Source organism: Lycium barbarum, chromosome 4 (assembly GCF_019175385.1).
Source record: "Lycium barbarum isolate Lr01 chromosome 4, ASM1917538v2, whole genome shotgun sequence".
NCBI lineage: Eukaryota > Viridiplantae > Streptophyta > Magnoliopsida > Solanales > Solanaceae > Lycium > Lycium barbarum.
In genome coordinates, this window is record NC_083340.1 from 143,073,560 (window position 1) to 143,217,738 (window position 144,179).

Sequence of the window (144,179 nt, forward strand, 5' to 3'; positions counted from 1 at the left end):
TGTTATGGTATATTGATTATGTTAGAGACTTTGCAGACAGAGTCACGTATATAGTATGTCATTCTTGTAAGTGGCTATTTAAGCCGATGTATCATTATGCATTATGTTACAAATTTCATTGATAGTCTCACCTTATAATAATTGTTCCTTCAAGGTGAGACAAAGCGACGATGATTATTCCACAATATAATCGGAGGTTACCGACCTTACGTCACTCCGATGTACTTATAGCTTTTACTTGGCTCTCATGCATGCTTTATATATATGTATGTATTTTCTCACACCGCGCCGCGTTATAGTCGGCCGGGCATGGCACGTAGATATGCACACCACTGCAGTGGGCATGTTATGATATTGCCCCGGACGCGGGAGGCCTGGACGCAGGCTAATGATGATAACACCGAGCCTTGATGGCCGGGCATAATATTATATATAACACTGTGCCTTAATGGTCGGGCATGTTACTATATATATATATATATATATATGTATAAAAATGTTTTTTTTAAAAGGCTAAGCATGCATGACATCCGCCCTACGAGGCATTCAGATGTACAAGTTATCTCTCTTATTCTTTGTTACTTTTCATATCTATGTTATGTTGTTATTCATGCCTTACATACTCGGTACATTATTCGTACTGACGCCCCTTCTTGTAGGCGCTGCGTTTCATGCCACGCAGGTGTATACAGATGAGTAGAGGATATTGCTAGAAAATGTTCCAGCGGGATTGGCGAGCTCCATTTCTTTTCGGAGTGTTGCCGAGTCAGAGTATGTGTGTTATGGTATATTAATTTATGTTAGAGACTTTGCAGACAGAGTCATGTATACAGTATGCCAGTCTTGTAAGCGGCTATTTAAGCCGATGTATCATTATGCATTACTTTACAGATTCATATGATTACAAATTTTATTTGATTCGAGAAAGATGAAAAGAATGTTTTCGAAAAGCTCCCATTGTGCATTTCATTTCATGACTTAAAAGTCCTATGAGATTTATAAGTATAACGAGAAGCAGCGGGTTCGCTCGACTCTAAGTAAGGGTCGGGGGCCCATCATGCCCTACCAGGATTGGGGTGTGACACTAAACCTTTTCCTTTTCCGGTGAACTGTGATTTTTGTCCAGTTCGTCAGTAATTCCAACACCCCCCCCCCCCTCAAATTGGAGGGGGCAGATCGAACCCCCAATTTGCCTAAAAGAAAACGATGAGAGGTACCATGAAGGGGTTTCGTAAAGAGATCTACAACTTGAGACGAAGAAGGAAGAAAGGAGAGAGAAATTAACCCAGCAAGGTATTGTTGACGGACGAAGTGACAATCCAAGTCAACGTGCTTCGTCAGTTCATGAAAGACCGGGTTTTTAGCGATATATATCGTTGCTTGGCTGTCTGAATGAAGAGAAATAGGGAGATCCAGTGAAAGAGTCAGGTCGGAAAGAAGTCGGACAAGCCAAGTGAGCTCGGAAACAACCCGACGCATCGATCTGTACTCAGCTTCAGCGGAGGACAACGAGAGGGAAGGTTGTTTTTTCAATTTCCAAGAAATGGGGCTACCACCAAGGCTAATGTAAAATCCGCTCACAGATCTGCGAGAATCCGGGCAAGTGACCCAATCAGAGTCGCAAAAAGCCAACAATGTAAACGAAGGAGAAGAATTAAGGAAAAGACCCAAACCAGGGTCAAGGAGCAGATAACGAAGAACATGATATGCAGCATTTAAATGGTTTTGATAGGGAGATTGCATATACTAGCTTAAGTGTTGTACAGAGAAGGCGATATCGGGTTTGGTATGGGTCAAGAAGTTGAGTTGACCAATCAAACCTCGATATGGAGTCGGATCTGGGAGTGGAGAACCCATGTCAAGATGTAATTTTTGAGTTGGGTCTAAAGGCGATGTAGCAGGCTTCAGGGTAAGGCAGTCATACTCAGAAAGGAGTTCAAGAACAAATTTTCGTTGATTAAGGATCAATCCTTGAGGTTCACGAATAACCTCAATCCCTAAGAAATAATATAAGTTCCCCAAATCCTTGATTTTGAATTCGGAGTCTAAAAACAATTTCAAAGTTTTTAATTCTTCTGGGTTGTTGCCAGTGAGCAAAATGTCGTCGACATAGACGGCTAAAATTGAAACAGATGAACCATGAACTTTGTAAAAAAAGGGAATAATCGTTTAAGGAATGTGTAAAACCTTTAAAACTCAAAGCAGTTGTTAGTCTTGAATACCATTGGCGCGAAGCTTGTTTTAACCCATAAAGTGATTTCTTTAATCGACAAACTTGGGTAGGATCAACAACTTTTAACCTAGCTGGAAACTTCATGTAGACTTCCTCGTCTAACTCACCATGTAGAAACGCGTTATTAACATCAAGCTGATAGAGACCCCAATTTTTCTTAACTGCAATGGCCAAGACACACCTTATAGTAGTAATCTTGACGACAAGACTAAAAGTCTCTGTAAAACCAACTCCTGCTTGTTGTATATCACCTCGCACAACCAATCGTGCCTTAAGCCTCTCAACAGTACCATCTGATTTTAGTTTAACATTATAAACCCACTTGGAGGGAAGAGCTCGCTTTCCCGGAGGCAAAGTGACTACTTCCCATGTGTCATTTGAGATCAAAGCTTCCAATTCTTTTGTCATGGCATCCTGCCAACCTGGGTAAAGAATAGCTTGGGAAAAAGTTAAGGCTTCTTTGATTTGTGATAAACTGTTGATGTATTGTTGGTTAGCATTAGAAAGTGCAGAAAATGCAAAATGAGGAGAGGAGATAGATGAAGAGAAACAGACCTCAGAAACATTAGAGAAATGAACACTATTACATATATAATCTTCTAAGTAAGCAGGGGTTTGCACTGATCTAGCAGATCGTCTTAGTATAACAGGATTAGGGACTAGAGAGATTGGAGCAATAGAAGACTCATTAGGTGAAGAAGAGGGTGGTGTACTCTGGGAATGGGAAGTGGAATTAGGTGTAAGAGGTGAGGAATGAGTAGGTAGATCAGTGGTAGGTGACAAAGGGGAAGCAGGTTGTGCATTAGCTGTAGGAGTAGTAACAGTAGGGGTTAAAAGCTCAGGAATAGAGGGCAAGGAAGATGGAAGATTAGATTGTGTGGGTTCATCAAAAGGAAACATAGGAAATTTTGACTGGGCAGTAGCATAAGGATAAATATCTTTATAAAAAATGACATTTCTAAAAACCAAATATTTTTGTGATTCTAGACTCAATAATTTGTACCCTTTTTTTTCAAAAGGATAACCAAGGAAAATGCAAGGTTCTTCTCTTGGTGCTAATTTGGATCTGCCATGTGAATGTGTAGAGGCAAAAGCAAGACAACCAAAACTTCTTAGATGAGAATAACTAGGAGGATGCCCAAATAATTTTTCATAGGGTGTTAAGAAAGAAAACAGTCTTGTGGGGCATTTGTTAATAATATAGGTAGCAGTCATAATAGCATCTCCCCAAAATTTATGTGGCAGTTGGGATTGAAAAAGCAAGGCCCTACAGATTTCTAAGAGGTGCTTATGTTTCCTTTCAACCACACCATTTTGTTGTGGTGTGGCCACACAAGAGGTTTGATGAACAATGCCTTGAGATACTAGGAAATTAGCATGTTCAGAACTTGATCCCAATTCCCATGCATTGTCGGACCTAATAACTTTAACTTTCCTCTGAAATTGTCTTTCTATCATGATCAAAAAGGATTTGAGGATAGGGAAAGCATTGCTTTTAGTAGTTAACAAAAATGTCCGGGTTCCTCTACTAAAATCATCAACTATGGTTAAGAAATATCTATATCCATCATAAGTGGGTGTTTGGTAAGGCCCCCAAGTGTCAATATGTATCAAATCAAAAATACTTTTAGAGGAAATTTGGCTATTTGTAAAAGGCAGCTTATGTTGTCTTGCTAGTGGACAAATAGTACAAGGAATAGGAAATTTAGAACAAACATTATCTGAAATTTCATTAATATTTTGAATATTTGAAAGGGGCATATGACCCAACCTTACATGCCACAACTTGTTTTTAGTAACAGAAAAAGAACTGGAAGATAAATTGGATACAATATCCTTCTGGGAATTGAAGACTGCCTTAGAAACTAAACTAGGAACTCTAGAGCTGGAATCTATAGAAGAAAAAACCACTGGAATCCTATGCTTGAAGATGTAAAGACCATTCTGACTTTCACCAAGGAGCATTGGGCTCTTCATTGAAGGGCCCTGCATAAAACAATGAGAAGAGGTGAAAAATACTATGTTAGAAAGATGTCTGCACAACTTGCGAACAGACAGAAGATTAAAATGAAAACAGGGGACATAAAGAACATTGTGAATGATAAGATTTGAGAAATGTTTGACTGAGCCTATATGAGAAACATTAACTTTCTGAGAATTAGGTAAACTAACAGAGATGATTTTAGGTAAAGGTCTAAAATTAAAGAAGGAAGACTTGTTGTAATTCATGTGTTCAGTTGCACCTGAATCAATGATCTAGGTAGTCTTAGAATAATTTCTAGAATCCGCTTGTAAGTTTAAAGAAAAGGGGCTAGGACAAAGGGTTATACCAGCACAATTCACAGATGCCATACCATCAGAAACAGTGCTTTGATCTCCATTTTTCACATGTTGAAGCAATTGCATTACTTGTGCCAACTGCTCAGGAGAAAGAAGTTTCCCTTGTTCTCATGTTCCTGCATTAGACATGAACACTTCCCCAGTATTCTTATTAGAAGACACTGCATTACCCTGAACTGAGTTCTGAAAATTTCTCTGCTTAGTAAATTTGAAATTAGGTGGAAACTCATGAAGTTTGTAGCATTTCTCAATGGAGTGACCTGGTTTCTTGCAGTACTTACAAATGCTACCAGATTTCTTGTTGTCATAATATCCTTTTTGTGATCTGAAATCAGTAGCAAAGGGTTTTTGTGGGAAATTTCCCTGGTTTGCAGCAACAAAAGAAGATGACTCACCTAGGTATTTTGGTGTGTTGTGAACTTCTCTTTGTTTTCTTCTTGGACTAACAGTGCATATGCATTAGAAATAGTGGGTAAAGGTGAAATCATAAGAATGTTACCCCTAGCACCACAGTATGAATCATTGAGTCCCATTAAAAATTTGACAAGCCTTTCATCTTGCTTAGATTTAATGTTTTTCTCCTTTGCTTTGCAGGAACAAATGCAAGAGCAAGGAATAAACGAATCCAAAGTATCTAATTCATCCCAGAGTCGTTTAATCTTAGTAAAATAAGTGGCTATATCAGTTGGACCTTGAACAAGGTCGCTTAGTTCTTTCTGGAGCTGATACAATCTAGCTCCTGAGCTTTGGCCAAACCTGGCTTCTAACTCCTCCCAGATATCCTTAGCATTAGCATAATAGAGAACACTTTCAGAGATGTCTCTATATAGGGAGTTTAGTATCCACGAAATTACCATATTATTGGCTCTACCCCAAGCATTACACAGATCTGTTCCTATTTCTGGTTCTGGTGTTGAACCATCTATGAAACCAGCTTTATTTTTAGCAGTTAAAGCTATCCACATAGCTCTTTTCCAACCCCCAAAACTTTTTCCATCAAAAACTGTGTTAACAAGCAGTGCTCCAGGTGAATCTGATGATGAAATGAAGCAAGGGTGAGAGGTATTGAAGACCTCTTTAGAGCCAGAATCCGCAGCTGAAAGGGGAACTTGAGTCCCAGTAGCTGTTTCAACATTGTCTCCCATTGCAACAGAGAATTGAAGTTAGAACAAGGAAAGAAGGATGATGAAAAGAAAGATGAGCTGAGATTAAATCTCAATGCTCTTATACCATGTAAAACTATAAAAATGTAAAAGACAAATGATGGAAATTTTCCTTCTGTTGTATATCTTCTGTACAGTGCACGTTATATAACAATACATGGAATGAGAATAGCAAAACAAACTGTACAGGTGTCCTATTCTAATTTGTCACTTCCTAACAAACTAATTATTACATATCAGATTTTATACAAAAAGAAAAACTAATATGAAAATGTGGAAAGTGCTTGGAAGGTTCTTGAATGTGTAGCCACGTGTCCAAAATTATTTTGAATCAGCTGAACTCTTTCCCATGTGAACACAGCTGCACTTCTCTCTTTCATACTTCCACATTTTCACACACACCTTCGGATATCTTGTATATTCACCGGAAACATCAATATATCATCTAAACCTTTTCCTTTTCCGGTGAACTGTGATTTCTGTCCAGTTCATCGGTAATTCCAACACAAACGAATGAAAAGATGTAGTAAATGTTATCATGCATGAAGGGTATATTCAACCTCTTTAAGTTGAATCCTCGATAATTCATGCGCAAAAAATGTCGACCTCTTTGAATGCTTTGTCGTCAAAGGACATTCCGGCATCGTAACGTGGTTGTCAACAAGCAACATATTTACTTCACGGAATACATCGAAAGCTCCTTAAATTATACTCCCTTCGTCCATTTTTACTTGTCAATGTTTGATTTGGCACACTCTCTTAAGGAGCAATAAATGCAATGATAATTTTACTATATCACCCTTAATTATTATAAATCATCTAAATAGTTGAAATCAAAATCAAACATACTTTATAAGTTGTGCAGCCACTAACAATTCGTCGAAGTTTCCAATCCAATAATTAATAATAAGGATAAAATATGTATGAAATGGTAAATTACCTCTTAGTTTTCAAGCCGGACAAGTAAAACTTGACATCTATTTTTAGTATGACTGACAACCAAAAATGGACAGAGGAAGTATTTGTCAGTAAATTTTATTTAGATATTGGAAATTTACTTAGATATTGGAACTACTGCTTATTCTGATTGATAATCGGAACACTTGATAAGGTGCCCCCTATTAGATACTTTTGGCTCAAATTTTGGAGAAGGTGTTGCGCATGTTTTCAAGCGTCATTACGTAGATAAGTTAACCAAATATGTCACATCCTTTAATTATTCGCATTAGCCTCAATAAGCCGTAAAACTTTAGGACTATTCTAATTGAAGGCTGATGTATTCTAATTAAAGGAGGTAACATATTGATGTGCCTAACTTATATACATAATGATCGCTTGAGATACGCAAAAGCTTTTTCAAAATTTGAGCAAAAAGTATCTTATGCGACTTTAGCATGTGTTCAGATGCTCAACTTAATTAAGTGCACCGTAGTTCAAGTGTCTAACTAATTTACTAGCAAATTTAAGGAGTTATCAATGAATTCCGTCTATTTTGTTCTTCAAGTATAACCCTGTTTATGTGACATGCCAACTAAGCATCCACGTAGATTAAAAAAAAGAAAAAAAATCCATGTGCCATGCACACGTCTGCAGGGGCTAAATTTTGTTTTGGCTCGTTCAGTTTACCTCCAAAAAGGTAGAAAGAGATAGAAATTAAGAACCCGTTTGGATTGGCTTATAAGTTGCTTTCAGTTTTTTTGAGTGTTTGGCTGGCCAGCTTAAAGTCATTTTGTGCTTAAAATAAGCCCAAAAAAATAATTGGGCCCGTTTGGCTTAGCTTATCTAAAGCAGCTTATAAGTCAATAAATTGGGCTACCCCTACTTATTTTTTATTTTTTTTGGCTTATAAGCTGGTTTTTTTTTAAGCCCATCCAAACAGGCTCTAAATATATAGAGATTCTAATTCCACCAGGATAGAGAATATGTAACCTTTTAACACTCATCACATACAAATACAACGACATGTAAAGTGAACTATAGATGTGGCAGCCGCAAAATACATTCAAGCTTATGGCTGTGCACGTTCTTCGGCTAACATTACACACTTCCTAACGTGCCTATCTACGTTCAAACGAGTTGTGAAAGTATTGGCTTTGGCTCTTACCTTTATATAAGCATATGGTTTGCTCACCTATTCAAACCGCAAACACCATTAATCCTCACATCTTATCAAAGAGGTACAATTAATTACATCCAATATCTCATATTCAAATATTTCTTGAAGAAATAGAATGTCTAGCATTTTCAAGATTATTGGGTTCCAGAAGAGAAAGTCATGTTCAGATGGGGATGATGATGGCGATTATGACTATGCTCCTGCAGCATGGCTAGAGGGAGATGGTCATGATGATGGAGATTATGACTATGCTCCTGCAGCATCCTTGGAAGGAGATGACGATGATCGAGACTATGATTATGCTCCTGCTGCGTGAACGAACTCATTGGAGGTTCTTAGTCGTGGCAGATTTAGAGGAGATGCAATGTGTTTGGTTGATCTCACTGCGTCTAATTCATACATGAGGAAGAGGTACGACCTTTGGTTTTAATTAATCCTAGATTTTTTTATAAGTAGGAATATATAGCCATATAGGTCTACCGTCTATGTATTAATTAATCCTTGATTTTTAATAAGTAGGAATGTAGGTCTCTAGCTTATTAGATGTTCTTTTTCTTAAATAATTGTATTTGGATTATAACTAATTATGCAGAGCAGTAACATGGATAGTACTCAAACCTAGTCTCGCGTGATGATGTTATTGTATTCATATTCTATAATTGGTCGCATGATCATTAACTCATTATTATAATCAGCAAAGTATAAGTAGCTTTGCCTTCCATACGCATCGCTCTACTAGTCTATTATTGTTAATTTTCAAGGCCTTTTTTTTATGTACACAAGTGAATTGTTATTAAAAAAGAAAGTGGATTCTTGAAGGTATTTTAATCAAAGTCATATAAAACCAGCAATAAGAAGTACAATGCTTTCAAATTAATACAGTCCTTTTGGTTGGGAAACAACTTATCCTGGGATAACTAATCCCAGGATAAGTTATCCCGAGATTAGTTATTCCACCCTCAAAGTGGGATAAAATAAGGCTACAATTCCGGGATAACTAATCCCGGGATTAGTTATTCCGGATTTTTATTCCAACCAAACATGGATAAGGAGGCACTAAAATTTTATCCCGAGACTATTTATGCTTATCCTTCGCACCAAACAACCCCTGAATAACCAATTAGTCTATAATAGTCAAGAATAGATGATTTGTCTGAAAAATTTAGTACTCCTATCATTTGACAGTCAGATTTGTCTTTACATCTATTGATTATAGGCCTGAAAAGTAATTGTCTGACCCAAGTTCTCAATAAAATATATACGGCCAGATTTATTTTTTAAAAGAAAAAATTGTGTAGATAATGAGGCACAATTAACTACTGAACTGTGATGGTAAAATTTCTTTATGAATAGAGACCCCATTATAATTATAAAAATACTGTAAGCTAAGTGCATTCTTCCGCGTGGATATGTGGTCAAAGGGTTGTGACGTACGACCCATATCTTCTGTTGAGAGACCGTGATAATCAATAGCTGCTCTCAGGCTTAACAGTCGATTGCTATAATTGTTGAATCATGTAGTTGAAAGGCATGTTTGATTCACCAATATTCATTTTATGAGCTTTAATCTATCATATTCAACATGTTAAACGCAAAAAGAATCCAGATAAATAAACAAGAAAATATATATGTAGGATTCAATATATTGATGGACATATTATAGAGCTTGTTCAAAAGTCATATATCTGCATAATGTTAGCACTTATATGAAGTGACACTAACGAAACAATGTAATATACGAAGCTCTTGCTATGAGTGGATTCAAGGAAGGGTTCAATCATATTTAATCTAATTAATGAATGCAATCTTACTTTGTATTTCTACAGAGAACTGTTTAAACTCTGATCTCATAGTCATACAACAGGCAACTTCTGCAACTTGTGTCATCTAATAGCTAGATTATTTAAGTGCAAATCCCAATTCCCAAGGCCAAGTTGAGCTTTCCCGTGACTGCAAATTACTAGAATTCTGATTTTTGCTCATGAAATGAATTTAATGTCTATCTCCGGCTCTTTCATTGTCTTTGTGTCTTGTGATATTACGAAGGATCTACCTTATATTCTAACAGTACCTTCTCTTAGAGGAATCCACACATTTAATTATATTGCACGGTTTTCCCTTCAAATGGGTTGGTCTTTAATTTTTGACCTTCAAATGGGCTGGCCTTTTATTTTTGCCTGTCAAAATCAAACTTATGCCTATAGAGGCATAAATTCTTTAAAAGCGCTAGGCAAAAGTAGGCATAACTTGTGCGATATTATAATGCGAAAATATGAATTTATGCCTTGTGATTTTTGTTTTATTTTACATTGAGGGCCAAAAATTAAAGACTAGCACAAAATAGGAACCAAAGAGCACATGACCCGAATCCATATGATTAGTATGTGATTGAGCTTGCACAAATTGGCGATGTAGCCCGTGGTAAATATATAGTAAAATTTTCACAAACAGCTACCTTTTAGCTCCTTCTAACAATCTATAACTACATGTTTTACATTTACAATTCGTAGCTGGAGGACCTATATTTAGCTAGTAGACGCGTCGACTTAAATATAGAATAAATATAGCGAAAATACATACGCTGAGAAAACTGAAAGTGCTATATTTATGGAAACAAAATCTATTCCAATTTAAATTAAAATCAGTTTTTAATATTCCCTGATTCACGCAAATATCCTCCCATTCCATATCTGATCTCATATCTCATTCAAACAACTAACAAATTAAAAAAAAAAATCAAAAAGTACATTCATATTTTTAACCAAAAAAAAAAAAGGTTCAAAAACTAGTTCATCAAAAAACTTTGAAAAATAACAATATCAAACCAGTGAACAGAGCTCGTTTTAAACGACGAATATATATTTGAATTCATCTGTTCAAACATCGAATTCAAGTTGAGTTCATAATAGAGGTAACAACGTTTTCACTGCAACTTTTTTATTTTTTTTATTTTTCTGAAATTTTGAAAAATATAGTCAAAATATATGAAAAATATATCTGAAATATAGTCAACAGAAATCAGAACAAGTAATATTGAACATAATAATCAAAATACAATTAAAATATAGTCATAATTGAGGTAACAACGTCTTCACTGCAGCTTTTTTATTTTTTTTTATTTCTGAAATTTTTCTAAATATAGTCAAAATATATGAAAAATCTATCTGAAATATAGTCAACAGAAACCAGAATAAGTAATATTGAACATAATAATCAAAATATAATTAAAATATAGCCAAAATATATATGAAAAACAACTATTAAAATATCAATCCAAAACATTAGGAATTGAAAATTCGGGACGTAACGAAAAAAATGAAAATATAGGTTAAATACACGGTGAAACGTAAAAATCAGTATAAAATCTTACCTTTTTTGGAAATTAGATTTGAATTATGAGTGAAATTAATGAGTAGTTAATTAGAGATAAACAAGAAAGTTGAACTATTGTAAAACTGATTTGAAATTGGAGGAAATTAAGGGATATTGGGCATAATGGCATGTATTTAGGGCGATAGGAGAGAGCGATTTTTTTTTTTTTTTTGCTTAAATTTAGGGGTGTGGGAAGTTATCAGATGAGTGGTAAAAAAGTGATAGCTATAGGAAGTAAACATGTTATATTTTAGCTACTAAATATAATTATTGTAAAGTTTAGTTATGTTCCATAAATAGGTAATAATGTAAGCTATGCCAAGTAAATTTTACAAATATGTAAGGTTCCAATATATAATGGGCAATTTGCAGGATTGTCCTTCGCTGGGGGTGGTCTTTAATTTTTAGCCTCTAAAATGGTGGTTTTTAACTTTTGCCCTTCAGGTAGAATTTCAGCGAAGGCAGAATTTCCCCCATGCAAATTCTACCTTAAGACAGAATTCTGCCCATGCAAATTCTGCCTTAAGGCCCAAATTTTGCCTTTGCATGGCCAGATTTGTAATAGGCAGAATTCTGCCGTGCGAAATTCTACCTTGCGATTTTTTTTTTTTTAACTAAGCTGAGGTTCGAACCCACAACCTCGGGATATTAAGCGAACGGAAAAAATTAACGACCACCAATTTGAAGGCCAAAAATTAAAGACCACCCCAAATGAAGGACAATCCGTGCAAAAACAAAGATATATGATCAGTGCATTCCTAAATTATTAGCAGTCCTAATGAATTCCAGGAAGCCCAAAGATGGCACTGTAATTAATGGGACTAAGAAGGCCCAAGTTTGGAAGGAGTAAAATTTAGAATTATCTCTAACACATACATTTTTTTTAACGGACAACTACGTATATATAAATCTTAAGGAGAAATATTTACGAAACGTGACGATATTTTTATATTTACAAAACATAACATTACAAACCCTAAACATGCTTTTTAATATATATATATATATATTGTAAATTATTTTTTATTTTAAAGAATATATATATTTAAAAAAAAAAATTAATTTTTTTTTATTTTTTATTTTTTAAATTTTTTTTTCGCTCGAAAATTTATGTATGAAATGTGTATAGCTCGCTCAAGGCCTAAAACATTCGCTCAAAATTTAGTGTATGAAAACAGTATGAAAAATGTATGAAATGTGTATATCTCATTCTCGCTCAAAATTGTGTGCATGAAAATAGTATGAGATTTGTATTTAGCTCATATTTTCGTGTATAAAGTTCATGTTAGATTTCTGTAAAATTAATACAACTACAACAACATTGTATACAACTTTGATACAACATTCAAGACTAAAAATAATCGCTCAAATTTTTGTGTATGAAATGTGTATATCTTGCTCAAAGCTTAAAAAGTTCGCTTAAATTTTATGTATGAAGAACGTATGAAATGTATATCTCGATCAAGGCTTAAACATTACGCTCAAAATTTTATGTATGAGAATGGTATGAAATGTGTATATCTCGTTCAAGACTTAGAATTTCATTCACATTTTTCGTATATAAAGTTCATATTAGGTTTCTGGAAAGTTAATACAACTACAACAACATTGTAACAACTTTCATACAATATTCGAGGCTTAAAGTTTTCGCTCATAATTTTGTGTATGAAAATTATATTAAAAATTTCGTTACACATTTCATACAGCTTTCATACTGTTATATCCCGTATTTTGTACATTCGGATATTTCAAGATAATCGCGATAAGTTAAGGGCAAGGCTATTTTTCGGTTTTGCCTTAATGCACAAGTTGCTTATAAATATTATTGGTATGGAATATTAAGGACAAAGTGGAATTAGGAATTTATTTGTTCATGAACCACAAAAAGCCATAAGTGGTCGTGTGGCATGTGTGGGTCCCACCCATGGCTTGGCCAATTAACTCAAGCCATGAGTGGGGGCATGTGTCCACCTTGTATTAGTAGGAGCTATATATATATATAGATGGAGAATTGATAAGCAAGACATATTCATCTTCTTTCAAACTCAAGAAACTTGGAGAAACTTGGAGAAGTATTCGGCCATGGCTAGCCGAATTTGATGCCCTTGGAGTTGATAAAAAAAAAAATCTTCTAGTATTCCAACCAATTGGAAGGCCCTTATTAACGTGGAGTAGTTGTTGGAGCAAGCAAAACATTTATTGTGCTATTTATAACCCTAGCCAAGTTGAGAACTTTAGTGAAAAAGGTAAGGTTTAATCTCCTTTTCTATGTGTTAGGGATGATTTGTGAGTGTTGTAGTATGTAGAAATGGATGAAATTCATGAAACATGTGTGTGTGGGTTATGGCCGTATAGGGGCTGCTTTGGTAGGATGTGATGAATTAATTTTATCTAATATTTTTGGTTGTTGTTGTTGTGGATTCCATGATGAAAATGAAGGTTTGATGGCTTAAAATGAAGTTGTAATCGTTGTGGGTTGTTGTAGAAGTTAATGTGACGTTAGCATGGTTTCTTATATTTGCATGAATGATGTTGTTAACGTGTGGTTGTTGGTATAATTCATGAACTTGGAAGCGAGGAATGTGTTGTTGTTGTTCTTATTGAGTTGAAAGACTGTGAGATGGGTTGTTGTGGTTAATTGGAATATAAATGGAATGTCATCGTATTATGTAGAAAAGAGTTACCAACGTTAAAATGCGTTTTGAATTAATTGTTGATGTGGAAAATATGATTGTTGGTATTGTTGTTGATGATTTGGCCGAGTGGAATTCTCGGGGTTTGTTGAATTTATAGGGGAAATGCTGCCCGAATTTCTATAGGTGAAGTGCTAGCTTAGAATCGGATTCCTAAATACCTATAGCTAATGTTTGCTATCTTCTGACGTTGTTGTAGATCTTGGGAAAGCCGAGACGTAAGTTCGGATTAGCTTAGGAAGCGGACAAGGTATGTAAGGCTTACCCTTTCTTTCTTTTGGCATGTCCTAGAGGTAAGTAAGATACGACACGTACCTTGGGGTAACTCTATTCTTTAGTTCCGAGCTTGTTTACGATTCTTATTCACTTCTTGACACTAGCATACTTAGTATAGTCGAGCCTATTGTATGATTGAATAGCGAGCAAAGCATAAAGAGTCCCTATTCCTAAAAGGGTTCTATAAGGATTGATATCCCTAACTTTCATAGACGGTCTCGGATTGCTTTGGTACGTTCGTAGAGGTTTCTGTAATGAATAACGTCCATAACTTTCTTATGCTAACTCAGATTGACTCGAAACGTGTCTATGATCCTTCAAGTGTCGATTAGTGTACTTATCTGCTGAGTCCAAAAAAAAAATTGATTTATATGCATATGGTTTCTCACTACTCTGCTCGTGCATGCTGTCATTACTTCCTTCACTGAGTCCCAGGCCAGGACACGTTCTCGTGCGTAATTCCACTGCATTGTTCACCGAGTCCCTCACTAGAGGGCCGGGACACGTTATATGTATATGTACATGATGATATGATGATACGGGGATGGCGGCCAGGACGGCATATGATGACTTTATTCACCGAGTCCCTCACTAGAGGGCCGGGACACGTTATATATATATGATATATGATGTTGATATGCATGACTTTCATTTCATAAGGCAAGTGTATTGATGTTTTTAACAGTCATACTTGTTTCTGGTAAATCTCCATTTTAGTTATGATCCTCTTTACTGTATTTCATGTCCTACATGCTCAGTACATATTCCGTACTGACCCCCTTTTCTTCGGGGGATGCGTTTCATGCCCGCAGGTACAGACGCTCATTATGGTGACCCGCCAGCCTAGGATATCCATTCTGCTACTTTAGAGTGCTCCCTTGTTCCGGAGCCTATACTTTTGGTACAGATCCTTCTGTTGTATATATATATGTCTACCTAGGGGTACGGCGGGGCCCTGTCCCGTCATATGACAATGTTGTTACTCTTAGAGGCCTGTAGACATGTATGTGGGTCATGAATGGTTGTTGTCCGGTTGTGTCAGCATGATTTACGTTTTGGCATTTCTCTACATTACGACAGCCTGACCGGCTTGTATATGACATTATACGCAACAGTTTCAAACAACGTTTTGTCTTGTATTTATAAAAGCCCTTAATATGCTAAACGCAAGTATGATAAGTGTCCATCTCGGGCACTAGTCACGCCCTACGGGGTTGGGTCGTGACAGTACAGGTTGAACGATAGATAGTATGATAAGGGGTGCTCGGTAGCCAATACTGGGTACCTGTCATGGCCCTCTAGTTGGGTCGTGACACATACACAAAAATTTGAGGTAATTTTTTAAAACTTTGAGCAAAAACAAAACAAAAATTATTATTTTTTAAAAAATATATATATATAAAAAATTAAAAAAACTAAATATATATTTTTAATATATATATATATATATTGGAAAAAAAATAAAAATATATGAAAATCCATCATGTTTCGTAATATATCATTATATTTTGTAAATAAGGAAAATTATCTATATATTTTGTAATAAAGAGTCTTAAGTAAATACCCTATGTAATTTTCCCTTTTTTGATCCCATTAATATTAACTTATTCTGTTTTGACATCCCGTCCCCCACTTCCAGCACGGAGTTTGAACTAGACATTTGAACTCGGTCAAAACTACTACTCTGTTGTATTTTAAGTCATAATCCTGAGTGTAACCAAGTGCGGGCCTTTTTTTTTTTTTTGGGCAAGTTACATATTTGGTCGGTCGGCACAAAATAATTATATTACTGAGCCAAACATACAAAAAAATTATACACTATTATATATCATAAATTTATATTTTATGTATATTACATATTGATATATAAAATAAATATACATTTGTTGACTATTATTATGGTGGGCGGCTACTTATGTCTATTTCTTTTTGGAATTTTTACTCATTGTAGCTTCTTTTAAGACCTAATTATTAATATTAACTACCCTTTTATATAATTATATTTAGTAGCTAATTAACTTTTCTAAATTACAAATGGTAGCTATATCAAAAAATACATACGCAAACACGTATATCTTTCTTTTTTCCCAATCACTACCCATTTCAGATTTTTCATTTCTCAAAACCCTAAAAAATCTCTCTCCCCTTCTCTCAACCACAACAACCATGGCCGCACCGCCCCCCTCTCTCTTCTCCCTCTCCTTCTATGCTCACCCCTCTCTCTCTCCGCCGCCCCTCTCTCTCTTCTCCGCCTCCCTCTTTCTCTCTTTTTTCATTCTATTCGGTGAGGCAATAGTGCAGATATGGCCGTGTGCATTGTTGGTGGCGGCGGTGATGGATTGATTTTGAGATGGCAGCGGAGAAGATGACGTAGATGTGGAGAGATTAGGGTTTTGTTGGTGATAGAAAGATTAGGGTTTTTTGGTGGTGGTGGTGTCTCAGATTTGGGTTTTTTGTGGGGGTGGTGTCTTAGATTAGGATTTTGGTGGTGTTGGAGAGATTAAGGTTTTTTGGTGGTGGTAGTGTCTCAGATCTGGCCATGTGTATTTGTTAAAAGTCAAATACAAATACATTAAAAAATCTACGTCTCACAAATACACTGTTTTTGAATGTATTTGTCTTTGTATTTTTTGAGTGCATTTTTTAGCGTATTTTGTTAATAGCCAAACACATTTTGAATGTATTTGTCATGTATTTGAATTTTTTGATCTTGTATCTGAATGTATATGTTGAAATCCATTCAAATACACGAAAATTTGAATATATTTGGCTTCATAGTAGTTGGAATGTACACAATGTATTTGAAATACATCAAAAAAAGCCACTGAAATACATCAAAAAAAAAATTAAAAAAAAATAGAAAATCAATAAAATACATTAAAAAAAATCACTGAAATACATAAAAAAAAATCACTAAAATACATCAAAAAAAATAATATTAATATCTAATTTAATAGCTCCATCGTTAAAGGCTAAAATCAAGGATCAGTTTTTTTTTTTTTACTTTGTTCTCATGTATTTGTTGGCAACAAATACACGCGAAAACATACACTATTTTGGCAAAATGTAGCTATAAATGGTAATATTTAAAATGATAGTTACAAATGGTAGAAAGCTACAATAAGGTAGTCATTTGAGTGAGTTTGCCCTTCTTTTTTCTTTTAGTTTTTAACTTCATTGGACCATTGGATTCAGAGAGATTGAGGATTCCGTTTGCTTTAAGCCCACAATTCTTTGGAGTGGACTAAGAAGTAGAATTGGGCTGTACTGAGAATGTCTTCCATGTATATTTAGTCCAAAACAAATGATGAAGGTCAAACAAAATACTAGACCCAGATCCACTATGAATAGTTTCTTGACCCAGGTCCAGCTTCTTAGCAAAGCCCAATACCAAAGGACTAGCATGTTTATCCCAAATGAGAACCAAAGGCCCTGGTCTTTAATTTTTGTCCCTCAAATTGTTGGTCTGTAATTTTTGTCCTTCGCCTAAAAACCGATGACTTCTGGGTTCGAACCCCCGCTTAGTCAAAAATTATAAAAAAAAATCGCAAGGCTGAGTTTTGGATAAGGTAGATTTTGAACCTTATAAGGAAGAGTTTGTGTAAAAGTCTGCCTTAAGGCAGAAGTTTTGTCTTAAGGCAAACCTCTATCTTAAGGCCTAACTTTTGCTCGAATATGCTTAATTTTAGACAAAAGTTAGGCCTTAATTAAGGCTTAACTTTTGCCCGAATAGGCATAATTTTGCTACAAACCTCTGCCTTGTGATTTTTTTCTGTGCCGGAGTTCGAACCCAGAACCTCGGGGTATTAGGCGAAGGACAAAAATTAAAAACCAACAATTTGAGGGCCAAAAGTTAAAGACCAGTGCCTTTGAAGGGCAACCGTGCAAATGACCCAATGAGAACATTCCTTTTGTATCGAGCATTGCTAAGAAAGAGCCTTATTTGTATGATAGAATTAAAGAATTTAACTTATATACATTGTTAGTAAAAACTAATTTTTACGTTTAGTGTATTTTAAAACCTGTCTTATTTTTCAAGTTATTTTCTTTTTTCCCCGATAGATACATGTAGTTATTGATAGAGCATTTGTATTTTAAGTAGTTGAACACAAGTTGTTTCCTGAAGCTACTAGATCGAAGGCCACGTCTGCATGAACATCACGCATCGCATAAAAAAGACTCTATAGAAAACTACTGATTCTTGTCTTTTTGGTTGACACTAGACACGACAACTAATGTTTAACATATATTTGTAGAACTCATAAAAGAGAGGATAGCAGTAGATGGTCTATTTGAGTAAAAATTATATATAGTTATGATAAGTTAATCTTCTACAATAGATACAAACGATCCGTATATTTAACAGTATTTGTAATGGAAGCATAGTTAATTCATATGTAACATATATTTCATTTTGTATATTTTAATAAAATTTTATTTTGTAAATTTACTTTTAATTGGCCAATTGATTTCCAATCTTCAGCAATACTCAAGTATATCTTTTGCTAAGAGGCCGACCAAAGTAATTCTTATTCCATTCTCCATTTTCTCATGCTTTGGATGCTTATATGCTCTTTCATGTTACTCATCAAGTCAAAGCCCAAATAGAATTTTGAATTAATTCCATAAGACTAGTATAGCATTATACGTATATCTTGGGGAGGGACCCAAAAATTGGCAAAATCAACACAAGATTAGGGTCGTCTCCTTCATTCTATATTGATTTCGACAGGAAGCTGACTTATGGGGAAGACCTTATAAACATATACACAGAGCTTACGGCTCAACTAGCCCCAACATTTAGGGGCGTGGCTAGGTACCGGTAAGGAGGCTTAATAAAATTGGCGAGAAAATTATACTGTGCAAATAAGACAGAGCTAGTTTTTTTGATGCTATATGAATTGTTAAATCTCCTAGAGGATATTAAATATTAGTGTAGTGTTAAAGACGGTTAAAAAATTGTGTGGTAAATCACAGGTTCTTACAATAGCCATCAATGATTGACGTATAAAAAGAAATTTATTAATTTCAGAAAAGAAAAAAAAAATGAAGAATCAAGTTATCCAAAATGGATTTTATGGGATTTAATAGAATAATCAGTTTATTCATCATTTGAATACTTTGCCAGTTAAAAGATTCTTAAAGAAGGCCTTACAACCCGTAAATGTACATTTCATTCGCTTTCCGCAAAGCCTAAAAAGAGAATAATATTTCATTATAATGCAAAATGTAGAGTTAAATACCAAACCTTTCCCTTTCTATTTTTTTCACCCTAGGCTTTGGATAGGGTAGAATAATAGAATTTTGAATTATTAGTAACAAATATTCAATTGATTTGGGTAATATAGTTGGATATATATTGGATAAGAAAGAATAGGGATATCAAAACGGTCCAAATGTGTTCATGTATTGTTCGAAATTGCTTTTCCATTAAGAGAGCTCCGACATAAAATGGATGGGACTCCATGTATCCAAATTCTTCAAGCAGAAACTCCAAATTTATTACTCAATTTCTGATTATAGTTTAAAATTTCTCTCCTATTAGAGCTGTGTTGGGGATCAAGGGCAAAAACGAAACTTTTTCCTAACCCCCGGGGTAAGATTAGACCAAAAATTTAAATAAGGCCAAATTTGCTCAATTTTGAGTAATATATGGGAAATTTAGCCTTTTTCCTTTATTATACTTTATATACATAAACAAGTGCATTTTAAGTTGCTATGCTTTTCAAGAACACGATTATGTTTCCATCATATAGGAGTCATTTGTTTATTTTGATTGGTACTTAAGTTTTCCTTGCCATGATATTCCCATGCCTAATGGTTAGGAAGATTAATTATACAGTTAGTATCTTGCTAAATTAGTATTTTTGATTTCTTAAGGAATATCCATTAATTGTTTTATGTAGGAGACACAAAATTAAAGTATCTAATTAAATACGTAAATTGAAAATACACGAATCTCTCCCACCAAAGTAAACTTTTATCCTTCAAAAGTACTTTAGCATCATACCACTAATCCACACTCAAACTACTGAAGTTCTTTTATTCCATATGATAATATGTGTGAGCTCAAATTTCATCTTAATTTAAAACATTAAAATTTTCGATGGAAATTTTTTGGGAATATTGGAAGCTTTTCCGGTGGAAATTTTTCCAGAGATATTCCATATTTCTGACGGACTTCCCTCGAAAATTTTCATTCGAATTATTTGCGTGTTTTTAGCGTAGGATCTTTCTTTTGACATGATCTTATGTAATACAAAAGGAAGTTTAATTAGAAAATGAATTTAAGTGATATACCGATAGCATGGTATTTATTACACTGATAATGAATCTAACCTGAAAAACAAGTTAGTAATTATTTTTACCAAATTTTCTACCAATTATGTTTATTTAGAAATTTACCGAGCCCACCTCAAAAGTAATTGGTTATATAAATATTTTTTATATTAACAGTGTGTAACTCTGACAAAAAATATAGCAGTAAATTTTAGAATGGTGAGTATATAAAACCTTTTATAAGTTAGGTAGACGTATTTAATTCTTTACGTGCCAGAAATCATAACATGCATGTCATATATATATGAGCATTATGCATGCAAGAAAAGAAAAAAAGCATAGCAAAAGCTGGCAGAAGGGAATATTTTGGAACAATTGGAAGGATTTTGGTTCAAAAGGTTTGCTTTAATTTTCTCTAATATAAATAATAAAATTAATACGTGCTGGCTTTTAGAAAAAGATATTCCATTAGAGATTACACCATAGCCTTCCTTTAATTTGGCACTTTAAGGCCAGTCTTTACCTCAATTTTGCACCAATGAAACACACATACGCTGATCTTTTTAATATTTAAATTGTCACTATGTGTTAATCCTTTCAAGTGAAAAGCACTTAGCTTGTTTTAACTTGAACATGCTTTATCTTGTAAGTGTCTGACTTTAGAAAAATAAAAGTATATTGAACTATCGGCTTTTTTGCAGAATATTTCTTTCGTTGGTATACATCGTTTTAAAAAAAGAAAAAAACACATTTTCTTGTTTTTCTTTAACTTAAACTTTTTGACGATAAAAAGTTCAATAAAAACGAACTTGTTTCTTGACACTAGTTAAGTAGAAAATCACTATTGATGATATTAGATAAACCAAAGTTAAATGACTTTTTATTATAAAAAGGAGTTACAGCCGGGAGTTTACCCTTTCCATTTTCTTTTTTATATTTATTTTTAATTAATTATAAATTAAATATATTTAATCAAATATTACGAGCATTAAAATTAGAAATCTTAGATATCTTGAGGACCAAAAGCGCAAATTTTCCATCAAAATATTGCATGAGATATACACAACATACACAGAGCGGCTTCCATTTTTGACAATAATAGTAGTATATATTAAAATAACCTTATGGTGGGGTTTTCCAATTTATAATGGGGGTAAGGATAGAACATTCTATAAATTGGACTTCCAGACAAAAGGGATATTCAGATTTCAGAAGGACCATGGATAGATATATATATTTGGGGAATATCACCTAAACCTGTCACTGGGAGAATCTCATGCATGGGACAGCTAAAGTAACACATTTTTTTATTTTAAAATAAAAATAAATATATATATATATATATATATATATACTAATAGGGTAAACAAATTTTACAACCATAGACTTTAGCTGTTTATAACATGTTACTTTTTTATTTTCTAGATTATCATCTAAAGTTTGCTACAAAGATTTATCTATATATTATTACAGATGAGTTTGGATTTAAAGTTTATGAATTATAAATTTGTCATTGAACTATAACTCGCTTAGCTACTAAATCTAAAATAGCTAGCAATATCTCTATTTATAATAGTACGAAACATATTTTAACTCAAATCAGGAATATCTATTTCTATATGAATTTGACTATAAATTAGACATGAATTAAATAAAATTGCAAATACCAATCCTAATCAATTTAGATTTTTACAACTTTGAATTATTTTTTCCAACATTCTCCGGTAATTCAAAGTTGTACATCCACTTTTTGATGCACCTGTCACTATATTCTAATTTGTTGGAAAACTTTTTTTCAACCTTCAATTATTGTACACATTTGATGAATTTCCTAATACAAATATAGAATCAAAGTAAAAATTACTGAATCGATCAAATATTATAAATGAATTTAATCTGATGGTATAAATAATTTATATACTGACAGTACAGAGACACATAATAAACTTTTTTTTTTTTGTTTTACAAATTAAAGAGCTGATTAGAAAAGGAAAGGAGAATAGGAGGAAAGAATCTACAAAAAAAAGTTATGTTTTGGAGAATTGAGATGAGTCTTGTACCTGAAGACTGATCATAGAAAGCAACAAATTAAAGCAATTCATCATTCACCCAATACATTTCAAAACACCTCTTTTTCTTTCTTTCTTTTGGCAAAGACCAAAAGCTAGGGAATTAGATGCAGTCTCTCTCTTTCTCTCGTTCACTTTCACTTTGTGTAATATTCCTCTTGTGAAAAGGGCTATGTTGTTACTGTTACTATATGAGTGGAATTTTATATTGAATTTAACTTTTTTTTTTTTTTAAGGACTACCTTCTGGATTGAGTTTTTCTTTTCCCAGACGGTGTTTAATATTTGCATTGGAGCTCGACTATATCCGAATTCACGCAGCATAGGGCTCATTATGGGTAAGCGCTTCCTATCAAGAATTTTTTCATACTCAAAGCTCGAACCACAAACCTCTAGTTAAGGAAGGAGCAATCTCATCCACTACACCACATCCGTTGGTGTTACCTTAATTTTGCATTGAGTTAATTGAGGGTTTCAGTATTCCATTGATATTTAACTTCTTCATTTTTTTTTTCATATTGGAAAGGCCTATGTACCTGAAGTTTGTCGTATTCAGTTTTCTAGGGCGTGAATTCGAATTATTCGTGCTAGTGAATTTCGGACACTGGATATTTGAAGCGAAAAAACATTTGTAATTACTAATCTCGCTTTTTATGTACTGGTGTAATCAGTGAGCTACTAATTTATAATAGCTATCGTAATATATAAAGTTGTACCAACTATGTTACCGGCGAGTTTAATTGTGGTTAATCAGGACATGCCATACCATTAAAGGATGTGGTTGATGAATAGAATTCCTACATTTTTAATCAGAGGTCTCATGTGGAACCTCTTAAAAAAAACTCCAAATAGGGACCGCTTCTCGTTAAATGAGTTATATGCAACACGAATTTGAATTAATTAAAAAAATGAGTTTTTTTAAATACCACGGTTAAAAAATAATAATTAGGACATGCCATAGGGTTACCAAATTGAAATATTACAGACCAGGTAAGTGATAGAAACCTCATTAACATTCCAAAAATTTGTACAAAATATGGAGAAAAAAAAAAAGAATGGGAAACTAATATTTATACATTGATAATCTACCCTAGTTTTGGTGCTTACATTGTAAAGTTCAATCAATAATTTAGATTCATAAGTCCATAATAATTTGCTCTTTTCATTCCATGCATAGTTTCAAAAAGATCACATGAAAATTCTGGTTCCACAAAGTGCAACTACTATTCATGAAATGAGATAACCTCTTCTCAAGATATAAATGAATTAGGAGGTCTAAGAAATTGCTATGTGTTCAAAAAGAATTACTATGCAGAACCACACAATCCATTTTCTTGTCTTTTCTGGATGCCCATAATATATTAACAAATAGCTAGAAACCGTATGAAAATAGAGGATTAATTTTACTTAGGGTGATAGGAAGGGCATAGTAATCAATAAAATATTTCAGAGAGCTAAAAATAAGCATAAGACAACAACCTTTTGAACTACTGCTGAATTCATTGGTAGACAAAAGATAACCTAGAAGGAGTTTTGATTTCAGTTATCTTCTTCTTCATCTTCTTCGTTACAAGGTAGAAAAACTTGACTTTACATTGAGGACAGTTTGAACTTCAACCCTTTGGTGAAGTTAGGTTCTGTCAATGCCTAATTTCAAATCATGTCTAGACACTAAAAAATGAATAATTTGCGGAGGTTGAAAGTGTAACTCGCGGAGATTAAAAACTTCACTATTTGCTGTCAGTAAATAGTAGAGGTTTTTAACCTCCGCAAATGGCATTTTCAACCTCCGCTAGTTACCCGTTATTTTGTAGAAAGATTTGAAATGCATTCAAAATTCATTTCAACTTCAGACATGAGTCAGGTCTGAAGCTACAAATTTCAGACCCGCAATTCAACTTTGAACCCTCGTGTTTGAAGTTAATTTTGAGGCGATTAAACTTTAATTTAAAAAATTGTAACTTTCTACTCCTATTTAAAGAGGCACAAAAAATGACTATTTGTGCACTTACCCCAAAATAAACTTTGAAAATAGAATAAGAGCCATTCTTTCACAAACTTTACTATGCTATGATGATTTGAGAAAATTGTGCAAAAAGTTTGGTCAAGATCCAATCTTTCTCAATATCACGAGTTTAAGAAATTCCAAGAAATTTAATTAGAAAACAATATAGAGAATCTAGCTACCTTCCTATCCACTTCATTAAAGTTATTTTGCAGAAGAAGATTCCCAATCCCTTAAGCTCCTTTAATATACTTTTGCTGAGACATAATTTATTCCTTTTAAGATCCCTCTCTCTTACTTAGCTTTCCTTAATTTAGAGTCGTAGAATTGGAATTCCAGATATTCTTTCCTTTGAAGCAAATATTATATTCTTTCAAATGAATGAATTTGAATGTCTCTCCCAATTGATTGAATAGATTAGATATTCTCCTCTCTCACACACATTATGCACTCAATTCTAGAAAACAATTATGCAACTTTTGAAGCAAAAAAGAAAGTTGATTTGGTGGATTGATATACTAAGCACCACCTTGAATGTGTCCTCTTTTCTCTCCCATACTTGCTATAAAATGCTTTTTTTAGGAAAAAAAAAAAGGAGGGGGGGGGGGGGGATAATAGCGTTTTGGTCTTGAATTATTTATAAAATCTTTGATCCTTGTGATATTTGACTAAGCATATTTAACCTTCATTTAACATTTATAGAGGAAATACATATGTAAATTAAACTATTACTCTCAAATATGGAGTAATAATACAACGTACAAACTAAATATAAAACATGAATAATTATATTGTGTAATGGTTAATAGTTTGTTAATTTGTAAGATTCATAAGAAGACATATCAAATGTGCATATTTCATATTGATAAAGGTTAAATATGTGTAGTCAGATATTATAATGACCACATAAGAATTTATCGATATTTAAGGGATTAAAAGCGCAATTTTTGGAACAAAAAAAAAAACGTAATGGGTGTATATGCTCTTGAAAAGAAAAACTTTACAGTTAATTAAATCAACCATAGAATTGGAATCAAATTTCACACTAATTTAAAGAATTGGTGCGTTCGAGTACTTTTTTAAAAAGGACACGTCCAAGTACTACAATCAATACGCCACTAAACTAATTTAATTACTAGTTGAATTTTTCTGTCTTGAAAACGTTATTTTCAGTGGCATACTGTCTGTAAGATACCCATTTAGCCAAAAGGTGAATTATAATTAGAATCTTGAATAACACAACTTACTAGATGAATCTTTTGTAGCATATTATTAGTTAAAGATATGAAAAAATGTAGGTTAAAGATTAAAAGAAGCTAAAAGGAAAAGGTAACCCCATGAGAAGGAGAAGAGAATCATCTTTTATTTGAGTGATTAGAATTCATAAAAAAGACTGTCCTAAAGTCCCAAAGGTTCCAAATTCAGACTCTTTTCTTTTCTCTAACCACATGACCCTAAATTGATTCCTTCTTCCCTATCTCAACCATTTAAACTTATATAATCATTAACATAGATAACTTTTACATTATCAGTAAGTTAAGTGCTTTATTTTTCAGGAAACTAATTTCATGAGTAGTTACAGCATTTTATCCATCAGTAATGGATCGGTACTAAGTGATTAATCATGCTCAAACTTGAGCCGATCGCTCATTAATTAGAGATGATTTATTGATCATCAAATTGACAAATGAAATGAAAAATGCGTCCGTATAATTGATTAAGACCTCGCTAATGACAACGCTCCTTTACCATATAGAGTTCGAAATCCAAGGACAAGCGTGGAGTGAAATGTATATTTTTTGTTTTAGTTGACCTAAGTCACACCCGTACTACTAGGGTGGGCTCAACTTTCGAACTGTGTGACTATCTTTTGCCTTATACAGCTCGGGTAGAAGATCGAGGAAAGTTTAGAAGAGACGGGAAAACCTAGCAACTGTTGGTCGCGCAGGCATAAGCTTGCTTCTTCACAAACCTACCTCTCCAAAAACAGACCGACCATGTAGTGTTAGCGCTTCGCGTTCTTTCTGTTCCATCCTATAGTTATTCTTTAAGTGACATGATAGTGTAAAAGTTGTTTTCCAATGTTGATTTGTATATTGATGTATCTATACCATATAGGTTTAGGTTCTATAGACTGACGATGTAAATCTTATAAGATAATTATAAATAAATCTCTTGATAAGCGTTAATTAGTAACCTGGTAATAATAACAATTAACCTGATATCTCTCGTTAAATTTTGCTCATAGTGAAAAAAAATTCTCATCAATGTATATAACTTAAATTCATGAGTTTAAGTTCTATGTGCATTGACAGTGTTACAAATACTTACACAATCATTGTCAATCCTTTCATGGACCTGCTAACGCGGGTTGTTTGTGCACCAGACTACCCATTTTTCATGTAAGATAATTATAGGTAAAATTCTATGATAATCATTACTCCTAGTAACATGATAAAAACAATAATTGAATTGTTATAACATGTTAAAATACATCGACAATATAAAAATTTATTCACTATCCATATATATAACTTAAATCCTAACCATATATACCTCAGGTCCTCACGACAGCCTACCTCTTTCGCACTTTCATGACTACCAACAAACGGCATTTTGCCTTTACTCTTTGCAAGAAGTTACTATCCTTCTTTTCTTTATTTATTTTCTTTATCCTGCCCTTACTTTTACTTTTTACCTTTTGTTTTTTCCCTCTCTCCAGAATCTTACTTTATTTATTCTCCCTCGAACTCAACCCTCTAAAAAGACAGCCATCCTCTTCACAATATTTGAATCCTCCTTGTGTTCATAAACAAACAACTCTTCCCTTTTCCTCTCTATCCCACCACTTGTGTTTCACACCAAACAACTCTTCTTCTTTTTTTCTCATCTTCCTATTTGAGCATAAAAATCTATTTGTAGGCAATACATAGAGCCGAATAGGCACTTTACTTGCACCGAATTTTAAAGCCAACCCTGAATTCCCGTTTTTTCGAGATAAAAATTGGTATCATGAATATGTCAACTTCAGAACTAAGCCTTGAATGCAAACCCCATCAAAGTTACTCTATGCTTCTAAAATCATTTGGGGAGAAAATTGATCAAACACAAAATCTTGAAGAATTCTTAGCTCGTCTTGAAGAAGAAAGAGTCAAAATTGATGCATTCAAGCGTGAACTTCCCCTTTGCATGCAACTCTTAACCAATGGTAATTAATCTCTTCATTATTTTTAGTAACCATCTTCATGCAAAAATTATCAAAGTGGTTAAGTGGATATTCATAGTCATGTTCTCATAGATTTACAAGGTTTTTTCTATAAGATGTATAACAGTAGACAATTTAGAATCACATAAGGTAAATGTATATATAAGTGGATATTCATAGTGATGTTCAATTCCTTTTGAGTATATGTGCTAACTAGCTTTAGTCTTCTTTTGTCCTCTTATTAGCTTATTATAAGATTGAAATGACTTTCTTTGTGCACAACTTTATGTGTGAGATATATCAAATCAAGAATAGGACTCAAAAATTACGTAGTGGGTCAATTCTTGATGATATCATTTAGCTGTACAAATATTAAGTTGTAGGTGCGACAACAATGGTGTCAAAAATTGCACAATACTATACAAATAAATCTTTACGATATATAAGCATGCATCAAGTGGTAATTAATCTAATAAAAACGGTACATGACATGCTATTATAGTTTTTTCTCATTATATATAATTCCACAACTTTTATAGGTTAAACTACACGTATTTGTGTAAAAATTCTTAATCAGTGTATATAGCTTAGATCTTTCATTTAATAGCACAATAGGGAAGAAATTACATGTGCTAGCTTAAACCTTTATTGTGTAACTTTTATTCTCATTTCTTGTTGCAAGTTTTATATTAGTTCGTCTTCTTTCATTTTTGGGAATTAACAGCTATGGAAGCTTCAAGGCATCAACTCCAATCCCATAGGGCAAATAATGAGTCACACAGACCAGTTCTTGAAGAATTCATTCCACTTAAGAATATTAATTCAAGTGGTGAATTAGGAGCAGAAAAATTAGTAGAAAATAACACAGTTGCTGTTGATAATAAGGCAAATTGGATGACTTCTGCACAATTATGGAGTCCAGCAAGTGATCAAGAAACAAAGCAAGTACAAATATCCACTAGTTTAACATCTTTTAACAAAGAAAATGATAATATGGGCTTTTCTGTTGGTCCAAAGTTAGCCTTGGACAACAATTCTTCATGTCCAAGCCCAACACTAGCACTTGCTTCATCTAACAAACAGAATAATGAGATGTTAGTGGAGGATCATAGCAAGAATTTGGAAGCAATGAATATTAATAATGGAAGTTGTATGAATATTCAGCAAGATTCTCAAAGCATTATCAACGGAGGTGGAAACAACAGTACAAGTACAAGTACTCAACAACCACATAGAAAGGCAAGAAGATGTTGGTCCCCTGATTTGCATAGGCGTTTTGTTAATGCTCTTCAAATGCTAGGTGGCTCTCAAGGTAAAATATTTGTCCAAACCATTCTCCTTTTTTTTTTTTTTTTTTTTTTAGTTATATATATTGACAAAGGGAAGCCTTGAAGCAACGGTATGGTTGATTCGTGCCCCTGGAATCAACTACTTGTGCTTGTGTCAAGATAGGTTGCGACCCTTTGGGGTGCGGCCTTTTCCTAGAGCATGCGTGAACGCGGGTGTTTCATGCACCGAACTGCCCTTCTTAGGTTTTATGCACGGATAGTATAAAAGATGTTTAAATTATTAGCTTATTTTAACTTGTTAAAGTCTATTCTTTCATGTACTATTTATTCTAGATTTCCAAAATCAAAGCTTATTAGTACTATATATAGTTATATTATGGTATACGTTGTAAATGACCTAATTATACATAAAAAAAACAATTACACAATCAATTTATAGTAAACACAAGCTCTTTCTTTTTTGGCAAAACTATATATTTAACTTATTATAGTTTATTCTTACAAGTACTCTTTATTCTAGGTTTCCAAGGATACATAGAAAATATAGGAACTAGTAAGATATCGGTCTATGAAACTTTTAAACTATTTGTTGATAGTCAAAAAGAATTATCATGTCATCATTTGGCTGTCTCCTTTTCTTACTTTGCAAGCAAGCAAGCTAATCTTTTCATATGTAATGATTTCAGTGGCCACACCAAAACAAATCAGAGAGTTGATGAAGGTTGATGGATTGACCAATGATGAAGTTAAAAGCCATTTGCAGGTATACATGCTAACCAATTGTAACCTCACCCATCAACCCCCCCCCCCCCCCCCCCCCAAAACCCAAATCTTGCAAAAAAAAAAAAAAAAAAACTACTCATGCAAAAAAGTTGCAGGCGACGCATTGCAACGCTGGTAATTGCGCATATTACATAATGAACATTGAAAATATTGCATCACACTTTTTTTGTTTTATTTTATATGGAGTAATATTTTATTTTTAAATTGTTTAAAAATTTTATTTTACATTTAAAAAATAAGTCTAGATTCTTACTTTTATTATTTTGCGACATGCTTTCATAGTCATAAAAATATCAAGACATGTTTAAGCTAATTTATTTGATTTGATTATACAGAAATATAGACTTCACACCCGAAGACCAAGTCCAAGCCCACAAGCAACAACAGCACCACCCCACTTGGTGGTTTTAGGTGGCATATGGGTCCCACCAGAGTACGCGGCCGCAGCCGCACACGGTGGTGCACCACCTGCAGCCACCTTTTATGGTCCACATTCAACTAGCCATGCACCATCACCACACTATATTGCGGCCCCACAAGCCGTGACACCAGAGTTCTACAGTACACCACAACCATTACAATCGCTCCACCACCTCCAGCATCACCAACAATTGTACCATCACGGCAGCCACATGTACAAGCCACCCTCAAAATCACATTCTCATGGCTCGCCCGAATCTGACGCTCGAGGAACCGGTCATAACGGTGACCGATCATCGGAGAGTATCGTAGATGGAAAGTCAGAGAGTTGTAGTAGTGAAAATGGTGGAGAGAGAAAGGTTGTGGTACAAAAATTTTAGAAAGTTTATGCGATTTTACTTAGTTTAGCGCTAATTTATTAAGATTAACTTAGTTAAATAATTAGAAGGTTCTTGTTGTTGAAGGGATAAAAAAAATTGCTTCCTTTTTTATAGTACGACTCAAAGGAAGGGTAAAAAGGAAATAATGAAAAAAGGTAGTGTTTGTTTTGTTTGAGATTCCATATTTTCATTGTATGCTTCGATACCCTCATTGGATAAAGTTTGAAAAAATCAGATTTATTTGGTTTTCTTAGCGTTTTGTGGGTCTTTTTCTCAATTTTGTCCTTTTGCTCAGTTGAGAAATTGACCTGACCTTTGTACTCTATTTTGTAATAAAAGCATAGATACTTCTATCAGTGTCACACACATTGATAGCTTCACTCGTTTTTATTTTATGTGACGATGATATCTAATTAAATTCGAAGTTTAAGATAATATTTTGACTTTTAAAATATACTAGTAATGATTGGAAAAAATAAAATTAGTTGTTGAAAGCAAAGCAAATATAACATCAACATTTATATTTGGAATAGTTTTACAGGTTTTAATTATTGAATGTTATGTAAAAATAAAGTAAATGATGAGACATGTTCGAAACAACCCAAAATAAAATTAAAAAAGAGTAATCATATGATTTGAAAAAACATGAAAAGGAGTGGAGTGCCAAAGTTGCCCTATCCAACAAGAAATTATATATGCCCAAAACAGAAAGAAAGAAAAAAACATTCCCTTTATTACTTCTAAAACTAATTATTTAGTGCAAGCGAACGATAGGTCTTACCAACTCTATTATATCAATTGTGTTTAAGCTTGGTCATTTTGTTATTAACTAAAGATTGATTATATGAGCACTTTTTAAAAAATTATGTCCTTTTCTTTCCAGACTTGATCTAAACGTATGTATTTTTTATTTTATTTTTGTGATTGAAACCTTAGCTCATTAACCCTATGTACGTAGAATGTGATGAGGCTCCATGTACCCCTAATTAGTCTTGGTAATTTATATGTTATACTTGATAAAAATTAACCCACTTAATAATTTGGTAATTTATATGTAAACCTTACCTCATTTAATTGGTTTATAAATATCATATATAGACACAGTGCTAATTTGATTTTTCAAAGAAAAATTGACTCATAGACACCCATAATTACAACTGCAGAAAGCTCTTGAATGGTAATTGTTGCTTATTGTTTCATGCAGTTGTTTTCATCTTAATAGCTGCAAGAACTTTCTGATATATACCATTTATTGTTGATGTACCAAAATGAAGCCTAAATCAACTCATTCATTTCATTGCAAAACGATATGAACTTACTAGTTACTACACAACTTCACCAAGAAGTGAAGAATAAAAGGGTGGAATTACTCCACTCTTAATAAAAGAGGTGGAATCAAGAGATAAACTTCTTAGTGCATGGGATCTTACACAACGCAGATTGAGATTAGGCAAATTGGTGAGTTTCAAATGATTAATAGCTAGTTTGGCTAAATTTCTAAAAGGTCAAAAGTGCTTATTTTATTTTAAACAATAAAAGTGTTTGGACAAGTTTTTGGTGAAGAAATAAGTATTTTGAGTAATAACATAAATTATTTGTCTGATTTTAAGTAGAAGCTAGAAAAAAAAATAGATTTTCCCAAAAATAGGATTTTTAATTTTCTTGCGACAAGATCACATGTATAAAGTTCATATTTACTAAATAAAATTAGTAGTAACTTTCCTTTTCGTAATTTTGCAAGTGATAACACTATTTGACTTATTATTATTATTATTATTATTATTATTATTATTATTATTATTATTATTTTTGGGTCAATCTCTCCCATCTCCCTCATCGAGAGTGGCATTATTTTATTACTATTTAATAGTAAATACAGATCAGAGGAGTCATATAATCTCTCTGCACCTACTAAGAATGGAACAAGCTCCATTCTATAAGTCAAGTAGGATTTCAAATAAGCTCTCAAAAATATCTAGCACTAAGAGGTTTACAGAACCTCTTCTGTACAATATGTAGACCCATTAAGGGACATCAAAATTATAGATCCTATACAAGCTTTTATCTAACCAAAAGGAGCTTTTATGAGACTTCCTTTTGAATGAAGGGTACCGATTTCTATCCATGTATAGTTCTCCTCTAGCCTCCCTAGGCATATTCTGAGACTCAGAAAAGAATGTAGCTTCACAGCATTCAAGACCATGGTTTGCTAAAATATCTGCCACTTTGTTGCCCTCTCTGTAACAATGAGTGATAGACCAATTCTCCATATGTGAAAGAAACCATTGTATGTCTTTAATAATGTCCCAAGTGTTCCAAGGAGGGTCACTGATCTTGGAGATCCAGTCAGTAAGTAGTTTAGAATCACACTCAATTTCCAGTTTTTTAATACCAGCCACATTACACCATTGAATTCCAGATTTGAGGGCCATAGCTTCAGCTTTATTGTTGGTCATGTTGCCGAAAGGAATAGCATAAGCCTTCACTAGATGCCCGCTATCATTTCTGATAATACCACCTCCTGCACTAGGCCCTGGATTACCTTTGCGGCACCTATCGGAATTGAGTTTCATAAATCCAGTTTGAGGAAATTTCCATTTAACAGCCACAGAAGTAATGTGATCTCTAGCCATTTCCATAATCTTTTGAAAAGTATTCCAATTTAAAATAGGGGGAATCTTTGGGAGTTGTTTGTGAGAGATAATGATAAGTTGATCACAAATTTGGGGAATAATTCTATGAGACTGCATACTTATATTGTCGTACCTGCTCTTGCACCTAGCCTTCCAAATAATAATACCAGGGAGGATTTGTAGAGCTATCCTCTGGACATCATTTATTCCTTTGGTCATCCACCATGAAATGATAAGTTGCCTCAGACAGTGATGATGTTGTATGATCCCAAAAGCTTCGTTGAAAATTTTCCACACCCTCTGGCTAACCATACTGTCAAGAAACAAATGTTCCTCATCTTCTTGGTGAGGAACAATGCAACAAGAGCATTTAGAGGGTAGGTGAATACCAAATTTTCCCATATTTTGATCAACAGCTACTCTATGTTTCAAAAGCCTCCAGAGAAAGAAAGAGATTTTGAAGGGATTTTTCTTATGCCAAACCAATTTGTAGACTAAAGTAGAACTGCGATGCTCCCTTATACAATTCCAGGCAGATTTGCAAGTGAATTTCCCATCCGTGTTAGCAAACCAGATTGGTTGATCTTGCAGATGAGGAGATTCTATTGTAATTCCATGAATATGGGAAACAATATCCTTAGGAAGTACCTGATTAAGCTTAACTGTATCCCATACACCATTGATGATATAATCAGACACCTGCCCCCTGACAGAAGTAGAGGCATTTCCATATTGTGCTAATCTTTCTTTACCCGTCCAATAGTCCCACCAGAAGCTTACATTTCCTTCATTAATTTTCCACATAATCAAGTTATCAATTTTATCTCTACTCTTCATAAGTCTCCTCCAAAAATGTGACTGAGTGTAGCTCCACTTTCTAGCTACTGGATGGATTCTGCTGGCATATTTAGCATTCAGGAAATCAGCCCACAGACTCTTCTTAGTTTTGTACTGCCACCACAACTTGGCTCCTAAGCTGTCTGAAATGTCTTGAATGGATCTAATGCCAATTCCTCCTTCCTCAGTAGGATGACATAATTTATCCCATGCTACCCAGTGATACTTGTTTTTCCCTTCTTGACTACCCCAAAGGAAATTTGCAAAAAATATTCCATCGGTTTGATAATGGTCTTGGGAGGATGGCAGATAGATAGCAGGTATATAGGCATAGCAGCAAGAACATGCTTGGTCAAAGTCACCTTCCCCCCTGTGGATAACTTGTTGCAGTGCCAAGCTCCAACTCTTTTGACAATTTTTGTGGCATTCTGAGTGAAATGTTGTATCTTCCTTCTTCCTTGATAAAGAGGGCATCCCAAATAATTAATTGGAAATTCCTTCTTTAGTACCTGTATATATTGAGACACAATATTACTCCTCTTCACAGATATGTTAGAATCCATAAGAAAACAACTTTTTTCTTTGTTTATAAGTTGTCCTGAATTCTTTTCATAATTCTTCAGAGATTCCATAACAAGTTTCAGAGTATCTGATTTTTCTGCACAAAAAATTATAAGATCATCAGCATATGACAAATGATTAATCCTAGGGCCATTAGACTTCATGCTGAATCCAATGAATCTAGGCTTTTCAAATAAACCATTTTAACATGCTAGAAATAGCTTCAGATGCAATTATAAAAGAGAAGGGAAATGGGATCTCCCTGCTTGACACCTCTCTGTGACTTAAAGAAGCCATGCCTTTTACCATTAATCATCACAGAGTACCACATATTGGTCAACAAGATCCATATTATATGAATCCAAGTCTCTGTAAATCCCATTTTCCTCATAACATCACAGATAAATTTCCAAGAAATCTTGTCATAAGCCTTGTTCATGTCAATTTTGAAAACAACATTACCTCCTTTATTATTATTCTTAATGTCATGAATAAGTTCTTGAGCCAATAAAACATTTTCACCAATAGCCCTTCCTTTTACAAAACCACTTTGATTTTGGGAAATAAGATTTGGAATGATTTTTGAAAGTCTATAATTCATGACTTTAGACACAATTTTCTGAGTAACATTACTCAGACTAATTGGTAAATTCAAAGAATTCTTGAGGAAAATCAACTTTAGGAACAAGAACAAGAAGAGTATTTGTAAAATATTTTGGCATTTGTTTTCCATTGAAAACAACAATCACCATATTAAGAATATCTCCACCAACAATCTCCCAACTTTTTTGAAAAATAGACTGCTAAAACCATCTGGGCCAGGAGGTCTATTGGGGTTAATATCAAAAGCAGCCTCTCTGACCTCATTAAGAGTAGGAATGGTCATCAACATCTCATTATCCTCTTGACAAACAGAGGTGGGTAGAGGATCCAGGATGGTTCTATCAATATTAAAGTTTCCTTGAGCAAACAGGTTCTGGTAAAATTCAACTGCTGACCCAATATCTTTCTCACCTTGGATCCACACTCCTTCCTTCTGAATTCTATTAATGTGAAGCATGCTTCTTCTACCCTTTACCACTGAATGGAAAAATTTAGTGTTCTCATCACCTTCCAATTGCCACTTGATATTAGCTTTCTGCCTCCAATAAGAATCTACCTGTTTGTGGTGAATGATGAATTCTGCTTTAGCCTTGTATAGTTTCATTCTGTCCTCCTGCTTTAAAGAAATCATATATTGCTCCTCATACTATGCTACCAGATCTCCAAGTTGTTTCTCTTTCTCAAAAATATTACTAATTTTGCTTCTAGACCAATCACTAAGAGCCTTGCTAGTATTTTTCATCTTCTGGTGAATGGTCCAAAAGATATTTCCAGTGGTATGAGAGATCCAGTTCCTTTTAACTACTTCCAAGAAGTCATCTTGATCAACCCAAAAGTTCAGAAACTTGAAGTACTTTATATAATTCAAATAAGACCTACTAAACCAAATAAAATGTCCAGGCCATATTTAAAGGAAAATTTAGATACTAGAAGGTGAAACACCACGGGAGGGTCAAAAATCACGTGTCTACAGTATCCAATTCTAGAGGGACTCCAGCATCAGCAACCATTTGCTTTATATAAAACCAGTTATGCATATGGAAAGGCAAACCTGGAAGTAAGGCCCTAACCAACCGGAACTATTGACACATCTTCCTCAGGCTTGAAATCGGGTGTCCACCTCTGTAGCCACATTTGAAGCCCTTCAATTTCAATCATTCTTTTGTAGAGAAATACAATATAATCTTCATCATTCGTAAAGTTTAGAAATACATTAAAATTGTCATATACACCTATCCTCACGGTTCCTTTGAGAGAGAATTTTTCTGAAAATCTAGATCTTAGGATGTCGATTTGAGGTCTGCTTTTCAGAAATCGGCCCACGATAGTTCGTCTACATTGAGAAGCCATAACACCATAATAATCTCTAGATTTAAAGATGACTGCATGCATTCCGTTGTGGGTTGTCGTCCTAGCTTTGACATGTTAGGGTTCTTGGCGACCCAGAGTCACAGAGGAACCTGGAGATTCACTCAAAGTCGTGGCATAGGAGGGTTTGTTCACCTCAGTTCCTTTCCCATGGAAGGGCGATGGAGAAATCAGATCGTTGAAAGGTAACGTCAATATTGTACGGAGAGAGAATCAGACCGTTAAGTTCTTTGCTAGCTATGCTAATGAGATGGCAATTTCCTTGCTTACTATTTGACTTATTGGCTAAACACAAGTAATTATTGGCAAGTGAAAACACTATTTGACAATATTGTAGCATTTCTGAAATGATGCTACTCTCTCAAAACATGTTTTTCAAAACACACTTTTGATAATAAATATTTCTCAAAATAAACTGATTTCGAGATGAAACCTGCTATAAATAAATAAAACGAAAAGATTGTCTTTACATTCAAAATCAAATACAAATTTTATTTCAGTAAGACCAATATTGAATTCGGTGATTTTGAGGATTCATTTTTTAATAAATATTTCTCAAAATAAACTGATTTCGAGATGAAACCTGCTATAAATAAATAAAACGAAAAGATTGTCTTTACATTCAAAATCAAATACAAATTTTATTTCAGTAAGACCAATATTGAATTCGGTGATTTTGAGGATTCATTTTTCTGTGCGGAATGCCCTTCAAAGGTACTGGTTTTAAATTTTTGGCCCTCAAATTGGTGGTCTTTCGCTAAAAACTCCTTGGTTTCTGGTTTGAAACCCCCGCTTCGTCAAAATTTTTTTAAAAAAAAATCGCAAGATAGAGTTTAAATATTCAAAGCAGAGTTTTGCTCAAACTCTGCCTGATCAGGTAGAGTTTTGCTGCCTTCAGGCAGAGTTTGATTAGGCAAAGTTTGACTGCAAACTCTACCTGATTAGGCTAAGGTAGAGTTTTGCCAGAGATTTGCCTTATACCTGAAGGCAAAACTCTAGGTAGAGGTTTGTATTAAGGCGAATTTTATTTTATTTTTTATTCAATTAAAATTTTGTAAAACTCTGCCTTAAGGCTTAACTTTTGCTCGAATAGGCTTGATTTTGCTACGAAACTCTGCCTTGCGTTTTTTTTTTTTATTATTGAGCCAGGGTTTGAACCCAGGACCTCGGAGTATTAGGCGATGAAAAAAAATTAAAGACCACTAATTTGAGGGCCAAAATTTCAAGACCGGTGCCTTTGAAGGAAATCGTGCAAATGACCCTTGATGATTCAGTATGCATAAGCCCACAATTCTTTGGATTGGGATAATGCTAAAATTGGGCTGAATAAACCAAATGGTAAGGCCCAACTTGTGAACCAAAATACAGGATCCAGATCCACTATGAAGAGTTCTCTTTTCCTGCAGGGATGATTTTTGACGGGCAATGCGCACGAATGTTCTGTTTTGGGGTGGTCTTTAATTTTTGTCCCTCAAATTGTTGGTCTTTAATTTTTTTCCTTTTGCACTTTAAGTATTAAAAGTGGTCGAAAATATTCCTTACACTAAAAAACAAAAAAAAAGAAATTCAGATCTATGACTTAATTTCGCAAGGGATTCATGGCAACTATGCCTATTCGGGCAAAGTTAAATAGAAACTATGCAAGACAAGGCATAGTTTCTGTGTAACTTTGCCCGAATAGACATAGTTTATATAAACTTTACAGGATAACTTAATTGCTACAAAACTATGCTGGACAAGGCATAGTTTCTATGAAACCTTGCCTCTCAAATTTTTTCATTTTTTATTTTTTACTCTGCTGGGGATCGAACCCAGAAACTCTGGTTTTGTAGACCAGCTAATAAGGGTACTTTGGCCAACAAATTTTAATTAAATGAGAAATAGGTAAAAAAATTAAAGACATTTGAGTGACAAAAATTAAAGACAAGCAATCCGCGCAAAAAATTGATTTTTGAGAAATATCCACTTTAGGACTGTTAATTGAAATATAACCAGTGTTTTAAAAATGACCGTAATTTACTCCCTCAATCCCAATTTATATGGCACCTATCGAATTTCGAGAGTCCAACAAGTTGCTTTGCCGCAATTTTTCATGTCTTTTAAGTATTTTGAATTGTTAATTATTGTAAATTATAGTACGTCTTACGTAATTCTCAAATATGACTCTCGAAATCCGAACTGTGCCACATAAATTGGGATAGAGGGAATAATAAAGGTACACACACCTGCTTCTTCTTTTTTCGCCAAACTGCCTCCACTCAAAAGCGGAGCCAAAATTTTGAGTTTATCGATTTTGAATTCTAAAAATTACAATTTACCCCATTTTGAATAAATTATTTATACATATTAAATGAATTTGTTAATATCAATTCATTAGTTTTACCAATATTAATGAATTCTGCCGAAACCGTAGCTTTTTCTTTAGCTCCACCCCTTCCTCCAAAACCTTGTTAGCTCTACAACCTCAAAGCCATTCAAGGAGAAGCCAAACTCACTGTAACTATCTGCATGAGACCTATATTGAACGGTACAAAAAATTAATCTTAAATATTTACGAGAAGTATATTTTTGTATAAATCATCATGAAGCAAAGTGCCGCCAATTGCCCTGAAGTTTTTCCTTGTAAGAACTGAACTTCAGGATATTGTACTCAAATTTATTTGCACAAATTGACTCTTTTGTAGGATAAATTTATGTCGTTCGGATTCGGGTGCGGGTATCGAATACGGGTACGGATGTAGAGATCGAATTCTTCATGATCTAAATTTTAAGATTCGTGAGTACGAATCCAGATCCAGATAATTCAAAATTCTAAAAATAGAGTAACTTAACCTAAATTATCATATATTATGTGGAAAACTTGAGGAGAAAATATTGATCGAGAGGAGAATCTCAGAAAGAAATAAAAGGAAAATGATTAACATATAAATTTCTATATACTACAAGTTATTTCATTGTCTTCAATCTCATCATAGCTTTTGTTTTGATTACATAAATCATTGAAACTATCCGAAATTTCTCTTTCATTTTGGGCAAAATACCCAAAATTGGTTGACCAAATCAGGTACGGATCCCACACCCGCACCCTTATCGTGTCGACACGGGTGCGGCACAAAAAGTGAAGAGTCCGAACAACATAAGCATAAATGCATTGGTGCTAATTTCTCCAAAACCGTGAAACACCACACATAATGCAAAAATCAGCTTTAAAACGCTCAAGGAAAAGTTCCTCGCGTCGTTCAAACTCTAAAAGAAATTGTTTTTGTTAGTTCAAATTCCTGAATAGAAAAAAAACATTTTATTTGAACTATGTCAGTTCAAAAAATGGGAAAATGAGAAAGCGGGTAGCTGCTCTTTTTTAAGTTGTAACTATTATTTATATATTTCGCAAAGCTTGTTATATTGAATTGGCCCTAAAGATGGCTACCTAGTATAATTTTTTTTTCTTTTCAATAAGGGCTTTTTGCCACACTATTTTGATCACAATGGCCTAAATGGGGTGAATTCATATGACTATTTAGGTCAATTTAATAACTTATGCTTACTTAATGTCATTTCTATCTTTTCTTCTCAAAGTTTATCTTAATTTAAAATTGTACAATAGAGGTTATGGTGGTTTTTACATAAGTGTGGCCAAATTTGGGTCAAATTGGTGTGACAATTTACCAACTCTCTTTTTTTGGGTGGGGGAGGGGGTGTTGGTTGTTGTGGTGGGTGGGTGGGCGGGGGGGGGGGGGGGGGGGTTAAGGTAGCATAATATTAGATAACTACTAAGAATAATCATAATATATTGTACTCTCTCCGTTCATTTTTACTTGTCCATTATATTAAAAATAAATTTTCACTTTTACTTGTTCACTTTAGCATATCAAGGAAGGACAAACTTTTTTTCTTGTTTTACCCTTAATATTAATTACTCATTTTCAAATTATTTCCCAAGTCCAATGAGACTATACACCAATTAATATAGTAAAATATATATTTCATATATTAAATATTAAGGGGCATGTAAAGTCAAAAGTGGACAAGTAAAAGTGAACAGAGATAGTACTACTCCTAATTAAGAGCAAAAGTATTCCCGAAATATTACATGTATTTACTTTAAGGTTTTCTTCTTTAGGTTAAGTTAACCGATCTATAAAACTTATTAACTCAAGATTAATTCCATCTCGCGTCAAGTAAACTTATACTAAGATGGATAATGTATTTCTTACCAAAAGATTCTCCATTTTTTAAAATTAAAACCCAATATTTTTATTCAGAATGAAAGGATTATCCATTCAAGATACTTCAAGGTTCAAATGAATATCTATGAGATCTAACTCATTCATTGAACGGGAAAAAAGAGGAAACCAATCCTTTTTCATCATGGAAATTGTCCTTATCAGTTACTACTATGATTAAGAACTAATGTGAAAAGGGTAATATTACATACGTTAAGGGTTTTTTTTTTGGGAAAAGTTATTCGATACCAGAAATTTGTTGACTCAGCTACAGTGGTGGATCCAGAATTTTCACACAAGGGGGGTTCGAAAAAAAACAAAAGCTAAACATAAAAAATAATGTTGTTTCTGGAAATCAAACTTTGGACGCTGGAGTAAATTTTGAACACTTTGAACCACTTGAGCTAACTTTTTACATTTATTTAGGTTATTCAATATGTACCTAAATATAAAAAATCTACCCCCATATATACAGTGTAATTCCGTCCTTGCTCGGCCAGTTCAAATTCACGTTAAGCAGGTCGACCAAGAAGGATAAAATGATTCAAGAAATTCTCTATTCATAAAACTCAAATTAAACTCGATACTTTTAGTCAAGGATAACGGGATTCATTGCAGTACATCTGTTTATTTCGTACTTTAAGGTTCAAAATAATACATTAGTGATTATACATGAGATCCAACTCATTGAACATGCAAAAAAGAAAAGTACTATCATTTTTCATCATGGAAACTGTCCTTTCACTACCAATTACTACTATGATTAAGAACTAATGTCAAAAGGGTAATGATTACTAGTATATCAACATTCAAATTCTCATGATATATTCCTCAAGGAGAGGCAAAAGGAATGTCAAGATTATACAAGATTGTTTGATTAGACTCAAAGTCATAAAATGCATTGCCTTTATATATGTGCATGCTTTGCACTTTGCAGTTGCAATGAGTAGCCCTTTTTTTGCCTATGCCAAATTGTGACAAAACTTTCAAGTAATGCTCTTATAAAGGCTGTATATATGTGCACATCTTACACCTTCAATTTCTTTCCAGTAAGTAGGTGGTGGGATCAATTCCAGCAAACCATTTTTGTCTCCTTTCAGGAAAAAAAAAAAAAAAACTAAAAAATAGAAGCGGCAGAATTTAATAAATTTTTTAGAATTAAATTGGATGCATTTTTAATGCAGGTAGAATACCTAATTACCCTTGTGAATTTAGCATCGGTTATCCGGTGCACACGTAAACTATTAGTTAACTCTAATTACATTCCTGAACTTGGTTATTCATACCCTTTATCCTTGGACAATTGTAACCATATGATTTCTTTTGTCCGCCTAGCATTGTTTTTAAAATTAAATAAAAAATTTCGTTTTTAATTGACTAATTTTTAGACCATCTTTTTCAGCCTGATTTTGTTAAAAATTTGGTTGAAGCTTCGTCATTTAGGATAATTTTTTTATCTGATTAAAAATAATGAAATTTCGGCAAATGTTTTTTATAGATTTGGTCTTAAAAGATAAACATACACAGTAAAAATAAATATTTTAGTAAATTTTAATAAAAATATATTTATGCGCCCACAAAAATATTGAGTTCGAATAAACCTTTCTAAGAGCTCCACTTTCCACTTCTCAAGGCGAGGGGGTAAATTATAATCCCTCTGTTTTAATTTATGTGAATCTATTTCCTTTTTAGTTTGTGTCAAAATGAATGACCTCTTTCCTAATTTGGAAATAAATTCACTTTATGAATGATTTACAGTCACACAAATATTCAAGACTTATTTTGAACCACAAGTTTCAAAAGTTTTCCCTCTTTCTTAAATGTTGTGCCCAGTCAAATGAATTCACATAAATTGAAATGGAGCGAATATATGATTTTAACTTTCAATAGATTTTGCTATCATTGAGGAGTTGAAAGTTTTATCCTCCACGTCTTTTGAAACCATTATAAAAAGGGAAAGAACAAAGATATGCATCTTTTAAGGTAATCAATGGTCGATTGCAACAGCTTGTTGGTGTAAGTCTGTCATCCCATGCGGTTGGAAAAAATGCGTGCCACCAGCATTTGTTTTCATTTTTTTCTTTTCTTCCCCTTGTTTTCCCTAAATATCATTATAAGAGAATAGGAGTTAGTTGCGGAATTGATTATGAGCCCGTTTGGATGGGCTTATAGCTTAAAGCTGTTTGCAGCTTATAAGCTGAAAAAAATAAGTTGGGGTAATCCAACTTATTTTTTTTGGCTTATAAGCTGCTTTAGATAAACTAAGTTAAATTGGTCTAATTATTTTTTTGAGCTTATTTTAAGCATAAAATGACTTTAAGCTGGCCAGCCAAACACTCAAAAAAGCTGAAAACAGCTTATAAGCCAACTTATAAGCCAATCCAAACGGGCTCTATTACTCTAGCACTAAATAGCTCATCCCCAATAGAAGTTTTTAATTATATGTCGTCGTCAAGTTCTACTCCCTCCGTCTCACTTTAAAGTGTTGTACTTTCTTTTTTGGTAAGTCTCAAAAAGTGTGTCTCTTTCTATATCTAGTAAAAAATTTCAATTTCAACATTCTACATGGCAAGTTTAAGACCAGAAAATTTAAAGAACTACACACTTCTTTAATTTAACTTAAGATCACAGAATTTAGAAGTTTCCCTTTGTTTGTTATGTCTGTTTCATACGTGGAGAATAGTTTAGAGGACATCCTATTTCAACTTCTTTTTATGTTTTTATTGAGCCGAGAGTCTCTCGGAAACAGCCGTCCTACCTTGGTAGGAGTAAGGTCTGCGTACACTCTACCCTCCCCAGACCCCACGTTGTGGGATTTCACTGGGTTGTTGTTGTTGACATCCTATTTCAACTGGGTTTAGGGTATTTCGCAGCTTATATGTACATGACTTTTCACATAATTTTGTATTCTGAAAATACATCTTCCACTGACATAATGAGAGTTGGTGACGACCGTGGTTTTCTTCCTATGAAGGTTTCCACATTAAAATTACGTGTTCTTCTCTTTTCGTTATCATTGCTTAATTCTTGTTGTCTCATAATAAAACTAAGATACTTAAATTCAGATGTAGGGAATAATAGGATTAGCGACAAATTATTGTTGTCCAACACAAAAAGTGCATGTCACTAATATATGTTTTCTGTGTTTCCTGTTGAGATCGAAATAATTGGGCGCCATGCGGAAGCTAATAATTGCAAATCTTGAATACGATAAATCGACAACAAAGAAAAACATACTAAAAGATGCATAATATTCTAATATGGTTGGATCAATTGATCCACATATGTAAAACTAATAAGAAAGCATGAAAACTATTAACAAAAAAATCTCCCCTAAACAAAATTGATAGTTATGCTGTAACTTATTTTGATAGTTATGCTGTAACTTATTTTGTTTTGATGATTTGACAAAAAAGTATAAAGAACCAGATGCACTAACAAGGAAGCTGAGGGAATACTGAAAGAATCAGATGCACTAACAAGGAAGCTAAAAGGATATTGTTGCTTAGTTATTTCAAACTCCGGGAGAGAATCAAGTGAGAGACCAGGTAAGGGATCAGGTCCTTGTTCGTACGAAGGTCAACATTACAACTGTAAAGTTTCTGACACACACACTGATACAGCAGAGCAATAGTGGAGTTATTGTGTCCTGATGCGTCTTGTCACTCTCATCTTAACTCTCCTCTTATATAAGCAACATACTCCAAGGAGAAGACCATTCTTACACAATCCGAAAATTGCTCCATACAGAGTGCAAGTCTACACCTTTCAAGGTGCTCCTCAAGAACAGAGCCTCAGCAACCCAAAGGACTAGGTCCAGAACTAAACATGTTTTAGGTCCTTAGGTTGTTGAGTCTTTGTTCTTTTGTGCTTAAACTGTAAACCTACTCTTCCATAAAAAGAAGTTGTTTGTAGGTGTTCTAAAATTCTCAAGGTTGCTTCCATAAGCTCTTGACTGATACACTAGGCTAGAATTAGCTTAGTTGTATTAGTGTATGGCTAGAGTTAGTCACTGTGGTGAATTCTCAAAGGGTGCCTTTGAGTGGTACACTAGGCTGGAGTGAGTCTAGGTGTATTAGTGTGCTTGGCTAGGGGTAGTCAAGTGTGAGGGTTGCATAAGCATTATTATAAGGGTGAGGGGTTATGGGAGTTAACTTCTAGCTTGCAATAGAGTTGTAACCTGATTTGCTTGGTTAGTGGAGTTGAAAGCCTACTGGGGTAGGTCGTGGTTTTTAATCCCTTGAGCAAGGAGTTTTCCACGTAAAAATCTTGTGTTGATTCTTGTACTGCACTGCATAAGGGAACTAGTACACAATCAGGTCCCTCATATACTATTTGGTGGACGCATAGCCTGCATAAAAAACTCTCTAAACGACTACATTGTGAATGCTACTGTGTTATATAAGAGGTATTCTTCAATTTATAGGTCCAAAACCTTTTCCTTCAAGAAAGAGATTACCCAAATATGAAATATTAAAATTTTCCTTTTGGAAAAAGTAAAACCAATTATGATAAACTGTTTGTCCTTCCTTCAAGAAAAGGTAAAATCCAAACATGATAAGAAAATCAGGGCAAAATCGTAACATTTCCCCCTTATGACTACTAAATAAAATGACAGAAGATAGACGATCAAAGGTTATGATGAGGTGATAAGTGTGCCTTCATATTCGATTTCTGGATTTGAACTTTGAGAATAAAGTCGTTTTTGATAGAAAAGATTTTTTCCTCCAATGTGAGACTCTCAAAAATGCAAATTTATCCGATCTTAAAGTAGATTCCGACCGGCGGATGAGAAATAAAAAAAAAAGGATTAATTAGTAAGAACGAAGATTCTCTTAGTGGCGAGTGCATACTCCTTTCATGAGTTTATCGACGCTCATAAAATTTTGAATATTAAATAATTTAATCGACGTGTCTTTTTGTTCTTTTGTAAATTCGCAACCGTAATTAGATAAGTTCATTTTCATAAATGGTTTAATATGTTCTTTCTACCATGCATTAAGATATTAGTTCAAGGAAATAAATTGAGAAAACAAAACCATACATCTTTTTCCTTGGTGTAGCACATTGGATTTTATGCAATAACATCTAGTCAGAGGCGGAGCCAGGATTCGAAGCTTGTGGGTTCGGGGTTCTAATTCTTTAAAGTTGTTGGGTTCTTAATTAATAATTTGTACATATTTGACAAAAATTTTAATACAAATATATGGTTCGGACAAAAGCTACTGGGTTCGGCCGAACCCCCACCCGAAGGGCTGGCTCCGCCCCTGCATCTAGTAGGCACCATCAATGGTGTAGTGGATAGGGTTACTCCTCCTTCAACCCGAGGTCTCGAGTTGGAGTCATGGGTATGTTTTTTTTTTTTTTTTAGTAAGGACGCTTTTTCCAAATAGGCCTTATACGGCACGAACCTAAATTTAGTCGAGCTTCAATATGGATATCAAATACCGAATAAGAAACTCAAAAAAGAAAACATCTAATAGGCAATAGCTACTATACTAAGATGGCACTGTCAGTGGATGTGAATAGTTGTGGAGGGCACAGAGTCCCTTGGACCTTCGTGTGGTGTAGTTTCATTTTCTCCTTCGCTTTCCTACATTTTAGTGGAAGTCTGTGTGAATGTTTAGCCATGACCCATGTCAAGTTACGAATCCTAAGAATTTCTATCGTGATGCCCATGAATTTCATACGACCAAGTACCAACTAATATTGATTGAGTTTACTTTTTAGGTACTGATAGGTGAAAAAGTATTTATATAATTAAATCACTTATTAGGTAATTATAGGTAAACTTTTAACATAAACATTTATAAGTAACATGCAAAAAATTATTACTAACCAATAATCACAGATTAAACCCGACTAATAGAATAAAAATCATTATACTGTCAGTATATATAAATTAAATTCATGCTTATTAAATTAATTTCTTGCAATGATTACTTTTAAATTGCCTTCACGGTGGACAAGATGAGATAAATGAGAGGTTGAGATGGTTCAGGCAAGACGAGATGAGTCGATGCTCCAGTGAGGAGGTGGGAAAGATTGGAGATTGTGGATTTAAGGAGACGGAGAGGTAGGCCAAAGAAGTATTGAAAAAAGGTGATTAGACGGGACAAGTCATATCTTCTGAGATTCTGGATTTAAAGAGACGGAGAGGTAGGCCAAAGAAGTATTGGGAAGAGGTGATTAGACGGGACAAGTCATATCTTCTTTCTTACAGAGGACATGGCCTTAGATAGGAGGACATGGAGGCCGCAGACTAGAGTAGAAAGTTAGTAGATAGTTGAACATTGTCTCACTTTCTTGCGTGATAAGCTTGGTGGTAGTTTGGAGCACCATACATGTTAATTTCTCCTTACATACTAGTCGTATTGGAATTATTCTCGTAGTTTCTTGTCCTTCAATTTCTATTGCTACATGTTGTTTCTTGTGCTTCGGTTAACACACTATTTTGTTGTTTCCGATGTTCCTTTTTTTATTTTCTTGAATTGTATGTAATTAATGCTTTCCCTATTATTTGTCATGTCTTCTTCACTTCTATATTTTCTTTTTCAAACTACTTTGATATGCTTTACTTGAACCGATGGTTTCTATCGGAAACAACTTCTCTACCTCCATGAGGTAGGAGTAAGGTCTGCGCACATTTACCCTCTCAAATTCTCACCTGTAAAATTATACTCGGTATGTTGTTTTTGCAATTACTTTCTAAATAATCCACTTTTATAAAAATATTTTTTAGACTGCACATTGGTACAATGAATTTACAGTTTCACCGCCAAGAATTATGGTGGGATGATTGATGAATATGATCATCCACCCTTAATTAGAGGTCAAGGGATCGAACCTTGAAAATTGAACAAATATTGGTATGAACGCTTTGGGTCCAAGACTTTTGTAACCCAATTTTTTTTTTTTTGAACCAAAATAACCCATTAAAAAAAAAAGAACCAAAATAGGCTTTACGTACAGAATCTGTGTGTAAAAGGACCAAAGTGTAGTTTTACACTTAGGTCCTTTTACGCAAAGATTCTGTGCGTAAAAGCTCTTAAATATACGGCCTCCTTCTTCCCCACCACTGGTCCCCCACGAACAAAAGGAAAAAAAATCAGCCATTAAAGGTGCATTTCCGAGGTCCCACGCGATCAAAAACATTGTTTTCTTGTTGATTTCCAATCCAAAAGTCACTATTGTTGGTATATTGAAGGCAAGGAACAAGTTTCTTCGCAATAAAGCGGCGTATAATTCAATTTAAAAACTCAAAATTTGTCACACCCCACCCTAGGTAAGGCGTGATTGGCACCCGGCACCTTGCGGAAACCGAGCGAACCATCTTACAACTTATATCATCTACGTCTCGAATGGAAACAATAAGATCAAGAGGATAAATATGAATATAATATATGCATAAGTATATGTACAATAAACCCATGATGTCAACATTAGTACTGTCACGCTATGACTAAGCTGTACACAGTAGCTGTCTGCAGTAGCTGTCGGCAAAGCCTCTATGAACATGGCTGAGGTATACAAGCCGGGACAGGGCCCTCGACGTACCCTTAACACAATTCATATATATATATATATGCATAGACTCAGACTCGGCAATGCTCTAGGAAGAAGTGGAGCCACCACTCAAGACCAGTACCTAAAGGCAGCCTACGATGGAAGATCCTCATCTCGTCTATTTGCACCTGCGGGCATGAACGCAGCGTCCATAAGAAGGGACATTAGTACGAGCACTGTACTGAGTATGTAAGGCATGAATAGTAGTATGATATCAGAATGAAGATGACATAAGATAAAGTAAGTAATTATACCTCGTACTCTTCTTAAGATCTCTATCATGTAAACTACTCGTCTACAGGAAAAACATTTCATACACATCCATATACAACATACATACATATGCATTCACATACACTTGCTATACATACATATGTTACATCCATACCCGGCCCTGTCGGGACTCGGTGTTATCCGTACCCGGCCTTTTCGGGACTCGGTGTTATACCCAACTGATTAGTGGGAGTACAATGCATACATACATACATATACATAAAATACATAAATGAAATCAACATCATCATTAGCCTTATCATTATCACTATATCATTCCTTAGAAGATCAACCATCTTAAGGTGAAGTCGACGATGTCATGGGAGTCTCGAGAATCATGAATTTAGGCAGCACTGAAAATAGAATCATTATCTTCGCTATATCTCACCTCGAAGGAACGAGTAACATGATGTGAGACCATCAACAATAAGTAAGATCAAGGGATTCATGGAATGACTCAATAATCTCATAATGCTCTCAAATTATAGCTTCGGAGTTGCTAGAAGAGAATCATCATCACCGTCACAATCATCATAGAACATATTTCATTTAACATTATAAGAAGATTTAAGAGTCATGAACTTCTAGCTTTTGAAAACAAGGAGGTTATGAAAACATTTATGAAATCATAACATAGGAATCATGCCTTTGAAAGAAAGGGACGAGCCTTAACATACCTTTTTGGTCGCCTTAACTTTAACTACTCAACGCTTGTCTTAGTCCTTCAAATGAATCTGCCGAAATTTCGGTAGCATCTCCCCTGTTTATATGCCTAGCCCAAAATCTCAATTCAGCAACCACCAACAACAACAACAATACCAACATCAACAACAATATTATCAATAACAAAATATTCCATAAACATCCCACACGATGTTTTATCCAATTTCTCGACCCATAAATTCCTTATGCGCTCATTTAGTAACTTTTCCTCCGTAGATAAGCTTAAATCAATACTAATAAGGAAAGATTCATACCTTTCACATGCTAGAATTGCAGCGGTTACTGTAGCAGTGTTTCCTCTGTCAGCCTAACTTGTAACGTCCATAATTCTCCACTTCGATGCCGTATCGAGGAGCGGGTTGTTGCGCTGGAAACTAGACACGACGAACTTTATTTTAGGATTTTACTTTGCTTCAAAACTCCTCATTTACGAAAAGATATTCTTTCTCGAAGTTGGGCCAAAATTACCCCTCATATTCTCTTCCAAGTTCCAACAAATTTAATTTCCTTAATTCACTTGCCCTTCAGTCTTTCCATAGCTTACTATATGCACTTAAACCCTTATAACCATAAGTTAAACACATATAGGCTCATATACCTCTTGAAAGGTAGCTCGAATCTCAACATACGAAACTACGGGATGTAACATCATTCCCCCCTTTAAAAACATTCGTCCTCGAATGTTAAATTAAGACAAAACTTACTTTAAACTATATCTATAATCCATCCTTGTACTCGTACTCAAGATTACTTGTTTCCCTCCTTAAAAGTTTTACCTTGTGGTATCACCATATCCAGAGTATTCCATTCGAATCCGTAGTCGTAGTTGTTTCGTCATGATCCTTAACATCCTTCCCTTTTGCCTCCACATGCCCGCTTATATTTCCTTTATTCTTTCCTTAATAGTATCGTCCTATGGTACCTTTCGGAACTCTAAATCTCATGTCCTTCCCTGAACTCATTTGTGTTTTTCATTTGTCATCTTCCTTTTGTTTGTCACCAATTGTTCCAGTTTCTTGAGCAACCATTTCCTCATTTCTTCTTATTGTATTTCCTTTTTCCATAAATACTATCCGATGTGATTATCTCTACTTCCTTGCTTCTTTCCACCTGTGTTCATCCTTTGCAGTCCACTTCTGTCCTTGGTCTTTTTCGAATCTCACTTCGATTTATTCTATTTAGTTTAACTCAACAATACTTTCGTAGCTCACCTTATGTCCCTACACTCTTGTCCTTCCATTAGTATCGAAATAGCCTCCCCTTGACCGCAGTTTTACCTTAACACTCTAACTTGCGTTGCCTTATACTTTTCCTCAATTCATCTGTAATATCGTGGCGTATATCCTCCGCTTGTTATCCCGCCTTTGGCTTCAACTTTTCCCTTAGTCCTTTCCCTCATATTGTATCACCTCATTATCAAAACCCTACTATTCCCCTTAATCCCACTCGTATACAATTATCTCAATAGCTTCGACCATAAGTCTCAAAATCAGTCTGTATCTATGTACAACAATACTCTTTAACTTGACTTGAACATATAGCCGATTCCGTAATCCTTTCGATAATTTACTACCTTATTGTCTTCATATAACTCACAATACTTTACTCACTTGTTTCTATAAAACCTCAAATTGTACTATTGATCACCTTCCTTACAGATCATTCAGGATATCTTACTTGTTTACCAATTTTCGTTATAATCCCAATAAGTCTCATTCCTATAAAGCCTTTAATATAACCCATCTGAATCCCCTTAACCTCAACTGAGCCATCTAAGAATTCCTTCTAGAGCAGTTCACAAGTATTAATTCAACATATTTCACTTACCATCCTGTCGCTAGGTTTCCCATTTCCCTTACTTCTGCAATGTACACATACTCACATGATTTAGCTTTGTGGGATTTTTAACAGAGCTTCCCTTGTAATTCTTATTATCCCAAACCTGCACACAGCTCAGAAAGCAAGTATATATATATATAGGCTCGAACTCGGAAATGCTCCAGGAAGAATTGGAGCCACCACTCAAGACCAGTACCTGAAGGCAGCCTACGATGGAAGATCCTCGTCTCATTTATTTGCACCTGCGGGCATGAACACAGCGTCCACAAGAAGGGACGTCAGTACGAGCACTGTACTGAGTATGTAAGGCATGAATAGTAGTAGGGTATCAGAATTAAGATGACATAAGATAAAGTAAGTAATTATACCTCGTACTCTTCTTCAGATCTCTATCATGTAAACTACTCATCTACAGGAAAAACATTTCATACATATCCATATACAACATACATACATATGCATTCACATACACTTACTATGCATACATCTATCACATCTGTACCTAGCCCTGTCGGGACTCAGTGTCATCCATACCCGGCCCTTTTGGGACTCGGTGTCATCCTTACTAGGCCCTTTCGGGACTCTGTGTCATCCGTACCCAGCCCTTTCGGGACTCGGTGTTGTACCCAACTGATCAGTGGGAGTACAATGCATACCTACATACATATACATAAAATACATAAATGAAATCAACATCATCATTAGCCTTATCATTATCACTATATCCTTCCTTAGAAGATCAACCATCTTAAGGTGAAGTCGACGATGTCATGGGAGTCTCGAGAATCATGAACTTAGACAGCACTGGAAATAGAATTATTATCTTCGCTATATCTCACCTCGAAGGAACGAGTAACATGAGGTGAGACCATCAACAATAAGTAAGATCAAGGGATTCATGGAATGGCTCAATAATCTCATAATGCTCTCAAATTATAGCTTCAGAGTTGCTAGAAGAGAATCATCATCACCGTCATAATCATCATAGAACATATTTCATTTAACATCATAAGAAGCTTTAAGAGTCATGAACTTCTAGCTTTTGAAAACAATGAGGTTATGAAAACATTTATGGAATCATAACATAGGAATCATGCCTTTGAAAGAAAGGGACGAGCCTTAACATACCTTTTTGGTCGCCTTAACTTTAACTACTCAATGCTTGTCTTAGTCCTTCAAATGAATCTGCCGAAATTTCGGCAGCATCTCCCCTGTTTATATGCCTAGCCCAAAATCTCAATTCAGCAACCAACCAACAACAACAACAATACCAACATCAACAACAATATTATCAACACCAAAATATTCCATAAACATCCCACATGATGTTTTATCCAATTTCTCGACCCATAAATTCCTTATACGCTCATTTAGTAACTTTTCCTCCGTAGATAAGCTTAAATCAACACTAATAAGGAAAAATTCATACCTTTCACCCGCTAGAATTGCAAAATCTTCGATTATCACCTTGAATCCAAGCCAAGTTTCGCTGCAATTCGATATTATAATCGCAGCTATGTGTTGTCCGAACTTAAATTCGGGGATTTCACTTAATTTGCGTTAAAATCTAATGCACAAAAGTTGGGAGAATTTTCTAGAAGATTTGGGAAATATTTGGAGAATTCTTGGCTGAAAATGAGGTTTAGGATCAGATTTGATCCTTAAATAGTGGGTCAAATTTGGGTCGGGGTCACTGTAGCAGTTGTTGTAGCAAGTCGGTACTGTAGCAGCCGGTTACTGTAGCAGCGTTTCTGCTCTGTCAGCCTAACTTGTAACGTCCATAATTCTCCACTTCGATGCCGTATCGACGAGCGGTTTGTTGCGATGGAAACTAGACACGACGAACTTTATTTTAGGCTTTTACTTTGCTTCAAAACTGCTCATCTACGAAAAGATATTCTTTCTCGAAATTGGGCCAAAATTAACCCTCATAATCTCTTCCAAGTTCCAACAAATTTAATTTTCTTAATTCACTTACCCTTCAATCCTTCTATAGCTTACTATATGCACTTAAACCCTTATAACCATAAGTTAAATACATATAGGCTCACATACCTCCTGAAAGGTAGCTCGAATCTCAACATACGAAATTACGGGGTGTAACAAAATCAAAGCTTCAATCTAAGTATTTTACTACGATTTTTCTATTACATTATTAACCTAAGAATTTCTATTGTGTATTAGTTGCGGATACAGACAAAAAAAAAACTTTTATGCTTTTTTTTTTGTGCGCAAAATGGGCTGTTTCTGCCCATTTTTTCGCTTTTTTTTAATTTGTTTATTTGTTGCTAATTTGTTAATTGTTTATTTAGTATTTGTTAATTGTTAGATTAGTTATTTCAATTGTTAGACTAGATAATTATTTATTTAGTTTTTGTTAAGCCAATTGTTTATTTGTTAATAATTTGTTAATTATTTGATTAGTTAGTTAATTCTTTATTAATTAATTATATGCTACTAATTTGTTAATTATTTGATTATTTAGTTAATTGTTTATTCATTAATTATATGCTAATAATTTTTTAATTGTTTGATTAGTTAGTTGATTGTTTATTTATTAATTGTATGTTAATTGTTTGCTAGCTAATTGTTAATTTTTTGATTTGTTAATTATTAATCGTTATATCTTTAATTTATTTATTTGCTAATTAAAAATTGAAAATCCTTAGTTTAGGATTCAATCCTTTTTATAATTTATCGGTAAAAGATTACATAACTAATACTACGTATAAGAGATTAATTAAAAAAATAATGATTAATTTAAAATGCGTAAAACATATACCACTTTAATCCTTACTTCATGTATTAATGATTAATTTAAAATGCCTAAAATAGATAGGACACCTCCATGGAGCCGGGGCCCTTCGACAACAAAGGGGTACTTTATCTACAGTATGAGCATAGGTCCCAGTATTTATGGGATGCACAGGTATCCTCTAGTAGAGTGGTCCATATGTTATAACCCATAATTTTACACATTCGGAAAAATTTGAAATAATTGTGACTTGTAAGAAATAAGGCTATATTTTGATTTTATTTAATATATGTGTGTTGTCCATGAAATACTGATGAGGGAATAACGAGGAAGGCTAAGGGAAAAATTGGAAATTTCGGAAATTAGTTTCGGGAGTTACGAAATAAGCCCCTAAATGAATTGGGTTAGAAAAAAAAAAAGGGAGGCCCAACATCTTATGGATGTGGCCGGCCATGCCCAAAAGAAGGGCCAAGCCCATAAGTGATTTAAACCCATGTATTATAAGGCAAAGAGGGGCTATTTCTTCATTATACTAGAAGCTTCAACAAAACAAAAGAAGAGAAACCAACAAAAGGCCCTCTCGGCCAAACTAGAGAAAAAAAAAATTGTGGGGCTCAAATCTTTGGTTCAAACTCATCTCCTTTGAATTTCTATTAAGTTGGAAACCCTCTTCAAGGTGATACAAATTTGGAGGCAAGAAAGTACTTTTTTTTAGAAGGAGGAGAATTTGGAAAAAGGTAAGAATTTTACTCTTTTTATCTTGGAAGAATTTTATATATATGTTGTAGTATATGAAAGTGAATGTAAAGTATGAGAATTTTGTGTTATGGGTATGTGTGTGTGTGGCCGAAAATGGTGGTAGATGGAGAGGAATGATCAAATTTTATTTATTATGTTAAATTGTGTTGTGATGGCCTTGTGATATAAATGGAAGAACATTAGTTCAAGTTGGTATGAAAAATTGGTTGTTAAGTTGTTCTAGGAAATTTTGTGATTTTATTATAGTTTATATAATTATGGAAATGGAAATTGTTAAAGTGTAAATTGTGGTTGTTGTTGATGAAATGGAAAGATGAAAAATGTGTTGTGAATGTTGTGTCGAAGGTTGGAGACTTCGAATGAATTCTAGTCTTGGTGGGATTTTTGTATATTTTGTAAAATGGTATGAAATGCTTTTGAATTGCACTTGAATGGTCTTGAATTGGTAATGAATGTGTAAGTGTCGATATTGGTTTGAAAAATTCGTAGTTGAATTGAATGTCGAGAAATTATGTTGAAAGGAAGGTTACTAGTGTTGGAATGCATTTTAAATCAGGTTTTTGATGTTATTGGTTTGGTTGTTGGTATTGTTGGTATGGTTGTTGAGGAATTTAGCCGAGTTTAATTCTCGGGGATGTTGAATTTACAGGGGAGGTGCTGCCGAAATTTCGGTAGACAAATACTAAGTAGGATTAAAGATTCTAAGTACTTGTAGCTAATTTTTGGAAATTTCTAATATTATTGTAGAGATTGGAGAGCCCGAGACTTGAGTCGGGATTTGTTGGCAAGCGATCGAGATTGGGTAGTGAGAGATCGAGGTATGTAAAGCTTATCGTTCTTCCTTTTGGCATGATCCTTAAAAATAAATGAATGACATATATGTATGTTCTAAAGAAATATTCTACTCTTAGAGCCACTAGGATGGCCTATGTCTTTGATTTCCATGAACTATTCCATACGACTTGTCACATACTTATGATGTTTGAAGCATTAGTCGATACGTTTCCGGTTATGGTTCGAAAAATACTTGATATGGCCTAAGTTTGGATATGTATATTTTGGATATGTGTATATGATTTTAAGGTTCCACTTGAAGTACTCTATAAGGTTGTTTGAAAACTTCTTAAAAATAAATGATATTAAATTATTTTTTTGAAAATGACCTATAATATATTTTTCGAAAGTTTGTAATTTGAAAGTTCGTAACTTTTGTATACTAATCCCGATGGACTCGATGCCTACTTTAAGCCTTCAAATATCATTATGTATATGTAATTATCCGTTGAGTCTTGGAAATTATTTAAAATGTATATGCATATGGTTTCCGCACTACTCCGCTCGTGCCTACTACTATGATATCGTTCGCCGGATCCCGGGCCGGTTTTGTGATCGTGCGCACTATGTAATATTCGGCAGTATGATGTGTTACGGTTCCCGAGACCTCGCTATAGGGTCGGGTACCTCTTATATACGACGTTATGATGTGATATGGTATACGATGTGTTCGGATGATATGATATGTTCTGATGATATGATACGTTTGGTGATTGTACGGAGATTTGAAACTTTCTGGAGTATGATGTGTTGTGACGCCAGCGTCGGAGTGGCGACCACGTTCCTGAGCCTTATGCATGATTTTATTTGCATGATATATATATGTTTTCTACACCGATTTTGATATACTCATTCTGTACCTAATTCTGTACTCCCCAACTCGGTTATGATTTGGATTTCTATATTTCATGCTTTGCATACTCAGTACATATCTCGTACTGACCCCCTTTCTTCGGGGGCTGCGTTTCATGCCCGCAGGTACGGACGTTCATTTTGGTGATCCCCCAGTAGAGGATACATACTCTGCCACTTGGATTACTCATTTTGATTCGGAGCTCATACTTTTGGTACATATCTTTTGCTACACATATTCTGTATATATATGACTATTTAGGTACGGCGGGGCCCTGTCCCGTCATATGTTTCTGTTATGTTTTGTAGAGGCCTGTAGTCATGTATGTGGGTCATGGGTCATGTTTGTTCGTTTGTGATTATGATTTCGTCCTAATGCGGCCCCGTTTACTATTATGGCCAAAACGACCCATTTTTCTGTATATGTGTGTATACCTGGCGATGTGTATTCCGCCAATCTATCGGATTTGGATATGATGTTTCTGTACTGGCGACCGCTTAAGACGATATTTGCTTTTAGTATCTAGTTAAATTAACGTATGTTCAGTTGGATTAAGAATTTGATATGTCAATTCGGTATGTAAGTCTGTTTGGGTGCCCAAGTAGGGCACCAGTCGCGGCCCACGGGGCTGGGTCGTTACACCATACCCGATCAGGGGAGTCAGCATGAGATATTCTAGAGGCTATTCCCCCACATCCTCGTGTCATAGATATACTACGTCAGGGTGGTATCTACCGGTGCATTGAGGTTGGTCGGCTTGTGCACGATAGGGCTCTAGTGACGGCCATGATTGAGCGTTGGCCACCAGAGACCCATACATTTCATCTCTGCACTAGCGAGGCTACCATCACCCTGCAGGATGTCGAGGTGATTTATGGTCTACATATTGATGGACAGGCATTATATAGAGTGAAGACTCAGCAGCTGTCGTATCCCCAGGAGTTGACTAGGCTTACTGGTTTCGTGCCTCATCAGAGGGATATGCGTGGACGGAGTCGGTTGTTGCGGTCCTCCCTCCATGCTCACTTGCGCCTCGTACATCTACAACATCCGATTGGCGAGGCGACGCCTCAGACTGATGTTGACTGACGTGCTCGCTTATATCTTCTCATCATATTCGGGGGCATCATGTTCCCGAACACGTCGGGTGTGGATATGAGCATGAGGTATCTGCTCTTTATTGCGGATCTAGACCAGCTGGGATATTGCAGTTGGGGCGCCGCTGTCCTGGCTTACATGTACAGAGAATTTGATCGATCCTCTATGGGCGAGAGGCTTGAGGTCGCTGCATTTAACCCTCTTTTTCAAGTAATATATTTAAGTGTGTGTAATAAAACACTAAATATATTTTTTCGAAACGACGACTGATATATAATTTTTTTGATGACTATGACAGATATGTGTGTGGACTAGGTTGAGACCTTTTCAGCCCATAGCTGCTCACCCTCCCGATGACTATGTTGCTGGGGATATGCCATACGCGCGGAGATAGTCGCGAGGCCGTACCAGAGGTGTGGAGATGCACCATGTCATTCTCCCGTTTAGGGATCAGTTTAGACTGCATGACGGCGCCCGAGGTAAGTTTTCTTGATTTAACATTAGTTTGTTATTTTTGTTAGTCTTTTATTGTTAACTAGTTGAATTCTTTTTATAGGCTTTCATATGGACGCTGTATGATCAGATTTTGGGTCAGCTGCCGGCGTTTTGTAGGGCTGGTGAGCACATGTGGATGGCACGGTGTCCATTGATACATATGGACATCGTTGAGCATCACACGCCCGACCGCGTGTTATGAAAGTTTGGGCATGTACAGGACATACCCGCGGCTACACGTTGGGAGCACACCCACTATACTAGGGACGAGCGTTCGATCGATAATGCGGCACGGCGGGCGAGTATGCACCAGGAAGTCGATGCATGGAACGCGAGGATGACTACTCTAGCGGCGGTCGGGCATGACACTCCGATCCATGAGTACGTGACGTGGTGCATGCATATCACTCGCTCCTTAATTGCCAACCCCTCGACGCCTCGTCCTGATGGCCGAGGATATGCATCACTCTCGTGAGCGTATGAGGCGCTGGTAAGTTTTATTAGTCTTGAACTTAATCCATTGTCTAATTATGTATTACTTTACGAATTTATTCAATTCTTAAAATTTGTAAATATATGCAGCTACGGATGACTCTGATGATACGCCATGAGAGCTGTCACGACCCAGCCCCGTGGGCCGCGACTGGTGCCCTATTTGGACACCCAAACAGACTTACGTACCAGATCGACATATCAAGGACTTAGTCAAACTTAACATACATTAATTTAAGCAGATACTGGAAGCAATTATCGTCTTAAAGCGGTCGCCCGTATAGAGTCATCATATCAAATCCTGTAGGTTGGCGGAATAGACATCACCCAGATATACACACATATACAAACAGATGGGCCGTTTTGGCCATAATAGCAAACGGGACCGCATTACGACGCAGATCATAATCACAAACGAACAAACATGACCCATGACCCACATATATGACTACAGGCCTCTACAAACCATAACAGAAACATATGACGGGACAGGGCCCCGTCGTACCCAAATAGTCACATATATACAGAATATGCATAACAGAAGATATGTACCAAAAATATGAGCTCCGGATCAAAAAGGAGTACTCCAAGTGGCAGAATATGTATCCTATACTGGAGGATCACCAAAACGAACGTCCGTACCTGCGGGCATGAAACGCAGCCCCCGAGGAAAGGGGGTCAGTACGAAATATGTACTGAGTATGCAGAGCATGAAATACAGAAATCTGAATCATAACCGAAGTGGGGAGTACAGATTATGGATAAAGACTGAGTATATCAAAATCTGTGCAGAAAATATATGTATATATATCATGCAAATAAAAATCATGCATAAGGCTCAGGAACGTGGCCGCCACTCCGACGCTGGCGCCACAACACATCATACTCCAGAAGGTTTCATATCTCCATACAATCCCCGAACATATCGTATCATCGTACATATCACAACACCAGAACATACCATATGCCATATCACATCATAACGCCGTATATAGGCGGTACCCGGCCCTATGGCGAGGTCTCGAGAACCGTAACACATCATACTGCTGAATATCACATAGTGCGCACGATCACAAAACCGGCCCGGGATCCGGTGAACGATATCATAGTAGTAAGCACGAGCGGAGTAGTGCGGAAACCATATGCATATACATATTTAAATGAATTCCAAGACTCGACGAATAAATACATATACATACTGATATTAGAAGGCTCAAATTTAAGCATCGAGTCCATCGGAATTAGTATACAAAAGTTGCGAACTTTCAAATTACAAAACTTTCGAAAGACACATCATAGGTTATTTTCTGAAAATTTAGTATCATTCATATTGAGGAAATTTCAAATGACATTATAGGGTACTTCAAACGAAGCATTAGAAACATATGCACATATCCGAAATATACATATCCAAACTTAGACCATATCAAGTATTTTTCAAATCACATCCGGAACGTATCGACTAATACTTCAAACATCATGGGCATGTGACAAGTCATATGGAATAGTTTATGGAAATCAAGGACATAGGCCATCCTAGTGGCTCTAGGAGTAGAATATTTCTTTGGAGCATACATATATATCATTCGTTTATTGCATAAAGGTCATGCCAAAAAGGAAGAACGGTAAGCTTTACATACCTCGATCGCTCACTACCAGATCTCGATCCCTCGCCAAACAAATCCCGACTCAAGTCTCGGGCTCTCCAATATCTACAATAATATTATCAATTACCCAAAAATTAGCTACTAGTACTTAGAATTTTTAATTCTAATTAGTATTTGTCTACCGAAATTTCGGCAGCATCTCCCCTATAAATTCAATATTCCCGAGAATTAAACTCGGCCAAATTCATCAATAACCATACCAACAACACCAACAACCATACCAATAACATCAATAATCAATTCACAACACATTCCATCATTAGTAATCTTCCTTCCAACATAATTCATCAACATTCAATTTAACTACGAATTTTCAAGCCGATATCGACACTTACATATTCACTACCAATTCAAGATCATTCAAGTGTCATTCAAAAACATTTCATACCATTCTACAAAATATACAAAAATCCCACCAAGACTAGAATTCATCCGAAACCTCCAACCTTCGACACAACATTCACAACACATTTTTCATCTTCCAATTTCATCAACAACAATCACAATTTGCACTTTAACAATTCCATTCCCATAATTACATAAACTATAATAAAATCACATACTTTCCGACAACAACCTAACAACAAATTTTTCATGCTAACTAGAACCATTAATCTTCCATTTACATCACAAGATCACAACAACATAATTTAACATACTAAACAAATTCAATTCATCTCCCTTTCACAAAAAGGGCACCACACGGCCACAACCCCCCCCCCCCCCCCCCACACACGGCTCACACACCACACACAACATCTCCATATTTTTCATTAAATTCTACTCACTATAACATATAAATTTTCCATAAGAAAAGAGTAGAATTCTTACATTTCCCAATTTTTCCACTTGATAAAAAAAAGTACTTTCTTGTCTCGAAATTTATATCTCGTTGAAGAGGGTTCCGGGCTTAGTAGGAATTCAAGAGAGATGAATTTTGAACCAAAGATTTGAGCTCCAAATTTTTTTTTCTCTTTCTTGTTCGGCCGAGAGGCCCTCTTTTGCTCTTCTTCTAATTGTTTTTTTGAAGCTTCTAGTATGTTGAAGAAATGACCCCTCTTTGCTTTATAATACATGAGTTTCATTTATTTGTGGACTTGGGCCATGTAGTTGGCCGGCCACCACCTTGAATTGGGCCTCTTATTCTTTATTTTTTTTTTAGTCCAATTGAATATAGGTCTTATTTTGTAATTCCCGAAACTAATTTTCAAAATTCTCAATTTTGCCCTTAGCCTTCCTCGATATTTCCACATCAACATTTCATGAACCACATCTATATATTAAGCAAAATCAAAATATGGCCTTATTTCTTACAAGTCAAAATTATTTCGAATTTTCCGAATATGCAAAAATACGGGATGTAACAAGAGCATTCCCCTTACGGAGTCCACCGACCTCGGGATAGCGACGTATGCAGCACAGATAGTTCAGCTTACCGACACTGGTATGACACGGGCACAGGAGTGGCATCGTGTTGATGAGGATGTTCTAAAGCCTGCTACAGAGCCTCCTTCAGAGCATGTACCAAAGGTTGGTAGGGCTGATAGAGGCTACTCAGGTTTCGGCCGCCGCCGTCTCCCACAGGAAGCATATTTTTACCCATGGCCTGAAGAAGGGAAGAAAGGATGATCATGGCATAAATCATCCTGTCATTAAGAGGAGGAGAGAGGATCCTGATGATAGTGAGGGTGGTTGGGTTGGCCTTAGGCCTTAGGAGATTGTATATTTGTACATATTTATGTTAGTATTATATATATATTTGGGTATTATTTTTTTAATGATAATTAGTTATTTTAGTATTTATTGTCGATTAATAATAACTCGTGCGACGTCCTATATTAATTAGAATCCTATAACGACGATCTAAATGTATATGTATAACAAGCTTTCAAACTTAATTCGGAGCAATTTACAACCCCTAAAACGACGATCTAAATGTATATGTATACTTGATGTAATGAGTCGATATTATTGTACACTAAAAAAAAATATTAAGTTCTATATAAAATATTTATATTCCGGTGTTTTGAAACGTGACTAATCTTCGGTCAAAGTACGAAAAAAAGCTTAATTTTGAGTTTGATTTCTAAAGAATAAATGTTGGGGTGCGGGGAAGGGGGGAGGGGTTCACCCACAGATTCTGTGCGTGAAGCTTACTTTGATTTTTTTTTTTTAACGGGTTAGTTCGGTTCTAATTTTTTTTTTTTTTTTTGGGGTTAGAAAAATTCTGGACTCGAACGCTTCCCATTTAATTGTATTTTTACAAGAATGAACTTGGGGTGTCTTGAATTTTTGACCTTCTAGCCCCATAGAAAAAACTTTAAGTCCGATCCACTCATTTTGAAGATCATTGAATGTACATTCCTGCATTTACTGGATCTTACACAGTGTGAGTCAAATTAGTTTTTGAAACCTAAAGCAGATACTGTATAGCGGATGAAAAATATAATAATTAAAACTTATATGTACAACTTACATTATTTTGTAATCCATTACTACCGGCCACGCATGTTTTCTTGATTTGAGAGTTGAATGTAGTCCTCTACATGTACACCCAATTTTAATAAAGGCTTTAATTCATAGCCACCTCCACCACCACTTTCCTTATATAAAAAGGTTACTCCTTGTCTCTATTTCTCTCATTCTTTTAATTACTCCTTTCTCTGAATCTTTCTTTCTCATTTTCCCGACTATATTTCCGGCTAATAAACAACTCTGCATCTCTATATTTGTGTCATCTCAGATCTGCAACAAAGTAAAGAGAAAAAGCAAAGACACCCTTTCGCAGAAAAACAAAAATAAACTATAGTATGGAATCTTTACTTATCTTTAGTCATTTATTTATTCAATCTTTTACTATGTTTTATCTTCATTGTATTTTGCATCGAATAAAAAAAACAAAAGCCTGCTAAACTATGAGAAAAATACATTTTTTTCCACTGCATGCTTAAAGCTCTTTTTTAGTCTTTAGCTTCTCTTTCTTTTAAATTAAAATTTCTCTTTTGCCTTAAAGGTAGTGAGTGAGTGCAAACTACGTTTTTTTTGTACTCAAGAGTTCATTTCCATTTGTTTAATCTGAATCACATATCAATTTGAATTATTATCAAAAGTAAGTACTAAATAATTTCTTTTTTCTTTAATATCATCTTCCATTTTCTTATACATTTCCAATGCCCAAAACAAAATAAATATTTCTTATTTCATTTTACTTGACACGCTTTGTTTCTTAATCTGTAAAAATTTGCACCTTTCTTCGTCCGTTTCAAATTATCCGTCTATATTTAAAAATTCTTTAACTTTAAGGATTCTTATGATCCGGAATCATGTTATCTCGAGATTATAACTTTGTGATTATAACTCACATTCTTATGATTTGAGATAATATAAAGATTTTGGTATAATTTAAACAAGTATAAACTAATATCAATAACCAAACATTAGATCAATGTAAACCCAAGAATTAAGTTTGTTATTCTAATTTCGCGGCAAACAAATGACCCGCCGTAAAACCTTTCCTTTATCCTTTATATTATGTTCTTATCATCATAAAATAATGATTTTTAAGTTAATTCTGATAGTCTTTTTATTTTATAGAATGATAGTGTTCGAGTCAACTTATACGCTCATCTATTTTGTTTGGCTAATACTCTCTATTAATAAATATACCTACTTTTTGATATGTTAATTTTTTATTTTTTTTTTGTGTTCAGTTTTAATACTTTAGCATAAAATAAAAGGAAGTGAGTAGTAGGAGTATTATTTTACGACTTCCCAAAACTCTATTTATTCCCTTTGAGGTGTTTTTAGTGCTTGTTTCTACAACTCCTCTCTCCTTCATTCCTTTTGCTTTTTCTCGTCAACCAAACACCTGCAAAGTTGGTGTTGTTAAAAAGGTTTCGTTTTGCTCTTTCTTGTTTCATAAAGATTATTTTGAACTTCTTTTGCTTTTCTTCTTCTTCTTCTTCTTCTTCTTCTTGGTGTTTGCTCATCTCTCTTAAAAATCCAATCTTTGGAATATTTATTTGGTTCACTTATTAATTAGTCTTCAAACTACACTACTTTCTCATGTTTGTTGCTGTGGAACTCAAATCTTGATTCTTGAAGCACTTGGGGTGGTAAATTTATTTCAAGTATTCAAAGATAAAAAAATTGGTTACGTTTTTTGTTTTTTTCTTTTACCTGTCTTTTCTACTTCTTACGTTTGATTTTACTGCACCAACTACTCCTTGTGCTTCAAAGTCAAAACCAACTGTATACCCATTTCACGCCACAGATTTTCCCTTATAAATTTCATAGATTTCACTATAAATGATGCTTTGTCTGTTAGTGACATCATTTCATTTTTTAGATTTAACTTATACACAAGGAAAATATAGATAATTTTTTAATTTAAGTTATAAATTGATTATATAAAATTCAGTATAGTTTAACATGCGGTAGTAGGTTGCTTACTATTTCATATCCTATTACTGATTATTGTTTATCAAAAAATATACTACATATAATTACCTTATAAGTGATCTGATTATGTAAATATTTTACTACCGTTAGTGTATTCTAACATACTGTGCATGTTGCCTGCCTTATTTTTTGTGGTTATCAATCCTCCTTATTATGATGATTATTATCCGTAACAGTGTGATATGATAGTGTAAAGATTTTGTTACACTCATTTATTTTTCCTTCTCCATCTGTTACTTTTGAACCAAATTAAACTGCATTCAATATTTGTCCATGTAGAGTGTAGAAATATAGGTTTTAATTTGTACTCTCTCATTATTATAGTACTGTGTACCTACAAGAAAATAAAATAATGTTGGTCTTTTTTTGCAGAAGAAGGGCAATAGATTCAGTTAATGAAAGAGGTGCTACGGAAGAAACAAGAAGTGAAGGACACATATTCAAGCAGCATGCGCTAGAGTTTTAAAGATAACGTAAATCACAAGGTTTTGCTTTCTTCTGTTTTTCTCTCTTTTTTATACTTCCCTTCTGCCCAATTTATGTTTGCGCATTTAATCTGTTTGGAAAAAATAACACTAGAGACGACGTCAAATTTCTTGAATTAATAAAATTTTGATCCTAGAAAATACAGTTTATTAAGTACTGATAAATATTTATATATTCTAAGTTAGATTTTTAACATAAATATAAAGTCTCAACGTTAAAGTGTTCAGTGTAGCTCCACCCATGATGACACCTTTTTATGTATTTAGGATATCATTCCCATAAGTGATAGGTTATAATTAAGAGCTATTTTAGACCATAAGTTTCCAACGCCGTTTGCTTTAAGTTCCATATCCAGTCAAACATGATAACTATATAAAGTAGAGTGAATGGAATATACAATTTTATAAGTTTGCGTTAGATACAGTGGCAGAGTCAGAAATTTTACTAAGTAATATCAAAATATAAGAAAGTAGACACACCGCACACATAAAAAATAAAGGGAGTCAGCATATAATATTTATACATAAAAATAAACAGTGTAATTTTTCGATAACTGCCTGTCAATTGAAGCCCCTTAGCCTAAGGTGACTTCACCATTTTATAATACTATCAAGTCACATTCTTCGTAATATTACAAGTATTGCATCTCATTTTTAAGATTACAAATCATACACACATACATAATATAAATCCTAATTTTATTTGCGTGTGTTTCTGTGTGTGAGTACGTGCACTTAATATGGTTGCATTATAAGGCAGTAGGTGTGAGGCTCAGAAGAGAGGGGTCGGCTATATGCAGACTTTTACGAAAGGCAGAGAGAGTAAATGAGCCTAAAATAGAGTGTCTCTCTCTGTACATTCTCATCATTGCTCTTTCTTTTTTAGCCTCTTTTGGTGTTTAATTCTCAACCATATCTTCAATATCTTGGGAATGAACAGTACTAGAGAAGAATTTACAGGATATTCTTTGCTTTCTGTCGCACACTTCTTTATTTTCTCCTTTTTAAATCATAGCGATAAAGCAACTCTAACCCCACTATATGCACATATAGTTTGTTTTAGCTTAATAAATCTTATAATATCGAAATTTACTGATTCTATTAATTTTTAAATTATAAGTATAGTATAAGACTCATGTAAAGAAAAGTTATTTTTTATAAAAAAATAATTATTTTTTAGACTCAAATTTAAACCTTTGATTAAGAGAAAAGAATTATCTACATCTCACAAAAATCTACCAAGACCTATTTAAGAGGAAATAGACTTTATCGAAAATTTATTCATTTTCGGATCTCGAATCCAAGACCGCTTATGTGGACAGAGGCAGAGCCACAGTCATGATTACGAATTTGGGAGAACCCAATAACTTTGGTTCAAAAACTTTATATTTATGTTAAAAATAATATACAAATTATTTTTCCAGAATTTAATAAAGCCAAAAACTGTCACACAGACTCCATAAATTAAAAATTCTGATTCCACCCGTAGACAATTCCACACACACACCTACTATTTTCTCCATCACACGTGCGACGAGTAGTCAAAGAAGTGTAATGAGTGTGACTTTTGCGTATGAGTCTTGATTTTATGTTTCCTTATAAATGAGGGGAAAAAAAATTAAGAGTCTTGATTTTATGGTCGTGACCAAATCTATTAAACGTGCATTTTTGGGTTATAGCCCATGTCCAAAGTCACCAGCCTCATAAGAAATTGAAGAAGAAACTTTAATCTTTTTCTTAAGAAATAGCCGACCTCTATCCCTTTCCCATTTTCTTGTGTTTGAAGACCAAAAGAATTCTACTTATTACCATTTTATTTTTGGAATTTATCTTGACGGGTTGATCCTCTCCAATCGGTTTTTATTTAGACTTGGTTCATGTGAGTGGTGAACTTAGAGGCGGAGTTTATCACCTACTATATACACGTAAAAGTTATTTTGACCTTTTATATATATCCAGTGAAGGAGGCTCGAATAATGAATCCTCTTCCGGCCCTAACCTCGCCACTGGCTTGTGGCTGCTTATTAGTGGTTGTCATGTATAGTTTAACAATAATAATTATGCGTGAATCTCAAACAAGTTGGAGTTAATTATGGGAATCCTCGCATTTAATGTATTTAGATTAAAATCCTTTTGTTAAAGAGTTATCTAAGAGCTTTTTTTCCATAATAATGTTCTTTAAATGTTGACAATCTAGGGAAATTCTAGTGGTTCACTTATTATCACATGACTCGAATTTTTTACTTATTGGTTAGAAATAAATGTGTCTCGCCAATTAGGTCAACTTTAGTAAAGATAGAAATTGACCGTACCTTTTCCTATTGCAATTTGCAAGTCTGAATAATGTCTTCACAACAACCCTTCACATATATAGCCACATTTTGTTTTTCCTTTTCATTGCGATCAAATAAGTTAGAGAGAAAGTAGTAATAAATAGTTGCCATTTATCATAGTCTTGTTACTTTCATATTACACAAAATTTTAAGCTAACATATTTAAGACTGACTATAGGAAATTTAATATGCCGCACAGAATAGTTGTGGTCACAACTCTGAAGTTCTGCTCCCCTAGAGAACCTTAATGTTTACTGAACGCATAGGCGAATCTAATATTTAAATTATGAGTTCAATTTATAAGGTTTTTAGTATTGACTTTATAGTATTTTAAAATTATGGATTCAGACGTATAACGTTTTGCAATTTTAAATTTCCTATAGAAGGGTAGAATGTACGCAGACCTTACTCCTACCTTTATAGTATAGAAAGGCTATTTCCAATAGACCCTCTACTCGAAAGAAAAGATGTTTATATCAAGCCGATAAATATAGAATATGTTATTATATAAATTATAAGGATCGTTTGGTAGCTGGTTAGGATTATGCGGTTAGTAGCAATGCAAGTATTAGTAATGCAGGTATTAGTTATGCATGGTTTACTTATGCAGGGTTTAGTTATGCATAAATTATTTCATTGAATGTTGGTTTGTTATATTAAAAGTTAATAAATATTATATATTTTTTAAAATTAAAATATTTGTTTACAATTGTAAAATATCTTTTCAGGAAATATTAAAATGTTATACTAGAATATATAAAACTTTGTTTAGAAAAGGAAAGTATTTAAGTGGAGGTGAGAAAAGTAATATAGTCATTTCAACTTTTTATTCATGTATTAATCATCCCTGTATTAATTATTCTATCTTCTACCCCGCTTAAAATAATACATAAATTTCCTCATAACTTATACATGTATTAGTTATGCGGGCTTCTAAATTACAAACCAAATATCGTACTAATTTTATACATGAATAACTTACTTCCTAACTAGATATCAAACGTTGTATAAGTATGCAAAAATTAATATATGAATAGGATGTCTCTTTACTAGCTACCAAACATGGTATAAATTAATGTAGAAACTAATACATGAATAACTTGATTCTCGTCCAGCTACCAAACGATCCCTAAGAGTATAAGTTAACTATGATCAACTAATATGTGATTGTTTTAATCATTAGTTCTACTCCTTTTGTCCGAATTTATGTAATGCATTTTTTTTTGTCTGATATTTTTATATATTTAGATATAATTTAATATTAAATTTTCTATGATATTTTTAATAAGATGATTATATATATATATATATATATATATATATATATATATATATATGTATGTATGTATGTATGTATATTAGTGGCTGATGCACAAAGCATCTCGCATTTGCGGGATAAGCGCCCCACTCCAAGGGGTATGAAGTGGATATTCTAATCTAATTCATATATTTGTGGCTGCTTCCGGGACTCGATTTCTTTTAGATCATAATTTTTTTTAAAAAAATAAATTATAGTGCATCATATAAATTAGGAGGAAGAGAGTAAAAAGTTAATGTAGCATGATATAAATATTTTGTAAGTTTGGATAGTGGGATGGGTTTTGGTAGGAAGAGTATAGTAGTAGTGATGTCCAAGTATGCAAAGGGAATATAGAATAAACTTTGGCTTTGCAGTGCATCGTCATTTTCAGAGAAAGTCCCTTTATTGGTCAATGGGTATATTCATTGTTTCAAGTGCTCCACCACACTCTACAACACACTGTTGTCCTCTCTTATACAGACAATTTGGACTATTTGGTTGGGAAACTAAACCCATCTATTTCTTTTTCTTTCTGTGGGAGGAGATCATATGTTATTAGAAAAAAATACTTTGAATTTTCATCAATCCCCAAAAAAGGAAATATGTAGGAAGAAAATTCCAAAAACTAATAAAAACAAGAGAACAAATCTATTAATTCCCTGGGGCCAAAACGAAACTGCCCGTTTCACATTTTTTGGAAGGGCAAGTTGTGGAGGTTTGGGCAAAGCCCTATTAATAGAGGGAAAAAATGATTTAAAGGTGCCCAAAAGTTAACTCAATTGGCGACGGTCGAGGGATTTGCGTTTTAGATTATAAGTTAATGTCCTGCACCTAACGAACTAAGTTCAGTATTTAAGTGGAGAAGGTTAAAGAAACGGATTCATCATTCCTAAATTTTAAATGCTGCTATTATCCCAAAGAATTAGCTTTAGATGAATTTCTTAATCATGAAAAAAACACTCTAACAATGCAACTAAATATTTAATGAAATGGGTGAAAATTAGGAAGTTAAAAGTTTTAATATAAAAAAAATATTAAGGGGATAGTATTTTTCCCGTATATCTTTGTGGTGAGTAGAGTAATTCAATATTTGTAATGATGACAGATAACATATACTTGATGAAATAGCAGAGGCACACATAAATTAATCAGACACCCTAATTTAATTATTCTTAATTGTTAATTGCTACTTTTTTTATTAGTACAACATTGGGAATAAATCACTTAGTCGGTCATTGGGCTATGGGCCAACCACTGGGACCGTTACGGTGAAACAATTCTGCCAACGATCTATGATACATCTCTATCTTGGTTTGGATCCAAATTTGATTACATTTAATATTCTTAAACAGTATATGAGGAAAAAAAATAAATACACTTAAACAGTATACAGTAGACACTCATGTCTTGTCCTAAAATTTTTAAGTTCTTCTACTATTTTCACTTTAATATATATATATAGAGAGAGAGAGTCCGAACAAGAATTATTGAGTTCATGTGGATTCATAGGTTATTAGGGGTAGAGCTACGGTATTAAGTAAGCGAATTTTATAGTTTTTGCTTAGATCCTGTACTTGTATGAGAAAAACAATTAATTATGTGTATATATTTAATTATGAATCTAATAACTAAATCGAGCTATGGGTTTAAATTAAAAGTTCAGAACCCGTAAACTTTAAATTTTAAATCCTGCCTTCATAGATTACACGGTAGATCCGCCTTGTAGCAGTAGTAGTATTTCTGCCAAACTGATAAAAAATCCTTTGGTTCCCTGGGACTTTTTCTTATCAGCAGCATTTAGCATTAAATGCTTTCTTGTACTATTATCTTAGCTCACAGTCTGAGACTCACAGGATCCAGCTTTTGGGTTGAACTCTATAAATTACATTATAGACCAAAAATTATGACACGCTAGTGATTCAATTGATTCTGATTATTTGAGCCACTATCCTCAAGTACATACCTAAGGATCTAATATATAGTGTAAAGAAAATTTATTTATGACTAACATATTTTAATCTATTACTGGTATAACAGTTCTTTTGCACCGTATCTAAATATTTGAAGGGGATGCAACAACGTTTAACCTTTTTCCATTTATAGCTTTCATTAGGTAAGTAGCCTTTTTTTTTTTCCAAAATCCAGAAATCCCCGAGGATCACAGTACGAAACTCAGTGGATAATGGACTTGTTCTTCTATCCTTCTTCACTTAAATATTAGGCTTTTAGGTTTGAAATACCAGAAGTTAATCAGTCTAGTGCTACTAGTTGCATGGCCACGTCAAAGAAAAGGAGAAAATTCACAAATAAACCCTATTTAGTATTGAAACTTCAAGATAATGTCCTTAAGTTTTAATTACTTCTGGAATTTGAAATTCCACAATAATGATCGTTTTTCAAAGATATGACTGAAGAGTGGTCAGTGGCGCTATTTCTACTTTAAAAAAGTGCAAAAAATCGGTTTTTTCGGGCTCTTCAAGAGTTTCTTTTTCAAATTTTATAATTGAAAAAAAAAAAAAAAACTAAGGTTGAATCTGTGGGGTGGGGAGTATTCTTTGCTGCTTTTTGCAAAGGTATCAGGCAGAAAATTGGAAGGAGAAAATCCAGCAGTCTTTTAAAAATGGTCACGGACCTCAATGGATGGAATATAGTATATATGTATAGGGGACCCTGTATCTGTAATTCTGTATGTATCTTTCTGTCACATTGATTAAGACACTTCATTGGAGAAGTTTCTTAGCATTAAGTTGACAGTCCCATCAATTTTGTCTCTTCACAGAAAAAAGAAATTTCTAATGGGAGTCAGAAATTCTAATTAATAAGACGATTCAAAAAAGTGCTTGCATGCCATACAAGAAATTTTTGTGTCACTTTGTCACCATACTAGAATATTCCTTCATATAAAGATGATTCAACAATTTGTATTTATGAAAAAAAAAATTATCTTTGTCCTATTTACACAGTATAATTTTATGATGAAGGGGCTATATATGTGTGTGTTTAGGTCTAGAGGCAGTGGTGTAGCCACTTTTGCTGAAGGGGTTCAATTGAATCCCTTCGCCGAAAGATTATACTATTGCCACTGTCTATGCTTGACAAGGGCGGATGTACAAGGTACAGGTTCAGTCGACTCTAGTAGCTCTGGCTCAAACTCTATAAACTGCTATATTAAGAAATCTACTAAATGTGAGCAAATAATAAATTTTGACCCATATAACTCAAATGGTCAGTTGGTTCAGTAGCATCCCGGAGTTCAAATTTTGGATCAGTCCCTCTACGCTGACTGTAGTGGCAGAGCCACAGCCCAGCCAGGGTGTTCAACCGAACACCCTTTGCCAAAAAATTATACCGTGTAGACATATGAATTATTACGTATTACAAATATATACTCCATTACATATTGAACACCCTTAACATATATATTATATATTACTGTACTTCTTCAAAATTCGAACACCCTTACAAAATTTCTGGCTCCACCACTGGCCGATTGATAAGCATGTCATAGTTCATACTTGTGTGTATTCTTGTTCTTTTTGGAGCAGATATTCTTTTAGCATTATTATTTATATATTTTGGTGAATTTCAGTAGCTTCATTAGGTGTTTTCCTTTTCTGTGGGTGGCTTTTGTAGAGGATCGTTTGTTTTTACTTTGCCCGTTGGTATCTGCATGTTTGCATGGCTCTCTGTTACTTTGGCTTTTTAACCTTTTCAGCTAAAAAAACCTCTCTTAAAGACAAAATACTGTGAAGATTTGATACTTTAATACTATTCCTTTTGCATGTTTTTATCCCCTGAGATTATTGGACTTACACGTGAAAAATGTCATGCCAGTAACTTTCATCAGTACTTTAATTATCTATTCATTGTCTTATTAAGCAGACTTTCCATTCATCCCTATCCCTAGTTTGCGATTCTTTAGCTTTCTGAATTGTTATTATCCGAAACACTTTATAAAACCAGCTGATGTTTTCATGCTATTTCTCATGTGAAGGTCACAAACATGCCTCAGTGGCAAATGAAATTAGACCCCGAGCAAAAGCATATGGTTTCGAGAGCACCATTACAAGAGTCGTTGAATCAGAACGCGCAATCCCAAATTAGTGGAGAGTGTAGAATCGAAGATGTCAAGAGAAATAATGCGGGGAAGAGAAGGAGCAGGAGGAAAGGGAAAGGGATATTAGCTGAAAAAATGCCAGATGTGAATAATTCTGATATTTCCCCTGCTTGTTCTGCTTCATCATCCGAAAGAAGTCTCGTGTTCCCTCGTAGACCAGGATATGGCACATTGGGTACCAAATGTTTGGTAAAAGCCAACCTTTTCATCACTGAATTATCAGAAAGGAACTTAAGCCAGTATAGCGTAAGACGTTAATCACTTTTTGGTGCCTAAATTTTATGTTGGTAATGTTTTCGCAATGGCCTGAAATTCAGCCTCTTTTAATGATTTTGAATGCAGATAAAAATTATTCCAGAAGTTAAGTCGACAAGATTGAACAAGGCTATAATGGCTGAGTTGGTTAAACTTCATAAAGACGCCGACTTGGGTAAAAGAATTCCAGTTTATGATGGAAGAAGAACACTTTATACAGCAGGGTTGCTCCCTTTTAACTCGAAAGAGTTCACTATAGCTCTTGCTGATGATGATGAGTGGATTGGAATCACAAAGTACCTATTTGTCTAATTTTTCCTTTTCTTCACTTTATGTTTGATTAATAAGCTATGTTCGTCGGACTCTCCAAAAATGCCTCTGCCCCCTGTCAGATCCTTAAAAATGCACTACTTTTGGAGGACCCGCACCAACCGGCATTTTTGAAGAGGAGTCTGAGCAACATAGTTATTGGAAGTACTTGTTATTTAGTTTTTTTCAAATGAGAATTGACGTTCTTGATAATCGTTCCAGGGAGCGTAAATTTACTGTGATGATCAAGTTCATTTCACAAGCAAACATGCTTCAGTTACGCGAACTTCTTTCAGGGAAACAAGTTGACAGTCCTCCACAAGCACTTAAAATCATCGATATTGTGCTAAGGGAGCTTGCTTCTCAAAGGTTCATTTCATTCTTTGCTCTCTGATTGCCATGGTAGATTGTTGCAACTAATTGGCTTATCCACTCATTATTAAATTTCTTCTCGTGTTCGTTTAGGTACATATCTGTTGGGAGATTTTTCTATTCTCCGAATATTAAAAAACCACAGACACTAGGTAATGGCTTACAGTCTTGGAGGGGGTTCTATCAGAGCATAAAACCTACTCAGATGGGATTGTCACTCAATATTGGTAGGACAATCATAACTTCTATAAATATTGATTTTTTGCCAACTTATTTGATAGTATGGAAGTCCAAACTACAATTTAATATCTCGTAAATATTTTTCAAACAGATATGTCAACAACAGCTTTCATTGAACCACTCCCGGTTGTTGAATTTGTTGCTCAAGTTTTGGGGAAAGATGTAAGTTCAAGGCCACTGTCCGATGCTGATCGAGTAAAGGTACATATTACAGAAATGAACCAAATTAATTGTTTCTTTAACTTTATTAAGAACATCAACCATAAGGCAGCATATGTTCGGAGTCTAGAGAAGTGTTCTTTCGCACATCATCACAGATTACTCGTCTATTCTCAATTCTCTCTTAAGGCTATTTCACATTGGATGAAATAGGTACTGTATAAGTTGTGTCAAAACTTTTCCTTAGATGTCACATGTAAAATTCAAGTGGTTTAACTTTGCCACTTGGACTCAAGACTTTGATACCTTTAATGCTAAAATCTATTGCTTTGGATAAAAACTGATCAATCATTTACGCCTTAATCAGGTTAAGAAAGCTCTCAGAGGTGTTAAGGTTGAAGTTACACACAGAGGAAATATTCGAAGGAAATACCGAATTTCAGGGTTGACATCACAGCCAACAAGGGAGCTAATGTATTTCTAGTTTCACATAACTTCAGTTTTATATTTTATTCTTGCAATTTTGGAGGCCAGTAATGGTTTACTTTCTTATGCTCATTACAGTTTTCCTGTTGATGAGGAAAAGAACATGAAATCGGTCATCGAGTATTTCCAAGAGGTGTATGGATTTACCATTCAGTATCCTCATCTACCTTGTCTCCTTGTGGGAAGCCAAAAGAAAGTAAATTACCTACCGATGGAGGTAAGCTACTTCAAGATTCAACTCACTTTATCTCAGGTGAAAAGTTCTCCAAATAATGATTGTTATAATAGGCTTGTAAGATACTTGAGGGACAGAGGTACACCAAAAGGCTGGATGAGAAGCAGATAACTTCACTCTTAAAATCGTCGTGCCAAAGACCACGGGAACAAGAAATGGATATTTTGCAGGTTTGTCGATTCATTTACAGATCTGTTTGGTTGTATTTGATTTTATTCACCGGACATAATCTAAACAGAATTATAAAGAGAACTTTTATTATTCGAGTGTACCAACTAGTTATGAACGGTTTGATAGCCTCCTCCACCCGAATTGTGCATGCACTTTTGCCAGAGCAGAATCACGTGTGTACTTAGTGTATAAAACTCAGCAGTATCTTGCATTAGAACCCCAAATTAGTAATGAATATGTCCTTTATACTTTGCTAGAAATGACCGAACACTAAAAAACGTCATGAAAACATAATATTGGTGTCCCTTGAGGTATGCCCTTCTAGTGGGTTCTTCCTTTATCTGTCTTTTCCATCCAGTGCCCGCACAGTAGATATATACACGTTTAAGCAAATTTTTGGAATACATTCTCTTTGCTAGTACGCAACAGACCGTGAGGTTTTTTGGTGATTATTCTACGTGACATTTACGAAAATCTTCTACAAATTAGTTGACAACATGTGATCATTTTCTCCCTCCAAAATCTCCTGCTTCTCATAAGCGATTCTCTTCTGAATGTAATGAATTAAATGGTGTCTATGTCCAGACCATTCGCCAAAACGGATACAAGCAAGACCCTATTGCGAAGGAGTTTGGCATCATCATTGACGATAAGCTTGCATCAGTAGAAGCTCGGGTCCTCCCAGCACCGTGGGTAATGACTGATATACCTGTACTTGTATGACTCAGTTTCAAAAACCACTAAGTGATTCTTTTTCCGTCTCTTTTAGTTAAAGTACCATGATGCAGGGAAGGAAAAGGAATGTCATCCACAGCTAGGTCAGTGGAACATGATAAATAAGGTAACAAAGCCCTCATAAAATATCCATACATAAGATCTTTTGCCTTTTTGTGATTAGTATTTGATGAACGATTAGTATGAATATATATATTGCTATCATCATACAGAAAGTAATTAATGGAGGTACTGTGAACCACTGGGCTTGCATCAACTTCTCGTGTAATGTCCAAGAAAATGCAGCCCGTGGCTTTTGTCATCAGCTTGCCCAAATGTGCCAAGTCTCTGGAATGGTAAATGCTCTTCTTTGTTTTCTGGTATTGTTTTGATGCATTTATCATGTCACAGTATTCTCCATAGATATATTGTCAAAGCCTATGCGTTCTGTGTAGATGATCTTGTATTATTGAACTTTTATCTCAGGAATTTAATTGTGAGCCCGTGATACCGATTTATAATGCAAGACCAGATCAGGCAAAGAAGGCATTGAATTATGTATGCAATGCTGCTGCAAATAAAATTGGAGGAAAAGAATTGGAGTTACTAATCGCCATTCTTCCCGACAACAATGGTTCTTTGTACGGTATGTTCCAAGCTTTGTCAAAATCTTCATAATGGTGATTATGGTCATGAACATATTCTCTAGTTGGTTGTAATCTTTGCTGTAAAGGCTTTTGTCCTAAAATAAAGTACTCCTTTAGGGCTATAAGTCCCTTTTTCCAACATACGTTGGAAAAATTATTATGCTTGATATATCAGGAATATGAGTTGTTTATATAAATGAATGAATGTTGTTGAGTAACATGTTCATCATCAATCGTAACATATTCATCATCAATCTTTAGGTACTCTGAAGAAAATATGTGAGACAGATCTGGGGCTGATTTCTCAGTGTTGCCTTACAAAGCATGTATTAAAAATTAGCAAGCAATACCTGTCAAATGTATCATTGAAAATCAATGTGAAGGTATGTAGTAAACGGCTTCGATGTGCTGAGATGGTTATAATCCACTTTAACTTCCATAGTATGTGTTGGGCGGACTTTTCTTATGCTTAATCCTTGTGTGATAGATGGGAGGAAGAAACACTGTTCTTTTAGATGCTTTGAGATGGAAAATTCCTCTCGTCAGTGATATCCCGACGATTATATTTGGTGCTGATGTGACACATCCAGAATCAGGAGAGGACTGTGGTCCATCAATTGCTGCTGTGAGCATCAAGATTTGTTTGTCCTCTATAAAAGTTAGAACCTTCTTCAAAGTGTTTAGATTTGAATATGTGATTTTCTTGATTCAGGTTGTAGCATCACAAGATTGGCCAGAAGTTACTAAATATGCCGGTTTAGTATGTGCTCAGCCGCATAGACAAGAACTCATTCAGGATCTTTACCGGACCTGGCAAGATCCTCAACGAGGAACAATGTCTGGAGGGATGATTAGGTGCATGTTTGTCGTCACTTAATTTTCGTTACTGTAAGATTCATTTTAACAAAAATGCACTGACATTTTTGTTTCCGCAATTTTTTAGAGAACTTCTATTGGCATTTAAGAAAGCCACAGGACAGAAACCATTGAGAATAATATTTTACAGGTACCTATCATGTGATAATTTTCAAAACAAGTGCATTCAATATGCCATTTCTCACTTTTTGGACCACAAAATGGATATAAATAGTAATAATTGTCGATGTGCTTCATTGCTCTATAATATAGTCTTTCAATTTTATGCAGGGATGGTGTAAGTGACGGGCAGTTTTATCAGGTCCTACTTTATGAACTTGATGCAATTCGGAAGGTATATATGAATGGTTTCAATTGTGTGCTTAAGGTATATATGAATGTTTTCAATTGTGTGCTTGTTTAAGTTCTCTAATTTTTTCTGGTACACAGGCTTGTGCATCTCTTGAACCAGGTTACCAACCTCCAGTAACCTTCATAGTTGTACAAAAACGTCACCACACACGACTTTTGCCAAATAATCACAATGATAGAAATAACACTGACAGGAGCGGAAACATCTTACCTGGTAAAACTTTTGATCTTCTTACATTAATTATTGTGCTTAATATTTTGAAACAGTTTACATCAAGAAACAGGAGAGACCTCAATTGAAACTACTCCCTCCGTTTCATGTTACATGGCCAAGTTTGATTGGACAAAAAGTATAAGAAAGAAAGACTTTTAGAACTTGTGGATATAAAAGAATGTCATTAAGGGTTAAAAACGGAAGTTCAAAGTTAAAAAGTTTCAAAATATAAAAAAGTGAGATTCCTTTTGGAACAAAATTTAAAAGGAAAGAATATCACATAAAATGGAACAGAAGGGGTAACAAAACAATCTCGTTAGTTAATATGGTGGGCAGTTTGCCTTTTTAACTCCATTGTGTGCTTTTTTCTCTTGTTTCTCGACTTAATCCAAATGCAGGTACTGTGGTGGATACGAAAATTTGTCATCCAACTGAATTTGATTTTTACTTATGCAGTCATGCTGGAATTCAGGTGAAGTGCTAATTGTTAATTTAGGATTTCTAAAGTATGTATTAAGTCAAACAATAAGATAACTTATTAGAAATACAAGTCTTTATTTGGAAGAAAGCTCCACAAAAAGTTAACATAATGTTGGATTTCCAGGGAACGAGTCGTCCTGCACACTATCATGTTCTTTGGGATGAAAATAATTTCACTGCAGACGAAATGCAGTCTTTGACAAACAATCTCTGCTATACGTAAGGAATCTTAAATCTCAACTGATAGCCTTTTCAAAAGTTAATTTATTACTATAGCTGTTTTCGGAAAATTCAATTCCTTAGTAACCATTGGATTAATTGCAGATATGCCCGATGCACTCGTTCTGTTTCAGTAGGTAAATTTCTAATACTCTCTCCTAAGACAATTAGAAAGCTTATTTTAAATGCATTCGCAGCCATATTTTTATTTTTAGATGTGGATTGAAATTCCAAAACGACACATTACAAAATCTTGATTCTGCCTCGTCTATATTTCAATCATTGAACATAAGCATCTACTTCAAATTATTTAGGGTTCGTGCAATAGAAATCCTCTGCATCCATTCTGTTTTTAAGATCATTTAGCATTCAAGGAATCATGGTAAATAGACTTTTTATGCTAGCCATCAATTTACTATGTCGTCTCTCTGTTAAGACAAATCATGTAGGTTAGCGATATTATGAGCTCGTTTGGCTTAGCTGATAAGTATTAATTGTTAAAAGGACTTTTAAGTGCTGCAACTGATTTTACAAGAAAAAGCAATTATGTATTTGGATTTGGATATAAGTGCTGAAGTTGATAATGCATATTTGCCATAACTTTTGCAGTTCCTCCAGCATATTATGCCCATTTGGCGGCCTATAGAGCACGTTTCTATGTGGAACCTGACTCGCATGGAAATGGTTCGATGCGCAGCACACGTGCAACAAATGGTTCTGTCAACGTCCGGCCACTACCAGCATTGAAAGAGAAGGTGAAGAACGTGATGTTCTATTGCTAGAGGTGATAATGTTGAATGTTAAAGAGTAGTCAGTACATGTATGAAATTAGGATAGGGATCTAATCATGAAATGCTATGTTTATATAGTAGGGAACGAATTTGCAATAAGAAATTTTGTAACAGATGTCTCTCCTTTGTGTAGTACATCTATAATGCCTAGTTAAAATTTAGGAATCAGATGAATAGCTTCACTTGGAGATACTTGCAGTTAAATTAGAGTTTTAATGTGATAGCTAGGTTGTTACCACTTAGAAGTTGTTCGCTAAGACCCCTCGCAAAATTTAATTGTGTGACTAATTTAGGGGTTCCTTATGTATTCTCCCATAATAATATTAACAACCAGGCCATATGCATCATATCCAGAGTCAAGAAACTATCATTTTAATTTCATGCTACAATCAACGCCGTGTCTACGCGAAATCTACCATTAATTGCAAAGAACTTCCAATGACCTAAATCATACGGCTGTAGCATAATCATAATCTCCATCATCGCCATCTCCTTCCAAGGATGCAACAGGAGCATAATCATAGTCTTGATCATTGTCATCTCCTTCCAAGGATGCTGCAGGAGCATAGTCTCCATCGTCGTCACCACCTCCCTCTAAGCATGCAGCTGGAGCATAGTCATAATCTCCATCATCATCTCCATATGAGAACGACCTTCTCTTTTGGAACCCAATAATCTTGAAAATGCTAGACATTCTATATATCTCTTCTTAGACAAAGGAAAGATTGAAATATTAGATATTGGATGTTGTATGATCTCTTTGATATGGAAAATTAAGAAGGTATTTGTGGTTTGAATAGGTGAGGAAACCATATGCTTATATAAAGGAAACAGCCAAGTGTATACTAGTTTTGACACGTTAGGAAGTGTGTTTTGTTACCAGAGGAATGTGCAGAGCCACTCACTTGGCTGTTTTAAGCTACTTTTGGGGCTGCCACATCCAAAATTCACTTTACATGTCAATATATATGATGAGTGTTAAAGCTTATTCTTCATCATGGTGGTGGAGATAGAATATCTTTTTCTCTCTAACTTTGTGGGTGGGAGATCATTGGTTGGATTTAAGTAATTAGAAATGCTTGATTTTTAATCCTAGGTTCTCAATAACAATTGTGGTGGGATAAACTGGATCCCTCCACACTTAACTAGAGGTCACAGGTTCGAGCGCTGAGTATGTGAAACATCATGTTTACGAGGTGTCAAACTGGATCAATTAGGCGCCAATGCGGATACTAGACACCTGGTAGGAAACCTAAAAAGAAAGAAAGAAAAAAAGATATGTTATCTGCTATAACAAGTAAACATGATTTGATGGTGTAAAAAATTCTTTCATTGATAATGTATAAAACTTAATTTAAATTATATGCACCGTTAGTATGTAAAGAAGGTTCTACAATATCAGGTCACCCAAAGAATAGTTACATGTAAGACTCCTTAAAATGTTATATTTATAATATTAAGAGCTACATCAAGTAAATATGATTTGTTTATGTAAAAATTCCTCAAACTCAGGGGCGAATCCAGGGCTAGCCAAGGGTGTTCACCCGAACAACCTCAGCAAAAATTACATCGTATATATAAAGTTCTTTTTTTATTTTTTATGTACATATATAATTTTGAATATCTTAAACACAAGAAAAGAGGCTGATTTAGTGGGTTAGGGGGTTTAAAATTCATCTTGAGGTTCCAAAAGCATTGTTGCTGGCTAATTTACAACGTTGTCTATTCACCACATGCAAATTCCTCCTTAGGTAAGTACTGAAAATAAAGATTTTAAGTTGCAACTAGCTATGGAAGTAAATGAGCCAAAACAAAATTCTTAGCCCGTGGAAACGTTTGCATGGCACGTGGAAGTGTGTACTATCTATGTGGATGCTGAGTTGGCACGCCAGCTAGACGAATATGTTGAGAACAATGTCGAGTTCATGTCCTTCGACTAGAGATATAGTGAAAAATTTGCCTGCACAATTATGGTTCACTCAATTATATCCGTTTAAATTTGGACGAATTAATAACCTTCTTTTTATTAAGTCCAACATTTTTTGACCCGCTGAATTCGCCTATCTAAAAATGGGATGACATATAACTCAATTGGCTCATGAAACTTTTTGTCAAAGTATTTTTGAAAAGCCTTTTCTTTGTTTGATGTTATAATATATTTCCATAATAAAGAAAAAAAAATTAATTAGGTCACTAAACAAAGTATAAGAAAACAAACAAACAAACAAAACTTGATAAGAGTTGGGTGGATTGAGCTATAACTCATTATATAGCTCATTTTGACCTATCCCAATTCAGGCCAAATAATTTTTGGGCGAGTTAATGATTAGTTCATTTATTAATTTAACTCATTTTCACCCGTTCAACTTCAATCTGAACTGTCCATTTGACACCCCTAATTATAGGACACAATAAAATTTCAATAATATACAATCCAACATAAAATCTTATATTCACGTAGCCATACTTTTAATTTACATCCGCATAACCTTTTTTTTTTTGCAACAGTGTTTATACACACAATATACAACATTATACACTTACTGTAGATAATGTATCAACCTTGTATAAAAGTGTATAATAATATATAAGAGGTGTTTATACACAATTCTACACTGTTATACAATATTATACAAAAATTAAGCTTCATCTCCTATGAACTTTAACCATGAAACTCCATCCAAAATAGGCCAAATCTTCATCGAATAGCTTCAAATTTTAACCGAAACTTCCAAATGACACCCCAACGACCACAATCATCAATTTATTAAAAAAACTCAATAAATCACAAAGCCCATCCTCAAGTTCAACCATCTCGACTTTACCCGGTTATTTTTGCTAAGAACGGATCAAATCAAACTCAAGATCAATGACGGGGTAAATTAATCCAAATGAAGATGAAGATTAGTGGTTTATGGGTGGAGATCCGATGGTACAGGGGTGGTTCGATGGTTTAACGGCGGATCTAGAGAGCTTAATGATGAAGTTGAAAAACAAGCTTCTCACATGGCCGGTGCTTTAACGGTGGTGGATTCGATTCTACTGGTGATGTTGACTGGTGTTTTAGGGTCATTTCAGGTTATGAAGTTTACGAGTGTTTTGCGGTGCAAATAGGATCGGTTATGGGTGGAGGAACTGTGGATTAATGGCGAGAAAGAAAGGCAAATGATGGAGCTCAACTGTGATTTGGTTGCTGTGCTCTCAGCGTAGAAGATGAAGGAGATGGACCTCTCCGGCGGCTAAAGCGAATAAGAAAAAAATTATTGACTAAACTGGGTAATTATTTTTCTCTAACTAACATAGAGCGTAAAAATCCCTAAAATTTATGTAACTTAATGAGTTAACCATCTTTATATTCGTGTCAATTTTGGTAATACTTATACTCCCTCTCTTTCAATTTATATATATTTTTTTTTTTAATATATTTCAAAAAAAAAAAATGCCACTAATCACTATTTATATTTAGTATTAATTCTTTATTTTCAATATAGGTATGGTCAAACAGAGGCAGAGTCATGATTGAAGTTTATGTGTTTTAAGATTTAAACAATAACACCAGAGGTTAGTAATTAGGTTTTGAATTTTATAAATATTTAATGAATTCCTTAATAAAAATAAAGAATTTGAACTAAAGGTATTGATATGTCGGTTTCTAAATTCTAGAGTGGTAGTATTTGATAGAGTGAAATTATGTAATGTCTGATACCTACGTGCAGAATTTCAGATCATTAAATTGATTGGTCTTCTTGTGGGTGATCAAATTTTCATCACTCTTCTAAGCTTCGTACAGTCTTATTAATGGTGGTTTATTATGATGTGATAAAAATTCCTTCAAAAATCCACGTGTACGCAATTATATATAAAAGCCTCAACAGTCAACAATAGACTAATTGAGCAGTTGTATATGGACTACCAATACATGTCCGTGCGATGCACGGGCTGAACATGTCTATTTACTTTAATTAGTCAGTCTTTAAAGTTTGTATTTTGAAAATAACTTTTAAAAACATTCTAATTGTTATTATATATACAAAATGTATTTTATGTACCATCACTTTAGTTGTAACTAAAAGTCTTTAAGATGGAAAGAGTCGGACTTTTTTTTATCATTATCATGACAATGAAAGTTGTTCATTGATGTAAAAGAAAATTAGTAAGAATATGAGGGAAAATTAATATTTTGATTCTAAGTTTTTTCTTTTAAATTCTTTAATATTTTATATGTATACCGGCAGGTTGATATCCATTTCAATTAAGTAACTATTCAGATCCAAATATAAAAACCATTTTTTTGTATATATTGGATTAAAATATTTTTATTAAAATAATTAAAAAATATATTATAATTTTTTATATTAATTGTTACAAAGAAATCAAAATTAGAAAGATATATGTTATATCATTAATCACCAAATTTTAATTCTGAAATGAAAATATAAAGTAATACATTTTATAAATGTAAAGAAACAATAATCAGAGACTACAAAGGAGAGTAAATAAGTAAAGTATTGACAATGAAGGAAAACGGGGATAAATGTCACTCCGTCCCTTTATTTTTACTTGTCGATGTTAACATATCAAGGAAAAAAAGTTATTCTTAGGAAAAAAATTATTCTTCTTATTTTACCCTTCACATTAATTATCCATTTTCAAATCATTTTCTGAGGCTATTGAGACTATATACCAATAAATATGGATAATATGATAAAATATATACTTGATTTGTTAATTTTCAAAGATCGTGAAAAGTCAAAAGTGAACAAGTTATGTGTAGGAGCATTAAAATAACTTTTGATGCAAATTTGCATTGTTATTGTTCGTCCTCTCTTCACGTTTAAAGTATTGACAAAGAAGGAAAACGAGGATAATAGAAACAGAAAAGAAGATAAATATGGAATAGAAAAATAGACATATATTTTAGTAATGTGGCCAAGTAATATGGACGAAGGGAGTACTTCATTTTTATTAATTCTTAAAGAACGTAAAAAATCAAGTATAGTAATGTGGCCAAGTAATATGGGACGGAAGAAATACTTTATTTATTAATTTTTAAATAACGTGAAAAGTAAAAAATGAACAAGTAAAAGTCCACGGAGGAAATAAATATGTGTCGGAGAATTAAAATAGAAGCGCACACGTGTATACATGAGAAGAGAATAAATATTCAGTACTATGACATATATCCACGTGAGATTTATTAATTGTCAAAGAATGTGAAAAGTAAAAAATGAACAAATTAAAGTGCACGGAGGAAATAAATTTGTGTAGGAGAATTAAAATTGAATTGCATTCAAAAGTGAACAAATAAAAGTGCACGGAGGAAATAAATCTGTCGGAGAATTAAATTTAAAGTGCATACATCTATACATGAGAAAGAAATAAATATTAAGTACTATGACAGATGTCTACATGGGATATAAAAATAGTTAGCTAAAGTGTATAAATTATATAGCTCATGGTACAAGAATTTATTGCGGGTGCAATTCGTGAAGCAGCGGGAGAAGGAGGGACTGCTGTGTTCGTCCCTCCATGCCACTTATTATATATAGAAATTATGGAATACAAAGAGTTATTTTATCCATGAATATAATAATCAGGTGAATATGAATACAATCTTATCATCAAGTGAGACTATGTTTGATTACAATCCAAGTCACTGAGTTTCATAAGTTAAATAAGATATGGTATAATAAATACATCTAATAAGCAAATGATCTTGATCAGAGTACCTAATAACAGAGACCTCAGCTGCACAACGTTTCAACTAATATATAAACCTACATATTCCTACTCAAAAAAAAAAAAAAAAAAAGGGACTAGGATTACTAAAACCAAGGTACTTAAGTCTTCCTCATTCCTACCTAAAACTCCCTTAATTAAGTTTGAATTAGACAATAGTAATTAGTTTGACCAAAAACGTTGTATCTAATCTAAATTTGTCTCTACCAAGGACCTTCAATGAATTTATTCATGCAGCCGGAGCATAATCATAATCCCCATCGTCATCTCCTTCCAGGGACGCTGCAGGAGCATAGTCATAGTCTCCATCATCGTCATCTCTTTCCAAGGATGCTGCGGGAGCATAGTCATAGTCTCCATCATCATCACCATCTCTCTCTAAGCATGCTGCTGGAGCATAGTCATCATCTCCATCTAAACACGACCTTCTCTTCTGGAACCCAATAATCTTAAAAATTCCAGACATTTTGTGTCTTAGAAAAATATTAAATTATGAGATATTGGATGTAATTGTACCTCTGTGATAAGATGTGAAGAATTGTTTTTGTGGTTTGAATGGGGTGAGGAAACCATTTGCTTATATAAAGGAAAGAGCCAACTACTAGACTTGTTTGGACACGTTTGGAAGTGTGTTATGTTAACTGAAGAATGTGTACAGCCATATGCTTGGCAAAATTAAGCCACTGCCACATCCAAAATTAACTTTACATGTCATTTGTATTTGTATGTGATGGGTGTTAAAAGCTTACATATTCTCCATATCCTGGTGGAATAATATAATAGAATATCTCTATGTTTCAATTTCTCTCTCTCTCTCTCTAACTTTTTGGAGGTAAATTGAACGAGAGAACAAAATTTAGCCCGTGGAGACATTTGCATGGCACGTGGAAGTGTGTTTTATCTATGTGGATGTTTAGTTGGCATTCCACATAGACAGGGTGGCATAACAAAATACTAATATATATGTTGATTGTTGACCTGTACTCCTTTGACGACAAAGGCATTCAAAGATGTCGACATTCTCGAGTATATGAGTATTCAACTTAAGAGGTTGACTATATACCCTTTCATGCATGAAAACATTTACTACAATTTTTTGGAATTGGATCCAAACAGGGTATTCATACTCCTATTAGTTATTCTTATATGTTGAGCTTTTGGGAAAAAGAAAAGGCAAACTATTTATTCATACAGCATCTTATGATGTTGGTTGAGTCCGCAAAATTCGTGACACACAATAACACGACTAAAGTCGTTACAATGATCTGAAGATCAGGTAAGGTTGATCGCCCCTTCTTTTGTGTGCCTTTCTTTTGTAAAAATAAAATATCCCATATATAGAAGGATCTGATTTGGGAATATGGGTGTTCCCCTCCCCCCCCCCCCCCCCCCCCCCCCCAAAAAAAAAGAAAAAGAAAAAAGAAATCGTTATAAAAGTTCGTTGGCATTAAATGTTTTTAGTGGCGACCATCAAAAGCGGATCCACATCATTGGGTGTGGGTTCGCGGGAACCCACAACTATCCGAACCTTGTATTTATAATGTGAAACCCTTTAAATATATAAGAAATTTGAGCTGAGAACCCAGTAACAACAGACACTGCTAGTTAAGAATCCACAAGCTTCAAATCCTGGATCCGCCTCTGGCGACCCTAACTCCAAATACTTCAACGTTATTTTTGAAGACAAATCTTGAGGTTCGCTACAGAAAATACATATTTACGGCGAGTACGCTCGCCACAAAAAGTAAACATATATGCTTTAAACAGGAGTTCCACAAAATAAATTTGGGGCAAGTCTCTTTTTTCTTTCTTTGGTATATTTTGGGCAAGTCCTTATTGAAGAATGACTTTTAGCCATTTAGTGGCAACTATAATCACCACAATAACCGTTAAACCATAAGCGACGACTCTCATGTTGTTATTGGGGAATGACTTTAATTTTAGTGGGGACTGTAATCGCTACAAAAAGTATTAAACCATAAGTGGCAACTCTCATGTCGCTGCTGAGGAATGACTTTTACTCAAAAAAATTCATTAAACCATCAGTGGTAACCTCACATTGTAACAGGTGCTACTTAGTTTGGATGGTTGTTACACGTAGTTTCATATAAAACATATTTATTCAACAATTATAATGACCAAAATTCTAACAGAATTCCGCTGGCAACTTTAATTCTCTAAATTTAATATACATGTACATTTCCATAAAGAAATTAAATAAACCCCCACACAGTGTCACTGCTCATCCTAAGGACGTTTGTGAAGTGATTAAATTTTGATCAATTTTTTTTAAAAGCTTAATTCATACTTTCTTGATGCTGGTTACACACGACTGTGATAAAAAAATCCTTAGAAAATCCAACCTAATGGACTAATAGATCAATGTGTATATTGTTGGGATAAAAAGGCCCAAAGATCTCTCAACATGATGTGATATTGTCCGCTTTGGGCCAAGCCCGCACGGTTTTCCCCAAAAGGCCTCACATCATTAAGAGTATCCAACTCCTTATAAATAACTCTCTTTTCTTTCCAGCTACCAATGAGGTACTTTGTTTGCACACCCAACAGTCTCCCCCTCGAACTAAGTTCCACGTGGCTCATTATCATACCACGGGTCAGAGATTCAACATGAATGTGTGCCACCCATATCGTCAGAGTATTTACGGTCACCGAATCCCATAGGTTGTGAATGCGTCTTCAATGAGGTACTTTGTTTGCACACCCAACAGTCTCCCCCTCGAACTAAGTTCCACGTGGCTCATTATCATACCACGGGTCAGAGATTCAACATGAATGTGTGCCACCCATATCGTCAGAGTATTTACGGTCACCGAATCCCATAGGTTGTGAATGCATCTTCAAAGCTACGGGTAAAGATCGTAAACCGGCCCATAGACGGGCAAAGGCACTGAGCCGGGCCCCACGCCACATGATGTGATATTGTCCGCTTTGGGCCAAGCCCGCACGACTTTCCCCAAAAGGCCTCACATCATTAAGAGTATCCAACTCCTTATAAATAGCTCTCTTTTCTTTCCAGCTACCAATGTGGTACTTTGTTCGCACACCCAACATATATATGCATGAAATAGACAAAACTATTTTATATATAGGTCGTTGACTATAATAATCATGTGACCAATTATTATGTATGGAATAAGAATACAATTACATAGTACTTGAGAGTTTGACTATAATCCATGTCATTGCTCTGCATAAACTATTTCGGATAGTTTTAAAAATACTATAAGACTAAGGTTTATAACTAATATATACCTATGTTTTCCTACTTAAAAGAAAAAGAAGACTAGGATTAATTCAAACCAGAGGATCTAATTTTAATCACTTCTTCCTCATTTCTACCTAAAATTTTCTTATGTTTGAATTAGACAACAATAAGTTTGACCAAAAAACACCGCGTCTATTCTAGATTCACCATTGTCAAGAACTTCAATGAACGAATTCATGCAGTAGGAGCATAATCATAATCTCCATCATTGTCTTCTCCTTCCAAGGATGCTGTAGGAGTCAATCATAGTCTCCATCATCGTCATCTCCTTCAAAGCATGCTGCAGGAGCATAGTCATAGTCTGCATCATTGCCATCATCGTCTCCTTCTAAGCATGCTGCTGGAGCATAATCATACCCATCATCGCCATCATCATCTCCATCTAAACACAACCTTCTCTTCTAGAATCCTATAATCTTGAAAATGCTAGACATTGTATATATCTCTTAATTATTGGACTACGGAAATATTGAAATATGAGTTTGTGTGTTTAATTTGTGTACATCTCTTTGACAGCATATAAAGAATTGTGTGTTTATGGTTTGAGTAGGTGAGGAAACCAATTGCTTATATATAGGTTAGAGCCAACTATTAGACTCGTTTGGACACGTTTAAGAAGTGTGTAATGTTAGCTGAGGAATGTGCAAAACCATAAGCTTAGCGGCATTTAAGCTACTTTTTGGGGCTGCCACATCAAAATTCACTTTACATGTAATCTCTCTCTCTCACACACACATATATAAGCTTTAAAGATTATTCTCCATATATCAAGTTGGTGGAGGTAGAATCTCTGTCTCTCTATAACTTTGTGGGGTGAGAAAGGTGGGATTTAAGGATAAACCATCAAAATCCACTAAAAGGAACATAAATAAAATATCATAATATTGTTGCTTACCTTCCGCTTTTTTTTTTTTTTTTTTTTTTTTTAATTTTTCCGCCGTATGGTGGCGTTACCTTAGCATATCACCAAAATTATAGTTAGAGGGGGTATTAAATGACCCAACCTCACTTACAAAGCCTGGGGGCTTACCTTCCGCTTTCATAACACAGTCTCTTCGCCGCATGCAATTAATCTAGTTGAGATTTGAATTTTTGTTTTTTTGATACTGAGGTCGAAAAAGTGTATATGGAAGTTTAAGACTTTAAGTTGTTTTTGGACATGAAAATAAATTGAAGTGTTGTAAGAGAAAACTAGAAACACTCCTAAAATTTATGTAAAAAATTTAAAAGAATGGGTGTCTGATAAACAAACACCAAAATCTATGACCATACGAAGCCTTAGTGTTTCCACCCTTATAAACTATAATTTATCAGAAAATTAAAATTACAACGACAGAGCTTAAAGGAAAGTCTCTTGAAGGAGGAATAATGGTTCTAAGATGCAACTTGTGTAGAAATTAAAAGTGTGCATGGCACGTGGAAGTGTGAACTATCTATGTGGATTCTTAGTTCGCATGCCCCCTTGGCAAATATGTATGTGGCGATTGAAGGGTCGTTGAGATTATTCGCCACAGAAAACCTTGAAAGTTGCCACAGAGAACTTACATTATAGTGGCGATTGAATGGTCGTTGAGATAAGTCGAGTGGTTAAGGCTTGTTTTCGCGGCGACTATTTTTGCCACAAAGGTAATTTTCGCCACGAAAACATGTCCACCAATGTGTTCCAAAATTTGGTCTCCACTAAGAAAGGCTTTACTAGTGGTGAGGCCAGAAATTTTGTTAAGGATATATGTTCGAATTTTGAAGAAGAAAATATATATATATATATATATATATATATATATATATATATATATATATATATATATATATATATATATATATTTCTATGTGTGTGTGTTAAGGGTGTTCAATATTTAATATATATCTGTAATACATAATAATTGATATGTTTACACGATATGATTTTTTCGGCTCACAGTTACTGGGTTGTGGCTCCGCCACTGGGCTTTAGTGGCGACTTAATTGACCCCTTATTTTGAAATACTAGGGGCGAATGGCCCATACCAGCACGGGCCCAATATGAAACTGGTAACAATCGGCTTTATTTGAAAAAAAAATGAGTATTATAAAATTAGATTAATTGTTCAAAAGTTGATACCAAATTAAAAAGTGAACAATTCATGTATGTGTTTAAAACTTAGAACTTCTAATCACTTTTGGTTGTGAAATGCAGACATATTAAAATTGAAAAGACAAGTTTACATATTGACAAAATGTGGTGCATAACTTGAAGGTCAACCAAGATATGTAGTTGTTAGTCTCATCTATTGTGGTCTTCGGCAAGAAGATTAGGACCTGTTACATGACGCAGCTAATTGTTCGTAAGAATACTTGAAGGAAAAAACCATAGCAAAATGTCACGTAATAAGAGAAGAGTCCAAGAATCACCTGGCAATAAAGAAAATGGTAATTTAAAGAGAAATCTTTAAATTTTTGATGTAGTACCACAAATAACCTTTTGTATAGAATACCTTTTCTCTCTTTAATTACGCACAGAAAAGTTTTCATTCTTCAAGTGGGGCTCTAGGTTTTTTTCCCTTGCTTTTTTTTTTTACAAAATTTTAAGATAAACATTTTATATTTAAAAATAATAAAGCAACTAATTGATAAAATAGCAAACAATATCCACAAACACAAAGGCGTTATTATTTTAAATTCCAACTTACTATAAAATGAGTATCTTTGAAATAAAGTTTGTCAATTAAAATAAAGTTTGAAATGAGTATTTTGAGTATCTTTTATTATGTATAGAATATTGTAGCGGGGACAATGGGTCGCCTACTACTTCTTTTGAGTTAAAAATACATTTTATATTTCTTAAAAAGAGTTAGAACTTTTCATTACATAAATGTCATAACAGTAGAAATAATCCAAATAAAGTAGTAGTTGGTCTTGAATCTTCCAAAGTAATTAATAAGTGTATTGGATTAACAACTACTTGACGAATAGTGGCATCATTTGGACTTCTTGGGCCGAATTTTTATAGATAATCATCAAGGGTTCCATTTACATAACCTTCAAGATTATGACCACCTAGAATGGATAATGTTTGCGACTTCCACAGAATGTAGTTATTGCTATTCAATTTAATCAATTGGAGTGGTAAACGTCGCCAAAAATAAGAGTGTCATGTGAGTTTTGAGAAAGCTCTAATATGATGTAAAGATTTATTGATCAATAAATTAGTTTATAGAATACATTTCAGAGTCCTATACTTGTACATTTATTGCATACAAAGAATGATGAGTCCATGTATATATCACAACTAGATATATAGAAGCCAATCCTACCTCAACCGGTATTTGTATTTTGAATACAAGAGTTAAATTTGAATTGATTTATATATCAATATTTCTAACAAGCAAAAGATGGACAAACAAATAGATGAACAAAGCCCTTTTAACTGTCTTATAATGCTGGTTTTATATGACTTGTGATAAAAATTCCTTCATAAATTAAATTCACTTGCGCGCTATATGAAAAAAGGGCCTCAATTATTAATACTTAATAGACTAATTGCGCAACGTATATGGAATATAGATGTAGAGAATTGTGGGTCCAGCTGTGGTGTAACTTAATATCATACCTGTAATTAGGAGTTAGTTAGTGATAGTTAGTTAGGTAATTAGCACTGATCCCAACTAAGTCGGTTAGACTTTGTATATATACATCTATACAGTTACATTTCATATGAATGGAAGATGTTTTTTCTCCTAAACTTCATCTTCTCGATTTCTCTCTCTACTCAATATTGTTCACTCTCATTTCTCCTCTGCCATGGTTGAGATCTCATAACATGGTATCAGAGCTCGGTTAAGCTCAAATCTCAACAAATCGAGGAAGAAGAGTGATTAATTGTACTTTGCGCACTTCGTTTTGAAGTTAGGGCTAAAATCGAGAAGAATTTTTCAAGTTTCTTCATTGTTCTTCACTGTTTCTGTTAAAATTAGTGTTATAATTAGAAGAATCTGGTATTTGAGTTCAGTCGATTGTTGCGATAACAATTTGAGTTGAGTTGAAATCAATTTTGTTGAATCGAAGCCAATTTTTCGAAATTTTGTTCAAAATTTGTCATAACAATGGCGATTGAAGAAGGAATCGAGGTGCTTGCTGTAGTGCAACATCAAAATGCGACTGAAAATCAACAAACCAACAACAATGTTCCACTACAAAAAAATGCTTAAATTGCGGGGGTTATTTTTAAGGTTTGCGGCGGTTTGAAACCCCCGCAATGTGTTGTTGCGGCAGTTGGCAAAAACCCCCCACAATAACAGCTGTCGCAATCAATTAGCGGCGGTTTTTTGCTGACCGCCAGAACTAATTTGCGGCGGTTATTTTACGGCAGTTGACCCCCGTAATTTTAAAATTTAATCTTTTAAAAATAATTCTCAATGACAGATTGCGGCGGTTTAGAACCTCCGCAATACATATATATATATTTTTTAAAAAAATTAGCTTATATTTAAAGGTCCTGGCAGTCTCATATCCCCCAACAATTCATTGAATTTTTTTATATATTATCGACTACAAAATCACTAATTAAGCTAGAAATCATAATCAAAGCAAAAAAACGTTAAAACTTTAAGAGACATCGATAACATATCGTAAAATCACAAATGTTATCATAAAGTACCATTAGCTTTTGAAACTAAAAATTTAAGTAGCATTATCAGATCACTCAAAAACTAAATTTAAACACAATACATTCACTCCAGCATTCTAACATCCGTTCCTACCAAACAATACAATGAAATCAACGGTTGTTACTAGGATTACTATCACCGCATGATCTTCTTGCGTCCATGGGCGAAAGGGATCCACTCGCCACATCACTTGGCTGCATAATGAAAAGCATAGAAATAGAGTTAGCTACTATCCTGATAACACCACAACTCTTTATTCAAGTTTAATTTGGAAATCCAACTGCTCACTTACAATCTTATATAATATCTTATCAACTCATTGAATGACAATTAAAGAACGTGTTAATCCATGAGTATATACACCAACCAAAAGTATACAAAATACAGCAACAAAGTGTAAAAACGAATTCACATAACTAGTACTAGAATATATCACCAGCATTAATATTTGGAAAGATAAAAAAGAGTGCCCAATATGATTTAGGGCAAGGATTCGTGATTTACTTTCGTACAACAAAATTTGTAATGAACCATGTGAAACTAAAGGAAGGAAGTCATATATGGATCTTAAAACAACATTTATGATCACATACATCATTTTCAATTGAGCATCCAAAAGAAGTAGTTAGCTGTCACGTAACATGGCATCCAAAATTACTAGCATTAGTTAATGCATGAAAATGATGTTGAACTACATCACACTAATTATAGGGGCACTATCTCTGTGGTTTAAATTTTTGCATTTAAGATTTTAAGGTGGCTACATTACTGCCACAAATTAGAAGTATTGTCCTTTTTCTTCAAGCTTCTTTTTCATACAGTAGAAAATAATACATAGTAGAGAATTAAGCATCAATCACATTCAAAAGTAACTAAACCTCTTTTTCATCTCACACTAGCTACAATCAGTTTCATATAAATACTACTCCCTCGGTCCAAATTTATACGGCACTCTTTCCTTAAACATTCCTGTGAGAAATGACACTGAAAGAAGAGGTGTTCAGTTTTTTCCTCCTGCTCCTCACATATGACACACTTGTTATCATGGCACACCCCTATTTTTTGTAGTCTTGATCTTGTAAGGATCCTGTCATATCCTACTATCCAGCAAATGAAACTCTATTTTGGTATATTGAGTTTATTCCACACCATCTCTCCCAATACCATGATTCTTGGTCTCCTTTCCTCCATTGATAGCCACTATGAATTCTGTAGCTACCACTCTGTGTTATCCACCCATTGCCCACATATCCAGCTTTAAATTTATCTCTAATGGAGCATATCTTCTTCCAGTACCATGAACAGTTAGTAGGAGGTTCAAATCATTACACAATGATTCTATTTTCTATATTAATTCATCAAAATTTAAGGCCAAGAATCAATTCAAACAGAAAATAAGTCAGTAGCCAAACACCTCAAAATCAAATCTTTAAACATAAAAATGATTCTATTTTCTTTATTAATCCATAGTAGTTCGTCAAAATTTAAGGTCAAGAATCAATTCAAACTACACCATACACCTCAAAATCATTGTGTATCGGGTATTGGGTGAAAATAGATCTATCATATATTCTCTTAAATTGCTACTAGTAGCAGTATCTATTTAAAAAAAAGGTAATTAGGTCTTATTTTGGTACATGACAGTAAAATTATCTTTATTTATCTAACAAAATAGTAGTATACTACTGCAATATAGTTTTTTTGACTTCTTCACGCTCTCTCTTCACTTCCTCTAAATCCCTTTCTCCTCTCAATAGCACCTTTTCTTGCTTCCCAATTCGTCAAATCGGCAGTGTTTTTCTTCTTTATCCGTCCTAGAACAACACTAGTACTAGGAACAAGTTGCTGAGATGTCGTAATTGCTAACATCTAACTTTTAGTGAGTGATCTCAGGACTAGGAACTCTTATCTATTATTTTAGTACACAACAAACCAGAATGTACTACTCTGTTTTTACTCTCTGTTTGCTTGTTTCTTATACAACTTCAATTTGTTACACAACAAACCAAACTTCATTGACACAAAGAGAAGTCTCCTTTTTTTTTTCTTCCTAATCACTAAAAACTTGATTTCCTTAAGCAGGCATTGAGAAAGGATTCTACACAGTTGAATCATACATCCCAACAGTGGATAGGAAAGGACCATCATATTACAATTGGATCATCTGAATGCCGATACTGTTTTTCCGGACACAAAATAAACCAACATACAATAACAGCCATAGCAATCTCGTCATTTTTCAAAGAGAAATCAAATCCAAAAAATTTCAGACCAATTAAATGAAAAAGAAATGAAGAACTTTACTTACTGTTGTAGGAGAAACCGCCGAAGAAGAAGCAAAGAACCCCGCAAACTGTTCTGGTATCGTCCCTTCTTTCATTATCATATATGCCTTGAAAGCATTCATCATTTTTTCCTGAGCATTTATCATTTTCTTATGGTTCTGTTGACATTGGGACGAACATGAACCTTCACTTCTTGAAGCACTTGTACCGCTGAAACGAGGTCTTGCTTGTTTAAAAACTTTACTGGGGACAATTCCTAATCCCAATCACCTCACCCTCCCAGAGTGCTCTTCTCCTAGCACCTTGCCGACGACATCATTTCGCGAAATTTGAGACTCGTCTATGGTGCTTTGGCTTAAAGCTAACTCAATTTTTTCCTACACATACAAAACTCATTATCACAAATAAACCAATAGGAATGCATGAAATTAAAGAAGACAGAACTTAAGAGACATGTCTTTTAACTATGAAGCAGAATATACAAAAATCAGCATTAGCTCACTTCAATTATCTGCCCTACTCCCCAATCCTCATGATTGTTTCTTGAGATAAGTTGAGAATTCACAGAAACTTACGCATATTTCTTTTGCTGCTTCATTAACATATACTCCATCTTGATTCTTATGAGTAGCAAGGTATATTTGTGCTCGTCCAGGCCTTTGTCCAGTCTGAGCCATCTATAAATAAAAATCAAATCAGAATTATTTACTACATAGAAATAATTACATAGCAAGTTAATTTACTCACCATTTCAGCCCTTCTCGTAGCATTGGCTTTGGAGCCGCCTGTGTGTGGTATAGTCTATTTCTTTCGATTTTCAGCATTTCTTAATCGCATTGCCTTATAAAAATATACTTGAATCTCAATTAGAAAAACAAATAATTATATAATTAGAAAGACTAGTATAAGAAGTTACATAAGTACCTTTGTTGAATCTTTATATTGGTAATCAACAAAAGAAATCCATTGATCACGTGGAATCCCATCCGACACACTTTCAATAATCTCAGTTTTACTTTTAAGCAGGTCTTCATGTGTCTTCCACAAGTTATTTTTATTTGCAGCCCACTTCTTTCCAATAGATTTATAGACATATCCCATTGCAACTGACTCGGTTGTCCTAAAGAAGAACTTGGGCTTCAAGAATAAAACATTGGTTAGCTTATACCTTTATAATTTGATATAGTTGTGCTTCTCACCAAAAAAGAGACAGTGATATAGTTGTAATAATATAGAGCTTATACCTTTATAATTTGATCGAAGACGCGGTTGAAGTATGAAATAGGTAAACTTAACCATTTCTCAAAGTTGATTGGAAATAAAGATCAGTCACACGCCAAAATTCCACAAAAGCGTGAAAGAAGGCTGCGTCCATCTCCAAATGGTTCATCCAAGTAATCAAAATCAACCACAATATGTTCTTCACACGTTAAATTGATCACTTCATTAACTTTCACTCTGAGTTTCCTGATATTTTCTTCTGAATCTATAATAAGAAAAGAGATCAGTTGAAGCCACGAGAGAGATGAACAACAAATTAGAAGGGACTGTTGAATATGTACTGATAGTCAAAAGTATTTACCTATTGCGTCTACAATCCAATGCGACCTAGAACACTTTTTGGATGCGGCCTGAACTATTGGAGCTGGCTGTGTTGAGTCCTGATCTGTCGAAGCCAAATGTGATGTCGAGTGAACTGACAGAGATGGTTGTGGTGAGTCCTGATCTGTCGAAGCCAAATTTGATGTCGAATGAACTGATTGAGATGGCTGTGATGCTTGGTGAACTGCTGGAGCCGGCTGTGGTGCGACCTGATCCATCAGAGCTGGATGGGATATTGAGTGAACTGATCGAGACGGCTGTGATGCCGGCTGAAATGTTGGAGTCACCTGCGATGTAGGCTGAAATGATGGGGCCAGATGTGTTGTTGCCCGAAATGACATGGTCGGATGTGTTGGCAGGCATGGCGTTGATTGAAGAAAAGAGGGTCCTAATTCAGCAACTGGATGAAATACTGACTGAACTGAATTTTGCTTCTTCTGCAAACGCTTGAACCTTGGCTTATCTACAATTCAATAATGAATCCTGCAGTAGGAAGCAATGAAGTTAGTAAGCAGATCCACAGCAAAACGTCAAGATTGAATATAGCTGCTGAAAATAGTAGTAAATTAGAAAGATCAAGAAATGTTTGAACATATTAAGATCCACAATATAACAGCTGGTCAAACACTTTCTAAATCCTATGCAGAACCCAAATAACAAGAAACTCAAAATTCCATAAAGAATAAAGATAACTTTCTTAACCAAAAGATAGTAAGTTCTAGAAAAAACACTAATGAAACCTTCCTAATCAAGCGGGAAAAAAAGGTGACGAAGGGAACTAAAAAAGTAATGATATATCTATTCAGTCATATTCTCCTCTATTGCAATTTGGATATTCTTATAATCAACATCAAAAAATTGTCCAAATTCTTGTTGTTGATATGGTTCATTCTCGTATATTTCCTCTTCATCAACCTCTCCCATGTCAAACAAATCTCTTGGCTTTAGATGTACAGCCACACTCCATCCTTTATCAGTTTCATCATCAACATAATAGACCATATTTGCTTGTGATGCTTCAATATACGGATCGTCATCCTCACGATCACCAGTGTGAATCAATTTAGAGAAGTTGACACAATTAAACTTCCAAACATCTGATTTGAACCCTCTGTTTCGAGTAGTGTCAGCCCACTGACATTTGAAGAGAACAACCCTGAATCGGCCATAGTAATTAAGCTCAATAATATCTTCCAACCTCCCGTAATATGGCAGGTCTGCTTGTCTTTCATATCTATCTGCACTAGATGCAACACAAGAAGTGTCAGAGACAAGAAAGACTCCACTATTTTGAGTTTTTAATCCTTGTTCTCTAGACAAAGTCCGAAATTTGAATCCATTAATGTTATAAGCACTAAATCTTCTTGCATCTTGTGCCGGACCTGGTGCTAAGAACTTCATATCATCGGAGATAGTGTCTGCTATATCCGGATTCATTATCTAAATAGACAACACATTTATGTTAGAAATATAAATTGATACAAGAAAACTTATGAAACCAATCAGGAAACATTCTAATAATATTCACTTACTCTCTTAGGAAACCAATCAGGGAATTCTTTACTAACTCTCCTCTCTACCTCTGTTGGTGAAAGTTTTCGGCCTCTACTTCTTCTGATGTGATGTCTAAATTCCCTACAAAGGTGTTATATGAATCAATTTAAATCCAATTATTCTAAATGTTTCTTATAAATCAAATCAATTTAAATTTCTTACTCAACAAATGGCTTCACTGTTGCGCAATTAAGTAACACATATCGATGAGCTTGTGTTTTCTCCAAAAGAGTCAATGGTTCTGTTGTGAAACCTCCAACAGGTTTACCTTGTTGGGGGAACATAAATGACTTTTCAGAAGCCTCATTACAATTTGGTTCATCATTTACACGTTTAGGCCGATTTAACCTTGACTCAATTCCCTCAAAATAACGAGAAAAAAAAGTTAGAGCTTCTTCAACTATGTAGCCTTCAGCTATGGAACCTTCTGGTTGTGATCTGTTCCCTACAAGGGACTTTAAATGACCTAACAATCTATAACCAAAACAATAAGGTGTTAGAAGAAGAATTTATAGTGAAATACTATTACAAGATCGATTAAAATATTTTGAATAAGAAATATTTTACCTTTCAACAAAATACATCCATCGATAATGCATCGGGCCACCTTGTATTACTTCATCCACGAGATGAACAATTAGATGAACCATTATAGTAAAAAATGATGGAGGGAACAACATCTCTAGATGGCACAGAGTTTCCACAATTCGATTTTGTAGCTTTTCAAGGTCTGCGAGGGTTAAGCTTTTCAAACAAAGATGCCTAAAAAATGAGGAAAGCTCTACCAAAGTTGCAACAACCTGGTTTGGAAGCACATTGCGAATTGCTATCGGTAACAATTGTTCCACAAGGATGTGACAATCATGACTTTTTAGTCCAAAGATCCTTTTCTGATCCAAATAAACACAACGAGATATATTACTTGAATAACCACCCGGCACTGAGATATTCTTTAAAGTCTTGAGAAAGGTCACTTTCTTCTCCTTTGGAATCGTAAATGCACCAAGCCTACATTCATCATTCTCATCCGGCCAAAGATCACGCCTTATACCCATATCTTGTAGATCTCTTCGAGCCTTAACATGATCCTTTGATTTTTCTTTATCATTTAGCAAAGAGTATATAATATTGTCAAATACATTTTTTTTCAATATGCATAACATCCAAATTATGGCGCAACGAGTTAAACTCCCAATATGGAAGATCGAAGAATATGCTTTTTTTTTTCTCCATTGTTGAGTTGCACCTTCTCCAACACTCCCTTTCCCATTTCGTTTCCTTTTACCATTCAATTCTGTTTGTCTTCCAAATGTGACACTGATATCTTTCACTTGTTGCAAGATGTCTGACCCTGATAACTTCTTCGGAGGGGTCCTCTCTTCGACATTCCCATCAAAACGATGCCTCATCAGTCTAAATTTGTGGTTTCTTCCCAAAAACCGACGATGGCCAATAAAACACCACTTTCTACTATGACGAAGGCGACAAGGTTCTGTGTCAAAATTACAAGAGGGGCATGCAAGGCCAGTATGTGTGTTCCAACCAGATAAGATATCAAGTCCAGGAAAATCACTAACTGTCCACATAAGAGCTGCTCGCATTCTAAACATTTCATCCTTTGATGAATCAAAAGTGTCCACACCTTCCCTCCATAACTCATTCAACTCCTTAATAAGGGGTTGTAGGTATACATCTATGTTATTCCCTGCCGTACGTGGACCTGGAATTATCATTGAGAGGATGAAATTTGGTTGCTTCATACACAACCAAGGAGGAAGGTTATATGGAACCAAAACCACAGGCCAAATGCTATAATTAGTACTCATTGTCCCAAAAGGATTGAAACCATCACTAGCTAGACCTAATCGAACATTTCGAGGATCAGAAGCAAATTCAGGAAAAGTTGTATCAAACCTCTTCCATGCCTCACCATCTCTAGGATGTCTTATGGTTCCATCTTTGTTACCATCCTCCGCATGCCAGCTCATATGCTCAGCAATCTTAGAGCACATGAACAATCTTTGTAATCTTGGTTTTAATGGAAAGTAGCGCAAAATTTTTGCAGGCTTTTTCCTTTTATTCTTTTGTTTCTTACTTGTAGTAGGTGCATGATCTTTATTGCTATCATTCTCGGGCTTCCATCTAGAAGTGTGACAATACTTGCATGTTTCTGCATTAACATCATCTTCCCAGCACAACATGCAATCATTTGGACAAGCATCTATCTTGACATAATCAAGACACAACTTCTTGATGGTTTTCTTGGACTCATAAAAAGAAATAGGAATCTTTGCAAATTTAAATGCATCTCTGAGTAGATCTAGTATCATAGTCATTCCCTTGTCACTTAACCCAGACAAACACTTTATATGATAAAGCTTTAATAAAAATTCCAACTTTGAGTACTTAGACCCTTCATACAATTCTTGACGTCCATCTCCAAGCAACTCAAACAAATCTTCGTTATTTGAAACATGCATATCATGTAACATTTCTTCTTCTCGCACAACTTGTGATGGACCTACATCAACACCCTCATGCCTTAAGCCCCCAAATACTTCATTAATCAATAATTCTACAGGATTTTCAGTGGGTGGTACATCTTGAGTGACCTCTCTATTTCTGGAATTATGCAATACATTCATTTCCCCGTGCATAAACCAAGTGACATAATTTTTAGGGAAAGGCTTGTCAATCAAATGATTAAACACTATTTTCCTGGTCTGCCACTTCCTAGAACCACATTTAGGACATGCAAAATTCAGAAATTGATTCAAACCAATCACATACTCTGGTGTGTTCCTTGGCATTCCAATCCAAGATTTATCCATTAAAAAATTAGATTAGTGTGCAACAATATCACCTATAAGAATTCATGAGAAAGAAAATGAGTTGCCTATTAGCATAAGTGAACATAATAGAAAATGAAAAAATAATTAATTCTAACAGAGAACATACATAATCTAACATGGTTTTTTGGTATGTTTTCTGTATTTCTTTCTTCCTTCCTCCCTCTTTTGCATATTTTTTTCCCTTCCAATTCATGGTTTTTTGGGGGAGAATATAGTAATATGAAGATTATAGATGTAAGTTTTCTCTTTTCCGTGTCCCATTTTCTCTTCTAAAACATCCTATTCAAAGCTATTTTTGGTTAAACAATCTGGATTTAAGAGGGTCCTAACACAGCGAAAAGTTTGTTCTTTCAGGCAATTTGTCAAACACCTTCAAGGCAAGTTTGATAGCAGTTCCATTCTTACTACACTTTGAAAAGCTTAAAACAGTTTAAAATAAAGAATAAACCATGAAAACAGCGAAGCAGCTGAACACGCACAACAGAGGTGTAGAGATTTATCACCAATTAGCCAAAAAATTTAGGTGAAAGTAAGCTAAATCTTCCATGGAAGACTCAAAACACAGAAAAGAGCATTCTTCAATTTAAAACTCAGCACTGATAATCAGAAAAGATGGAAATATAAAGAGGAAATCGGGAAACAAACTCACCTAATAACTGTGTAGATCACCTAAACTGAGTAGTGAAGACACGCAGCAAAACGATCAAAATATGAAGAAGAACCTGGTAAACCCAAAAAATTAGTGAACTCAGATTATTCATTAATCAGCGATTGAAGTGTCAATCTTTAAAAAATCATAGGTGTTTGAACATATAATCACATGAAAACATTAAGAAAGGGGAAAACCCATATACTGAAATACCAAAAATCAAAAGATACTTGAGATAATAGATAGATTAGTAGAAGTAGTAGCAGTAGAAGACAAGACCAATTTCGTTCAAAAACTCCAACTTCTATTTAAAACTAATTTCGTACCCATGTTTGGACCAATTTCATTTGACGTTTGAGAAAGGATATTTCAAAGTTACAAATACAATTCATTAGAATGAGTCTAATGGTTTTGTCGAGTCTGTTTGGTCTAGTTCGAAAACAGTTAAAGTAAACACCACTTAATAACAAGATACAGTTGGAATGAAAATATGACCAAACTTAGGCAAATCAATAGCGTTGCTTTCGAACAAAGTATAAACACAATAATCAAATTCCATAATGGACCATACATAAGCTTTAAAGGACAAAGGGAAAATGGACCTCAAAGGTAAGCTTTCTGATTACCGAATCTGAGGAATAAGTACAGCATTTGAAATGAACAATAAAACAAACCGGAAACCTCGATTGAACAGAATCTTTGGTGGGAAATCTGAACCTTGCCGGAAAAGAAAACTGGGTGTTTGGTGCTGATTTTTGGTGGAAACGAAAGTGGTGACAATGGTGATTTTGGGGTGAAATTAAGTGGGCTACGGATCGGTTTGGTATTCTGTTTTTGGTTGTTTCAAGTATGTTTCAGATGGGGTTTTGGGGTGGTTTGGATGGTGGCAAAAAGGGATGGTTCACGGTGAGAAAAGGAAAATGCGGCAGAAATAAAAAGTAGTGAGAGAGGCAGAGGGTTTTGAGAGAGGGGGAAAAGATAAGAGAAAAAAAAGCAAAAAAAAAAGTGAGGGAAAAGTTGCGCGCTATTTTTTTCCCAGATAGTGGAGGTTCCAAACCCCCGCTAGTTTCTTTTATTTGTGTCGGACATGTAAACCCCCGCTATTTAATGAAATTTGCAGGGGTTGTAGCAGACCCCCGCTATTAAACCGCCGCAATTTAAGCATTTTTTTGTAGTGTTCAACAAACTCAACAATTCGATCAGGTTCATCACAATCATCCTTTGCATATTCATGCTTCCGATACTCAAGGTCCAGTTCTTATTTCAATTCAACTTCAAGGCTCTGAGAATTATTCTCTATGGAGAAAATCTATGAAAATTGTTCTAATGGGTAAAAACAAGTTAGGTTTTGTTCTAGGCACTTGTAGAAAAGAAATGTACGATCCTAGTTTACATGAGATGTGGGATCGTTGTAATGCTGTAGTGATGGCTTGGATTATGAATACGGTTGCTAAAGAATTGTATAGTACAGTGATATATGGTACAGATGCTCACAAGGTCTGGGAGGATCTGAGAGAAAGGTTTGACAAGGTTAATGCCTCTAGGGCTTTCTTTCTTCACAAGGAGATTGCTACACTCACACAGGGAACTGCATCTGTTTCTGCATATTTCTCTAGACTTAGAGAACTGTGGGATGAGTTTGAAGCACTTATTCCCCCTCCTTGTTGCCCTTGTCCTGAGTCAAAGAAGTATGGTGAGCATTTTCATTTACAAAGGTTATGGCAGTTTTTAATGGGATTAAATGTGTCTTATGATCATGCTAAGAGTCAAGTATTGATGACCTATCCTTTACCTAACATCAACCAAGCATATGCTATGATTATCAATATGGAGAGTCAAAGGAAAAATGCATAAAATCACCGTACAGGACTGTCTAATAAAGCTGGTGACTCTGCTGCCCTTATGACTGGGAGATCTCATGGTAATACTACACTAGGCTATAATACAAGTGCTCCTACTGATTTTATGACCAACAGAGGGCCTCAGAGTGGTTACAATAGTCTTACTAATTTCATACCTAGGTCCAACAACTTTGATAGACCTCAGCTCTTCTGTGAGTTTTGCAAATTTAAGGGGCATACAAAGGGAACCTGCTATAAGATGCATAGTTACCCTGCTGGTTTCAAGTTCAAAAAGAAGGGAGGACCAGGTTATCATGCCAATAATGCAGTGAACACGGGAAATTTCTCTGAAGAACCATATTATTCTCATCACTCCAATGCACCTGCTACAGCTCCTTACTCAGGATCAAGATCTTCTACAACACCTGCACCTATGACCTTCTTTACTCAGGAGCAATACTCTCAAATTCTGTAGATGATCAAAGGGAAATAGGTTGAACCTGTTGCAAACATTGCTAGGATGAGTTCAGATGCTAGCACTTCAGGAGGTACACCTGGTACATCTGCTACAGCAGGTACAAGTCTCTACACTGCATTACTGTCTAAGTTAGTTGAGTCTAACTAGATAGTTGACACAGGAGCATCTAATCATATAGTGCACAACATCAATCTACTCAAAAGGCTTAAGGTACTTGATAAGCATAATAAAAACAAGGTAGACTTACCAAATGGAAAGCAGGTTGATATCAGTCATATTAGAGATGCCTCTATATTACAAAACAAAACAGTTCAGAATGTGTTGTATATACCAGAGTTCAAATATAATTTGCTCTCAGTTTCACAAATCACTAAGGCTCTAGGTTGTCTAGTAGCTTTCTTCCTTGATTTTTGTGTCTTTCAAGACATCTCAAGTGGGAAGGTGCTAGGGATTGGTAGAGAGGATGATAGGCTCTACATTCTCCAGGCAGATAAAACATGCTCCAGATCAAGTGACAGTACTAAGTCAACATTGGTTATTGCTAATAATGTCAACTCTAGTAGTGTTATCTCTGAAAAATAAAGTGTGTGATAGTTCCTTATGGCATAAAAGGCTAGGGCATGCATCATTCAAAGTTCTAGCTTATATTGATTGTTTGAATAATGTACAGTTTAAGGATCATGTGTGTACAGTGTGCCCTATTGCAAAGCAATCCAGACTATGTTTTCCTATTAGTACTTCTTATTCTAAATGTGCTTTTGATTTACTGCTTGTTGATGTCTGGACCCCCTATAGGGTGCCAACTCACACTGGAAAAAGGTATTTTCTTGCACTGGTGGATGATTATTCCAATTTCATTTGGATTTTCTTAATGACAACTAAAGCAGATACTATAGTAGTCCTTAGAGAATTTTTGCTTCTGGTAAAAAATCAATTTGGGAGTGGAGTTAAGTGTCTAAGATCTGACAATGGCACTGAATTCTTCAATGATCAAGTCAGAACTCTTCTCAAGGATGATGGTATGCAACATCAAAGTTCTTATGTGTACACGCCCCAACAAAAAGGGGTGGTTGCGAGAAGACATAGGATTATACTTGACATGGAAAGAGCTTTGAGGTTCCAAGCCCACATTCCCTTGAAGTTTTGGGGTTATTGTGTCTCTACTGCTGTGTACCTGTTGAATAGACTGCCAAGTTCTACACTGAGTGGTAAATCTCCCTATGAAAAGTTGTTTCGCTCTCCTCCTAGCCTTTAGCATTTGAGAGTCTTTGGCAGCTTGTGTTATGCTACGTGAGTGAAGAAATCAAATAAATTTAGTCCTAGAGCCATCCCATCTATTCACCTTGGTTACTCAACTTCACAAAAGGGATATATTCTCCTTGATCTTTTCTCTAAGGAAATATATGTTAGTAGAGATACTGTGTTTAAAGAAGAAATATTTCCTTTCAAATCTAAATTTTCTGATCTTTCACCACTATTCCCAGTTATCTCTCTTTCTACTGATTTACCACCACCTATCTCTACACCTGCTGCTATTGAAAGTGCACCTCCTTCCCCTGCTCCTGATGGTGCTCCACTTGTTCCCATAATTTCTACTCCTATTGTTCATATTCCACCACCTATAGTTCCCTCCTCTGATAATGTGAGGACACATAACAAGGCATATTACACCTCCTGCTTAGATGACTGACTATGTGATTTCTTCTAAATCTGTTCCTTCTTCTTACTCTCTTGCCAACTATGTTTCCTATAATCACCTGTCTCCTGCATATAGAGCTTCCTTAGCTACTTTCTTAGCTATATTTGAACCTAGATCATTTGTTGAGGCCAGCACAGACCCCTTGTGGTTACAAGCTATGGATGCTAAACTTACTGCTTTAAGGGAATACCATACTTGGTCAATTGTGGATCTGCCTGCTGGTAAACATCCCATTGGTTGCAAATGAATGTTTAAGGTTAAATATAAATCTGCAGGAGAGGTAGAGAGATATAAAGCTAGGCTAGTTGCAAAAGGGTACAACCAACAAGAAGGATTGCATATTCTGAGACTTTTTCTCCTGTAGCCAAGATGGTTACAGTCAGGTCTGTGGTTGCTTTGGCCTCATCCTCTTCTTGGTATGTGTTCCAAATGAATGTTCATAATGCCTTCCTTCAAGGTGACCTTGAGGAAGATGTTTATATGCTGATATGCTGATTCCTGATGGCTTTTTAAGCCAAGGGGAGTGTACAGGAAAAGTATGCAAGCTTCATAAGTCTCTATATGGTTTAAAGCAAGTCCCTAGGCAATGAGATCTAAAATTGACAAAAGCATTGCAAGATATGGGATTTGTACAATCTCATTATGATTACTCTTTGTTTACTCAGAAGAAAGATGATGATATTCTTATTGTTTTGGTATATGTGGATGACTTGTTGGTGACTGGAAGTGATTTATCACTTATTAAACAAGTGAGACAAGATCTTCAGTCCAGGTTCAAAATGAAAGATTTAGGGGAGTTAAAATATTTTCTTAGCGTAGAGTTCTCCAGATCAGAAAAGGGAATTCATCTATGTCAACGAAAGTATGCATCACTAAACTCTTCTTACTTGTGGCCATTTTTCACAATTTATGAATTGAAGCAAAATATGCGACTACGTAGTGGCAAAGTAAGTCGGTCCGAGGCTGCAACAATTACTGATTTCGACAAATGGTTGTCACAAGTTGGCGATGGATCAGTTTATGATGATATTAACAAGGAGCTTATTAAAATATCTCCGGATGTACGCATCAAAGCGTCTAACAATCCAATATGTTCGATTGTTGAGGCAGTTTATCCGTCCCTTTTGCAGAATTACAACGACCCAACATAGTTAAAAGAAAGAGCAATACTGACGCCAAAAAATGAAATGGAGCATGAGTTGAACGAGACAATTATGCATATGATACCGGTTGAAGGAACAACATATTTTAGCTCGGACAATGTATGCAAAGCAAGCGTGAACACAAACGATGAAGAAATTTTGTACCCAACCAAATTTCTTAACAACTTAATATTCCCTGGGATCCCTAACCATGACATACACTTAAAAATAGGCACTCCGGTTATGCTGATTAGAAATCTAAACCAAACAGAAGGCCTATGCAATGGAACAAAATTGATTGTCACGCATCTTGGTATATGGTCTATCACTGCTAACATCATTTCAGGGAAGAACATTGGCTCGAGAGTCACAATTCCAAGAATTATTATGTCTCCAAATGAATCAAAATGGTTGTTCAAGCTTAAGAGACGCCAGCTTCCTTTAGCCCCCAGTTACGCTATGACAATAAATAAAAGTCAAGGACAATCTCTTAACCAAGTCAGGGTGTATCATCCGAAGCATGTGTTCACCCATGGACAATTATATGAAGCTGTCTCCCAAGCTACAACAAGAGCAGGATTAAGAATATTGAATGCTGACGATGACACGGAAGACCCTTCGTTCATCAAAAATATTGTATACAAGGAAGTATTCCAGAATGTATGTTCGAGAGATGAAGAAATCGAGGTATTTCACAATCATTTTCAATTAGAAACATGCATTACAACATAATCTTATAAAATGAGATGAATTCATTATAATCAATTCACAATGTCGTGTTACCAGATAACTATGCATACAAATGATGATACATAATGGAGATGAAACGCCAACGCCGATAAGCATACCAACATATGGTATACATTCCTGTTATTCCGACAAAGAACCTATATTCTAATCTCTTAATCTTGGCGATAATTTTATTCGGCTTACCAATAGGTTTTCTATAGCTTACAGGATACTAATGATTTCAAAATCCAGAGTAGATCGTAATTAGCCCAAATTATTGTACAGATTTGAGTGGTATTGCTAAGTATTACACTACCATGAGGAGCTTCTTTTATCTACTCATTTAGGCAGATATGATTTCTGAATAAAAGAGACACACACAATGAATGGCTTTTGGCATTTACTCTGTGCGTCACTTCTAATAATATGAAATTGTGAAATCTATGTTTTATCCTTTTGAAGAATGTAGTCAAAACTAAGCTAAATGAAGATATCCCAAAGATACAGTGATAGACAGGCTTTTGACAAGTAAACACATTGATTAAATGTAGTTATCCTAAAGTTCCAGTAATAGACAGGCTTTTGACAAGTAATGTAAATATGTGATCACTGGTAGTTTGATAAAATGAGGTTGCGACTTATCCCCGAATTTGATTGATGCTTTGTTGGGCTTAACGGCCCAAAGATACTCTTAAAATGATGTGATATTGTCCGCTTTGAGCCAAGCTCGCACGGTTTTCCCTAAAAGGCCTCACATCATTAAGAGTATCTAACTCCTTATAAGTAGAGCTCATTTTTCTTTCCAGCTACCAACGTGGTATTTTGTTCGCACACCCAATAATCTCCCCCTCGAACTAAGTTCCACATGACTCATTACGGGTTAGAGATTCAACGTGTCAATGTGTTACCCACATCATCAGAGTATTTACGGTCACCGAAGCCTAAAGGCTGTGTATGCGTCTTCAAAGTTACAGGTAAAGGTTGTAAACCGGCCCATAGACGGGCAAAGGCACTAAGCCGGGCCCCACACCACACTTCGCTATCTTCATACTCGTCCCGCCAAACCAAAGGCTGTGTATGCGTCTTCAAAGCTTGGGCTTAACGGCCCAAAGATACTCTTAACATGATATGATATTGTCCGCTTTGGGCCAAGCCTACACGGTTTTTCCTAAAAGGCCTCACATCATTAAGAGTATCTAACTCCTTATAAGTAGCTCCTTTTTCTTTCCAGCTATCAATGTGGTACTTTGTAAGCACACCCAACAAATTGGACAATCCTACTATTAAAGGACTAGGATATAGACCTCTTCTCTTGCATAATGTGTCATGATCTGTGCAATCCTGCAAGAAATGAATCAAAATAAATTTACAATTAGAATATATGGATCACATACATTGAAATTGTAGGAAACCGATGCGTCATTATGTGGATGGTGTAGTTACTAAACATTATATCTCACAGTCAATGTTTCAGATGGTCAAGTTGGGCTATCCTTGGCAGGTTCTGTAAAACGGCCCGAGTAACCATACGGGCATCAACCACATAGGGTTATTACCAAATGAGTGGTATTTTCACCTCGGACATGCAGTACTCATTGGATTGTTGGCTCATGCACTCACAACAATTTCTTTAGGTATTTGTATACATTATAAAATATGTTTTTATTTTAATTATACACACACACAGAGTGAAGAGATGGAGACGCCACACAGTAACCCCCCTAAAAAAATTTAAAAATGGTAGATTTCTCTGTTGTTTATAATAATCCATTTCTGTTTACATATGTTCATACCAATAACTTTGAGGAGAAACACCATTGCCCATTCTACTTTCCAGGTTATGTTTGTTCACAAATACAGTGATGGGATGGTTCTTGGTTCGGTGCTTCCTTATTTCATCCTCCTATTTTATGCTGGTTGTAGTCATGATCTATATCCAACACTTAACTCAAGCATAGACGGAGCCAGAAATGATCTGAAGTATATCGGTTTAATGAAATTCTTAGTCAGAATATGTGGCAATTTTTTTATCACTACCCCCTTTCAGGGCTCAAAGACGGTAGATAGAAGGGCTATAAAATTCCACAAGGTGGCCTTTTCATTATGGTCATATGTCGTCATTATCATTTCGAAATTCTAGGTTGTCGAGGGATTTCATTCATTGCGCAGACACTGTTTTCGTTTTGCTGTGCCGTAGGTGTAGCTTTATATCTGATGGGAAGGAGCTATGTTACTAGGACATGGTACCTTTGAAATTTTGAATATTTTCGTAACAATGTAAAGGCTCTGATTCATTTTGTTTTCAAGAAAATGCATTTTGCAAGTGCTCCTTTTTATCCCAATTCTGTCCCATAGAATTTGTTTGCTTGATTGAAACATGTTGTAGTTTGTCTTAAAGTCTGACTATATAATGGAGTAACACTTTTACCATGTATAAATTAGTAGACACATAAAATAGACTTTTGCCAGGCTTATTGAAGAGCGATATTACGTGACATCTTGAATAATTGCCACTCTTTTAATTCTGCTTATTTGCCCTTTCTGCTTTTACTTGTGTTATCCTACTTCTATCACTAGCTGATGAAAGAAAAAGCAAAAGATCAAAATGTCTTTATAGTTGTATTAATAAATAGCAGAATAACAGAATTATACATTAAAAACCCCAACACTTCTGCTTCTCTTTGGCTTAAACAATACAGACAATGATGAAGCCGTTACAATAAAAAATTTGCAGATAATTACTTACACTATATTAATTCATAATTTATGTCGGTATGAGTAGATACGTTTATAAATTACATTATAACTGTTGTAATGAATTAGACAAATTCCGAGGAAGATCTAATAGGTGTGATGAGGGTGTTTAACCTTTTAACATAAATTACCTAAAGTTATCTGTATTAAACTAATATTAGGGAATGATCATACATAATCTTAATTAACCGCGCGAAGCGCGAGTGATTTACTTAGTATTATAATAATCATATGACCAATTATGAAATAAGAATATGATTACATCAGTACTTGAGACTATGTTTGACTACAACCCATGTCACTGCTCTGCAAAAATTACTCAGATATATTTTTCTGATATGCATCTAATAAGCTAAATTAATATTCTGGGAGTCCCTAACACCTTGATTGAGGTTCCTCAGTCAAAAGGTTTCAACTAATATATAAACCCATTGTTCCTCCTACTTAAAAGAAAAAGAAGACTCGGATTAATTAAAACCAAAGGTTCTTAATCACTTCTTCCTCATTCCTACCTAGCTAAAACTTCCTTATATCTGTGTTAGACAACAATAAGCTAAGTTTACCAAAAACGTTGCGTCTATTCTAGGTTCGCCATTGTTAAGAAATTTCCCATGAATGAATTCATGCAGCGGGAGTATAATCATAGTCTCCATCATCGTCCTTGCCTTCTGAGTATGCAGCAGGAGCGTAATCATAGTCTTCATCATCGTCATCAACTTCCAAGAACGCTGCGGGAGCATAATCAAAGTCTGTATCATTGTCATCATCTCCCTCTAAGCATGTTGCTGGAGCATAATCTTAAAAATGCTAGACATTGTTCTTTGTGGTGTGAATGATTGGTGAAGAAACCAATAATCTTAAAAAATCACAACACGACCTTCTCTTCTGGAAACCAATAATCTTAAAAATGCTAGACATTGTTCTTTGTGGTGTGTATGATTGGTGAAGAAACCATATGTATGCTTATATAAAGGTAAGAGTCAAGTATATATGGACTCGTTTGGACACGTTAGGAAGTGTGTTATGTTACTAAAAGAATGTGCAGAGCCATAAAGCTTTGCTCCATTTAAGCTACTTTTGGGGCTGCCAAATCAAAATACACTTTACATCTCATAGATGATGAGCTTTAAAAATTATAATTATTCTCAAAATCTTTTTGGTGGAGATAGAATCTCTCCTATCTCTAACCTTTTGAGAGATAGATAGGTGGGATATAATATAAGTATAAACCATCAAAATCCATTAGAAGAAACATAAATAATAAAAATTATACTCTTCGCCACATGCAATTTCCTCCATAGATGTACTTATTAAATAGGCGTTTGGACATAATTTGGCTGAGATGTTTAAAAAAGTAGTATTTGATGATGAGGTTGTAAACAGGTATTTGAAAATTAAAGTTGTGTTTGAACATAAAAATAAATTGAAGTTTCGTGTGAGAAAACTCATAAAATCTGTTTTTTTAACTTCAAATTGTGTATCTCAAATCTGAAATAATAGGTTTGTTTAATAAGCAAATACCAAAATTTATGGCCAAACAAGGCTTTATAAGTTTTTCCACCTTTAAAGTTTTAACAGAAAATAAAAATTAGAAGGACAGACTTGAAGTATATATATTTTTTATTTTCCATCTAGTGTCCGATACGTATTTGTATTGGGGCTCGATTAAATTCAGATTCGTGTCCTGGAGTCAATGTGGGTAAAACGCTCCCTAGCAAGGTCAATTCCGTACCCAACAAGGCTCGATCCCAAAACCTTTAATTAAGAATGAAAAAGTACTTATCACTCTATCAGAATTTTGCCGGTAACATAGCTCAAAGTCAAGTCTTTCGAAAGGGGAATAATGATTCTAAGGTGAAACTTGTGAAATTAAAAGTGTGCATGGCACGTGGAAGTTTGCACTATCTATGTCGATGCTTAGTTGGCATGCCACCTAGGTAATATAAGTGGCTAAAGCTTGTTATTGTGGCAACTAGTTACGCCACAAAAGGTGATTTCCTCGCCCAAAATATGAGCAACAGTGTTTCAAAAATTTGGTCGCTGATAAAAAAGGCTATAATGGCGACTTTTGTCGCTGAAAAAAAAAACATAAACTTTCAGTGACCCTTTATTTTGAAATATATTTTAGTGGTAACAATGAACGGCCTACTAATTCTTTTGTTTTCAAAAAATTAAAATCTATTTTACATTTCTCAAAAAGAGTAGTATAAGAACTTTTCACTTCTCACTCCGTTCACTTTTACTACTTGTTCACTATTGGCTTGGCACGATCCTTAAGAATTTAATAAATGATATTTTACCATAATATTCATACTAATTGGTGAATAGTCTCAATTATAGACTTGAGAGATAATTTGAAAATGAATAATTAATGTTAAGGATAGAATAAGGGAAAAAAAGTTTCTCTCTCTTGATATGTTAAAGTGGACAATTAGTAAAAGTGAAATGAGGAAGTACTTAAATAATTAAATGTCATTAGAGTAGAAATAATCCAAATTAAGTAGCAGTATTTGGTCTTGTATCTTCCAAACTAAGTATACTGGATTAATACCAACTGCTTCACCATAGTAGCATCGTCATTTTGGACTGCTTGACACGAATTTTGATGGATATTCAATGGTTCCATTTACATAACCTTCAAGAATACTACACAGAATAGATAATATTTGCGACTTCCATAGAATATAGTTATTTCTATCCAGTTTAGTCAAATTAATTGGAGTGGGAAATAACGTCTCCTAGGGTAGTATTTGAGACTTCCATAAATGAAGTTATTTCTATGCAAGAGTGGGAAACATTGCCGAAAAAATAGAGTGTTGATCAATAAGTTAGTCTAGTTGTCAAAAAAAAAAAAAATAGTTTATATAGAATACATTCCAGAGTCCATTACTTATAGGTACATTTTTTGTGTAAGAAGAATGATAAGTCCTTGTATATCACAACTAGATATATAGAAGCCTATCCTATCTCAATCGATATTTGTATTTTGAATACAAGAGTTTGAATTTGACTTATCAATATCTTAACAAGCACAAGATGGAGAAACAAATAGATACAAAGCTATTAAGTGTCATAAATAATGCTAGTTTTATATGACTTGTGATAAAAATTCCTTCGAAAATTAAATCCACCTGCGCGCTATATATAAAAAAGGCCTCAATCATTAATAATAGACTAATTGAGCGATGTATAACATGTAATATAGGGAAAGTTATTTTATACTGATTATAATAATCAGGTGAGCGATCATAGAATATGAATACAACATATCATCAAGTGAGTTAGTGAGACTCTGTTTGACTACAACCCTTGTCACTGCTCTGCATAGACTATTCATTTTTTTGTCAAAAAAAGATACATCTTAAAGTTAATAAGCTAGTGATCTCAGAAATCCTAACACATTGTTTTAGACCTCAGCCTCCTCCAGAGGCTTCAACTAATATATAAACCTACATATTTCTACCTAAGAAAACTATGTTAATTAAAACCAAGATTCTTAATTACTTCCTGATCATGTCTGAATTAGACATAGTGTTCGATCGAACACGTTGAGTCTATTCTAAATAAGCCATGATCAAGAATCTCAAATGAATAAATTCATGCAGCAGGAGCATAATCAGAGTCTCGATCATCGTCATCTCCTTCCAAGGATGCTGCAGGAGCATAGTCATAATCTTCATCATCGCCATCTCCTTTCAAGGAGGCTGCAGGAGCATAGTCATAGTCTCCATCATCGTCACCACCTCCTTCTAAGCATGCTGCTGGAGCATAGTCATAATCATCATCATCATCTCCATCTGAACACGACCTTCTCTTCTGGAACCCAATAATCTTGAAAATACTAGACATTGTGTGTATCTCTTCTTGGACTATAGAAATAATGAATATGAAACTGGCAGTCGTATGATAGATCTCTTTGACAAGATGTGAAGACTAATGGTATCTGTGGTGTGTATGATTGGTGAAGACACTCTTTGCTTATATATAGGTAAGAGCCAAGTCTAGACTAGTTTGTGAAGCAGATTGGCACGTTAGGAAGTGTGTTATGTGACCTGAAGAATGTGCACTGCTAAATGCTTGGCTGAATTAAGCTACTTTTGGGGTTGCCACATCCAAAAATCACTTTACACATGTCATGTATGGAGAGCTAGTGGTAAAGATTATTCTCCATCCTGGTGGATATCCAGGTGGAATTTCAGCAATTAAACCATCAAAAGTTCAAAATCCCGTAACAAATAACATATATAATTAAAATATCTTTGTTTTGTATTGCTTCCTATAAATTATCAAGCACTATGTTTCTGTGAAAATATGAGTTTCATTCCCTTGTTTACAATAGCATATACACTTTTAAATACTTCCTATGTTTCAATTCACATAAAGTATTTGACTGGTTATTGCAAAATATAAGAAAGAAGTGATTTTTTCTAAAGTTGTGGTCTTACAGATGTCTTTGTAAAATAAAAATTAATTATAAAAAAGGTGTCATTATTGATTTCAAACATATTAATAAGAAAGTAGTGTTACTTAAACTGGACAATGTGTGGTAGCCGTCTCCTTAAATACGTGTGAATAGCATGTCGAAGTGCATACAGTCTATGTGGATGCATAGTTTGCATGACACGTAGCAGAAAGAGTATGTTGACAGGCATATAGTGAACTTGTCCTTTGATGATAAATGTAAAAAATGTTGACATTACTCTTTTGTGCATGAATTCTCAAGTATATTAAGCACTCAATAATAAAGAGGTTAATTACCCTTCATAACATGATACATAAGTACTTAACGTTCAATTGCAGCTTAATGAGTTAAGACATCTTTACATTTGTTTGCAGCAGCAGTTGGATCTGAAATGGAATATCCATAAGACCTATTCCATATACGAGGTTTTGGGTAAAATTAAGAAAAAAGCAAACCAATATTTATTCTCTTGCTGAGGAGCTAAAGGCGTTTACCCCGAATTTTTGGTAACAATTGAATTTATAAGTGAGGTATAAGATATGTGGTAAACTTTAATCTATTTTGGATTGATGTGAAATACTTATGAATTTGCGTGCTATAATATGTATATGTGAATATATATATATATATATATATATATATATCGATGCCTTGAACAAATATGTTGTTATAGATGATTAAGCTAATTATGTTAAAAGAATAAACAAGCCACAAGATCCACTGATTCGGACTAAAAAGGGAAAGAGAGAGAGATAGTGCTTCAATATATTTTCTATTATAATGTTCTAGATCTCAAAAAGTCAACCCCTAAAAGTAGGGAAATGTCCTCTATTTATAGTTTTGCCTCATGGGCCTTGCATGCTACACAAAGCCCTTTTGGAATAAAGAAACCCTAAAAGGATAAGATAGGGCCGTACGGTCTGACACCCGTACGGTTATCAGTACAAAATGGCAGAACGGTCTTGACGTGTGGCGGTTCTGCAGCTGGTTAACCGGACTAACGGCCACGTTTAATTCGGACACGGAGAAACCGGACTAACGGCCACGAGAACTTGACTTGGCGAAACCGGGCTAACAACAACGCAGAGTTTGGTCCGGATACACCAGACCAACAGATTTACTTTTCTTTCCTCGGATAAGCCACATCTGGTGCAATCCCCCGGTCTGAAGAAATGACTGATCATACTCGTGCTCATTCGATCTTACCCTCGGCCCTGGTGTCACCGGTCTTGCATATATCCGATTTTTACCGTATACAAATAGTCCCCACACTTTCCGGATCGTAGTTTTACCGGAGGAACGGGAAGTGGATGAATCACAAAACCGGTGGTTTCATAAGCCCGTTCTTATCTTTTAACTTTGGCGGGAACAATTGTGTCACGTCCCTCTGACATCGGCCACGTGTCTCGCCCCGAATGGCCGACCTCAGGAACCGCCGTAACCCACGTCGCCTCATATCACGTCTCATTAATTGTGGGCACATGGCACCCCCCGGTTGGCTGAACTCTGTAACCGCTACAGTCCCCCATGCCTATATAAGGCTTTTAACCCTCTCATTTTACCACTTTCACTTCTTCACCTTCTTACTTCTCCACTTCTGATCGTTTTCCTCTCCCATTTTCTTATTTGTTTCAATTGTTTTAATCTCCTTTTCTCAGTTGTTTTGATCGTGATCATCTCCTTTTCTTGCTTGTTTTGATCGTGATCATAAACCAACTTTTCCAACTTCTCCATTGTTGTTCTTTGATCGAAAGTGCTCCTTTGTTTCCTCTTTCACTCGTCATTTTGAACTCTTCAACTGCCCTTTCAATCTTTCCTTATATCACCGGTTTCATTTCCTACTTCAAATTCACCAACCTCCCTTTTCACATATCTCAAATGTCTGCCAACACCGAAACTGCCTCCCAGGACGTTCCCTCAGTTTCTTCCCAGGGAGCAGAGCCAACCTCACAATCCAAGGGAAAAACCTTCATTGAACCTACCGCTTCGGACATAGTACCGTCCAAACCAAACTACAACAAAGAATTTGAAGTCGAGAAGCCTTCTCCGGTTGCGGATAGAGGGTTCGATGTAAGGTGATATCCTTCGTCTATTACCGAGGATAATCTTGACCAGGTCCGGGCTGATTGCGGATGGGATAACTGTCTGGTTCAAGTGTTCACCCCCGAGCCCGACGAATCTATTGCCGATCATAGGGAAGGCTTCTTGTATGTTTACACCTATCCCTTTACACTCAAGCTCAACCCCCCAATTAACCCGGTTACTTTAGATATGTGTCGGACATACGATGTGACCTTGGCCCAAATTGGTCTGATAATCTGGAGGACCGTGGCCTGCCTCCGGCTGTTGGCTAATAATATAAAAAAGGAATTTACGATGACACATTTCATCCGTTTATATTCCCCGAGGCTATTCCGAGGGGGTGTGATAAAGCTCGCCAAGCGAGGTCGGAACCCAATTTTTTCGAAGATGGATGAAGACATAGATCGAGGTTGGTTAGAACGCTACATCCAAGTGAGGACCGCAGACATCATTCCGGCTGATTAAATGCCATTTCCGGAGAGGTGGAACGCTAATCGTAAGTTTCTCAGTTCTCCCTTCAATAATTATTCTTGCATGCTTTATCAAACATTTGCTCTCTTGTATTCACACGATTTCTCCCCTTTTCTTTATATCAGCCGTAGCATGGATACCTCTGGCCATCCGGAACATGATGAATGGGTTGGAGCACTCCTCGATCAACATACCCATGAACAACGGACATGGGGGAACCTGTCGCGTGGCTAATGGGTCGCTCAAAATCACGGTAATACTCAGCTTGAATTGGATCTTCTACTTTTTCCTTTTCCTTTTATAATCTCTTCGGTATTTAGGTTTACCCAAGGGCTCGGTGGAGCCAAGACCAGAGCCAGCAGCCGAGCCTGCTGCGCCGGTACCTGAATTTGATTCAGCAGGGACATCTCGTCTTAAAACTGCTACCAACAAAAGGCGGAGAAAGCCCTCGAACCAAGGGTAGAAACCGAAGAAGAGGGCAAGGAGCGTTGTTCGGACTCTAAAGGATGAAACCGAGCCCGATTTCCTTATTCGAAGGGTCGGTGTGGCACCCTCTTTTGCCTCTGTTCCGGAGGAGGAAACCACCATTCTGCCATTTCCTTCAGCCGAGGAAGGACCTTTTGCTCCGGCTTTGCACACAGGTGGGGAAGAAGTTCTTTATCCGACTCCTCTAAGGTCAATTGAATACGTTGACATTTCAAGTGATGCTTCATCTGAGGAAACTCCCCTGTAAAGGACTAGAAGATACGGGCTTGCTTCGAATGCTGAAGCCGAACAAAGAGCTGAGTCGGTCCCTGATACTAAGGCTCCAATGGATACCGGCCCACTGCCTGGTGGTGACCCGGCTGCAACATCCGAGGCACCTGCCTTCGCTGGGGCTGCTCCAACTTCTCCTGCGCCGAGGTTGGATAACCTCAATGACATGTTCTCGGATACACCACCTACAACTGGGGAATCAGCCGGTTTCGGACATCTCCCTATCCCACGAGTCACGAGGGAAGCTAGCTGGTCCACCGAAACTGGTTCAAGGGAAAGCTTAGTGCGTGTCTTCCCAGCCCCGAGCGTGGAACCAAGGAGGACAAGGTCGGCCGTGGTTACTGTCCCCGAGGATTGTAGTTTCTTGTCCCGTCCTGTGGGAATTGCAAGCTATCTGAGGCCCCTCATCTCGGATTCGGATAAGCGGAAGATGGCCGGACTCCTCTGGCAGAGTCTCATTAACGAGGGCATGCACGCGGGCAACCGGGTAAGCTTATCACCCAATCCTTCCATAATTCAATGTGAACTTTAGCTCCGGTTTTATCCAAGTTTTAACTTCTCGTATCTTTTACAGATTGTGGTGCTCAACAATGAGGCCTTTATCCATGCTCAGCAAGAGGTTGATGACCTTAAGGGCCAGCTAGATGCCCAAGGTCGGGAACCGGAGAAGTTCCAGCACCTTTGTTATATCCCGTATTTTCGTACGATGAATTATTCATAAGCTGAGGTGGGGTCCACATGTCGAGATTTTTTTTTTAGAACATATGAAAAGTTATATGAATAATATATGCGAAGTTAAACACAACCCAAGAAGGACCCTTGAGCCAAATCAAAGTGAAAGCCCTCCAAAATAATATTTTTAAGATACGTTTTCGGGTGATTTGATTTCGGGAGGTCATAACCTTATCGTCCTTTGGGAATTTGGGAAAACTCCCAGAATGAAAGTTGTAGATAATTGAAATAGCTTTCCAACCATAGGTCGTGGGTCTTCATGTGACATCGGGATAAGGAGATATGAACATTTTAAGGCAGAAAGGTCAAGCTGGGCAATGAATTCAGCCCAACCCGATTCCAAGTCGGGTCAGCCCATTTTCTTTGCCATTTAATGAAAAAAATCGGCCTTCTCTTTCATTTTCAGACCTCAAAAAAACCCTGAAATTTCAGAGGTAGAGAGAGAGAGGAGAGATAGAGAAAGAAACCAAATTTTGACCACAATCTAATCCCCGAATCGCGAAGCTCCTGAAGAGAAAAGTGTTGTACGTCGCGGTGCCTTCAATTTGAGATAAAATCAGCCAAGAAAGAGAGGGTGGAAGTGGTTGCTGCATAATTAAGGTAAGATTAAGGTCCATTTTTCATTGTTAACAAGTTTATTTAGAGTTTTAACGGATTAGAACGGAGAAAATAGCATTATAAACTCGTTTGTTGTTTTGTTGGGATTTATGGATTAAGGGGCTGTTTTAGGTGGATTAAATGGATGAAATTAGCTGAGTTATGATGTATAATAATTGTTGACATTGTTGTTGAAGTTGTTGATAAGTTGTTGTTCTTGAATTTGGGAGAATAAAGCGTATAAAGATATTGTATACAAAGCGTATATCGGGCTGTTTTGTGCCGATATTTGGGGCTGTTTTATGTAATTTTCGTGACTGTTTATTGACAATATTTTGGGGCTGTTTTATATAATTTTCGTGGCTGTTTTATGACAAAATTTTGGGGTTGTTTTATGTAATTTTTGTGGCTGTTTTGTGACTATATTTTGAAGCTGTTTGGTATAATATTTGTGGTTGTTTTACGATGATATTTTGGGGACTGTTTTATGGTCGTTATGGACTGTTTTGTAGGCTGGAATATCGAGGGATTGGCTGTAGTTGTTGTTGTTATATTATGGATATACGGAAATAAAGAAGTGTATACAAGCATTGGCATCCGAATGTATATTGGGCTGTTTTGGGAGTAATTTAAGAATGGATTTAAGTCTAGTTTGATATGAAATTGTTGGTATTTTGATTGATGTTTGGCTAAGTTGGAATTTCGAGGATTGTTAAGTTTACAGGGGAAATGCTGCCCAATTTTCTCTAGAATTTACGACGCGTCCTTATAATCTATTAACTAATGTTAATATGAATTCTCCCGTGAAGGTAACGACGTGACATTGGAGGAGAGCAAGTGAACGATAACATAGCTAAACGACAAAGGTATGTGAGGCTAGTCCTTTCTTTCAAATGGCATGAATCCTATAGCATAAGTTTTTTTCCTCTTCATGAGTTCCTATTTTCCGGAAAGCTAGAAGCCTAAGTCCATAAATGTCTATATAAGATAAGAGATATGATATGATGATGCCATATTGATAATGATGTTATTTATTGCTTACACTCACCTTATGTACTAATTCCTTCAAGGTGAGGCAGAATGTCAATAATTGCTCCATAATGAAATCGGGGGATCACGACCTTACGTCACCCCGATAGAGTATAGTTGATCTTGAGTCTTATGCATGTACTATGATAAGCATATTATTACAAGTATTTTTTTATGAGCATGTCATGATCATATTACACCGCGCCTAGTTGGCCGGGCAGTCACCGCCAAGGCGGGCAGCTATACGGATACACCATGACCTTTTGGCATGGGCAGATACCACTAGTGGGCGGCATGAGATGGTACCCCGGACGCGGGAGGCCTGGACGCGGGCTAATGTTATTGATTATTACACCGTTCTGATATGGACGGGCAGCTTGCATATTATGCATATATGAGATTATGATGAGTATGAGTAAGACAGCATGCATTACTTCTTTTATGATTGTCATTCAGATTCAGATGTTTCATATTGATGTTCACATTATATTATCACTGTCTTTCTTCATTGATTATGCCTCTCATACTCAGTACAATGTTCGTACTGACGTCCGTTTTCTTTGGACGCTGTGTTCATGCCCACAGGTAGACAGGAAGGTGAGCTTGGTCCAGACCCTTAGTAGCTGTCAACTGATCGAGAGCACTCCATTGTCCGGAGGTGCTTATGGTTCTTCTTTTGGTATATTTGCATATTTTGGGCATGACGGAGTCTTGTTCCGTCTATATGTTTAGTATGTTAATAGAGGCTCGTAGATACGCAGTGTGGGTCAGATGGTCTCGCAAGATGTTATTATTATGTATATGTTATTTTGATGGCCGAGAGGCAAATGTATATAAGTATTTATGTTTTTATATAAAATATGATTTTCCTACAATTCGTGTATAAAATTGGTAAAAAGGCATTAAATGAGTAAGATGAGTATTAGAACGAGTGGTGCTCGGTGGCTAGTCCCGGGTACCCGTCACGGCCCCTAGCTGGGTCGTGACAACCTTTTGCAAGTAAAGGAGGATCAATTGAACCGGGCAGCTGCCCTTTCCAACCTTCAACCCGAACTCGAAGCGGCGAAGGCCGAAAATCTTAGTTTGAAGGCTGAGTTGGCCGGAATAGTTAAAAAGAACCAGCTCCTGGAAGCGGATAAGGTCGGCCTCAGCTAAGACAATGCTCGTTTTTCTTCGAGGCTCGGTGAACTCGAGGCCACCATCTCCCAACTCTGAAGTGAGCTTGATTCGGTCAAGACTGATGCCGTGAAGTTGGCCGATCGGCATAGGCTGCTTGAATCTGAGAATGCCACGTACAAGGACAAGTTGAGGGTTTTTTAACAGAAAGTTGAGGATAGGTCCCGGATATGCGACGAGCTCAAAACCAAATTCGAGGAGACAGCCGAGGCCAATGACATTCTGAAGGCCGAGCTTGAGTCGGCTACTCAATTTCAAATAATTCTCGATGAAGAGAGGTCGAAATTAGTGGCTAAATTGGCCCAAGCTGAGGCCGACTTAGCTGAGTCTCTTAAGAATGTGGAGGCTGCCGAGGCTCATACCACGATTGCGGTTGAGTATGAACGGTGGAAGTCCGGAGGGCCACCCTTGAGCAAGCCCAACAAGGATTTGGCGACCTCCCGACCCTGATACTCGAAGCCAGAACGATCGAGGAGGAAGCCAAGAGAGCCCTCGATACCGATTTTGAGGATTCTGTGAGAACAGTATTCGAGCACTCCGGCTTCAGTCGCACCGGGTAGACTGGGCTTTATTTTTTCTTTTTGGCTCGTTTTTATTTTTTAACTCTGTAGAAATTTCGGATGTAAAAACCTTCATATATGGAATGTGCATTTTTCTTTCCGATTCTCTTTATTCTTTTATCTGAATGCTTGTTATGACTTTTGCCTTAATCGTCAATCTCGTTAAAGAACAAACAAAGGCTCGGAGCTATTTTTCTGGACTGTGCCTAAATATTGGCTTTTCTCTTCGTCCGGTACATTTTGTCCGGGGATTTGATCGAGTGGTTTGCCCGTGGGACTTATTTATACTCTGTGAATTTAGACGTCTCCGAATCACGTTAGGCATTTTAGGGCCGATATTTTTTTACAGTTCACTTATCATAGATTAGGTTGGGACACCTGAATCCCTGCCTTATCAATTTTTGATATAGCAGTCCCCATTCGAGGGTGTTAAAATATTTTGGCTTGGTTCAATGCAACCTTATTGCCTTTGTCGAATTTCGACTATAGTCCCCGGTGTAGGGCATTTAGATAAAACGATGCCGAATTTCAGCGGCAATCACCGGTGTAGGGTGTTTAACAAGAAGACACATCTGAAATGAATTCTTAATAATCTTTATATTGCAAGTATTTTCACGTACATGATATGAAGACTTCGTCCGTTTCCTTCTGTTTTTGCGGTAGCAAATACTAAGTGGACACGATTCGTTCTGATCGTTTGGTCCTTACATCGAAACCTAATACAGAAGGTCCGGTTTTGGACGAAGGTGAGATACAAAATTTCGAGGACTTCTCCGGAGTAGCACCTAACAGCGTTCACTTGCTTTGTTGAGCTACTTCGTTTTCTATTAACCGGGGTAAGCCTTGATGTGGGTATAGTGTAGTCCACTAGTGTTTATCCGAGTTGCATGATCGGGTAAGCACTATCAAGTCCCCACTCGTAGGATATACCCTCGAGTTCCCGGACACTTATCCTCGTTTTCATCAGGTAACACGTTGTACTTGTTGCATCATTAAAAACCTTGACGGAAAACTTATTTTGGGACAAAACGGTACTAAGGAAAAGAATGCAACACGTGTTTTCAGACCTAACACCTAACTTCATCCGGTACTCGACTTCCTGCAAAAAATAAAGATTAACAAAATATAAACACAAGGGTAGGTGTCCATACCTTAGCAGTAATATCTCTTCAAATGAGCCACATTCCAGTTATTACGCAACCGTTGTCCGTCCATGGATTCCAGCTGATACGACCCTTTACCCGTTATTCCTGTTATCTTGTACGACCCTTCCCAGTTCAGACCCAACTTTCCGTCATTGGGATTCTTGGTGTTCAAAGTAACTTTCCGAAGCACCAAGTCCCAACTTGGAAATGTCAAAAATTGACCCTCCGATTGTAGAACCTTTCCATTCTCTGTTTCTGGGCTGCAATGTGGACCAACGCGTTTTTGTGAAGTTCATCCGTGAGGTCAAATTTTATGGCCATGGCCTCCTCGTTTGACCTACCGGTGGCGTGTCTGAATCAGAGACTCGATTCACCAACTTCTACGGGAATGAGGGCTTCGGCCCCGTAGACCAACGAGAAAGGCGTTTCTCCCGTGCTTGATTTTGATGTGGCTCTGTATGCCTACAATCCCTCCGGTAGAACTTCCCTCCAGTGATGTTTCGATGTTTCAAGTCTTTTCCTTAGATTTTGAATTATTGTTTTATTCGTGGATTCTGCATGTCCGTTTGCACTTGGGTGATACGGAGTTGATACAATTTTCTTGATCTTCAACCCTTCGAGGAAATTATTGACTTTGCTGCCAACGAACTGAGGACCGTTATCACAAGTTATCTCGACCGGGATGCCGAAACGACAAACAATGTGGTCCCATATGAAGTCAATAACCTCCTTTTTTCTAATCTTTTCGAAGGCCTGCGCTTCAACCCATTTGGAGAAATAGTCAGTCATAAACAAAATAAAACGAGCCTTACCTAGTGCCCATGGCAAAGGACCAACAATGTCCATTCCCCACTTCATGAAGGGCCAAGGTGATATCACCGATTGTAGCAACTCCCTGGGCTAATGAATCATCGGGGCATGTCTTTGACACCCATCACATTTCCGGACAAAATTTTTTGAATCCTCCTCCATCCGGTTCCAGTAATAATCGGCTCTGATAATTTTTTGAACTAAGGCTTCGGCACCGGAGTGATTACCGCAGGTCCCCTCGTGGACCTCTCTCATCACATAATCGGTTTCTTCGGGACCCAAACACTTGGCCAGGGGCCCGAAGAAAGACCGTTGATACAATTGGCCATCTATTAAGCAGAATCGTGCTGCTTTTGTCCTTAGTGACCGTGATTCTTTTGGGTCACTCGGGAGCTTTCCATCTTGCAAGTAGTTGATGTATTTTTTGCATGTCACGACCTAACCGGAGGGCCATGACGGGCACCCGGTGCTAACCCACCCGAGTACCTTTTATCGTACTCTCATATTCACATCTAGGTGAGCCACATGGCTTACTCATAATTTATATGCATCAATAGTGCTAATCTCATTGGGGCAAAAACACATTTATATCATCATCAATAACAATGCCCATATCCATATACACAAGCCGACGAGGCTATCAAAATGGTATACAAAATATGAGTCGACAAGGCTAAGGACATCTAATCATATACACTGTCTACGAGCCTCTAAGAAGAGTATATCACATCATATAGGCGGGACAGGACCCTGCCATGCCCATAGGTATGTACACAAAAGAATAAATACCAAAAGTTGTAGCTCCGGATGAAATGGATCTCCTCTATGTAGTCCCTGAATAAGAAATCTACGGATCAAGCCTGTCTCCCTGTCCACCTGCGGGCATGACACAGCGTCCACAAACAAAAGGACGTCAGTACGAATAATGTATTGAGTATGTAAAGCATAATCAACATCATAATAGAAGCATAAGAGATAGCATAAGATGGGAGAATCAAGAGATAATAGCCCCCATCGTAATTACTTACTTGTCTTTCATAAGAACCTTCCATTTCTAGTGCATGCTCGTGTACATACATAAATACATATACATACATCCGTATCTGTGTCCATATTCATATCCGTATTCATATACATATCTGTATCCATGGCATACCCGACCATGAAAGTTCGGTGGTTTCACATACCCGGCCATGACGAGGCTCGGTGTCATACGTACCTGGCCCTATCAAGGCTCAGTGTTATCCGTACCCAACTGCAGTGATGTGCGCGCAATAGGTATCATACCCAGCCATATAATCTCGGTGTTACATAATAGTCATACATACTTAAATCCGTATACATAGGAGTTCATGAGTATCATCGTCATCATTGACATCATCATTTTCGTTATATTTATCCTTAGAGGATCAACTATCATATAAAAGAGGCAATAGAATCGTAAACGTATCGAGAATCGTAAGCTTTGGAAACCTTAGAGATAGAGTCATTTGGAAGACATTATGGAACTCATGAAAGGATACATATAGCAAGGGGACCATGCCTTAATGAAAGAAGTGTTAGCCTTACATACCTCTTCGACTTCTTAACTATTTAGCGTTCACCGTTGAAGCTTGAATAATCTACATTTAGAAAGATTCATACCATGGTTAAGCCTTGATGACACTCTTCAATTCAGACTAGGATAATTCATGTTCTAATGAAAATTGGGCAGCATTTCCCCTATTTCGTAAACTTCCACTATATCACAAAACAACGCCTAACAACCACAATAATATCCACAATATCATAATCAAGTATTCACATTCGACTTAGCCTTCAAAATTCATCCTTATGTTTAAATTATGCTAGCAACTTCATACCCATTTTAGCATATTTTCATATAATGCTTCCTCATCACTATTACTACCTTCCATAACAATATTATACCCATATTATACTAAGAATCATAACTCAAGTTAGCTTACTACTCAAAAACCTCATAAAAACTACATTTAGAACTCATCTTCTACTTTTTCCTTCCACCCAAGTTATTCAACAACTAAACATTCTTGATAATATGTAATAAGCATGAAAACTAACCTTTTATCTCATAAGAATGAGCTTTGGAGCAAGCTATCAACTCATATGAAAACCCTAGCTTCAATATCCAAAGAATTCTTGGAGTTTATTAACCCTAGCAAGACCTCTAGCACATGGGTATCTTGATTCTTGCTTCTTGATATTTAATCTCTCTTGGATTTTGGCTTGGATTAGTTTATGGAGTGGAAGAAAGGGTTTTTAGAGAGCCTTTGGATTTTAATTGGTGAAATGAAATGTCCAAATGAAGTGGAAAGAATTATATAAAGCGGAACTTAAACTCCCATCGGGCAATTTTGCGCCCGTTTTGACGGGCCGTATAAATTCCTATAGACGGTCAAAATGGCCCGTATAACTGCCCAGTCAAATATGGGTCACTGTGACCATTTGACGCTGGGCTGGGTCAATTTGATGGACCGCAGAATTTTCTACGGGGCGTCAAAATTCCTGCGGGCCGTCAAATGGTCCGCAGAAATTTTCTGCTCAGACAGTCTGTCGTAGAATGGCCATAACGTTTTACTCAGACGTCACATTGACGAGCGGTTTTTTGAGTTGGAAACTAGACTCGATGAAATGCAATTTGGACAAAAGAAACACACCAAAACTTCTCATATTCTAGGAGATATGCCCCCACCAATTTGGACCAAAATTCTGTCTGAAAATTTTCCAAATTTTACCAAAGTTCCCACAAACTCAATTCCTTTATTTACTTGTTCTTAAATCCTTCCATAGCTCATTTCATAGGCTTAAACCCCCATAACCGTAATGTGGGAACATGTAATCTCATATATACTAAGGTAACTCCCGTTTCCGCGATTAGGACAACTAACGCCTAACGAATCTCAACGGACGAAACTACGAGGTGTAACATTGCGCCAATCCCAAGTTAGGACCATCGTGTTTATTTTAGCATGCCCATTTTCTACCGCCGAATTTATCAACTGCACTGTAGTGTCGGGGTTGATTTCTTCCCCTTCGACTGAAGAGCCCAAATTGGCCAATGCGTCGGCTTCGCTGTTCTGCTCCCTGGGTACATGCTGCACAGTCCACTCTTTAAACCGGTGTAGTATCACTTGGATTTTCTCCAGATACCTTTGCATTCGTTCATCCTTAACCTCGAACACGCCATTTACTTAGTTAACGACCAAGAGAGAGTCGCATTTTGCTTCGATTATTTCAGCCCCCATACTCCGAGCTAATTCCAAACCTGCAATCATAGCCTCATATTCGGCTTCATTGTTAGTCAATTTAATAGTTCTAATCGACTGTCTAATGGCATCTCCGACGGGGGTTTTAATGATGATGCCTAACCCGGAACCTTTGAGGTTCGAGGCCCCATCCGTGTGTAAAGACCAAATACCCGAAGCCCTTCCCGAGGTTAGCAGAAGCTCTTTTTCAACCTCGGGGATCATATCTAGGGTAAAATCTGCCACAAAATCGGCCAAGATTTGGGACTTAATGGCTGTCCGGGGTTTATATTCGATATCATATCCGCTAATCTCAACGACCCATTTGGTCAGTCTACCTGATAATTCCAGTTTATGCATGATGTTCCTTAGAGGATAAGTGGTCACTACGCATATCAGATGGCATTGAAAGTAAGGTTTGAGCTTCTTTGAAACACTTACCAATGCCAAAGCCAACTTTTCAAGGTGGGGATAACGGGTCTCCGCATCCCCTAAAGTTCTACTCACATAATATATAGGGAATTGTGTACCTAATTTTTCTCGGACCAAAACACCACTTACCGCTACCTCGGATACGGCAAGGTAGAGAAATAACTACTCATCCGCATTCAGTGTGTGCAGCAGAGGCGGGCTGGACAAGTACCTTTTCAATTCCTGCAAGGCTCCTTGCCATTCCAGTGTCCAAACGAAGTCATTCTTATTCCTTAATAAGGAGAAGAAACAGTGACTTTTATCCGAAGACCTAGATATGAAACGACTCAGCGCTGTTATCCTTCCAGTGAGCCTCGACACTCCTTTCACGCTATTTACCACCTCAATATCCTCGATGGCTTTGATCTTGTTCGGGTTAATTTCAATTCCCCGGTTGGACACCATGAAACCCAAGAACTTACCCGATCGGACACCGAAGGCACATTTCTCCGGGTTAAGCTTCATGTTGCATTTACAGAGTACATAGAAGGTTTCTTGTAAATGTTTTAAATGGTCCTCTATTTCCAGGGACTTGACTACCATGTCATCAATATAGACTTCCATTGTTTTCCCTATCTGTTCCTCGAACATCCCATTAACTAGGCGTTGGTAAGTTGCACCGACGTTTTTTAACCCGAAGGGCATGACATTATAACAGTAAATCCCGTACCGGGTAATAAAGGATGTTTTATCGTGATCCTCCGGGTGCATCCGGATTTGGTTATACCCGGAGTAAGCATCGAGAAAACTTAACTTCTCATGCCCGGCCGTCGCATCGATCATTCTATCGATATGAGGCATCGAAAATGAATCCTTCGGGCATGCTTTGTTTAAATCCTTATAATCAACGCACATTCTAAATTTATTACCTTTTTTCGGCACCACTACTACGTTAGCTAGCCAGTCTGGGTATTTTACCTCCCGGATAGAGCTTATTTTCAAAAGCTTTGTTACCTCATCCTTTACGAAGGCGTGTTTTGGCTCTGCCATGGGCCTCCTCTTCTGCTTCACCGGGGGAAATCTCTCGTCAAGGCTGAGCTTGTGAGTCGTCACTTCCCGTGCCAAACCTGTCATATCTATATGGGACCATGCAAAACAATCGGCATTAGCTTGAAGAAACTTAATTAACTTGTTCCTGAGCTCTGAGCTTAACCCCATGCCCAGGTATACCTTTCTATCCGGTAGATATTCGAACAAGATTACTTGCTCCAGCTCCTCTACTGTAGACTTGGTTGTATCTGAGTCATCCGGCAAGACGAATGATCTGGGTACACCGAAATCATCCTCTTCATTCCCCGGGTCCGACCCCTTCTGCTTAGCTGTCGAACCCGTACACTTTAGTTTCTATTTAGAGTCCTTGCCACCAACTGATTCATTATCTTTTAGATCCGGTTTTTTTGGAAAGAGTGGCGCTTCCTCGACAGCGAACATCTCCCTTGCAGCGGATTGTTCACCTCAGATGGTTTTTATCCCCTCCGGTGTTGGGAATTTCAATAGCTGATGTAATGTCGATGGCACAGCCCTCATGCTATGCATCCACAGTCTGCCAAGCAAAGCATTATACTTCATATCCCCTTCGATGACACAAAACACTATCTGTTGAATGGTGCCGTCAATGTTGACCGGCAAAGAAATCTCCCCCTTTGTGGTTCACTCGCCATATTGAACCCACCAAGCACTCGGGCTACTGGTACAATTTGATCGAGTAGCCTTAGCTGTTCAACCACTCTCCACCGGAAGATATTGGCCGAGCTACCTGGGTCAATCAAAATACATTTAACTTGTGATTTAAAAATAAGAATAGAAATTACCAACGCATCATTGTGTGGTTAAATGATGCCTTCTGCATCCTCGTTGCTGAAGGAGATGGAACCCTCGGGCACATAATCCTGGCTGCGCTTCTCACGCACAACGGTAACCTTAGTCCGTTTCATCACCGGCCCTCGAGAAGCATCTGTACCTCCGACTATCATGTTGATTATATGCTGAGGTTCCACCGGTTCGGCCCGTTTGTGGGACTCCCTTTCCTTGTAGTGGCTTTTAGCTCGTTCACTCAGGAATTCTCGAAGGTGTTTCAATAACCGAGCCACTTCCTCCCTCAATTGGCGACAATCTTCAGTTCTGTGCCCATGAGTTCCGTGGTACTCACACATCACACTCGGGTGTCGTTGACCCGGATCTGATCTCAGTGGTCTAGGCCATCATGCTTCTGCGATACGGCCAATGGCCGAGACGAGATCCGAGGTATTGATGCTGAAGTTGTACTCTGATATCCTCGGTAGGTCTTTGTTGCTAGCCGAACTCCCGCCATCACTTCTAAATGATAAACCTCGACTGTTCGACGGGCGCTCGGTCCGTTTATCACCCTGACTGGAGAATTGACTGTCGCCAATCCTTTATTTTTCCGACCCGAACCTTGGTTTTTCCGAATGAGAGTATGGCCGATACCTTTCCCTTGATGGTCTTGACTCCGGCTCGTAATTTTTCCTCGATCTCTCAGAGTTGTTGCTCATATTTATGGGCCCCGGGGGAAGTTCGAGTTGGTCAGCCTCTACCCGAATCTTTGATTCGTATCTGTTATGGACATTTACCCAGGTCACAGCCTCGTATTCCATCAAGTTTTCTTTTAGTTTGAATGAGGTCGTCGAGCTCCGAGGATTAAGCCTTTTGGTAAAAGCTTGTGCAGCCCATTCCTCCAGAACCGGAGGGAGCTCCATCCGTTCCCTTTGGAACCGGTTGACAAATTCACGTAACAACTCATCGTCCCTTTGGGCTATACAAAAAATATCCGCCTTCCGGGCCTGCACCTTTTTAGCTCGAGCATAGGCTTTTATGAACGCATCCGTGAGTATTTCGAAAGAAGTGATTGAATGCTCGGGCAGATGGTCGTACCAAGTCAATGCTCCCTTCGATAGGGTTTCCCCAAACTTTTTCAACAACACGGACTCAATTTCATCCTCTTCGACGTCATTGCCTTTTATGGCACGGGTGTATGAAGTCACGTGCTCCTATGGGTCCGTTGTGCCGTCATATTTCTGGATATCCGGCATTTTTAACCTCTTCGAGATCAATTTCGGAGCCACACTTGGAGGAAAAGGCCTTTGAATGTACCTCTTTGAATCCGGTCCTTTTAGAATAGGCGGAGCCCCTGGGATCTGATCCACTCGAGAGTTATATGTTTCCACTCTCTCCTCAGTTGAGTCTACTCGCTTTGCCAATGTTTCGAGCATTCTCAGAACTTCGGTGGATGAACCGGCTCCCGATCTATTACTCTCGACTAACCGTGTTTCGTTCCTTCTTGATTCAGCGATGCCTTTCGACCTCTCCGGGGCAGCTTTATCATTTTTACTTTGCAGCTGAGCTATTGCGATTCGTTGTTCGGCGATGGCGGTTCTCTGTTCCTGCAACATTTCAAAAATTAAACGTAAGTTAACCTCATCTGGGGTATCCGGTACTTTCCGGCCTTGTGTCCGGGATAAAGTAATTGAATTATGAGTATTTAAGGGATCAGTGGCCGGCTGGGTGGCATTCGCCTGGTTCACAGTGTTCTGCCGGTCGAGGCCTTCCCTCGAATCAACAGAATTTGGGTCGATTGGATCTGCTGGTAGGTCCTGTAGCCCACCGTTCTCATTTTTTGCCACAATCTCGTTGTTGTTGACATGACCAGATTGTCCACTGCTTGCCATTTGGTCCGTTTTCACAGAGATCAGCAAAAGATTTCTTAATCCAACGGGTAGGAGATAGAAGCCAAGATTAAAAAACCACTATTGTCCTAGCCCCACGGTGGGCGCCAAACTGTTTACCCCGAATTTTTGGTAACTTTAATCTATTTTGGGTTGATGTGAAATACTTATGGATTTGCGTGCTATAATATGTATATGTGAATATATATATATATATATATATATATATATATATATATATATATATATATATATATATATATATATATATATATATATATATCGATGCCTTAAACGAATATGTTGTTATAGATGATTAAGCTAATAATGTTAAAAGAATAAACAAGCCACAAGATCCACTGATTCGGACTAAAAAAGGAAAGAGAGAGAGATAGTGCTTCAATATATTTTCTATTACAATGTTCTAGATCTCAAAAAGCCAACCCCTAAAAGTAGGGAAATGTCATTTATTTATAGTTTTGCCTCATGGGCCTTTCATGCTACACAAAGCCCTTTTGGAATAAAGAAACCCTAAAAGGATAAGACAGGACCGTACGGTCTGACACCCGTACGATTGCCAGTACAAAATGGCAGAACGGTCTTGACGCGTGGCGGTTCCACAGCTGGTTAACCGGACTAATGGCCACGTTCAATTCGGACACGGAGAAACCAGGCTAACGGCCACGAGAACTTGACTTGGCGAAACCGGGCTAACGGCAACACAGAGTTTGGTCCGGATACACCGGACCAATAGATTTACTTTTCTTTCCTCGGATCAGCCACATCTGGTGCAATCCCCCGGTCTGAAGAAAAGACTGATCATACTAGTGCTCATTCGATCTTACCCTCAGCCCTGGTATCACCGGTCTTGCATATATCCGGTTTTTACCGTATACAAAAGGAACATATAAGTGTGTGTTTTTACGGAGTACTGAAAGACCTACAAACCAATTACCTACAAAGTGTTCGATTCATCTTGTATTTGTCATTTGCTTACCTTTCGGTCCATAAAAAATGTTTCATATTTGTCCTTTTCTATAACGGTTGTTCAGTTTAACTCTGACATTTGACACGGTGAAGCCATGAAACAAATATAGATTCAAGTTTATCTTTAAAGTGATTAAACTATCAAATTGACTTATATGTACCTTTTATGATAATTAATTTGAAGCATGTCCCTTAAAATGAAAATGTCCAGCTATATCCTGAGAAATTTAAAAGGTCCAAATACACCCCAACACCAATTTTCCCATACGAATGCCACTTTTGGGCGAGGCATATTTTAGAAGTAAACCTTAAAATTTGTACTTCAACAACCCCTTAAACTTGCTAGCAAATTTCATTTAGACACTCGATTACAGCTTGGTCCAATTGAGTATATGAACATATGATAAAATGTTCTTATTAGACACTTTCGGTTCAAATTTTAGAATATTTTTTGCCCATATCTCAAAGCCTCATCACGTATATAAGTTAACCACACTTAAAAGATGTCACCCCTTTAATTATACCTTAGCCTCAATAAGTCGTAAAACTTCAGGCTTTTCATTGAAGATACTGTGTATAATTAAAGAAGATGACATATTTTATGTGGTTGTAATGGTCACTTGAGAACAGGCGTAAAAGAATTCTAAAATTTGAACCGATAGTGTGATTAGTGTCTAATAGGAACACTTATCGTATGTTCAGGTGTTCAATTGGAACAGGTCATAGTTCGAGTAGCTAAATGAAATTTACTAGCAAATTTAAGGGGTTATCGGTGTATTAAGCCTTTCCTTTTAGATGATGTGACCAAGAATAGAAAATCAGTTCTACCTTTCTTCCTAACCTCTGATGGGTTGTCTCTTGAATTATTCTGTGTTGTTTCTGCTCCTAGTTTATATTAGAAGAGTTTGTTGAAATTCTGGGGATATCCCGTTCCCCATGAGAAGACAGTGTCCTTGACAGGCCGAAAACTATGGGAATTTCTAAGCACTTTCCGTAATTTTACAACAACTGCCTCACCAAAATTTAGGAGACCGTGTATCAGGTGTTGTGTGTGGGAACAAAGTCCCACATCGGTAACTGAAAATATTGGGAAGCTACATATAAAGTGTAGAATCTCTTAATAGTGTGAAGCCTTTTGGGAAAAACTGTGTTATCACTCCATGAGAATATGCAAGCTGGTTGAGCCCAACAACTGGCATCAGAGCCTAGGCTCGTCGAGACGAGTATGACGAATACTCAAATGATATGGGTGGCACACAGTGAATCTCGAAAATCGACTCGTGGATTGTGATAATGAATCACATGGAACTTAGTTCGAGGGGGAGACCCGTGAATCATGGTAGTGGGACACGTGGAAATTAGTTCGAGAGGTGGTAGCTGAAAAGATGGGAAGCGCATATAAAGTGTAGGATCTCTTAATATTGTGGTAATGAATCACATGGAACTTAGTTTGAGGCAGAGACCCGTGAATCATGGTAGTGGGACGCGTGGAAATTAGTTCGAGAGGTGGTAGCTGAAAAGATGGAAGTGCATATAAAGTGTAGGATCTTTTAATGGTGTGAGGCCTTTTAAGAAAAACCACACGGGCTTGCCCAAAGCGAACAGTATCCGGGGCCTAACTGAGCCCAACATAATGTTTCTTAATGGTTTCATATTTTAAAGGAATTTTTACATGGGCATGCTACTTGTAAGACTTAATTACCATTCTTGACTCTTGAGGGTATTTTTATTTTATTGCTACATATATAGCTAGATTTTACCTTAAATAGCAAAAATTAGTGAAAGCATGTATCCATCTTTTTAGGCATTAAAATAACCTCTTTAACTGATCCTTAATTACAGGACAAATTAATCACACTAAATGAAGAAACTTCCTCAGTAAGATTTACAATTTTCAAAGCAGATTCTCTCTATCAAATTCTTTTTTATTTTTTCAACCTAGCTAATATATTGTAGGCTACAATTCATATTCTCATAATTGTTTCACAAAATTTTACCACGAAATAAAAAGCAAAATCTGTAGGCAAGGCCAAAACATCATGAACTACATAGTTGGTAGCAAGATTTAAGTTCATATCAAAACTAACACCTGCAGCATTCTCAAAAAGAATCCGCAATTGCTTCTTGACAAGAGCAGGAAGCTTAGAGCCTTCTTCCTCTATTCATTCTTTGATGTCTCTTTGCTTAGTATCTGTACTATATACATAGTGTGTACGACTGAAAAAGAATTGACATAAAATAAATCTGCTCATCAAATTTTTAGTAGTGAAAAAGATATTTATGTTACATCTTTTTCATGTGTCTTCTCATTGTGTTCGTCAATTACAGTTGATTACAAAATGTAGATTATATTAATGTTTTATTAAATATTTTTTCGACTCGGGTTAGTTTACGGCATTCATACCAGAGGAAGAAGAACATGTAACAATTAAAGTTGTATATAAATTGTATGATAGTGAGGTTCAATTTCAGTATACAAGAAAAACTATACATAGAGTTATCTATGCTTTGTATGTTTTATGTATTATGATCTGATTTAACTTTATTTTTTCACCCTGGTGCAGTGATTGTAGAAGTGGAAAATGTTTCTAATACAATTATAATACAGTTTTAGCATCATTAATTAGAGAAATACATATTAAAATACATTTATAACACAGTTTTGATAGACTATTTACCTCGACCATTATATTATACATATTATATACATTTTACATACAACTTTAATACATGTGCTGAGATTTTTTACCACTATTTGTGTAATCAGAAAACATCTGATATAAATACATATAATACACTTATAATATAGTTTGAATACATTAATATATAAAATGATAAAAATGCAGTGAAAACATTTCAAATACAAGTTTAATATAATTTTCTGCCATAATAAATTAAAGAGATGCATGTCAAAATTTCAAATACAGTTTTGATATCTATTTACCTAAACTTATACATATTTAATACATTTGTAATGCGCTTGGTAGCATATTTATACTAATGTTTTGAAAAACAACTTTTCATATGAATACAAATCTAATACATTTATAATATATTTTAATACCACAATATAGAAACAAAACAGAGGCGTCACTCCAAGTCACAAAACATCAGAGAGATTTTCTTTTTAAAAAAAAAAAAAAAAACAACAACAACAGAGGCTCTGGATATGGGTGAAGATTGCGCTATTGATGCGCTAATTGTGGAGAGTAAATAGACTTTGTATATGCTTTATTAACAAAGTATTGCTATGTTTGGTAAAAAACATTCTATCGCTATAAATGGTAAATATTAGTGTATTATAGTATGCCCATGCAAAAAGCCCTATTTTAAACCCAATTATCATATATATATCAGAGATTAAATTTCGGTGTGTAACTGAGGGCTGATTTGGCCAAAGTAGTTCTTCATGCAAGACTCGAGTTTATTTGATTTTTTTTATTTGTAATGGAGAAGTCTAAGATATTTACCAAAATTCTTAAGATTATTTAATACGAGTACCAAGTAGCTTGTAATGTTTGACTACAATCACGCTGTTCTTCCATAAGTTTCAAATGTCAAAAAAATAATAAAATATATAAACCTAGATATTCCTAATCTAAAAAGAAAAGACCGGCCAGGACTAACTAAAAACTATATTCTTATGTCTAGACATTCATATGTCTGAACTAGAAGTGAGTTCGATCAAACATGTTGCATCTATTCTAAATTAACCACGAACAAGAACCGACAATGAGTGAATTCATGCAGCAGGAGCATAATCATAATCTCCATCATCGTTGTCTCCTTCCAAGGATGCTGCTAGAGCATAGTCAAAGTCTCCGTCATCACCTTCCAATGAAGCTGCTGGAGCATAATCATAATCCGCATCATCGTCATCACCATCTCCTTCTAAGCATGCTGCTGGAGCATAATCGTAGTCATCATCACCATCATCATCTCCATCTAAACACGGCATTCTCTTCTGGAATCCAATAATTTTGAAAATGCTAGACATTTTATCTCTTATAGAAATATGAGATAATATGGTAATTGTCTTTGATTAGATGTGAAGAATGAAATGTTGGTTGTATGATGATAGGTGAGGAAACCATTTGCTTATATAAGGGTAAGAGTCAGTTGTGGTCTCATTTTGACGCAGATAGGCACGTTAGGAAGTGTGTTACGTTAACTAAAGAATGTGCACTACCATAAGCTTGGCTGCATTTAAGCTACTGTTGGGGCTGCCACATCTAAATTTCACTTTACATGTCATATTATATATGAGGGATGGTAAAGATTATTCTCTATCATGCATATGGTGGAAATAGAGACTCTAAAGTTGTGAATATGCCACCCCATGTATATCTAGATCCTCTTTTTATCTTATGAATAGATATGAGCATCTAATTCAAGTAATGAAGGATAAGTATACTATATATTCCTTAACATTTTCCTCTTTTTATCTTTTGTTGGAAATGCTTACACGAGTAATGAAGGATAAGTATACTATATATTCCTTAACATTTTCTCGTATGTTTTATAACCCGATTCTAGAGTTTAACATGATTTTTTATTTTTATCTTCCCGTTTAAATTGAGCTGAATCGAGAGAGAAGTCCTGAGAGATAAAACATGAAAAGAAAAAGCAGTGACAAGCTGGTTCACCAGAGTTTCCATTTGAAAGAATTTGAGCAGCCAATTCCAAAATTTAGGGCAATAGGTAAATTAGTTCAGGACATTATAACCCATTAAAAAGAATTCTTATACACAAGTAATGAGAAATAAATGTAGAATTTTCTAAGGTCTCTTTCTTTCTTTTTGGGTCGGAGAAGGGTAGATTTAACAAAATGATAAGTTTACTATGTATCACTCTTTGAATATAATAAATTCAATATTTTGAAAAATGTATTGTGAAATGATTATAGATTTATAGTTAATAATAAGAGTAAAATTAGGAACCTAAGTAGTAATAAATTAGCTCTTGATTTTTTAAACTAGACAAGTAAAAATAGACATTTATTAATAATATAGTGGACAAGTAAAAATGAACCTGCCGTCGCCATAATAACTCACCCTATTCGCCACAATTTTTTCAACCTTTGAAGTAAACGAGTCAAAACAAAACCTTAGGCCATGGACGTGTGCATATTACGTGGAAGTGTGTAATATCTACGTGGATGCTTAGTTGGCATGCCACGTAGACAAGGTAACACTGCTGCAGAACGAATATATTTGTGGACGACAATATGTCGACATGTTCTTTGAGGAGAAATATAATGTAAAAATGTCGACAAATATTCATTCGTAGAATTTGATCTAGAATAGTTTATTCGTAAATTTTATTTTATTCCATATATGCAGTGCTTTATGGGAAAAAAGGAAAAAATATTCCTTACATAATTCCTTTATAATTATTGGTTTAGTTTGATGATAATCCATCTGTTTCAGTTTATATTATATTATTTTCTTATTAGTTCATTCCAAAAAATAATAGTATATATTTATGTATTTGAAAAATAATTTAAATCTAAGACTCAGTCATTTGTCCCAAATTTGATCTATAAGGGTTTTAGTACACCATGTGATTCTTTTTGAAAATTAATCCTAATTGAAAAAAATGACAATAGTACCTTAAAAGAACGTAAATCTTTTTTCTATTACTCCTTCCTGTTCAAAAGAAGTGTCCACTTAGTGTCTACTTACCAAATCAAAAAAAAATTAATCTTATTTTTTTTCAGATTTACCTTTATTAAGTGTTAAGTGACCAAATCTCAATACCTATTTAATTAGAGATAATTTAGTCAAATTACCTATTTTTACCTATGAGTTAATATTTTCTTAAGAGTGTACAAATGACTAAATGGACACTCTTTTTGAACCAGAGGGAGTAGTGTATATCTTCTCCTGGCATGTTTATGTTCACTAAGACCAGTTTATACTCCCTCTGTTTCAAATTATCTGTCGTTTTTTTGTTTTACACACCTCTTAAGAAATATTAATTAGAATAGGTATTTGACTACTTTACCCTTATTTATGTCTAAGTTATAATATCTTTCAATTAAATGTTTATTCTATTTATATGTCATCTCCATTAATGACAAAATTCTACTAAGAGTAAAATGAAGAAAAGATAATTAATTATTCCTTGAACTTCTAAAACGACAAATAATTTGAAACACCTATTTTTACTAACTACGGCAGATAATTTGAGATAACAACCAAAAATTACATTCTTTCACTTAATTTTTTTTTCTCTCATTTAAATGGTACTGTTGCAAAATGAACGACAAATGGAATACGATGCCAGTTAAAGGAGAAAAAAGAAAGAAGAAGTTGCTTATCTTTAATTCGACTACATATGTAAATATGTCTATTATATTTCATCATGTCCGAGACAATGATCAAAAGACGTAGGCTTTTCATTCAAAGTTGAAGAATATAATGCACACAATGGAAGAACGTACGTGTCCAACACACTTGTCGAATATTAATTACCTGCAGCAGAAGAAGAATGTGTTCTCCGTTAAAAGTTGGGCTATTCTTGTCCTCGTCGTTATAAATTAGGTTTGAAATATTACCCTTAGTTACTAATAGTAGGACATGGTTGAACCAGACTTTTAACCACAAGAACTAATTTAAACACTTATCCTGCTATATAATCCCTTCGTTCACTTTTACTTGCCCACTATGAACTTTGCACATCCCTTAAGAAATAATAAATGAAGTGTATATTTTTTACAATAATACCCATATTAATTGGTGTATGACTTCTTAATGCATTTGAAAAATGAATTGCAATGAGTAATTAATGTTCAGGGTAAAACAGGAAAAATAAATTATTTTTCTCTTGATATGCAAAAGTGGATAAGTAAAAGTGAAATTTTATTTTTAAAATAGTGGATAAGTAAAAGTGAATGTAGGGAGTATTAATTAGTCTCTAATTATTTTAATTAGCAGAGGAACTTCCCATGTGGCTACACTGCCACACAAACGCAGTTTCATAGCGACCCAAAAAAACCTAAAAAATTTCTCCTACTAACATTTCTCCTTCACACCATTTTTGCAGACTAGAAAAGTCATCAGCTAGCTCCACCACCGCAAAACACCACCTCTTTTCCATCATTAAACCCTCTAGCTCCTCCACGACACAATCAAAATGCGCTATGGCTAAAGAAAAGAGAAAGAAATCTCCTTTCTTAATTTGTTGCCAGCTTCATTAATTGTATGTTTAAAATTTGTGGCCTTGATCAAGTTCTGGAGTGGTTTTAAAGACTTGATCGATGTTATTTTTCCGAAGAAACTATCAATAGAAGTAGTGGCGTTGCGTAAGTGGTTTGTGGTGGATAGACGGTATATGGAGAAATAATTCCATATATGAGTTTAATGAAGAAGATAGGAGTGTGAGGTTCTATGGTACTTTCTAGGTGGAGATATTGACTGTAGAGAGTGGTAGGTTTTGACAATGATTGTGTTTACATGGTGACTACCGGATAATTGGAGGTGGTGGAAATGAAATATGGATTGTGAGAAGTCAAATTGGTTAACTGGCTGTGAAATTGTGTACCATGGTTGATGACTTTGTTAATGGTGAAAAAGAGATCATGCAATTGTGTAATGGCCGGTGGTGGAGTGGTTAAAGTTAACCATAAAAAAATGTACAGTTAACCATTCAGCCATGGATACTTAGTAGGGATCATCTTACATGATAAATAATCCAATTCTAATTGAAATAAAAAATGTATGATAAATTTGAAAATGTATATCATTTGTGTAATCAATTTCTGGAGGAGCAAAAGGATATGTAGACCTTTCGCAAATTACAAGGACAAAGTTAGATCTTTCTCTAATCATGCACAAGGAAAAATATGGAACTTTTACCTACATAATATTGGTCTGTTAGTTTCTAAGGGTATTCCATGCCGAATTTCATACACCATATGAAATTTAAAATACGGACTGTACTGATGCAATATTTGTATGTTAATCCATATATTTAAAATTTACTAGGGGGGGATTAGATTTTGAGCATTGACGGTGTAAAAACTTACACAATCAGGTAACATATAAGTTGAGATATAATTACAGGTAAATTTATACATAAGTGTTAACTGAATAATTAAGTTGCTATAGGAGGTTAAACAACATTAACATTGATGGTGTAAAACATCTTTACACTATCGGGGTATATAATTTAATTCCAAAAATCTCAATATCTTACTATAATTATAACTATTGATATAGCATACATATCTCATAGCCTCTACTGCTGATTCTCACCAAAGAAATCATAAACAACTAAAAACTTAGATATTGTGTAAAGGGTCCTTCAAGCAAACTAGGGTTCTAAGGCCACCACTCGATCCTCTATCAATAGCCAACAGCTCGCGATGAGCAATGCCATGGTTGATACGCGTTCGAAAATACCAGCAACTTAACATATCTAGGTTTTTTTTCAGGTACTTAGAGCTAGCTAGGGTTTTCTTACACAAACGTGACATTTCTCCAATTAAGCAGCCGGCGCATAGTCATAATCACCATCGTCGTCGTCATCGTCGTCGTCATCGTCGTCGTCATCATCTCCATCACCCTTGGACCATGTAGCCGGAGCACAGTCACAACTGGCGTTCTCGCAGTCCTTGACATAACCATTTCCATTGTCACCCTTTTTATCATGGAACCCATAGAGTACCAAACAAATTGAGCTCATCTCTATTGTTGAAATTTGGGACATATTGTGCCATATATTCTTGAAAATGGGGTCAGTCATTCTAGCATCTCTGATAGAGTCCCAAGCTATCCTGTTAGTGAATATGCCATCTGAGGAAGCATTCCAAAACAGTGTGTCAGGTCGATTGTTTGAACCAATCTTCATATTAATGATGTTATCTACTAGCCATCCTGGAAGAACATTATGAAGTCTCTGAGCATCCCAAATCTAATTGCTGAAGAAGTTGTTCACAGTGATATTAACAGGATGTCTTTGGTCAGGACAGTAGGTGGCTAAAGCTCCATAGCTTGTCCAATTGTACCACCAAAAACTGTTGTTCCCACTATGAATTTTCCAGATCATATTATCTTCAGCTTTTGCTCTAGCTTGAGTCAGATTTTTCCAAATATGGGAATTACCAGATACTCATACTTTGGACACTGGATGAGCCCTGATGCAATACTTGGCTTTAGTAAACTTTGCCCACATAGAATCCTGCCCTCTGAATCTCTACCACTTCTTGATATTAAGAGTTTCATATATATCTTTCATACTCCTCATATCAATTCCCCCCTCATTTCTAGGATAACACATATTCGTCCATGAACTCCAATGGTACTTGTCTTTATTAGCATTAGAACCCCCAAAAAAATCTGGCAAAATGCCTCTCTATCATCTTGATGATGCCTTTAGGAGGAGTAAGAGCTGTCAAAGTATATATAGGTAGGGACTGAAGCACATGCTTAATCAGAATGTATTTGCCTCCATAGGATAACATGTTGCTCTGCCAACCATTTAACTTTTTAATGACCTCGGACAGCAGCTTCTCAAAGTATTCATTTCTTTTCCTCCCTATATAAATGGGGCACCCCAGATAATCAAAAGGAAAATCTTTGTTGAGGAAACCAGCAGCACTTCTAATCTTGTTGATTCTACTAGGGCCAGTTCCAGGAGCAGTCAAGAAGAAACATTTGTTCTTGTTTAACTTTTGACCAGAGCTTTTACCATACCGCTGAATCTGTTTCATGATCATCTTAATGGATTTAGAGTTACCACTAGTAAAAATGGCAATATCATCTGCATAAGAGAGATGGTTAATAATAGGACCTCTATTAGACATTACAAAAGGAATAAAATGCTCACTATTGATCAGTCTGTTAAGAAGTCTAGACAAAACCTCAGCAGCAATGATAAAGAGAGATGGAGAAAGGGGATCACCTTGTTTGAGACCTTGAGAAGATGTAAAGAAGCCATTTCTAGTGCCATTGATGATGATGGAGTACCACACATTAGACACATTACCCATAAACAGATTTATAACTTCTTTTGAGAAACCAAATTTGTGTAGAACAGCAATAATAAAAGGCCAAGACATCTTTCATAAGCTTTGGCCATATCTAGTTTGATAACAACATTACCCCCTAAATTCTTGTTTTTAATGTGTTGAACAATTTCTTTTGTAAGTAAAATATTCTCTGTTATAAGCCTACCTTTCAAGAAACCACTTTGATTTTCAGAGATCATACTATGCAGTAACGGGTTAAGCCTTTTAGAAAGAATTTTTGTAATAATATTACTAGAAAAGCTACTAAGATTGATAGGCCTCAAATTAGAAAAATTAGCAGGAGAATAAACTTTTGGAATTAGTGCTAAGAGGGTATGTGAAAAGAACTTAGTCAGTTTTCCTTTCATGAAGAAAAACTGAACAAATTCTATTAACTCCTTCTTAATAATATACCAACAAGAGTGAAAAAGCTTACCTGAAAATCCATCTGGCCCTGGAGCACTGTCAGCACACATGTCAAAAATAGCATTTTTAATCTCTTCTTCTTGAGGACACTTAGAAATGATGATATTATCCTCATGATGATACAAGTTGGGATGCAATCTAGCACTCTAGGATCCACATCTCTAGGCTGAAGATTAAACAGGTGCTTATAGTGTCTAATAGAAACTTTAGCTATTTTTTCATTACCAGAAATCTAGTTCCCTCTTTTGTTTTTGATATTGTTGATACCCATTCTTCTTCTTCTGTCCCTAATAGCAGCATGGAAATTGTCACAACCCGACTAGGGGCTATGACGGGTACCCGGAGCTGACTACCGAGCACCATTCGTTCTACTAGTCATCATATTTATCCTGCATTCATTTATTACTCTCACACTTCTAGTCATAGGAAAAAAAACCATTTCCACTTTCAAGTATATCTACAATTTTACACATAAGCCCCTCGGCTATCAAAATGACATATAAGAAGACATTGTGATCACCACGTGCCATTAACTACCCCCACATTTGCATCTACGAGCCTCTACTAGAGTACTAGACATAAGGACGGGACAGGGTCTCGTCGTGCCCAAATATGTACACAAAATAATATATCCAAAATAGCACCTCCGGGAATAATGAAGTGCTCCTGTAAGTCCGCTGATCAGCTCCTATGAATCTGGGTCACCTCCCTGTCTACCTGTAGGCATGAACATAGCGTCCAGAAAGAAACGGACGTCAGTACGAACATTGTACTGAGTATGTAAAGCATGAACAATAATAATATATCGATGAAGCAAAGAGACATCAAATGAGGAACAACCT

General features: G+C 35.7%; 4 protein-coding genes, 2 long non-coding RNA genes and 1 pseudogene across 7 annotated transcripts; 3 read left to right on the forward strand and 4 right to left on the reverse strand.

Annotated features, from left to right (window-relative positions):
- Positions 1–4,681: 4,681 nt before the first annotated feature.
- LOC132637964 (uncharacterized) lies at positions 4,682–5,718 on the reverse strand. The gene is made up of 2 exons (XM_060354970.1): positions 5,021–5,718; positions 4,682–4,898 (listed from the first exon to the last, which is right to left on the reverse strand). Exons 1-2 carry the CDS (start codon positions 5,716–5,718, stop codon positions 4,682–4,684), a joined length of 915 nt encoding a protein of 304 aa, XP_060210953.1.
- Positions 5,719–27,324: 21,606 nt separating this feature from the next.
- On the forward strand, positions 27,325–30,871 carry LOC132636752 (myb family transcription factor EFM). The gene is made up of 4 exons (XM_060353771.1): positions 27,325–27,753; positions 28,475–29,062; positions 29,726–29,802; positions 30,158–30,871. The coding sequence occupies exons 1-4, from the start codon at positions 27,558–27,560 to the stop codon at positions 30,620–30,622; spliced, it is 1,326 nt and encodes a 441-aa protein (XP_060209754.1). The 5' UTR covers positions 27,325–27,557; the 3' UTR covers positions 30,623–30,871.
- A 4,005-nt stretch (positions 30,872–34,876) lies between these two features.
- On the reverse strand, positions 34,877–36,414 carry LOC132637966 (uncharacterized). The gene is made up of 4 exons (XM_060354971.1): positions 36,331–36,414; positions 35,912–36,109; positions 35,438–35,869; positions 34,877–35,329 (listed from the first exon to the last, which is right to left on the reverse strand). Exons 1-4 carry the CDS (start codon positions 36,412–36,414, stop codon positions 34,877–34,879), a joined length of 1,167 nt encoding a protein of 388 aa, XP_060210954.1.
- A 27,544-nt stretch (positions 36,415–63,958) lies between these two features.
- Positions 63,959–79,606, forward strand: LOC132636753 (protein argonaute PNH1-like; annotated as a pseudogene).
- Positions 79,607–93,039: 13,433 nt separating this feature from the next.
- Positions 93,040–96,195, reverse strand: LOC132638764 (uncharacterized). 2 transcript variants are annotated; one of them, XR_009581878.1, is made up of 4 exons: positions 96,120–96,186; positions 95,948–96,049; positions 95,396–95,749; positions 93,040–93,281 (listed from the first exon to the last, which is right to left on the reverse strand). It is a non-coding gene; the product is annotated as an uncharacterized LOC132638764 (long non-coding RNA). The 2 variants fall into 2 exon arrangements; XR_009581877.1 differs by having other exon boundaries at positions 95,948–96,195.
- Positions 96,196–97,772: 1,577 nt separating this feature from the next.
- On the reverse strand, positions 97,773–101,359 carry LOC132637967 (uncharacterized). Its single transcript, XM_060354972.1, has 4 exons — positions 99,096–101,359; positions 98,691–99,002; positions 98,507–98,609; positions 97,773–98,414 (listed from the first exon to the last, which is right to left on the reverse strand). The coding sequence occupies exons 1-4, from the start codon at positions 101,357–101,359 to the stop codon at positions 97,773–97,775; spliced, it is 3,321 nt and encodes a 1,106-aa protein (XP_060210955.1).
- A 5,560-nt stretch (positions 101,360–106,919) lies between these two features.
- On the forward strand, positions 106,920–110,281 carry LOC132636754 (uncharacterized). The gene is made up of 3 exons (XR_009581404.1): positions 106,920–107,876; positions 107,976–109,552; positions 109,756–110,281. It is a non-coding gene; the product is annotated as an uncharacterized LOC132636754 (long non-coding RNA).
- Positions 110,282–144,179: the final 33,898 nt, after the last annotated feature.

Coding starts and splice junctions, on each gene's coding strand:
- LOC132637967 (XM_060354972.1), bottom strand. CDS start 101,359: ATGGATAAATCTTGGATTGGAATGCCAAGGAACACACCAGAGTATGTG. Junction 99,003..99,095: donor TGGATGTATTTTGTTGAAAG/GTAAAATATTTC, acceptor TTTTGGTTATAG/ATTGTTAGGTCATTTAAAGT. Junction 98,610..98,690: donor ACAGTGAAGCCATTTGTTGA/GTAAGAAATTTA, acceptor ACACCTTTGTAG/GGAATTTAGACATCACATCA.
- LOC132637964 (XM_060354970.1), bottom strand. CDS start 5,718: ATGGGAGACAATGTTGAAACAGCTACTGGGACTCAAGTTCCCCTTTCA. Junction 4,899..5,020: donor ATTTCTAATGCATATGCACT/GTTAGTCCAAGA, acceptor TACTGATTTCAG/ATCACAAAAAGGATATTATG.
- LOC132636752 (XM_060353771.1), top strand. CDS start 27,558: ATGAATATGTCAACTTCAGAACTAAGCCTTGAATGCAAACCCCATCAA. Junction 27,754..28,474: donor CATGCAACTCTTAACCAATG/GTAATTAATCTC, acceptor GGGAATTAACAG/CTATGGAAGCTTCAAGGCAT. Junction 29,803..30,157: donor AAGTTAAAAGCCATTTGCAG/GTATACATGCTA, acceptor TTGATTATACAG/AAATATAGACTTCACACCCG.
- LOC132637966 (XM_060354971.1), bottom strand. CDS start 36,414: ATGATTGAAATTGAAGGGCTTCAAATGTGGCTACAGAGGTGGACACCC. Junction 36,110..36,330: donor AAGATGTGTCAATAGTTCCG/GTTGGTTAGGGC, acceptor AATTATATAAAG/TACTTCAAGTTTCTGAACTT. Junction 35,330..35,437: donor GCAGTCTATTTTTCAAAAAA/GTTGGGAGATTG, acceptor TTGTTCCTAAAG/TTGATTTTCCTCAAGAATTC.